The 140,332-nt window shown below is 59.1% G+C and overlaps 2 protein-coding genes and 3 long non-coding RNA genes across 16 annotated transcripts; 4 read left to right on the top strand and 1 right to left on the bottom strand.

Moving 5' to 3' along the window:
* The first annotated feature begins 38,266 nt into the window (after positions 1-38,266).
* On the top strand, positions 38,267-59,136 carry LOC123582150. Its single transcript, XR_006704239.1, has 4 exons — positions 38,267-38,523; positions 58,200-58,366; positions 58,456-58,528; positions 59,033-59,136. It is a non-coding gene; the product is annotated as an uncharacterized LOC123582150 (long non-coding RNA).
* On the bottom strand, positions 44,677-110,035 carry TMEM179 (transmembrane protein 179). 2 transcript variants are annotated; one of them, XR_006704236.1, is made up of 5 exons: positions 109,500-110,035; positions 102,864-103,001; positions 102,242-102,320; positions 48,261-48,490; positions 44,677-45,844 (listed from the first exon to the last, which is right to left on the bottom strand). XR_006704236.1 is itself a non-coding variant. In XM_045448430.1 (4 exons), exons 1-4 carry the CDS (start codon positions 109,802-109,804, stop codon positions 100,205-100,207), a joined length of 702 nt encoding a protein of 233 aa, XP_045304386.1. In that variant the 5' UTR covers positions 109,805-109,923; the 3' UTR covers positions 97,860-100,204. The 2 variants fall into 2 exon arrangements, 1 of the variants encoding a protein (XP_045304386.1); XM_045448430.1 differs by lacking the exons at positions 44,677-45,844; positions 48,261-48,490 and adding an exon at positions 97,860-100,384 and having other exon boundaries at positions 109,500-109,923.
* On the top strand, positions 59,222-61,876 carry LOC123582149. Of its 2 annotated transcripts, XR_006704238.1 has the most exons (3): positions 59,222-59,896; positions 60,337-60,451; positions 61,494-61,876. It is a non-coding gene; the product is annotated as an uncharacterized LOC123582149 (long non-coding RNA). The 2 variants fall into 2 exon arrangements; XR_006704237.1 differs by having other exon boundaries at positions 60,337-61,876.
* LOC123582151 lies at positions 79,025-82,052 on the top strand. Its single transcript, XR_006704240.1, has 2 exons — positions 79,025-80,646; positions 80,860-82,052. It is a non-coding gene; the product is annotated as an uncharacterized LOC123582151 (long non-coding RNA).
* Positions 88,230-96,989, top strand: CB3H14orf180 (chromosome B3 C14orf180 homolog). 10 transcript variants are annotated; one of them, XM_045448425.1, is made up of 5 exons: positions 88,230-88,359; positions 92,348-92,474; positions 93,778-93,907; positions 95,424-95,459; positions 95,814-96,135. In XM_045448425.1, exons 2-5 carry the CDS (start codon positions 92,364-92,366, stop codon positions 96,017-96,019), a joined length of 483 nt encoding a protein of 160 aa, XP_045304381.1. In that variant the 5' UTR covers positions 88,230-88,359; positions 92,348-92,363; the 3' UTR covers positions 96,020-96,135. The 10 variants fall into 10 exon arrangements, with proteins under 10 accessions (XP_045304381.1, XP_045304376.1, XP_045304379.1 ...); XM_045448428.1 differs by having other exon boundaries at positions 88,255-88,379; XM_045448426.1 differs by lacking the exon at positions 88,230-88,359 and adding an exon at positions 88,948-89,882.
* Positions 110,036-140,332: the final 30,297 nt, after the last annotated feature.

Raw genomic sequence — 140,332 nt, forward strand, 5'->3', positions numbered from 1 at the left:
TCCCTCCACCGCCCTGCCCTCCCCGCGGTGTCTCCCCTCCCCCCAGTCCCCAGCATTACACGCCCTCTGCCTGAGAGACCTGGAGTGGTTCCCCCCCGACCCGTGTGAGGAGAGTGTAGCGTCTCATTTAAGGACGCAGAACAGACATTCCGCTGTCCGGGTAAGAACTCTGGAGATAAACGGTGCCATTCTACGGAGACTGATGTTCCCACGTAATACAGTTTTATTAGATCCCCAGCAGGCCTGAGGGCTTTGTTGCTGTCTTAGGTAAAAGTATTTTGAAGTTTATATGATAAGCGTCACGCGCTGAATGTCGTGTTCCCCCCTCCCCCATCCGCATGTTGAGGCCCTGACCCCTCCTGTAATGGTGTTTGGAGGTCAGGCCTTTCGGAGGGGATTTTAGACGAGGCCCCGTGATGGCGTCAGTGCCCTTGTAAGAAAGGCTCTCCCTGTCCGCCATCTGAGGACCCAGCGGAAGGTGGACGCCCGCCAGCCGGGAGCGGGGCTTCCTCGCCAAAAGCCAGCCGTGTGGGCACCTGATCCCAGACTTTCAGCCCCCCGTCTAGGGGGCAATGGCAGCACAAGCCAGCTGACTCAGGAGTAGACAAGAGCCCCAGTGGCACAGCCGGCCAGCACTGGTGTAGGAGAAAAGGCACCACAGCGCGGCCCCAGCCTCATGAGAGGCCGGACGGTGACGCGGGACCAGGGCCCTCGTTCCGGCACAAGAGGAAGCACCTTGTCACGCGTGGGGCCGGGACAGCCAGCTGCACCCAGCAGCACATAAAAGGGAGGCCGCCCCGCCTCTTAATCGAAAACAAATTCAAGATGTCTTAGAGACTCCGACGTAAAATAAAGTAAAATAAAGACGCTGCCAGGAAGTCTGGGAGACCGCGTGCGGCACAGGCAGGAGCGAGGAGTCCTTACAACGCAGGAGGCGCTTCAAAGAAATTCTAAATATGCCGGTCACTCCTGCACTGTTGGTGGGAAAGGAATCCAGGGACACGGGCTCAAGGAACTCCTGCGTGTGGCCTCAGCCCCCACGTCCCCGGCCGCACCCGTCCGCCCCGCTGCCCCACACGGGACCGGCCCAGGGCCCCGAACCACGTCTACTTGTGAGTCCTGGAGGCTGGGAGCCCGAGGTCCAGGGCACGTGTGGGCCCGGCTGGGTCCTCCCGAGGCCCCTGTCCTGGGCGTGTGGACGGCACCTGCTCCCCCTGTCTTCACGAGGTCTGTGTCCAGATTTATTCCTCGTACAAGGACACCAGTCGTATTGGATTAGGATCCACCTTAATGCCCATATTTAACATAATCGCCCCTTGAAAGACTCCGTCTCCCAATACCGTTGGGGTGTGAGCTGTCCTGAGGGTCAGAGCGTCACCGTGCGAACGTGACGAGGGCTCAGCCCCTAGCACAGCCTTGGGCTTTGCTTCCATAGAATCGCCAACCTCGTGTGTTAAGGGCTGTTTCTGCTCGTGGCCTGGCTCATAGAGGCGGGAAAAAAGCACCCGAAAACGGAGAACTAGGAGACCCACAGGCAAGTAGTCACACGAATAGGGTCAGGTCCGCTGTGACGTGGAACAGCTTCCTTTGGGAAAGAGCCTGAGCTCTGCCGGGGGTGCCTGGAGGAGGGGTTTGCTTCGTCCTCCCCGGGGTTGTTGAGATAGTCAGCAACACGTACCACCGTGCGGGTTTAACCTGGGCGCTGGGCGGGATCGATGCATATATTCTGAGAACTCCTCGCCACAGTGAGGTCGGTTAACACACCTTCGCCTCACGTAATTACCGTTTTGTTGTTGTCATGGAGATGCCACGTCCACAGCAGCGTCGAACATACAACACAGTATTGTTAACGCCAAACACCGTGCTGTACGTGAGATCCCTGGACAGTAACCATCTTAGAACCGGGGAAGTTTTTTTTTTTTTTTTTTTAAGTTTGTTTATTTATTTTCAGAGAGACAGAGACAGCGCAAGTGGGGGTGGGGCAGAGAGAGAGAGAGAGAAAGAGAGAGAGAGAGAAAATCCCAAGCAGCCTCCACACCGTCCATGCAGAGTCCAACTCGGGGCTTGAACTCACGAAACGGAGAGATCACCACCTGAGCTGAAACCGAGAGTCGGATGCTTCACTGACTGAGCCATCCAGGCGCCCCATAACGGGAAGTTGTATCCTTTGTATCCACCTCTCCCCACTTCCCCCACCCCCCACTGCCTACCCTCTGCTTCTAGGAGTTCGGTTTTTTAAGATTCTACATAGAAGTGAGAACATACAATATCTGTCTTTTTCCATCTCGCTTGTTTAACTTAACATAATGCCCTTGAGATCCATCCACGTTGCCTCAAATAGCAAGATTTCCTTTTTCGTGGCTGAATGATACTCCTGCATGAGTGTGTGCGTGAGTGTGAGTGTGTGTGTGTGTGTGAGATCTCACATCTTCTTTATCCATCTGTTTTGTATGTTCATGTCTTGGCTAGTGAAGGTCAGATATCTCTTTGAGACAGTGACTTCATTTCCTATGGATGTGCACCCAGAAGGGAGACTGCCAGATCATAAGGCAGCTGTCCTGTTAATTGTTGGAAGACTCTTCATACTGTTTTCCACAGCAGCTGCAACAGTTTGCATTCCCACCAATGAAGAGTGCCCGAGGGTCGTCGCTTCTCCACAACCCGGCCAGCATTTATCCCTTTCTGGTAACAGCCATTCTAACAGATAGAAGGTGAGAAAGATCTCATTGTGGGTTTGGTTTGCGTTTTCCTGATGATGAGTGAGGTTGAGCACCTTTTCACGGGCTTACTGGCCATTCCGATGTCTTCTTTGAAAACAGGGAGGCTTTTGCCCGTTTTAGTCGGATTGTTTTCGCTTCGTCGGGCTGTATATTTATGCCTTTGGGGCACCAAGCCCTTGTCAGAGTCAAGCTGTATATTTATGTCTTTGGGGCACCAAGCCCTTGTCGGAGACGGGGTGTGCGAACATCTTCTCTCATTCCACAGGCTGCCTCTTCATTCTGTGTATCGTTTCCTCAGTTCGAGGTGGTACCTCCCTCTGTTGGTGGGTGCCTCTGTTGTGGGTGCTCTTGCTGTCGCATCCAGAGAACATCAGGAAGGCTGGACAGGAGGTCCGGGTGACGGCCGGGACTAACCCGAGTTCATCGTGGGGCTCTCCTGGGCCACCAGGACCCTGTCTGCTGAGGAAAACACCCCCGCCCCCCTGCTGGGGACCCCGTTCTCCCCACAGCCCCCAGGCAGGTGGGCCGGACAGCGGGCGGCCTCCCCGTCCCTGGCAGGCTCGTCTGGCGGGTGGAGCGGGGCGGGGGAGGGGGTTGGCCAAGTCAGGGCGGGGGCCGGCCGGGCTCCCAGCAAGGCTGCCCTTCCAAGCTGGGTGGGGCCTGGTCCCCGAGCAGTGTAACTCGGCTGCCCTCCCTGCCCCGTCCGCCGCCCTGTCCTTCTGGACACCCGGGTGTGGCTCCCTCCGCTGGGGACGGATGGAGCTCGTCTGCAGCTCACACAACACAAGTGGATCATCTCCCGCTTCCCGCGCTGGGGACCTCGTGTGGGTACACGTCCTCTGCTCAGCTCGCAGGGCTGCGGTCCCTGTGTCAGGACCGCGCTCCTTCCTGCAGCCCCGGAGGCTGTCAAGGTCGTGGTGGAGGCCAGAGGAGTCCGGTCTCCGCTTTCCTGTGGGCTGCGGGCTGAGGACCGCCGTGGGCTCCCAGAGGCGGCTACGGACTCTGCCACGTGGCTTCTGTGGGCAGCTCACAACAGCCCTGTTTGCTTCTTTCAGGCTGCAGGGGGTGTTTCTGGTTCCTCGCCTTCTACAAAGGCCCCCTGGGTAGGTCAGGTGCCCCCAGGGGTGTGCACGCCAGGGCAGGACCTTGGGGTCCCTGAGAATCCTCAGTGGGGGGAAGACAGTCCAGAGGAGGGAAGAGACCGGGGACGAGGACAGCCCCCAAGAAAGAAACGGAGGCCGGGGATGCTCGTCCCTCTGAGCCTCGTGGCCTCGGAACCAGTCTCTGCCCCTCCCCGACCCTGGGGTCCCAGCCCAGGGGAGAGGTGGGGCTGCCAGAACGGCTTTCCTGAAATGCAGCACTGACCGGGCCACCGTCGGTGTCCTCCAGAAGACGGCCAGACCCCTGACCTCGGCAGACGGGCCCCGGGCCACTCCCAGGAGCCGGCATCCGCACGCGGCCACAGGTCTCGGCCGCCGGCGCTCTCTGGGCCGTGGGTGAGGCGGGGTGTTAGCAGGGTCTTCACTTGCACAGACTTGACCAGCATCCCGTTCCTGCTCAGGGGGCACACTGGAGGCTTTGCACACCCCCCACGCACGGGAGACCGCGGTGTCCCCCGCCCGGCCCCCTCCCGCAGCCCTGTTGACCGGGAAATGTCCGGGAAGGCTCTCGCAGCCAGAGGTCGCCAGGCCGCCTGCTTCCCCCAGTCACAGCCTCAGCTCCGCGGGGGACACCCCGTGCCCACCCCCGGGCCCCCTGGACCGGCCGAGGCTGGCCCCGCCAGGACACTCTCAGGGGGCCTTCAGCCTCCGTTCAGGCCAGACCCCTCCCAGCGCACGTCCAGCGGGCCAGCCTCTGGTGCCGGGGCCCTAACCGGCCTCAAAGCCAGCAGGCCTCTTCCAGCGTGAGAGGGACGAGGCAAGGGGGCGCGTGAACCCAGCCCAGGCGGCTCCTGTCTGCTGCCTCGGGGGGGAGGGCGGCGGGGTGCGGGTGCAGACAGGGGTTTTGTGTCGGGACGGGAGGGGTTCTTCCTCCCTCCCCCGGAGAACGGCTTCGACCCTGGGTCAGGGGCCGGCACTCAGACCAGGACACAGGGTTCACGTGGCACGGGTGCCCCCGGTGGAGACCCGGGAGGGCTGAAGCCACGTCCGCGGCAGGCCGTTCTCAACGGCCCACGGGTGGGAACGACGCAAACGATGCGTAAACAGACGGGGAGGCCTCCTGGCGCGGGGGTCGTCTTCCCGGTGAAAGGAATGTGGGGTCGACACGCTGGGACGCGGATTGAAGACGTTACGGTCCGTGGAAGAAGCCGGTCACGAAAGACCACAGACGAAGTGGCTCCTCGAACGTGAAGTGTGTGGAACGGGCAGGTCTGTAGAGACGGAATGTGGGTTAGTGGCTGCGAGGACGGCATGTGAGGGGAGTGACAGCAAAGAGAGAAGGGGTTTCTCTCGGGGGTGACGAAAATGTTCTAAAATTAGATTGTGGCGGAGGTCTGGTCGCACAACTCTGTAAATATGCCAAAAACGGTCTCGGCTGTAGTTTAAAAGAAACAGCAGAGCCCTATTCTGCAGACAAGAAAGCTGCGGCTCAGAGGGGCCGCGAGAAAGCCGTCTTACCCTCTGCGGACGCTTGGGAAGGGCCACACCGGCTTCGGCCGCCCACTCAGGAAGCACGTGACGGGCCTGGGTCACATCAAGCCCCAGAGCCCCGCTCCCCGGGCAGGCAGGGTGCGCCGGAGGACACAGGGAGGCACAGGCATGGCATGGGGACCCTGGACCAACCCCGGCCACCGCTGCCCTGCCTGTGCACCTTCTCCTTGTTAAGGCGTCACGGAGACAGCGCCCTTCCAGGCACCGGGGACCCACCAGGTGGAAAAAAAAAAAAAAAAAACCCTAAAAGATGGATCCAGAATCTCCCAGGACACTTCGTGCCAAGGCCTCTGATTTTTTCTATTTCATTTGCTCACTTTTTAAAAAAATTTTTTTTTTCAACGTTTATTTATTTTTGGGACAGAGAGAGACAGAGCATGAACGGGGGAGGGGCAGAGAGAGAGGGAGACACAGAATCGGAAACAGGCTCCAGGCTCTGAGCCATCAGCCCAGAGCCCGACGCGGGGCTCGAACTCGTGGACCACGAGATCGTGACCTGGCTGAAGTCGGACGCTTAACCGACTGCGCCACCCAGGCGCCCCTTCATTTGCTCACTTTTAAGCAAATGGGCAGGATGCCGTGGGGTCCCCAGCTGGGGGCAGACCTCACCTTGTCGCAGTTACAAGCCCAGGGGGGCTGTGGCTCCGGGCTCCCCCCTCACAGCAGCCGCAGGACGAGGGGCTGACGGCTCCCAGCTCTGGTAACGGAGGTTCCTCCGGAGACGGTCAAATCCCGCCACGGGCTGAACGAAGCCACTGAATCCCGGGGCTGGACAGCGAGCCCCGTGCCGTGAGAGATGGCTCCCCGACAGCCCTGGGGGCCTGCCTGCACCTAGACAGACGGACAGACAGACGGCCGCACCTCGGCTCCCCGGAGACACGGAGACGAGCCACTTCCCGCTGTCGCTGCAGGTGCCCCAGGCCTGGGCAGGTGCCCTGGAGCCTCTGCCCTGTTTGTCTGCCACAGGAAGGCTGGAGGATTGGAGCCCTGAGCGCGGAAGGCAGAGGTGTGCCGGGCTGCACAGCAGGCGCCCCGGGAGCGGGGTTCCCACCCCACTTCCCGCAGCCCCAGGCCCAACAGGGAATCAGAGAAGACGGGCGCGGGAGGGAGGGGTGGGGGTTGGGAGGGGACCAGGGCCCTCCCCAAGCCTGTGCTCCCCCCTCGCAGGTGTCCAAGAGACCGCCCCAGGGCTGGGCCGGAGTGGGGGACCCCAGGGGCCAGAACAGGTGCCAGGAGAGGGGCCAAGACGGATGGGGCAGGTGGCAGAGGAGGCCACGGGCAGAGCTTCGCAGGCCAGACGGAGCGGACCCCCGACCACGGGTGTATTTAGAATCCCTTCTCCGAAGGGCCCAGGGCCTTCCCTCTGCCCCCAGAGAGCGCTCAGCCCGAGAGGGGTACGCCCACCCGGGTGGATGGCCCCCGTTCACGGGGTCCTCCCCGGGCTCCCCACCACCACACGGGAGCCTCTGTCTGGTGAAGAGGGAGCCGGGCGAGACTCCGTGAGAGCGCGGACCCCCTGTCTGCCCCTCCTTCCTCCTCTCCTGCCCGGCACTGCCCCCTCCAACTCTCCCTGCCCTGTCTTCTCCCGGGGAAGCCCCGTGCGTGCTCAGTCCTCAGCACGCAGGCCTGGGTCCTCCTCCTGGGGCAGCCACGGGAGACTTCAGGCGGCCTCGACACGCTACGCCCTCCCGGGTCTGAGTTTCTGCCTCTATAAAAGGAGGCGGGTGGACCAGAACTCCCCAGGTCCTGCAGGGGTCCCCCAGCTGAGGAAAAGAGAGCCTCTTTGGCACATCATGGAGGGCATCCGGAGGCCAGAGAAGCCTTCTGGCAGGGCCTCGAGGCCTTCCTGGAGGAGGCCTGGAGGCCTGTCACCACGATAGGGAGAGGGCCAGTGGGGAGTGACCCGGGAGCCCCAGGAGGTGGACACATCCTGCTCTCCATGGCCTTCCAGGTGTGGTTTGTCTGGCCGAGTCGTGACGCCCCACCGCCCTTACGTGTTCCTATCCGGCCCCACGGCAGAATCAGCCTCTCCGCGCCGATGGACCCGGCACGACCCGTAAGTGAGGAAGGCCTCCTACCTCTTTTAACGTGGGCGCTCCTGGGGACCCAGGACTTACGTGTTAGACGTGTTTAACGATCAGCCAGTACCATAATTGGGTATAAAAATCTCACTGTGCCGTCATAAAATAACATGGAACGAATAATAAAGTATCATAGTTATAAAGTCATCAAAATGTAATAAAATGGTGTTATTACAAAGGCTTAAAATTTAACGATGGTTTTTTAGTGTGCCACTTATTATATAATTAAAGTTACAAAATAGGACAGAGTAATTAAAATAGAGAGTTGAGGCTTTGTGGGGGGTCCCACCTCCCCTCAGTGGGGGCAGGGAGAAACGGTCCAGGCTCCCAGGGGCTGAGGCCTCAGCCGAGGGTCCGCCTGGGTCGGGGCTGACCTTCTGCTCGTGGGAAATGGGGGGCTTGGGGCTCGCAAGGCCCACTTGTCCCCCCTCAGTGTGCGCTTCGACTTTCCCCTGCCGGCACCCACATTTCTTTGCCAAATGCCCCGAAACCTGTCCAGGCTGTGCTGGACGTGGGGCCCACAGGCGACCAGATCTGGTCCCAGGTTCGGGTGAACCACGGGCAGGTTGTGATGTGTCAAGGATGTGACAATCAGCAAATGTCCCTACCCAGCCCGGGGTTGGGAGAGGGGTGGAGGAAGGTGGCCGGCAGAGGGGTGACGTGTGCAGGGCCCAGGGGAGTAAGTTCAATGGCTTCCGAGTCCTCCCACAAGGCAGAGCCGCGGAGCCTTCAACTGAATAACGGTGGGTTCGCTTCCACTGAGAAAACTGTCCGGTGCACTCTGCCAGTCCTCATCCCTGATCGGGGGGAGCCTCAGCCCAGGACGGGAGGGTGGGGGGAGGCCAGGCCCCCGGACAGGGCCCCGGGCCGGCACCCACAAAGGTGCCCTCGGGCCCGGGAGCCGGCGCTGGGCACCCGCCGCTTTAGGCCTGGGTAGGCGAGCGTGGGCTCTCCGGGAAGAAGGGGCCTGTCGCCTCACTGTAGATCATCCTTAAAAAAGAAACCAGAGACACCCCGGGTGCCTCCCTGCGGCCCCATAAATCTGGAGAGGAGGGCGCTGCGCTCAGAGAACACAGGCTTTTGAATTTTAAATGGCCAATTTGGTCAATGAATCAATTTCGCAGGGCTGAGGCGAGCGTGCGGATGAAAGCAGTTTTAAGACCTATTTGAAGCGGTGAGGGCCTCTTTGTTCACGCTTTTCTCACACTGCCATCCTCTAATATTTCATCTGTATTCATCTTTATGGCTTTCCAAATTATAGATGTCAGCTAAAAACTGAAAAAGAGAGGTGCAGGGAGGAGGAGGAGGGAACTCACTGCTCCTCGAAGAGAAGCTGAGTTTGGCTTGACTCACAGCCGATCGCTGTGTATCCGGCCCGGCTCCCTCATCCGCCCGGGAGCCTTGTGCGGCCTGGGGTGCAGAGCGAGGCAGACGTGCCCCTCGGCAGGGTTTGTGTCCTCGGGGTAACAGAGGGAGCCCCTAGGAGCTGGCAGGACAGAGACCCTGGTGCCCAGGGCAGCACAGGCTCTGGCCGCCGGCTCTTGTCAACAGCCCTTCCTCTGCGTCCGAACGGCACCCCACGGTTACGGCTCCCATCCCCGGGAACTCGTGTTCTGCCGATTCTGAACCCTTCCTACCCAACGGGCTGAAAATTAATATGCGCGTCACCTTTGAAAAAGAGGGTTTGCTCTACAATTCACAGTGTGAAGAGATCCCAAATACTGGAAGCCAGCAAAGTTTCTCTGGGAAGGGCCGGGCCTTTGTGGGCCGTGGCATCCTGGTTGCCACCACTCAGCTGCGGTGTGGGGGTGCGAAGGCAGCCACAGACCATGCACGGCCTACGAGGGTGGCCGCAGGCAGAGCTCATTCCCAGAAGCAGGCCAGCAGGCCGCAGGTTGCCGACTCCTGCTCTAAGCGCTAACGTGAACCCACTGGTTTTTCTGCCGTGTCCAATCCCGTCCGGCGAGATGCCCACCCCAGATACTCTACTTTCCATCGCTCTCGTAATTTACATTTGGAATTCTTGTGTCTTGTTTCTTTCCTCACTCCGGTCGTGTTTTTCTTTAAATCCTTGAGCATATGGAACATATTTATAACTGGTGTTTTTATATCCTTTTCCACCATTTCTGTCATTTCTGGGTCTGCCTCTATGAACTGATTTTTCTCCTGTTCATGGGTCACATCTCCCTATGCCTTTGCCTGTCTAGTGATTTTTGATCGGATGCTGGACATCACCTTGGATTTTGCACATTGAGAGCTAGATTCCATTCCCTTCCTTTAACGAGTATGGGCTTCATTCTGGCAAGCAGTTTGGTCTTGCATAACTTAGATAAGCTTGGCCCTTTGGTCCTTTGGAGGCTTGTTTGGATGCTTTGGAGACAGGTCTCGGGTAGCCCTTTCCCCAGGATCAGTTCAGCCCACTACAAAGGCAAGGCTTTTGTGGTGTCCCTACTGAATGAGTTCTTTCCACACCAGCTGGTGGAAACACAGATGGTCCAGGCCTGTGGGAGCTCTGAAAATTGTTCACCTTGCAGCATTCTGATCATTGTCCCTTCTGCAAAGTTGCTCTTAGAGTTCACACTCCATGCACGGGACAACTGCAGTCAGGCCAAGACCCATGGGAGCCCCTGTGCAGAATTCTGGAGCTCTTTCTCTGCCTATCTCACTCTTCTCTGGGTTTCTTCTCTGCAAACTTGAGACATCTCAGCTTCCCAGGTATGACTCAGGGAGCACACCAGGTCCTGTGCAGGTCCCTCCTCCCTGCCCTGCATCTGGAAACCATCTTCAGAGCACGGGAGGGCTCCCTCCGTGAGTTAGGGATCCCAGTTCCATGCTGCCCGCTGTCTAATGTCTGAAAACAATTGTTTGTATTTTGTGTCTAGTTTTCGGGGTGTTTAAGGCAGGAGCGTAAGTCAGGATGCCGCAGTAGAGACACCATCTATTTTTTGACCTTTTTTTTTATCGTGAGAAAGTATATATGACATAAAATCTACCCTTCTGGCCCATTTTAAGGGTGCACTTCAGGGGCATTAAGTACATTCACATCATTGTGCAACTGTCACCACCACCCATTTCCTGAACCGTTTTTATCTCCCCAAACTGAGACTCTGTTCCGTGAACCCTCGCCCCTACCCGCCTCCCTAGCCCCTGGCGCCATCCCCCCATCCTACTTTCTGTCTCTGAATTTGACTCCTCTCACGTAAGTGGGATTTCATATAAGTGGAATCAAAGCACCGGTCATTTCTTGGAGGACAGCTTATTTCACTCAGCATAATGTTCTCAAGGGTCGTTCGTGTTATAGCCCGTTGTGAACTGTCCTTCCTTTCTGAGGCTAAATAAGACTCCATCGTATTATCTACCGCGTTTGCTTATCTACTCATCCACTGACGGACACTTGGCGGCCTCCACGGCCTGGCCTTCGTGAAGAATGCCGCTCTGAACGTGGCTGTGCCAACATCGCTTTGGCATCCTGCTCCCGGTTCTTCGGGTGCCTATGGGAAGGGGTCACCTGGTAATTTTTAACCCTCGAGAAGTGCTCACGTCTAGCAGGTTGCTTTACTACTTTAACCATAATTCTGGTGAGTTTGGTGGCATCAGGGTTTAGGCCGGACCTCAACTCACAAGCCTCTGGCTCACGTCTTTTGCTGTTCAGCAGACAGAGGGGGACCCCGAGGGTGGCAGGGTGAGGCACTCAGCAGCCAGTGGGAAAACAGGACCAAGGCAGGCCACGTGCCCCCCGGAACCACTCTCAGTGTTGCCCGCCCACGCACCTCCCAAGCCTGGGCACACATGCTCACACACAGCAACGCCCCCGCCCTGCGTGTCTCCAGGCCAGGTGGCTGCTTCTGGAGAAGCTCTGTCCACTTCCACGCCCCCAACGGCACCGTGGTGCTGGGCCCAGACCCCCGTGCAGTCCTGTCCCTCTTTGGGGCCCAGAGGGGGTCTGAAGGGCTGACCCTCCACGCTGAGGCTTCTGAGCAAGCCGCCCCTCGGCACAGCCCGGGACACCGCGTGCTTTCCTTCCTGCGTCCCGAGGACCAAGGCAAGGCTACACGGAGGAGTGACCTCGCATCGCCAAGCCAGCCGGGGCTCTGCGTCCCAGCGGCTGCTGTCAGTCAGCGAGAGCCCTGCACACAACACGAGGCACGTTCAGGAGGCAGAGGACCTGCAGGCAGGAAGGCCGTCCGGGGCCCGGTGACGGCTGGAGAAGCATTCGTTCACTTGCTCAGTCACCCGCTCCCTTGGGGCTTCTTGGCTGGCTGGCTGCCCTGAGTCACGCTGGGTCCTGGGGGCTGCCACGCCCTCCTTCCATGAGCCCCTAGGGTAGGACTCCCACCCCCCCACCCCAGCAGGGTGACCAGCTGTCCCATTTGCCCGGCACCTGGGGGTTTCCCGGAATACGAGGCTTTGCCAAAGCCAGGAAAGTCCCAAGCGAACGGGGACGTTTGTCCCCTACTCCGGTGTGGCCAGCTCAAAGACGGCCACATCCTGATCCCTGGAGTCTGTGAATGCGGGACCCTTCGTGGCGGAAGAGCTGAGCGGGGACGATTAAGTTAAGGGTCTTGCGATGGGGCATCACGTGGGCCCTCGACGCCATCCCGGGGGCCCTTGTGAGAGAGGCCGAGGGACATAGACGCTTGGGGGACCCACCACACACAAACCGCCGGGGCCACGCTCCGGTCGGCCGCTCAGAGTCCGCCTCCCCGCCTAGAAAATGGAGACGAACGATACGAATGCCGGACCCCGGCGCTGCTGTGAGGCCGCCAGGCGAGCAGCCCTCCCCCTGGCTCCGCCACCCGGCCCTGCAGCTCCGTCGGGAAGGTGTCGGGCCGGGCGCCCAGCCTGCGAGCCCCGCGGAGCCCGTCTCCCGCCCCTGGGCCACGTGCCCCCTCCCCCAAGCCGCAAATCGATCTCAGACCCCCCCCCCCCAACGGGCTGCACGGGCCCAGGCAGCGCTCGCCACCCACTCCCGCTGACAAGGAGGGACAGAAGAGGAAGCACTTCTGTGCGGCGACGCGCTGTGGTCGCTGTAATTTCTCCAGACAATTTCTGTATCAAAACGCAATAGCCGCCCCCACCCTCACCGGCAAAGGGAAGGAGGCTCCCCGCGAGCACTCAGGACCCCCGCCTGCCCCTGGCCCCCAACCCTCAGCACGGCCAGCCCGCGGCCAGGGAGGCCCGTGAGTGCCCCGACGCGGCCCCCTCTTGCCTTCGGAGGAGGCTCCGGGTCCCGCCAGAGACCCCGACACAGGGCAGGGCAGGAGAGGGGGGCCTGAGGGCCACGGCCCACCCCCACCCTCCCCCCCCCGCAGTTACACCTGCAAGATCAGGCCTCCACGGGGGACACAAGGAGGCAGGACGCGAGTTTCTGAGCAGACTGGCCACCCCCACCCCTCCCCCCCCACAGCACTCCCTGTGCCCCTTCCTCTGCCCTCTCCCTGGACAGTGTCGCCGGTGGAAGGCGTCCTGCCCACGGTCAGTTCTCTGTTCTCACATGTCAGCCCAGCAGCAGGATTGGGTAGGACTTGGGTCCCCCTCCCGCACCCCCTCCCGCACCCCTCCCGCATCCCTTCCCATACCCCCTCCCACACCCCTCCCTACCCGTTCCCCACACCCGCTCCCTCACCCCCTTCCCGCACCCGCTCCCGCACCCCCTCCCGCACCCCCTCCCGTACCCCCTCCCGTACCCCTCCCGCACCCCCTCCTGCACCCCTCCCGCCCCCGCTCCCCCCCCCCACACAGTCTGGAGTCTCTCTTTGCTCTTGGAGGCATCTCCTCCTCCCAGAAGCTCCCGGTGGGGCAGTCATTCCAAATCCAGACCCATTTCCTCCAGCCCCGGGCTCGGAGCCACCCCTCACACAGGCAGCACCACGGTCAAGGTCACACTGGCTGCGTAAGGCCTTTGATGTCAATGGTGGGACGGTGACACCTCATCTAAAAGCAAGAGGAGAGTCCCCAGCTGCTTACTTGACATCTCCCCGCCTGGCCGGGGCCCCTCAGTCCACACCCCAGAGACAGACTCTGTGCTTTCCCCCCACACCACTTCCCTTCCCTGGGGGCGCCCGCCTCTCCAGGGCTCGGACCCCAAACCCCGGATTGTCCTGGCCCCTCCATACCTCCGTGCACCAGCGGGTGGAGGAAGGAGGCCTTGCCCACGCTGGAAGAATGAGGACAGCAGGGTCTGGGGTCCCCCGGGCCCTTGGGTCAAGGAGAGGCCCACCATGTCGGGGGTGAGTGGGTTCCTCCAGATGACCTCGGTGCCACAGGCCCCTCCCGGGCCCCATCTGCTCTTGGGGCTGTGCCCACCCGAGAAGGAGGCAGGACATTCTTCTGTCCAGGGCCCGGGTGGTATAAGAGGCTGGGACCAGAATGATTCTGTGACCAGTGCACCCCAACAGCTGAGGAAGTCCCCTTGCCGCTTGGCTCTCAGACCAGAAGCCCCGGATGTCACGCTGACCTCATCCTCCCTTCTCCCTGAAGCTCTGACTGAGTCAGCGGGGAGGTGGGACTTGCCCCCAAGAGCGTGTCCCCGGGTGGCGGGCTCCCGGCTGCCGGTGGGCAGGAAGGAGGGAGCCCACAGTGCAGCTCTTGGGTCTGGGGATGGCTTCACTCCCCACGCTCGCCACCCCCGAGCTTCCCTGTGATGGAATCCGGCATTTAGGGGAGAATAGGGTAAAGGCAATTCTCCGACTGCAGTGAAACCAGCCAAGTGACCCTGATGGTTGTTAATGAGTTCCATCCCATCTCCGCAGCTGGGCAGGCAGACCGCAGCCCCACACAGGAGGTCAAGGCGAACGCCATGCAGTCCCTGGCAGACGGGTGGAGCGTCACCACAGTCTCCTAATCTTCTGCTGCAACCGACAGAAGCGATCAGAAGATACCTCACAGGAAATTATTTCCCCTCCTCGTAACCATAGCAACAGATGAGCGCTGGTCTGGCTCAACTTTCCGAGTGAGGGTCTTTGTCAACATGGAACCAAACCCTGAGAGCAAAAGCAGAGACCGTGCCCAGCTCACTCCCAGACAGGCTGTGGAGGAAGACACGTGTGGAGGGCTGGAAGGTTGTGGGCACAGGGCTGGTGTGGCTAAGACGCCAGTCGTCTCGGAGGGGTCCACGGACTCGGCACGGTGCCGTCAGAGCCCCAGCAGACCTCTCCGTGGGAACCGGGAGGTGGGTTACTAAAATCCATCTCAAAGGGCCACGGGTCCGGGAAAGGAAGAGCCATCTTGGAAAAGACGGGCAGAGCTGGAGGCTGACCCAGCACCACCTGACCCAGGACGTGCCGCAAAGCCACAGACGTCAGGGTGGCGAGGCCGCGGGGGACGGGTGGACGTGGCTGGGAACAGGAGAGACTCCACAACCAGACCCACACATACGAAGCCCGTCGATCTTTGACAAAGGAAAATTTCTTCTGCGTGAATGTGTGAAAAAAAATAAACACCAACCCCTTCCTCACACCGTCTACAAAAATTAGTTCGAGGTGGATCATAGATCTCCATATGAAAGACGGACTGGGGAACTCCCAGGTGGACACGTGGGAACAAACCTTTGCGACCTCAGGGCTGGCAGATTTTCCTTGGAGAGCACACCAAAGAGACTGGCCGGGGGGAAAAAAATGATAAATGGAATTTCATCAAAATGTAAGACTTCAGATCTTCAAGACGTGGGAAAGCAAAAAAAAAAGAGGCAATCCACAGACCGGAAAGAAGAAATGTATATCCATCTATACACACATATATACATCCATAGATCTTATATCCAGAACGCATAAAGGATTCCTACGAGGCAACGATAAAAAGGCAAACAACCCAATTAAAGCTACAAAAGACCTGAGCAGATGCTTCCCGAGAGAATCCAGACGAATGGTCAATACGAGTGTGAAAAGATGCTCAACATCCTTAGTCATCAGGGAGATGCAAAGTAAAACCTCAAGGAGACGGCATTTTCGCCCAGTGGGTGTGCTGGTGGGTGTGGGGAGGCTTCCACGGGCTCTAAGTGTTCCTGCCGCTGCAGAAACACCTTGGCCATTTCTCACGTCGTTAAATCTACGCGGACCCTGCGACCCGGCCGTCGGACTCCCGGCTCTCGGGTATCTACCCAAAAGAAAGGAAAACATACGTCCCCCAAAATACTTGCACTAGGATGCCGACAGCGGCTTCAATCATACTAGTCACAACTGGACACTGCCCGAACGTTCGTGCACCTACAGGAAACAGCATCTTGGTGTGGTTGCGAATGGAATATCAGCCAACCAGGAAAACGAATAACCTCCGTGAGTAAACCTCAAAAACATCACGGTGAGTGAAGGAAGCCAGAAACGGAAGGATGCAGGTCGTAGGATTCCACGTATTTCAAGTTGTAGGACAGGCAAGACCCCGCAGAAGAATCAGGGCGGTGGCTGCCTGTGGGGGGTGGGGGGCGCCACTTCTGGGGCAGCCCGCCTTTGGGAGACGCAGGCGTGCTGCAGCTTAACGGGGACGTGGCTCACGTGCTCGGTCACACTGGACCCTCGGGTCTCTGCTTTTATTCCATAACACACAAGGCCACCCCAAAAGGGGATGTGACAACCGCATGGAGGGGCTGCCCATCCCCTGGGACGGGGCCAAGTCCAGGAGCCATACTCTGACCCCACCTGGGCATTCCGGCCTTGAGATTAGCGCCCCCGATGGCCCAACGGTGCCCCCAACGGCCCAGCCGGGGTGGCCTTTGTTCTGTGCGCTTGAGTGGTGGCCTTGGGGGTCATCGGGAACCAAGTGTGAATTTAGTGCTGCCACTCAGTGGCACGTGGCCTTAGCCTGGTCCCCTCCGAGCCGCGGCTTCCACCTGTAACCAGGGACCACGGCTCACCTCCCAGCGGCTGGTGCTGGGAGCCACCACACCCGGCGCCTAGCCCTGCGTCTGGCCTCTGGAGGGCTTCGCGGAGGGCGGTGGCCTGGGGCAAAGCACGCCTCACCCGTCTCCCCCAAGACACCCCGTGCTCCCTGCAGGCCTGCTGGGAATCAACAGCTGTCCCCCTGGGAAGGGCCCTGCACAGCAGGGCTTGCCCCACTTCTGACCTTTTCTAAATGCACAGCCTCTTGAAGCCTCTGGCAGGCGTCTCCCGGAGCCCCTGCTCCTGTGGCATCACCTGTCACCTCCAGCATCTGGACGCCCCGGTGTCCAGGTCTGCCCTCTGCCCCGTGAGTGCTCGCTGCATCTGGGGCTGGCCGGGCCCCTGCTTCAGGGAACCATGGTGACACGTCTCCATGGCAGCAAGCCAGGGGGTGTCGACCCGCCTGCCCGGGCTCCTCCGTGGGCAGCGGTGTAAAGGCCCCCGGTCTCCCAGCAGCCGGGCCAGCCGCGCGCCCCCGCCCCTCTCAGCCTGGTGGGCAGCCGGCCCGGGGCCAGATGCGGATGGTGGGCAATTTTCTCCCGAAACAAATGGAGAGAAATTGCTCTAACAGGCAGCAGCCTCAGTTCAAGCTAATTTCCACATAATACAATCAAATGACTTCCCTTTCCTTTCTGTCCGCTCCCTCTGCATAATGTGACAAATTGCACGAGCTATTTGATTCAGGGGCTCAAGCGTAGGGGCCGATTCTTCTGAATAGTCACGGACAAATGGTGGGGGGCAGCGGGGGAGAGGAGGCAGAGGGTCCCCACAAAGCGTGGGCTGGCTCCGCCGCCGAAGAGGACATTTCAGGGGTCCCCCGAGGCTGCTCCGCAGCCGGGACCCGGGCGTCAGGGGCCCAGAGGGCAAGGCTGCCAGCACATTCCACCACCGTTTCCCCCTGGCGAGCAGAGACCCAGCCGGGAAGGCGGCCGTCCACGTGTCTGGTGCGCAATATGTCCTGTGGGGCTTGCCAGCGGGCTCCTGGCTCTGAGCTGGTGCCTGGCGCCCCCAGCCTCGAGCCCAGCCAAGACTTCGGCTCGTGCGTGTACCGCCGATCCCGCCGCGTGGTGAGAAAGCGCCGGCCAGCCGGCACAGGCAGCTGGCACTCCGGTGCCCGCCCGTCGAGGCCGCCAGACCCCGCCAGCTCCGCACGTTCACGGCCCCATCCCCCAGATCCCTCACACTCCGCCGGTACTCGGGACCCCCCACCGCACGGCGCACGGCCGGGCGCCCGGTGGGCGTGCATTCGTGCGGCTGGGCTGGGGCTGTCCTCCCGCGTGGGCCCCTCCCCGACGCGCAAGTCGCAGAGAGCAAAGGGGACAGTTAGGATCCACGGAAGGACTTCTATCGTCCAAGGCGCCGCCGTTAAACGAAGGGAATGTCTGTTTCGACGCTATTTATTTTAAAATTACACCAGCGCCATTCCAGGCTATTTCCGTGTGAGAGTCTCCCAGCCCCGTGCCCTCCCCAGCGCGATTCTTGCTGTGGGTTGGCGAACACCTTCCAGTCTCCCCAGGCATTTTTATACACATGTGCGTGTAAGAACACGGGATGGGCCCCGCTCACCCTGTGGTCCTGTGCCTGGTATTTGCACTTAGCAGACGCTCCATTTAAATGAGCGGAGCCACTTCGAACTTGGGAAACGCCCTACTTCCTAAGGTCCCTGGGGGGGACAGTCTGCTTCCGCGGTGGGCTCGCCAGGGCGACAGGCGGCCTTCGGACCCTGATCGATCGCCCAGAGCACGGGACAGTCCTCTCCGTGCAGGTCCAGGATGACCCAACCCACCAGCGTCCCCCGAGAGCCGCGGGCGGTGCTCAGGATCAATCACCCAGCACCCCGGCCCCAGCAGCAGGGGGCCTGCAGGCAGGAGATACAGAACTATGGTTCGGGGGCTTTCTGGGGCTGTCTGGGGAGCCGGGGATGTTGAGGGAGAAAGATGAAAGGAAGTCCAAGCCCAGGGCTAGAGGGGGTCTGGGGTCCGGTGCCCCCAGGGACAGCACTGTGGGGGGTGGGGCAGGGAGGTGGCACATGGGGTGGGGAAGCCCTGAACGTCAGGTCAATCAGGGGGCCACAGGGACAGAGGGCAGGGACAGGGAGCCTGGCTGGAGCGGCTCCCGCCTCCTCCAGGCCTGCGGTGACGAGGGCTGGAGCACTCTCCCGAGATGGAGACATTCTGGAAGCTGGCATATGCTTGGGGAAAGCGAACGGATTGAAATATCAGCCTGAGAGAGACATAATTAAGAAGGTAGACGTTGCCAAAACATCTACTGTGTTTCAAAGCCAAAAATGTGTGGCTGGGGGACAGTCTGCTTCTTGGTAAGTCTGTCCTCCAAGGCACGTGTTCAGCGAGTGCGTCTGTCCTCAGCGGGCATGGGCGCGCCCTGACAGCCCGCCAGGCTGGCGGGGGCAGGGGGCAGTCAAAAGGAAACCCTCCGAATCCTTGCTGCTGCTGAGAGCACACACACAGGAGCAGAGGTCCCCCACTGGAGCATGCTCACCAAAGCAAAAGGGGCTCAGGCCAGAAGGACTTGGGGGACGGAATGTTCTGGAAGGCCTTCTGGAGGAGGCGTGCAATTCTGCAGGACAGGAGTATGGGGTGAGCAAATGTTTGGGGGAAGGCGGCGAGAGCACGGGAGCCCAGCTGTCTGAGGCCAACTACGCCCTCTGAGGGTCCCCTCGGCAGTGCGCTGGGGCAGGGGTCAGCCTCCCCAGGGAAACCCCCAGGGTGGCAGCAAGGTCACCTGGGTTTGGCTGCATGCGGTCTCTACGGCCCCAGGAGCGCCGATCTGGGATTTTCAGGTGGGTCCTGGGACCACCCAGCCTCTGGTGGCCCCCCAGCCCGCACCCTGCCACCCCAGCGCTCAGAGGGACGGTGCCGGTGGGCGCTTCTATGGGGCACCCAGAAGCCCAGCAACGCCTGCCCACGGGGGCCGCCTGGCCACGCGCTCCAGGCACCGCTTAAGACCGAGTGACGAAAATATCACCCTCTTGGCAGACAAGGGGTTAATTCAGCCGTGTAATTGCTGGCAACAGCCTTGCGAATGATTTATTGATTTTTTTTTTTTTAAATAAAAATATGTCACATTCTCCGGTGTGGATCCAGCCCAATTACAGGCACGGGCCAACTGGATGAAAACTTAGGAGTTTATACCAGATGCCGGCCCGGACCCGATGCCAAGCAGCCCCAGCGCGGCCAGGACAGAGCGCTGCTGACTGACGTCTCTCTCGGGCTCAGGCATGCCGCCCTCCGGGCCACAGCGGGCAGTGGCGCTGTGCCACACGCCCTGGCACAGGGTGCTGGGTGTGCCAAGGCCAAGCGGACAGGGCCTCTGCCCTGCGTGGGCTGGAGGCCGCAGAGGCGTGAGGAGAACCCGCCAGGAGGCCGCGGCTGTGGCTCGTGTGGCGGGGGCAGCGTGGCCCGGGGCCCCGGGAAGCGCGTCCAGACGGGACCTCAGAAGGTGAGGACCACCGGGCAGGGCGAAGGACACAGGACGCCACCGAGCGGCGAGCGGAGGCAGCGCAAGCCGGGTGAGTCGGGAAGGGGAAGACGGCCCGCGGGTATGGAGCCCACGAGGACAAGAGCCAGGGGCTCGGGGGTCCCTGCGGCTGCAGCACGCGGGGTCTTGTGCGTTAAGACCCCAGAAGGCTCAAGCAGGAGAGACTCATCCCCAGCTGTGTCTTAAGAAGCTCCCTCCGGCTGGCACGTCCATCCGCAGAGGAAGCGGCCTGCGGGCCTGGACCAGCCACGCGCCGGACTATCACTCGGCCGCGAGAAGGAAGGACATTCGGAGACAGGTTACAATGAGGACGGGCCTCGAACGCATGCGTCTGGGTGAAGGAAGTCCGCCTCCCGCATGGAACCGCTTCTGTGAGACACGTGCATGGAAAAGAGGCTGGAAGAGAGGGGGCGCGGGGCCCCCTCACCCGGCGCTGCTGGCACTCCGGAGCTAGACGATGGCATCCGCACAACCGTGTCAGCGTCGTGAGTGCTCTCGGCGGGGGGAGGGCGGGGAGGAGGGGTCACAGGGCAGAGTCGGTGGTCCTGGAGGCCAGGAGAAAGGCCGAAGACGGACGCTGGGGCCCTTCATGGCGGGAAGGGCGAGGCCCCGCAAAGAAACGGAGGCACAGCTCGAGTGGGGTGGGACCCCAGAGATGGTGGGTCCTGGAACCAGAGTTTCGTGGGCAGTGGGGGCGGCACCAAGCGAGGTGGGGGGAGGGGGGTGCAGAGGACGTGTGTCAGGGGCACCGGGGGCGTGGCGCTGCGGGGAGGACAGCCGAGCACCCCAGCGCCGACCCCGTGGAAAGCTAGCTGTCCCCGCCTCCAGAGTCCCCAGGCAGGTGCAGAAGGAACAGCGGCCACCGCGCCCCGCCCTCCTCCCCGGGGGCTGGTCTCCCGCACGCGCCCCGCCACCGTCCACGCCGTCCACGCAGACAAAAGTGCGCGCAGGATGGGGGCTCCGTCTTTATTGGGTGGTTGGTTTCAAAAGGGGGTTCACGGCGGGGGGGGTGCAGCCCCTGCACCTCCTGCCCAGCTCACCTCCTGCCAGGTCCCAGCCCCACGGCCTGAGCTGCTGGCCCAGGTCTCTATCAGGGCCTGTAGGCTCCCCTCACTTCCCTCCGGTGCGGCTGCTGCCCGAGGGGGCTCCTCCCCCGCCCCACTCCCACCCCCACCCCCTCACCCTTATCCTCACCCCACCCTCCACCCCTGTGGGGACAGGGCTCTTAGTTCCCCCGCAGGGAGGCCAGCTCTTCCCTCCTGGGTCGAAGTCAGGCCCTGCGCCCTGGTCCGAACCCCCGGTTCCAGGTGAGCCCCTTGGGGGCCCCTCCACCCCTGTGGTGGCAGGGGCAGCCCCCCACAGCCCTCCCCTCAAGGACCACAGGTGGCCGACCGCACACGCACCTGCCCTGGGGCATCCTGGAGGCGAGTAAGTCTTCAGAGCCCCAAACCCGTCTTCAGACGTTTCTTCTGAAAATCCAGAGGCGCTCAGGGCACCTGGGTGGCCCGGTCGGTTAAGCGGTGGACTCTTGACCTTGGCTCAAGTCCCGATCTTGCGGTTGGGGAGATCCACGGCCTCTGAGCTGACAGGGCGGAGCCTGCTTGGGATTCTCTCTCTCTGTCTCTCTCTCTCAAAATAAGTATTTTTTAAAAAAGAAAAGAAAACCCCCAGGAGCTGTGCTTTACCGCCCACCTGGCGTCCGGCGTCTCTGGAACAAATCCCAGCCGGGGTCAGAGCCTTGTGACATCCTGGTCTACGCGGTTTTGAAATCCGCTGTCGTTACTTAATGGACCCGGGCAGCCCCGAGTCGTCACGTGCGGGTTCAGCTGCTCTCCGCCCGCAGCTCAGACACGCAGATGACCTGGCTTCTTGATAGTCTGGGATGGACGCCAATCCTTCCCGCGAGGACCCCGCTGGGGGTAGGAAACAGCTCATTCCGTCAGCGTCCAGGAGGACCCTCTCACTTGGCTCTTGAGATGAATTGTTTGACTTCCGTAATATCTTTCCGCCCCGCTCCCCTCTGAGCCGGGCTCTGCTGGATGGGGACCCCGTGTTGGAGGGGTTCACAGGACGGCACCAGGCCGGTGGTCTCCATGGAGCACAGCTTGATTCCTGGTCCCACTTACCAGGAAAGAACAAGAATTGTTCACCACTTCAGAGTACAAAACGAAGACTCAGAGAGGTGATGTCACATGGAAAGGCTCACACAGGACAGCTGGCCCCTAACGCAATTGCAGCTGGTTCCCAGGCCCCAACAGCGCTGGCCTCCCAAGTGGCTCCCAGGGGGCCCCCCAGGTGGCCCCCAGCTAAGTGGGCCTGGACTTACTGTCCCTTCACCCGGACCGTCCCTCGTGTCTCCTGGCCCCGGGGTGGCTCGCTCACGATAGGCCTACTGACTCGCTTGGCCGCCTGCTGAGACCCACTCTGGTTCCTGCGCACGCACCGGAGACCCGGAGGTCTGAGGGAGGGGAGGGAGCTTGATCTTTGCACAGGCCGAGCCCTGAGCCAGGAGCCAAGGATAAGGGACACACCTGGCCCAGCCCCGGCCCCCAGGATGCTCACGTGACATTGGGTGACAAGAGGTGAGCAGTGGCCATACGCCCCACTTGGGATGTAACGGAGGGAGGCCCGGAGGGCTCTGGGGGCACCGAAGAGGCTTCTGATGCAGCTGGGCACCCAGGAAGACTTCCTGGAGGAGATGGCATGTGGACCTAGGGCTCAGGGACCGGGACTTGCCTGTGAGCTGCATGGCAGGGGGCGGGCCTCCTCCCCGCGGAGACATCTAACTGCTTCGCTGCTCATTTGTCGTCATCTCAGCAACCCCTCACGCTGCCATGTGCCAGCACACTAGGCACCGGGGAGGGGGGGTGGGCAAAATGCTAACCAGCACTTGAACACAAGCTGAGAGCTGTCAGTCACCCAGACAACCCCAAACAGTAGCTGGATTTCTGAACCTGGTGTCGGGGAGCCCAAGCTCGGAGGGATCGCCGGGCCATTATTAAAGCCTCTCTGCAGCGCATTCCGCACCCCAGGCGCCACTCCGAGCCCCCAGCATAAACCGGCTCGTTTGCGTTCTGCTCTGTTTGGCTTCTGCAGACACAAGGGGCTGCCGGTCCCAGGTCCTCCCCCCAGGGGACCTCAGTTTCCCCCTCTGCACAGCAAGGACGAGCACTTCGCGGCCTCCAGACCCCCCAGGCTCCGGCCTCGCCGCGCCGTGGCAGAGCTGGAAGCCTAAGCCTGAGAAGCCACCACGTGGAGACTCTCCGGCTGGAGTGAGCCCTCCGCCTGCTCCCGGGCCCTGCTCTCCGGAGGCTGGGCTGGGAGGGCAGCCCCGGCCGGTGTGGGTGTGCGTGCTGCCCGGCACAGGGTGTCCCAGCACCGGGCTCGGCCAGGCGAGGCCCGGAGCGGGGCTCACACTTGGCCCGGGCCCGGCCTCCACACTGTCTGGAGCACAGAGCCTCAGAGGGACAGACTCCGGGAGCAAGAGAGCAGGGGACATGACCTCGGCCAAGGAGGGAAGGGCAGAGAAAACCCCTCCTCAGCCAGCACTGCAGCTACAGAGAGCTGAGACGGTGTGGCCAGGGGTCCTGCGTTTCCGAGGCTGGGAAACAGGATGGAACGGTTCTGTCGGGTCCCAAGCGGATCTTTTGGGCTAAGTGTCCAAGGGGGAGAGTTTGGGGAGCAGGAGGTGAAGGCCGAGGGGGACGGTAGGGGTCAGGGCTGTTGGCTTCATGAAGACAGCTCGCCGGGGTCCCCGGGTCCCCTTCTCTGACCCTCCCCTCCACCCATGCAACCACACAGAGCGCCCGAAGCTTCTCCTGATGCCCCAGGCAAGACCCCAGCTTCGCCCGCCCCTCCCCAGAAAGCTTCCTCGGGACCCTGAGAGGACCTCGCCTCCTGAAGCCCGGGGCCAACGAGGGCATCACGACGTGACCCTGTTCCCTGTCGCACATCGTGCGATGTTCCGGCAGGCCACCCACCTGCGGACCCGCGCCCTAGGGGGCGCCTCCCAGGCACCAGCACGCCTGCGGCTTCCAGAAAGCCCAGCGCAAGCCACCACAGAGCCTCCCCTCTCCGAGTAGCAGCCGGGGGGGGCGGGGCTGGACCTCCCCTAGATCTGCTCCCATTTGGGGACCCGCTGCTCCCTGACCCCGTGCGTCCTGCGTCCTTCAGGGTCGTGCCATGCAGCGGGAGCCCCTTCAGCCAGCGCTTCCTCATGTCAGACCTCCTCCCGTCCTCGGCTGTGTGATTTCTGGCTCCCCACCGCGCCTGGCTGGCAGGGTTGGCCCCGGAGCGGGCCCTGAGGACGCGGCCCCCGAGGCGGGATCACAGACTCCATATGTGTGGTGCTTCGCGCTGGAGAGCAGCCCACACCCCGCTTCCTGCCCGCGGGAACCTGTGCAGACGGCGGGGGGCGCGACATGGCCGTCAGCCAGGCCTCCGCGCCTCTGACCACGTGTGCCCCGGTACCAGGGTGACCGGGGACGCGCCGTGCACTGGCAAGAGGAGAGGACAGCACCCCCTCCAGCTCGGTCCCGCTCCCGGTCCCGCTCCCGGTCCTGGTGTGAACAACGGTCTAGGGAGAATCTACCCCTGCAGCTGCCGGCAGGCGCCGGTGAACGTCAAGACGGCATCATGCGAGGCCAGGAAGGGAGGAGGTTGCCCCCCCCCCCGCCCCGCACAGACAGACGGACACACAGACGGACACACGGGCACACAGACGGACACACAGACACAGACAGACAGGCACACAGACGGACAGATGGAGACACAGATGGACACACAGACACAGACAGACGGACACACGGACACACAGACACAGACAGGCAGGCACACAGATGGACACACAGATGGACAGACAGAGACACAGGCACACAGATGGACACACAGACACGGACAGGCAGACAGACACACAGACAGACAGACACCCAGACAAACAGACACACAGATGGACACACAGACATACAGACAGACACACAGACGGACACACAGGCACAGACATACAGACAGACAGACACACAGATGAACAGATGGACACACAGACTCACAGATAGACACACACACAGACATATGGACACACAGACGGACACACAGACGGACATACAGACATACAGACACATGGACATATAGACACATAGACACACAGACGGACACACAGACACAGACAGACGGACACACGGACACACAGACACAGACATACAGACAGACAGACACACAGATGAACAGACGGACACACAGACACAGACAGACAGGCACACAGACGGACACACGGGCACACAGACAGACACAGACACAGACACAGACAGACAGACAGACACACAGATGAACAGATGGACATACAGACTCACAGATGGACACACAGACACAGACAGACAGATAGACACACACACAGACATGGACACACAGACGGACACACAGACAGACAAACGGACATATAGACACACAGACACACTCAGACACACAGACAGACAGACACACAGACGGGCACAGAGACACACAGATGGACCTACAGACACAGACAGACAGGCGCACAGACAGACACACAGACGCATAGATGGACACACAGACGGACACACAGATGGACATACAGACATACAGACACATGGACATATAGACACATAGACACACAGACGGACACACAGACACAGACAGACAGACACATAGATGGACACACAGACACAGACAGACAGATAGATAGACACACAGACGGACAGACAGACACGGACAGACAGACACAGACAGACAGACACACAGGTGGACAGACGGACACGCAGACACAGACAGATAGACACACACACAGACATATGGACACACAGACGGACACACAGACGGACAAACGGACATATAGACACACAGACACACTCAGACACACAGACAGACAGACACACAGACGCATAGATGGACATATAGACACACAGACACACAGACGGACACACAGATGGACATACAGACATACAGACACATGGACATATAGACACATAGACACACAGACGGACACACAGACACAGACAGACAGACAGACACATAGATGGACACACAGACACAGACAGACAGATAGATAGACACACAGACGGACAGACAGACACGGACAGACAGACACAGACAGACAGACACACAGATGGACAGACGGACACGCAGACACAGACAGATAGACACACACACAGACATATGGACACACAGACGGACACACAGACGGACAAACGGACATATAGACACACAGACACACTCAGACACACAGACAGACAGACACACAGACGCATAGATGGACACACAGACGGACACACAGATGGACATACAGACATACAGACACATGGACATATAGACACATAGACACACAGACGGACACACAGACACAGACAGACAGACACATAGATGGACACACAGACACAGACAGACAGATAGATAGACACACAGACGGACAGACAGACACGGACAGACAGACACAGACAGACAGACACACAGGTGGACAGACGGACACGCAGACACAGACAGATAGACACACACACAGACATATGGACACACAGACGGACACACAGACGGACAAACGGACATATAGACACACAGACACACTCAGACACACAGACAGACAGACACACAGACGCATAGATGGACATATAGACACACAGACACACAGACGGACACACAGATGGACATACAGACATACAGACACATGGACATATAGACACATAGACACACAGACGGACACACAGACACAGACAGACAGACAGACACATAGATGGACACACAGACACAGACAGACAGATAGATAGACACACAGACGGACAGACAGACACGGACAGACAGACACAGACAGACAGACACACAGATGGACAGACGGACACGCAGACACAGACAGATAGACACACACACAGACATATGGACACACAGACGGACACACAGACGGACAAACGGACATATAGACACACAGACACACTCAGACACACAGACAGACAGACACACAGACGCATAGATGGACACACAGACAGACACACAGATGGACATACAGACATACAGACACATGGACATATAGACACATAGACACACAGACGGACACACAGACACAGACAGACAGACAGACACATAGATGGACACACAGACACAGACAGACAGATAGATAGACACACAGACAGACAGACAGACACAGACAGACAGACACACAGATGGACACACAGACACACAGACGGACAGACGGACACGCAGACACAGACAGACAGACAGACAGATGGACACACAGACGGACAGACAGACACACGGACACAAACGGACACACACACACAGACACACAGATGGACATACAGACATACAGACACACAGACAGATGGACATATAGACACACAGACACACAGACAGACACACTCAGACACACAGACGGACAGACACACAGGCAGACACAGACACGCCCACTCAGACACACAGACACGCTCAGACACGCAGAGGGACAGACAGACGCACGGACACACGACACACGCACCGTGGGCCTGTCGAGGCTGCGCTGGAGCCAATGGCGAAGCTACAACAAGCTGGGCAACGAGACACGCTGAACGTCAGCCCCGAGGGGAAAAACAATTCACGCATCCACGCGGATGCACACGAGGGAGTCCGCCCACGGTCGGGAAGAAGGGACACGTCTCAGCGGCAGAACCCAGCGCCCTCTCCTGGGCGTGCGAGGCGGAAAGGAGCCCCTTTCCAGAAGCGACCCCGACCTGACAGCACCCCTCGGCCGGGGCCGGGGCGCGGGGCGCGGGCGCCAAGGTCCACAGCCGCGGGACGCACGCACCCGGACGTGAGGTGACGGGAAAGGACCCCCGTCCGCGGCTTCCTCCTAAAATCGCACGTGCGAGTCCAGTCGTGACGGCGCACGAGACGAGCCCCTCGCGGGGATCTTCCCCCAAACCCCGAAGCAGGCGTCTCAACGCCTCCAGGTCACGGGACACAAGGACGACCTACGGAACCGCCCACCTAGACGGGCCTAGGAGATGTGATGAAACGAGACGTGCTGTCCCGGATGTGACCCTGGAACGGGCAACAGGCGCGAGGGGGCACAGCGGTCTGCACCCGCCGTGGGCCTGACATAACAACCACGGTCGCCACCGCTTCACGCACTCTGGCCACGCGCCGCCCTCCTGTAAGACGCGAACTCCTGCGTGGGCTGCCTTCGCGATTTTTTCGGTAAACCTAAACCTGTCCTGAGAGAAGCAGCTTATTTAAAGAAAGCAAGCCACAAAACGTGTATGCGGCGGCTGCTGACCTGTGACGCCAGTCGAATCCGGGCTCGCCATTCGCTGGGGGAGGGGCCGGGATCCCAAGGACGCGGGGCTGGACCCCGAGGGAACGGGCGGTCTGGCGCCCCTGCGTCCCTCTGAGACGGCTTTCCCTTGGAAGCGACTCGTCCGGCGTCTCACGAGGCTCCAACCTCATCCGTCCGCAGCCCCCAGGCCCGAGCGCACCGGCAGGAACCCCCCCGTGAGCGCCCCCCAAGGCTTTCCTGCAGCCGTTTGCGGAGCGACTGTGGATGGGCCGGGGGAGGGGACACTGAGGTCTTTTAGGATCGGTAGACACCGGCCTCGAGCTTCCCAAACACGACCCCAGCCCCCTGGGCCAAAGGGGGACCCGTGGCGCTCAGGTCATCGGTGGTTTCTTCACTTGTGAGACTCCGTCAGACGCCGAGCTGCCCCCCACCCCACGCTCTGGTTACCTCCCCGGTTCCAGAACGTTGTCAGCGGAATGGACATACTTTGCAAGGGGCAGAATGCAAACCCCATGGCTTCTGGGACCCAAGGATCGGGGGCCGTTACAGCGACTCCCTCACTCCCAAGGGCCGAATAGAAATCCTGGAGCCCTCCCGCCTGATGACAGAAAGCGGGGAGCCATGCCACCTCCCTGGAGGGATGGCGGGAATCGTGGCCAGCCGCCAGGCCTGAAGGCAGAGGGGCGAGGGTGCCCGACGTTGTCCCCCTGGCTCGCCACCTGGGAGGGGGCTGCCGGAAACCCCCCCAGCTCCAGACGCTCCCCACTCTCGACCACCTGGTTGCCCTCACTGACGGTGTCCCGCTGCCCGTGTCCCTGGAGGGCAAATGGGAAGGACTTTACGCGTCTCGGGAAGACACAGGCTAACCAGATGATGGTAAGTGAACCCCACCGGCGCCGGGGGTCCACCGTGCCAGGGAGGTGGCCGACCCCCCCCCACATCCGATAATTCCTCACACGAAAACCCCCCCTTTCCAAACTGCTGAGCCGCAGCGGCGCCCGGGGGCACCTCCGTCCCAGCGCTGGGTCCTGAGTCCTCCCCTTCGGCTCCGTGTCTTTCCCGAGGACCCCCTCACTCCCCTAGGGAAGGAAGCCTGATGCCAAATTTGTCTGAAAATGTGTTTTATCACCTGCATTCTCGAAGCGTGTTCTCCTGGAAAGAATTCCATATTTTGAGTTGTTTTTTTCTCGGTTTTTCTAAGATAACAGAATTGTCTTCTGGGCTCCCGAGTCTCTGGGAGAAGCCAGTGGCGTTTCTGTCGCCCTTGAGAAGGTCGTCCCTTCTGGCCTTAGGGGTTTCCTCCTTGTCTTTTGTTTTCCACATTTTCATATAATGAGCCTGAGGGGCCCCCGGGGCGGGGGGGGGGGGGGGGGGGGGGCTGGGGGGGGGCGGGGCTCAGGGGGCTGAGCTCGATTTCCACTCCAGTCGTGCTCTCACGGTTTGTGAGTTCGAGCCCCACGTTGGGCTCTGTGCTGACAGTGCAGAGCCTGCTTGGGATTGTCTCGCTCTCGCTCTCACTCTCGCTCTCTGCCCATCCTAGCTCGCCCTCTCTCTCTCTCTCTCTCTCTCTCTCTCTCTCTCTGTCAAAATAGATAAAGTAAATACATAAGCAGCCCGGAGCGTTGCTGGCTGGGTGTTTCCGGCTGGTCTGGCAGCGTCTCTTGTATCTGCAGCTGGAAACCGTAGTGGGTTCCCTGCAATTGAACTCGAAATCGAAATCCGTTGCCCCGCGGCCCCCAGGCTCTGCCTTTCAAGGAAAAGCTCACAGGAAGGCGGCAGAAACAGGAACGCATCAGCAGGCCAGGGCTGGGGAGCGGGGCTGTCATCCCACCCCAGGGCCGTCCCGGGGCCTGACACGAGGGGGCGTCCCCCGGGTCAGCTCCAGAGGAGGGCTGGGCCACTGTGCTTCATCTCCTTGGGGCAGTTGAGGCCTGTGGCCCAGGCGACAGGGGTCCCAGCCCCCAGCTAGGCCTTCTCCTTCCCTCCCTGGCTGCGGAGCCCTGTCCCTTTGAAGCATCTGGCCTGCAGCTGTCCTGGTCCCAGGGTCAGGTTCAGGACCTGGTTCTCTTTCCCCTCCAGTGGCCAAGACCCTGCCTTTCTGAGGACTCGGGGCCTGTGCTCACAGCCCCTGCCCCCCACCCCTGCTCCCTCCATGAGTGTGCTTCAGAGGTGACGTCTGGCCTTGGAGGGCCAGGGGTCGCAGCAGGGGCAGGGGGTCCCTGAGCCAATCACTGGGAGCAGAGATACTTAGATGGGCAGAACAGACTCTGAGACCCAAGTGTGAATTCTGCCCTCCCTCCTCCTCCCTCCCTCATCCCCCCTCCCCTCCTCCCCTCCCCTCCTCCCCTCCCCTCCTCCTCCCCCCTCCTTCCCCCTCCCCCTCTTTCCCCCTCCCCCCTCCCCCCTCTTCCCCCTCCTTCTCCCCTCCTCCTCCCCCCTCCTCCCCCTCCCCCCTCCTTCCCTCTCCCCCCTCCCCCCTCTTCCCCCTCCTTCTCCCCTCCTCCTTCCCCCTCCCCCCTCTTTCCCCCCTCCCCCCTCTTCCCTCCTCCTTCTCCCCTCCTCCTCCCCCCTCCTTCCCCCTCCCCCCTCTTTCCCCCCCTCCCCCCTCTTCCCTCCTCCTTCTCCCCTCCTCCTCCCCCCTCCTTCCCCCTCCCCCCTCTTTCCCCCCTCCCCCCTCTTCCCTCCTCCTTCTCCCCTCCTCCTCCCCCCTCCTTCCCCCTCCCCCCTCTTTCCCCCTCCCCCCCTCTTCCCCCCTCCTTCTCCCCTCCTCCTCCCCCCTCCTCCCCCCTCCCCCCTCTTCCCCCCTCCTTCTCCCCTCCTCCTTCCCCCTCCCCCCTCTCTTTCCCCCTCCCCCCTCTTCCCCCCTCCTCCTTCCCCCTTCTTCCCCCTCCCCCCCTTTCCCCCCTCCCCCCTCTTCCCCCCCCTCCTCCCCCCTCCTTCCCCCTCCCCCCTCTTCCCCCCTCCTCCTCCCCCCTCCTTCCCCCTCCCCCCTCTCTCCCCCTCCCCCCTCTTCCCCCCTCCTTCTCCCCTCCTCCTCCCCCCTCCTTCCCCCTCCCCCCTCTTTCCCCCCTCCCCCCTCTTCCCTCCTCCTTCTCCCCTCCTCCTCCCCCCTCCTTCCCTCTCCCCCCTCCCCCCTCTTCCCCCCTCCTCCCCTCCTCCTCCCCCCTCCTTCCCCCTCCCCCCTCTCTCCCCCTCCCCCCTCTTCCCCCCTCCTTCTCCCCTCCTCCTCCCCCCTCCTCCCCCCTCCCCCCTCTTCCCCCCTCCTCCTCCTCCCTCCTCCCCGTCCTCAGTCCTGCTCATGGCTTCAGGCACAGCAGCCTGGACCGGGCTCAACTTGCACAGGGACACATGACCACCTGCTGGACGGCCAGCTGCCTGCCCTGTTATTCTGACGTTCTCCCTGAACCGCAGCGAATTAGAACAAAGGTCCTGTGGTCACACGCGGCCCCGGAAATGAATGAGCAGCAGCCTGAAGCCACCTGGTGCCCAAAGGACAGGCAGTCTGGGGTCTTCCCAGCCTGCCCGAGGCCCCACGAGACCAGAAGAATCACCTTTCGCTCCCTGTCGCAGGCCCTGCGTGGTGGCTCTGGGCCCTGAGCCCGGGCCCCTCCCAGCCACCGCTGCCCACCGGTCCACGTGGGCCCCTCACAGGCTGTTTGGCTCCTCAGCGCGGGCTGCTGCTGTGGGCGGAGGGAGGACAGATGTGGCCCTCTGGGTGAGCTGTAACAGCCCGGAGACCCTGCACGGGAACCCCCAGGCCAGCCCCGAGCCCCGTTTGCCCCGAGCGGCCTCCCCAGGGACACAGGGCCAGGGGGATGAGCCTTGAAACAGACAGAGGTCCTACCATTCCTCTCCCGGACTTCCCTGGACTCCAGGAGCCCTCTGTCCCCCGTCCTCGACTCCTCGAGGGCCAGGGCGCGTGGGAGCAGACACAGGCCGGCCTCAGCAGGGCGTCCCCTGTGGCAACACAGCCAGCATCCTGCTGGCTCCGGCCGGCACGGCACCCGGGACCCCTGCAAGCCCCCGTGTGCAGGAGACCCCACTGGACGAGGCAGCGGTGACGGGTCTCGAGCCCAGCCTCTCTGCTCCCGTGGGACGCACTTCTCACCCCGCGGCCTCCTCCCCACCCTGGCCCCCTCTCCCCTCTCATCCCCCCCCCCCCCCACCCTCCAGGGCTGCTGGGCCAGAAACAGTCCCTCGTGTGCGTGGGCCTGGTGGAGGGGCTCGAAAGAGACGCGGCCGGGCCCTGCGCCTGTCCCCAGGGGCTCTGGTGGTCATCCCCCATCATCTGCCGGGCCCTCTGATCGGCTGGCCCTGGGAGGCTCAGCCCGGTGGTCCCAGGGCCCACTGGCTCCAAAGCTCCGCTGGGGTCTGCAGAGGGCAGCCGGGACCACGGGGCTGGCCGGCTCTCTCCGGGTCAGGGCCCTGCGTCAGCCCGGTGGCCCCACGTTGCTAGTCTGGTCACGGCTCCCCCAGATCGCTTCCTGGTGAGGCAGCTCTGACTCTCAGCCCTCCTCAGGGAGCGAGACCAGGAAAACACCGACCCCTGCTCCTCTCCCTGGGACCGTCGTGGACGGAGACCCTGTGCCAGCCGTGGCTCGTCCACTCGCAGCCCAGGGACAGCAAACAAGTCACTGGTGGCTCTGAGCCCCGGTTACCGGTCTCCCCGCTGCCACAGACGGGCCGCCGCCGCGGGGAGGGGGTAACAGAGATGTGATCCGGAGGGCCGCTCGCGTAGGGGGTATCGTTACCTGTGAGAAGGGCCTCCCGACCCCTGTCCTGTGATCCGGGCCCCGGGGAGAGCCGGACACCGTCTGCCACGGCCCTCAGCGGGTCCCGCCTGCGGCCCCGGCACGTGACCCTCCTGTTACCCTCGTGCGCCTGCACCCACGAGACGTGGGGCTCAAAGGAGCCCGGGGGGCCCAGAGGTTCAGAGGTGCCCAGTCGAGGCCCCGCCTCCTCGCGGACCTTCGGGGCCCTTCCCGGGGCTCACTCCGCAGAGCCGGCTGGAGGCGAGGAAACGAGGGCTGTGCCCCAACAACGACGACACGGACGCTCAGATGGCTCCCAGCTGCTGGTTCACAGCGGCTGAGTCCACAGAAAACAAACACAGGCTCCAGAGCCTCGTGGCACCTCTCGGCGGCCGAAGCCCACGATGCCACGTGCTCTGCGCCCCACCCCCGCCCCCGCCGTGCACACGGCCACCTTCACGCCACACTGGCTGTGACCCTACGTGGCCCGCCGTCACCCTCAGAGCCCAGAGGGCAGGGCCTGGGGCACGTAGCGTCGCTCTGCACCGACAGCGTCACGAGTGGCCACGGACCGGGGGCTTCGGACAACGGAGATGTGTCCCCCGGTTCTGGAGGCCAGGGGTCTGACATCAAGGTGTCGGCAGAACACGGCTCCCTCCGGAGGCTCCAGGGGACGGTCCGTTCTGCCCCTTCCGGCTCCTGGATCCTTCCAGACACTGCCTCCACCTTCACACGGCCCCCTCGGTCTGTCTCTCCCCCATACGCTGCAAGGATACCTGTCATTGGATTTGGGACCCGTCCAGGTAATCCAGGATGGTCTGCTCGTCTTAAGTGCCGGGGAGCCAGGAGGACCAAATCCCCCTCAAAACCTGGGACCCAGGGGTGGGAGAGGAGCAGAAGCAGGCGTGAGAGGCCGTGGGTGGGGTGGGCGCCTCCAGACAGGGCTCTCCTCCCACGTGGAGAACTGCACCTTATTGTCCCCCTGCGCTGGCCTCCCACCGACGTCAAGGGTCGGGCGGTGACGGCAGGACCGTCACACACTATCTGAAGACGGGTCTACGATGTGTGGCCCAAGGAGTCTGTGCCAGTCAGTCTGTCTGCAGGGGCGCAGGGGGCGGGCACGCGAGAACCCGGAGACGGCCCCCGCGTGGTCATCGGGACGCCCCTCGCTCTCCAAAGCGCTCTCGTGCGGGCGGGAAGAGGTGCGGTCCAGGACCGCAGCCAGAGCGTGGAATATGATGGTGTGTTAGGTAAACACGTCCCAGAAAGTTATGAAGCGGTGACCACGCTGAGGTCGCGTAGACCAATAAATCCCCCGTTCTCAGGAATCACGCGGAATCATCTAAAAAGGGTCACCCTTGGGGCGCCTGGGTGGCTCAGTCCGTTGAGCGTCCGACTTCGGCTCAGGTCATGATCTCACAGTCCGTGAGTTCGAGCCCTGCATCGGGCTCTGTGCTGATGGCTCGGAGTCTGGAGCCTGCCTCGGATTCTGTGCCTCCCTCTCTCTCTGCCCGTCCCCCACTCACGCTCTGTCTCTGTCTCAAAAATAAGTAAACATTTAAAAAAAAAAATTTAAAAAGGGTCACCCTCTGTGTCAGTTATCCTCAAGGGGTTCAGAAGTCTTAGGGGTGCTTGTGACAGCGAGCCAATGATAGTGAAAATGCAATAAATAGGTGCATCTGATGAAGGGTATGCGGCTGTCCCCTGTGCTATTTATATTTTTAAGTTTATTTATTTAGAGAGAGAGAGAGAGTGGCACGCGCAGGGAAGTGGCAGAAAGAGAGGCGGGGGAGGGAATCCCAAGCAAGCTCCGAGCTGTTAGCTCGGAGCCCAACACGGGGCTCAAACTCACAAACCGTGAGATCGTGACCTGAGCATAGATCAGGAGTCAGACGCTCAGCCGACGGGGCCACCCAGGCGCCGCTCCCTGTGCTACGTTTGCTTTTACCACTTCGGTGTCGGTTTGACGTCGCTTCCGAACAAGACAACCTGAAGAGGAGACGGGGGACGCTCCACGTCGGACAAAGCCGCGTGGCCGGCCAGCGCGCGAGGCTCCCAACAGCCACGGGGCGCGAGACCTGTCGCCAGCAGAGGCCGGGCTGGGCTGGGACGCGGTGGGCCCGAGCAGGCCTGGGCCGCCGCGGAGGCCACGCCCAGGACGGCGGCCAAGCCAATCACGTGGAAACACGGAACCCGGTTAACGAAGTAGGGGTGATGGACGGGTGGGAGTCGAAACCTGACTTCCAAACTGGAAGCAGATGGTTTAAGAAAACAGCGGCTCCTTTTACAGTTCCTGGCGGGACCTGGGGGGGGGGGTGGGGGGGGGGGGGGGGGGGCCGCCGACCCGGGTGGTGACACTTGTAACTTAAGCATGCCTTCAATTGTGACATTCACGTCCGTGACGCGTCATGCCCTTTCCTACACATCAGGAGCCCGTGGCTGGGCGGTTTCCATCTGCGCCTCCCACGGTCCGTCCCCGCTGCGGCCTGAGGAGAGGGGACCTTCAGGGCGTGGACTCTCTGGGAGGGACGTGGGGGCCTGTTGGTAACTTCCTCTTACGTTGACGATGCGCTTCCTTGAACTCAGAGGAAAGGGGTGTTTCCCCAGCACTGAACTTTAAACGCAATTCACTTACAAAGTCCACATTTCACGCAACGGGCCTTCCCGAGGGCCGCAGAGGGACTTCGTGTCCTTTCCGGCAGCCTGGAGTTTGTAGAGCAGTTCGACAGAAAACCCGAGCAGTCAGAGCACGGCCCCCGCGTGACCCACACGGTCTCCCCGTCACCGGAACCTTCTGTCCGTGCGGCCCCACTGCCTCCATGAGCGAACCACCCCTGATCCGTTAGTGCTGACTGGAAGCCATACCTTACCCAGGTCCCCTAGTTCCCCTGCCTTCCTGTGCCCCCGGATCCCACGTCCCCCTCGTCACCCTCAGTCGGCCTGCCTCCCCGGGCCCCTCTGCACTGACGGTCATCCCGGGCCACGAGATGTTCTAGCCCGCCACCACTGGCAATAAGCAAACCCCCTTCCGTCATACCTGACTTCATGCTAATGAGGTGGCCCCGGAGTCACTAGAAAGCCGCAGGATGGGGGCTGGCGGCCTGAGGAACCAAGTGCGACCTCCAGCCCCTGACCCCCAGCCCCTGACCCGGGGGAGGCAACAGTGTGGGGATTGTGGGGATGGAGTCAGTCCCCGATAGCCAGTGATTCAATCTATCGATCGTGCCCACACGATGGGGCCTCCACCCTGAGTAACGGGTTCAGAGAGTTTCCTGGTTGGTGGCCTCGTCCACATGCCGAGAGCGTGGCATGCCCCAAACTCCACAGGGCAGAGCTGGCTCTCTCGGGGCCTCCTGCGTCTTGCCCTCGGTGCCTAGATATCTCACCGTTTGCTCGTGCCCTTCACGATAGCCCTTCGAGTAAACCAGTAACCACGGGAACTTGCTTCCCCGGATCCTGTGAACTGTTCTAGCAAATGACGGAACCCGAACAGTGGTCGTGGGAATCCCTGATTTGTATCTGGTGGGTCAGGAGTACAGGGTGGCCCGCACTTGTGCCCGGGGTGTGGAGCAGGGGCGATCACGTGGAACCCGACCCTTGACCCTGTCCAGGTGATTAGCGTCAAGACTAAATCGTAGGGCACCCTTGGGTGTCTACAGAGCGTCGTGGGATTGCTTGGTGTGGAAAACCCCACACGTTTGGTGCCGGAATTGCCCTGCGTATGTAAAAACATCCCGGCAGTGGGAGGTGTTGGTCTCAGACTCCCCTTGATCCGATGACCTGGACAATCTTGAGGAATACTGGTCAGGTATTTCCAAATTCTGCTGGAAGTTGATGTCTTGCTCATGGTGCTGGTGCTGTGGGTCTGGGAAGTTGTCGCAGAGGTGGTCACATCACTTCGAGGGAGCACACGGTCGACATGACGTGTCACTGCGGGCCTCGGTCACCAGGCTGGGGTGTGTCTGTCGGGGTTCTCCACTGGAAAGTGACTCTTTCCGCCCCATCCACACTGTCCCTGGAAGGAAGTCACTCTGTGCAGCCCACACCTAAGAGACGGGCCGTCCCTTGATTGAGGAACCTCTTTGATGCGGAGCATCCGCATCAATTACGTGGAATTCTTCTGCATGGAGATTTCTCTCTCCTCCCCCATTTGCTTACTCAGTCATTTGAATCTGTTTAGACCCGAGGATATTTATGTTAGTGTTTGGATCATAATCCGTTACTATTTGTTTTGCTAGGATTGTTCCAGATTTGGCCCCTGGGCCCTGCATCACATAGCATGCCCCCTTCGGCAAAGAGCTCGTTGGTTGAAGCCCCTCCTCACCCTTCCTTGCTATAGGCTCGTCCTGTGCATTTCCCGCCCCAGCCCCGTGGTCAGCCATTTCTCCAAGGAGCACGGGTTCCATCTGCTGGAGAAGAGTGCTTAGAAGCCAAGAGCCAGGCCCTGGGTGTGCTCACCGCTGCTGGGGTGGCATCGCTTCTCGGCCTCTCTGCCGACAGAGACGTGCGTGTGTGCTAATCCGCATATGGATACGTCTCTGTAAATAATTCCGTAGTGATCATTTGTATCTAAAGCATGCTAAACACGAGGCCATGCTGACATTTCCACCTGCGATCTACGCCCCCTGGGTCATCCTCACTCTGCTTCTGTGTAAATTCTCCCTGCGATGTGAGAAGTCTGACTCCCATTTGCCCCCGAGTTACTTACTGATCCGGTCTGTCTACACATACTGCGACATGGGACTGTGCCCCTGGACTCCCGGGGACAGCAGCTTTACCACCCAGAGTCCAGTACTTGGGGACAATTTCTCCTGCTGTGACTGTTGCAGATCCCACCCATTTCCCAAGTTACTTAGGCCAGCGCCTTCCCGCCCGCTCTCCTCCGCCGGGGCCGTCCCACATGCGTGCGCCACAGTTAAATCCTGTCGTCACAGAGTGTAGCCCTTCCTGGGAGCCCTTCAGCCTTAAACCTAAATGGTTGGCTTTTAACTAGCGTGCATGAAGGCTCGCTCTGAGCTGTGAAGTTCTATGGGTTTTGACCAGTGCATGATGTCCTATGCCTATGGTTACAGGATCGCCCAGATCCTGCCTGTACTCCAAATAGTAGTCCCCCCCTTCCCCCAAGCACCTGGCATCCACTGACCCACTTAGTGAGCATAGTTTTTCCTTTTCCAGAATGTTGGAATCAGACAGCGTGCAACCCTTCAGACTGGCTTCTTTCAACTTGTTGATATGCATGTAAGGCTTCTCGTATTTTCAGGACTCGACAGCTCATTTCTCCTCGTGGCTGAATAATATTCCACGGTATGGAATTTATCCACTCACTGACTGAAGGAAATCCTGACTGCCTCCAGTGTGGGGTGATGATATGAAAACTGCCCTAACCATGCGGGTGCAGGTTTGCGTGGTTTGAGGGGGTTGTACGCTGAGGCTGCCGTTGCTGGCTGGTATCGTAACGTTATGTTTAGCTCGTAAGAAAGCGCAGAACTGCTTTCCAGAGCGGCTGTGCCATTTTGCATTCCCAGCAGCCACGAAGAAGGGTTCTCACTGCTCCGCGTCCTAGCCAGCACTCACTGCTGCCAGATTCCTTTTTCATTTTAGCCATGATAACGACTGAGTAGCAGCATCTCTTTGTTTTGATCTGCAATTCTGTAACACGAGATGGGCCTGCGTCCTTCCTGCCATCTGCACGTCTTCTTTGGTGAGCTGCCTGTTTAGCCCTTCCGCTCATTTGTAATCGGGATCTTTGTGTTCTGGTTGCTGAGCAAGATTTCTGTATATATTTGGGACAGAATTGAGAGACTGAACATACAAAGGGACAGACTACATATAAAAACAGGACCGTGGCCCCCAAGCTGCAGCTGCCGTGGTCTATGGCAGCCGGCCTGCTCTAAGGCGGACCTACAGGGAGTCAGACCATCACCAGCAACAATCCAGGAAACCAAACTAACCCCTGTAGCCATCAACCCCAAAAGGTCCCAAGCCGAGACTTTATTTATGACTGACACTTCCTTACTTTTTGTCCCACTTCTAACTTGGGACCAATCAGAGAGAGCCAAACAGGCTTCCCTGAGCAACCCCGTGGGACGCCCACTTCTAGAGCCCTGCGTCCCCGGCTCGGTCGGGGTCAGCCAGAGCTGCATGCCTGACCTGCGTTTTCCCACAAGAAACTTTTCCTGCTCCTCTGTCTGCCTTCGAGTGTCCGTCAGACACGAATGATGATGTCTCTTGCTCTCACAAACTTTGAACAAATCGTCTTTGCCTCTTCTCATTTAGTTTGTCTTCCTTTATTTCCACAGAGTCCTTTATCAGATATGTGCTTTGCAAAGATTTCTTTTCTCTGTCCTCAGCTTGTCTGTTTGTTCTCTTAACAGTGTCTTTCTCAGAGCATAAGTTTTAAATTGTAATGAAATCCAACTTCTACTTTCCTTCACGGATCATACTTCTGGTGTTTTATCTAAACGTCATTGCCAGATCCAAGGTCCCTTAGAATCTCCTATGTCATAGTCTAGAAGTCTTTGAATTTTACATTTTAGGGGCACCTGGGTGTCTCAGTCAGTTGAGCATTTGACCTCAGCTCAGGTCATGATCTCGCGGTTCAAGAGTTCCAGCCCCGCGTCGGGTTCTGTGCTGATGGCTCAGAGCCTGGAGCCTGCTTCGGATTCTGTATCTCCCTCTCTCTCTGTGCCTCTCCCACTCAGACTCTGTCTCTATTTCTCAAAATAGATAAATGCTAAAAAATTTTTTACATTTAGGTCTATGACCCATTTTGAGCTAATTTGGGGGGAGGATGTAAGATCTCTGTCTAGGTTCTTTCTGTGTTTGTAGGTGAATGCCCAGTAGTTCCAGCACCCTTTGTTGAAAAGTCTTTCTTTTTTCCTCTGTACTTCATTTGTGCCCCATGACAGATAAGTTGGTTATACGTGTGTGAGTCAGTTTCTGCCATTTTGTTCCATTTGCACATGTTATATATTGCTGGATCTCACTGGCTGATATTTTGTGGAGGATATTTGCATCTATGTTCATGAGTTATCAGTTTGTAGTTTTCTATCCTTGCTCTCTCTTTATCTGGCCCTGGCATTAGGGTAATATTTGCCTCATAGGATAAATTAGGATGTGTTCCCCCTGCTTCTATTTGCTGGAAGCAATTGTAGAAACTCCGTACCATTTCTTCCTTAAATGTTTGGTAGATTTCACCAGTCAAGCTACCTGGGCCTGGGGCTTTTTTCCCCGGAAGGCTATTAATCATGGATTCAACTTCTTTAATAGACATAAGCCTATTCATATTATCTATGCCTCCTTGTGTGAGTTTGGGTAGGTTGTGCCCTTCAAGAAATTTGCCCATTCCATCTAAGTCATCAAATTTGTGGGCATAGAGTCATCCATAGTATACTTTTTTTTTAATGTTTTTTATTTTATTTTTGAGACAGAGACAGAGCATAAGCAGGGTAGGGGCAGATAGAGAGGGAGACACAGAATCCGAAGCAGGTTCCAGGCTCTGAGCTGTCAGCACAGAGCCTGATGCGGGGCCCGAACTCACGGACCATGAGATCATGACGCAAGCTGAAGTCGGATGCTTAACCGACTGAGCCACCCAGGCACCCCAATCCATAGTATACTTTTAATCCCTATGGGATCAGAAGTGGTCAGTGTGGCTCAGCAATCCTTAGAATTAGCAGATTGAGACCCACCTGGGCCTGGGTCCACGGCTTGTGCATTGGCCTCAGAAGATTTGAGGCCACCTTTCCAAAGTTTGGCATGGGTTACTGGATGTGCTCTGACCTTGCCTTGTTATTGAGTTTATTTTATTCCCAACTATAGCCTCCCATTTGGAATTAGCTTCTGGTATAAAATTGGATTCAAATCTTCCCCTTCAGTTTCATCCAGATCAAGGAGGTATACTGGTGTCCCAGTGGTTCCGCCTTGAATCAGAGCCATCCTCAGGATTGGGGACCACAGCCAGGAGCATGGAGATGCGTGTCAACGAGGAGATAGGACTCGTCCGTGTCCCAGCTAAGCCTGTAGGGGCCTCAGAGGAAGCTGTTCTGAGTTAGTAGGATCCCTGGCAAATGATGTGGAGGTGGAAGGCTGGGAGGGCAGCCCCACCTGACGGGAAGTGACCAGAGCTTGGAGTAGTGGCTCTCAAACTTGCCTAAATATTGGAACTCAAGAAAAATACTGATGTCCAGGCTCTGTGTCAGAGACCCTCACTTAATTGGTTTGGGGTGCCACCTATGTTCAGACACCTTGGATAAAGGTCCAAGCACAGGCACTGACTATATCTTGGGACATTTCACCTATATATGGGCCCAAATAATGGAAAGCATGGAAGGAAGGAATGTGTTGGGTCTCCTTGGGTGGTCACACCTTAGGAAGCCAAAGGGCTTCATTCGCCATAGGACAATGCTGCCTTCTTCACCTGTGGAGTCATCTACTGTCATCAGGAGAGCCTGGCAGAGCTGGTGTAGACCATTCCAACCCTGTGAGGTCATCGATAGAAGTTGTAACATGCTAAAGAGAACAAAACAAGCCTGATGGCTCCCACTCAGCCTTAGGAACATTTATTCCCTTAAACTTCTCAGTGGAAATTAAAGAAAGCCTCTGCCTGAGGGCCCTGGATGAGAAAGGAGTCCTCGGATGTCATTGCTGTCAGTCTGCTTGGGTGTAAGAGAAACATCGCCCGCAGGAAGGGGAAGCTATGGCTGGGTTGTTTGCACAAGGCTCGACGACAGAGGCACCTGGTTTTGCCTTTTCCTGCCTGGAGTCTGTGGTCTGGCTTCAATCCCAGATAAATGTCGGAGAGAACCCAGAACAAGCTCTAGAGTGTCTGAATGCAGCCAAACAAACAGAAATGCTACTATGAGATTAAGAGAAATGAACAGAATGTACAGGCTCGCCTGACTGAAAAGTCCATCGGTAGTGACTTCAGACACAGCTCAGTCAAGGTACTCTGATCTGCCATCAATTGGCCTCCACCTTTGCCTTCTACTCTCCTCTGCATTGGCCACCTCCTCCCCTCAGGGTTTCTCTTCATGGTAGCAAATGGTTTCTGCCATTGTCAGACTCAAGTCTTCCCAGCTTGGCAGCCCCAAGGGGAAGGGGATGTATATGCTTCTCACCTTTCAATGTCCATTTCCCCTTCTCCCATTGGAACAGAATTTTGAGCAAAACCCATAAACCTAATTACCTATTGACTGTCTACCTAGGCCTGCTGGAATCTTCTGTGAGCTCCTCCAGACCCATTTGTTATAGCTCTCCACCCTGCTGTCTGCTCTACATGAGCAACAGCCACAGATTCGCCTTGCCCTCTGTATTCTAGAAAGGTCTGGTCAGTGAGAGGCTCTGGCAGGAAACTGTGGTCACATTATTTATTCCTCCAGCTCCCACATGTCGGCCCTGCCTCAAGCTGGCTGTGTTACTTGTCCAGAGTTCACACTTCCTGTCACAGCAGCCCTCTCCACCTGCCTTTCCCTGTCCTGCCTCCTCCCCTCACCCTTCAGACAGGAGGGGTCATGGTCCTTGGTTGTCACTAGTTCGGGGTACAGCACTATCACTTGAGGGCTCCTATATCCCACCCACCGTTAGAATGTGCTCTCTGAATCCCCTCCCCCCGAATGCTGATAGTTGCACTGGGTGCACAAGGAAAGGCTCTGGCCAGTCAGACGTGCACAGAAACAAAGTGGGAAGCCTCCCAGGCCGCAGCCTGCAAGGAAGAGGTGTGCATCCCACCACTCGTCTTGTTTGGAAAGTGGATTCGACGAAAAGCCATCTTGGACCCGCGGACGAGAACAACACCCTAGGAACGATGGCAAGACCCAGGTCTCTTGCATGCTCCGGATGGCAGAGCCACCAAACCAAGTCAGATGAAGCTATTATTGGGGTGTTTCAGCCATGGTGATTTCGGGCCTCTGTCCCTGCAGCTGAACCCATGTTCCGACCACACAGCAACCCTCTCTTTCTCAATAGCTTCTGTCAATGTTCCAGAATTGTCTCTCTGGCCTCGAGCCACATCTCCAATCACAATCCAATCGTTATGGCCAAGGAAACGGAATATCCTTACTGGCCAAGCCTGGGTCCATCCCTGGAGCTGGAGCTTTGTTACAAGTACAGGGGGGATTAGTGCTGGGCAAACCAAGGCAACTGTCCCTTGTAGTTGTGACCACAGCCACATTGAGCACCTCCTATATGCCAGGCACCTGATACCCATGGTCTCATCATTGTGCTATTTTATTCTTAACTCTTGTCATTCCACGGACTTGTCATTCAACTGGGCTTCCTTGAGCTGTTCTTGCCTGCGTCTCCCGTCAGTTGCAGTAGAGGGTGAGGTTCATCTGGGCTGGCCATCCAAAATGGCGACAGTCAAACCGGAAGCACAGCTGCGGCCTCAGACCAGTGTCCGCACACAGCCCCTTGACGTGGTTTGGGCTTCTCACAGAAAGGTGGTCCCAGTGTAGTGGTCCCACATTTCCTACACGGCAATGGTTTCCAAGGAGTGGGAAGAGGAAGCCATCCGGTCCGTTGAGGGCTATGCCCAGAACTGCCATGGCATCACTTCTAACACATGCTTTCTGACAAAGAAGCCTCAGGGCCACCCAGTTTCAAAGCTGTTTAGAAATACGTTCCACCCCAAAGTCGTAGTGGCAAGTCCACGCCGCAAAAGGGAATTGTGGGAAGGGAGATATCGTGGCAGCTGTCTTTGGGAAATACGGCCTGGTGCAGTCTGCCCTCTGGCCACAAGTCTCATCCCTCCCCCACACAACATATGCTCCCCCCCTCAACCAAGACCCCAAAGTCTCATCCCATTACAGCATCAGCTCAAGGTCCGGGGTCCTACTCAGTTGGGTCTGTGTGTGCATGAGAACCCTCAAGTACAACACCTCAAATATGGTTTTTCTTTATGAAGACCTGTATGATACAAGTGATCTGCCCCCTCACACTCAACATGAAACGAGGGCATGGGATAACTGTCACTTCACTCCTCACCAAAAAGGGGCCTCACAACCCTAAAATCCAGCCAGGTGCATTGTACTTTGATTCGGACAAGTTCTGTTCCCTGCAAGTGACTCTCTGTGGTTCTGGCTCTACTCTTTGAACTCTAAGCTCTATTCCTAGAACGATTTCCTTGTTTTCCATAACAAATGGCCCACATTTTCAGCTGAGTCCTTTCCTCAGCCTGCTTTCGACCTTAGGAAGCTGAGGGCTCAAAGGCTTTTGGTTTTGAACTCTTTCCCTTGCAGCCTAGGCTGATATAATTTGTTTACAAATTGTAGTGGTTTTCCTATATATCAACTTATAATCTCTTAAGACAGGCTCTTCTCTACCTTGGGTTGAGAATCAGGGTATATGGGACATCACCCTTAAGACGCTACAAAACCTTATTTATAGGAAAGGGTCTACAAGCGTGGCTCCCAACTGGAAGTGATTTTGCTGTTGCCTGAAGAACATGTGGCAATGTCTGGAGACATTTTTGCTGAAAAGATATTGTGCTCCTCGAGCGGTGAGGAGCTGTCACATAGTGAGTAGAGAGCTCATATGATGCTAAACATCCAATACTGCACAGAAAAGCTCCCTACAAAAGGGAATTATCCATCCCCAAAAGTCAGTAGAACCAAGGTCAAGAAACGCTGGTCTACAGAAATTGCCCTAAAATATTTCTAAACTCTCAAGTAAGCATCTTACAGTCACAGGCTTATCTTCATTTTTACCCTGAAACATCTTGCTGTGCTCAAGTTGATCTTTGCCTTGTAGCGCCTCGTTACTTGGAGAGTCTTTTGCTGTCTGGAGAGGCTGAAAATGAAGAAACAGCTTTATTTTCAAATCCAGGAAGTCCTAACAATAGCACACGACTACTCACTTCATGAAACTCCTTCAAATTTGTTGTTTATTATGTGATATCATAATAATAAGCCATCGTGAAATAAAAACCAACTTAAGAAATGAACGTGGGAGTTCTTTCCCCGCCTGGATGGATGGTTAAGATGTGTTCCCGGAGCTGCTGATGCACGGAATTTGACAATGGAGCCAACACCAAAGAACCAAAGCTGATGCGTGTATCATGTGACAATGCTTGAGAAATAAACTCATTATTGTGTACCACCAGTCAGGTGGCAGAATTGAGTTCTTACCACTATTCCCCACAGGGAATATCCATTTTGACAATTAATCATGGATGAGAGTACCTTTGTGGGAGTCCGTGAATCAAGTGGAGAAGTTCCAGCACACTACTGGAGGAAAAAATACAATCGACGCATCGAAAAAGTGACCTTACCTACATCCCCCCTCTGTAGCCAGTACAGCTCAGTGCCAAGAGAGACCTCCCCCCAGCCAATGATTTCTCCCGTGTGGTAAAGTAAGAGCATGTGAATGAGTGCCCAGGTTTCCCAGTTGTATGAGATGCTACCCCAAAGGCCCACCACTTTCTTCATCCACCCAGAACGGTGAAGTGATCTGCAAAGCTGAGCAGTTGAGGAAGGCTGGGAACACAGCAACCAGGACTCAGAACTCATCAGATCTTACTCACACTTCAGGGACTCCATCAGGAAGCCTGCCCACAAGCCAGCGGGTACATCTTGCTTGCAGAACCCCTCAGCGGCCCACGGGCACCCCCGGTGGTTCACGCGCCTCACCTACCCTCCTCTTCTGTGGCTGGCTCCCTGCCCATCCTCCCGTGGACAGCAAGTGTGAGCCTTTGCAGACAGCTAGAGAGCATGCACGGAAAACCAGCCCAATTCTGCGGGATTTGGAAAAGGCACACAAACTTGAACGTTCCAGGGCACCACCCTAGGCAAACAAACAGAAGGCTCTCAGCACCTGACTCTGCAGGATCACTAGAAAACATACAACCTCCAAACTTCTTCTCAAGAGGAAACAAGAAGTGTAGAGTGGGTGCATTCATAAGAAAGGTCTGATTAAGCCTCAGAATCCCTAGCCAGGCTGACTGGTGAAGACATCTCTTTCCCAAAGCCAGGTGGAGGTGACTGCCTCTCCCAATGTGAACACAGCAACACACAGCTTCAAGGAACCTGAAAAAAAATCAAGAAAACATTATGACATCATGAAAGGAGCACAATATATTTTCAGCAACTGACCTCCCCAAAATGAAGATCTATGAGTTACCAGGTGAAAAATTCAAAACACCTGCTTTAAGGAATCTCAGTGAGCTACAAGAAAACACAAATTGACAACTCAAAGAAATCAAGAAAATAATACATGAACAAAACGAGAACAGAGAAATAGAAATTATAAAAAAATGACACAAACAAAAATGTGATGGTTAACAAGAGGGGAGATGGGCAGGGGGAAGGGGGAAACAGGTGATGGGGTTTAAGGAGTGCACTTGTCATGATGAGCACTTGTCGTGATGAATGGAAGTGTTGAATCATTGGATGGTACACCTGAAACTAATATGACACTGTATGTTAATTAACTGGAGTCTAAATAGAAACTTTAAAAAATAGAGTATTGGGGCGCCTGGGTGGCTCAGTCGGTTAAGTGTCCGACTTCAACTCGGGTCACGATCTCGCGGTCCGTGAATTCGAGCCCCGCGTCGGGCTCTCGGCTGATGGCTCGGAGCCTGGAGCCTGCTTCCGATTCTGTGTCTCCCTCTATCTCTGACCCTCCCCCGTTCATGCTCTGTCTCTCTCTGTCTCAAAAATAAATAAAAAATAAATAAAAAAAATAAAAAATAGAGTATTTAGAGCCCCCCCCCCCAAAAAAAAACCTCACAAAGAACCAAACAGAAATTCTGGAGCTGAGGAAAAGAATGAATGAAATGAAAAATGCAATCAAGAGCATCAACAGAAGACTAGATCTAAGCAGAAGAAAGAATCTGTGAACACAAACATAGGTCATATGAAATCATCCAGAGAAGAAGAAAGAATGAAGAGTGGAGAAAACATATGAGAAGGATAGGACATCATCAGATGACCAACAGACATATTATGGGAGTCCCAGGGGGAGGGGGAAGGGGTACAAAGCTTATTTCAAGAAATAACAACTGGAAACTTTCCAAATCTGGGGAGAGATAGGGACACCCAAGTGCATGAAGCCCATAGTTCTCCAAACAGATTCAACCTGAGGCGGACTCTGCCGAGACACATGAAGGAAAAAACTATCAAGGGGCACCTGGGTAGCTCAGTTGGTTGAGCTCCAACTTCAGCTCAAGTCATGATCTCACAGTTCATGAGTCTGAGCCCTGCATCAGGCTCTGCACTGACAGCACAGAGCCTGCTTGGGATTCTCTCTCTCTCTCTCTCTCTCTCTCTCTCTCTCTCCTCCTTCCCCCACACATGCTCTCTCTCTCAAAAATAAATTAAAAGGAAAGAAAATAACTGTCAAAAAATCAAAGGCAAAGAATTTCAGAAGCAGCAAGAGGAAAGAAACTCGTTACATACCCCCATTAGGCGATCAGCAGATTTCTCAGCAGCAACCGTGCAGAGTGGGGTGAGATATTCGAAATGCTGAAAGAAAAAACTACCATCCGGGAGTACTTTTCCAGGCAAGCCGTCCTTCAGAAGTGGAAAGGTAAAAAATTTCCAGGCAAACCAAAGCTGAGGAAGTTCCTCACCACCAGACCTACCTTACAGGAAATGCCGGAGGGAGTTCTTCAAGATAAAAGGACACCAACTAGTAAACTAGGAATGTGAAAAACTACGAAAGTGTAAAGCTCACTGGTAAAGGTAAGTATATACATAGTCAAATTCAGAATAAAGTGTAATGGTAGTGTTTAAATCAGGGAGCTCCAGGGGCACCGGGGTTGGCTCGGTCTGTTAAGTGTCCGACTCTTGATTTCGGCTCAGGTCATGATGTCATGATTTGTGGGTTTGAGCCCCGCGTTGGGCTCCACACAGTCAGTGCGGAGCCTGCTTGGGACTCTCTCTCTTCCTCTCTCTCTCTGCCCCTACCCCACCCCCTCTGTCTCAGGAATAAATAAATATTTTTAAAACATCAGTTAACTCTAGTAAAAACGGTAAAGGAAAATATATTAAAAGAAACATAGCTCGCACAATTTGTTAATGGATAACAACATTAAAAATGTAAATTGTGACATCAAAAATATAAAATATGGGGGCACCTGGGTGGCTCAGTCAGTTAGGTATCTGACACCTGATCTCAGGGTTGTAAGTTCGATCCCCGTGTTGGGCTCCACGCCGGGCATGGAGTCTACTATATAAAATGTGGTAAGGAGTTTTTTTTATGTGATTGCAGTTAAATCGTTGTCAGCTTAAAACAGACTGTTATAACTAGAAGACACTTCATGTAAGCCTCACGGTAACCACAAAGCAAAAATCAATGGGAGATGCACAAAAGGTAGAGAAAGGAATCAAAAGTCGGCACTGCAGAAAATTATCAAATCAGGAAGGAAAACAGTAAGGAAGAAAGGACCTACAACCCACCCAGGAAAAAAAAATTAGCAAGATGGTAATAACAAGTGCTTACCTGAATAATTGTTTTCGATGTAAATGAATTAAATTCTCCAATCAAAAGATGCAGAGCGGCTGAATTCATTTGTTTTCAAAAACCCAACTATATACTTTCCTGAAGAGATTCAATTCGGCTTCAAGGACACACATAGGCTCACGGTGAAGCGACGGGGGAAGATATTCCAATCACGTGAAAACCGAATGACAGCAGGTTATCCTTAGACAAAACAGACTTGAAGTCACAACCTGGAACAAGAGACAAAGACAGTCACTATATGGCGATGAAGAGTTCAGTTCACCAAAAGTTTGTCATGACTATAAATGTATACGCGCCTAACATCGGAGTGCCTAGGCACATCAAGCAAATAACAGATCCGAAGGGAGAAATAAACAGCAGTGTAATGGTGGTAGAAAACATCAGTAGCCCGCGTTTAGTAATAGAGAGCTCATCCAGACAAAACACAGACGCTGGGCTTGAACTACACTTCAGACCAAACGGACCCAACAGGCACATACAGGGCACTCCGTCCACCAGCAGCAGAATGCACGTTCTTCTCCGGGGTCCACATAACATTCTCCAAGATAGATCATGTGTGAGGTCACTAAACAAGTCTTAGCAAACTCAAGAAGATTGAAATCATATCACGTATCGTCACCGACCATGACGGTACGAAACTAGAAATCAGTCAGAGGAGGGAAGGTAGACAGTTCACAGATGTGTGGAACTTACACAACCTACACAATTGGAGAGGTATTTGCAGACCACTTAGCCGACAGGGAGTTAGTACCTAAAATATACAAGAAAATCATACAACTGGACAGAAGAAAACAGAATCCAATTTTTAAATGGGCAAAGGACCTAAACAGACAAGTTTCCAAAGACACAGAAATGGCCCACACGAAAAGGTGCTCAATGGGGCTAATCATCAAAGAAATGCTTGCAGATGAAAACCACGGTGAGATACCATTTCGCAACCACTAGGACGGATGGTCCAGAAAGACAAGAGGTAACAAGCGTTGGCGAGGATGTGGAGACTATAAGTTGGCACAGTCGCTCGGGGAAACAGTATGAAGGCTCCTCCAAAAATTCAAAATGGAGCTACTCTATGACCCAGCAATCCCTTCTGAGTGTATAGCCAAAGGAAATGGAATCATCATTCCCAAGAGATACCTGCACCACACCACCACGTTGATGGCCACGTTATTTACCGCAGCCAAGATTTGGAAACAACCTAAAAGTCTATCAACAGATGAATGGATAAAGAAAACATTCTATGCAATGGAATATCTTTCAGCCGTTAAAAAGACAGTGAAATCTTGCCCCTGTGACAACATGGGTAACCCTAGAGGACATTATGCTAAGTGAAATAAGCCAGAAAAAGAAAGAGAAATACTGTGTGATCTCACTCATATACGGAATGGTTAAAAAAAAAAAAAAAAAAAAAAAAGCCACATTCACAGAAACAAAGTAGAACGGCGGAAATAGGCAGGTGTTGGGCAAAGGGTACAAATTTCCAGTTGGAAGATGAATAAGTTCTGGGGATCCGGTGGACAGCACGGTGACTATGTACTTCATGCTTGAGTATGCTTGCTAAGAGTAGAAGTTAAATGTCCTCACCACACGCACGCACGCTCGCACACACACAAAGGTAATTATGTGAGTTGATAGATTGTGTTCATTGCGGTAATCATTTCACAACGTGTGTGTATATATATATCGAATCATCACATTGTATGCTTTAAATATATACAATTTTATCAGCCCAATAAAGCTGGGAAAAAGGAATAAAATGACCAATACCGTTAAATCTACCCACATACCCCATCCTTACTCCATCACCCTGTCGACCCCAACGCCAGGCCCCTGGATGAGTAACTATCATGCGAATTTGTGTTTACCATTCCCCTTGCTTTGCAGTAGAATTTTATCACACATGTATCCTTAAAGGCACATTGCTTTATTTTGGTTTGGAGGTCTATAAAAATAATATCATGGCATGAATATTTTCCAGAACCTTCCTGTTTTTACCGGGCATCGTTTCTAAGACGATGCCGAACCTGACTATATTTCGTTTCTAATTGCTATATAATATTCCACTGTATTGCTATATCACAATTTATGTATCCATTCTTTTGCTTATGGGAATATGAGTTATTTCCAGATTTTTGCTCTCATGCACAGTACTGCCCTTAACGTTCTTGGATATAGCTTCTGGCACACATACGCCAAAATGTCTCTGAGCTCTATTAACTAGGACTGAAACGGGTGAGTCCTAAGCACGCATTATCTTTAACTCCACAGGATATCAAACCGTTTTCTCAAGCGTGGCACCAACCCGACCAGATGGGCAACGCGGGTCTCACAGTCCCAGGTTGGGCAGCGCTCTAGGAGGATGGTCACGTCGTGCGTAACCCCACCCGAGCTGCGGTGACTTGGGATGAGGGTCCTGCCAGGTGGGCAACCCTCTCTGGTAGCCGGCAAGCACTCCTTAATGTGGAGCCTTGGCAAATCACAGCGCCTGACTTAATCACTTATTGTGGGGGCCTCCGCTTCAAAGTCTCTCTCCCTCTCCCTCCAACCTCCACCCCCAACCTCGTTTTGTGGCCACACCGGTGCTGTGTAATTCCCAGGCCTTGCGTTTTGAAAGTTGTTCAAACTTTCCTGGTCCTTGTAGCTGAAGGGCATCCTGCGAGCCTAACGGGAGCCCCCAGGGCGGGTCTGGGCACAACACCGGTTGTTAATGAGCCGAGACCCGCACGAGACAGGTAAAGAGCGGGCAGAGTCTCCAGGGCGCACCCACACCTCCAAAGAGGCAAGTGGGGTAGCTGACCAGGCCTGACGTGAGCGGGGGGACAGGAAGCTCCCCCTACCTGCCGGCCGCCCCCCTGCCCTGGCATAACCTGACACTCCTCATCGGTCCACCTTCCTGGTACCCAGCCAGCTCACCACGCTTGAAAAAGCCAGGAAATAGAAGCTTTGCCGAAACCTAAACTTCTGGGGAAGAGTGGGCCCAGAGCAGCCTCCGGCATCCGGACCGCAGCTGCTCTGTCTTGCACCATTCCCAGCCCTTCGTCCCCGGCTCCCGTGCTAGTGTCCCTCCCAACCTATGAGAAGCTCCAGGAGGGGGCTCGAGGTGCCTGTACTTGGGGCGCCCCGAGCTCGGCTCCTGTGGGGACCTCCACGATCAGACACCCGCGGCGAGACCTCTGCGCCCAACCACGCGATCTGGTCCCCGTTCAACACAACCTTCCCGAACCGGCGCTGCCCGGGCTTGACGGCATCCGTCCCCTCCACGAAGTCTAGGGACGGGAAGGTGGTGGGCGACTTGGCCGGGGCCCAGGGCTACGCCTCCACTGCCAAGTGGCTGGGCATCTGGGCCCCGGTCGTAGGCCCTCCTTCGGATCATCGCCTTCATCGTTATCTTCACCCCTGGTTCACGGGTGATTTTCCGAGCAATTGCAGAGATCATAAAAGGCTATGGAAGCTACTAGTAGCTGTCCGTGGACTGAGACTGTCACTCCCCTCACTGCATTTTATGCACACGTCACTCTGCAGTTGTATCTTCTAGATTTATTCTTTTGATGTCGACTGACTACTCCTGCTGCCTCCTCCATTAACTAGTCTGTTGTCCATCTTCCTCTTGGTTTGTTTCCTTATGGAGTTTTTTTTATGTGTTAATAACACATGTTATTAATCCTGTGTGGTTGGTGGGCTGCTTCCGTCTTTTCCCAAATTCTGACCTGTCTTTTTACTTTATGGAGTCTTTGGGGGGAAAGTTTATAATTGTATAAGTCAACGTCTGATGTCTAATAAAATCCCTGAAAATTCTTCTCCACGAATGTCACGCCCACTCCTAACCTTCTCTATTTTCATAAGGTTTTTGGAATGAGAGCTCTGTTGAGAGGACACCTGGTGGCTCAGTCAGTTAAGCGTCCAACTCTCGACTTCAGCTCACATCATGATCCCAGGACCATAAGATCGAGCCCCCCCCCCCTCCATTGGGCTCAGCGCTGGGCGCGGAGCCTGCTCGAGGTTCTTTCCCTCTCCCTTTGCCCCTCCCCTGCTCACACACATTCTCGCTCTCTCGCTCTCTCTTTCTCTCAAATTTAAAAAAAAAGAATTCGAACTCGAAGTCTTGTTGAAATTTTGACTGAAATTCCGGAGATCAGCATACGAGGAACAGACATTCGTATGTCTCATGCAATTCAATTCATAAACACGGTACACTTCCCCACTTAACTTCTTTTTCAACTTATTCCTACATCTATTTGGTGGAGTTTTTTAATTGTATACTTTTAATCTTTTCATTGCCAGTGTACAGAAATACAATTAACGTTTGCTCGTGGATCTTGGATGGGACACTTCATTCAACCTTCATTATTAACGTATCTGTAGAGCCTTTTGAATTGTGCTATATACACATCATGATCATGTCTTACTTTCCAAAGAAATTCTTTCTTGCCTTATAGACCAGGGCCTCCAGTGCCAAGCTGATAGAAGCAGTGATAGTAAATATATTTTGTTGATTCTTTTGAAGGCAATGCTTCTGGTGCTTCACGGCTAAGAATTACGTTTGCTGTAAGTGAACAATACCCTTTGTCAAATTAAGGTAGCTCCCTCTTATTTCTAGTTTTCTAATAGAGTATTTTCCCCCTAAAGAGATGTAAACATTTATCATTTTATTTTCTGTGCCTACTGAAATGATTGTATGTACTTTCTGCTTTACTAAGTTAGGGTGAGTGAATTCGATTTACAGACGTTCTAATGTTACATGACCCTATATCCTCGGGATAAAGCCTGGTTGTATTTGCTTAGGAATTTTTGTGTTTTTGTTCTTTTCCTTTTTTTGTCGTACCTTTGTTTGCTTGTGATCTCAAGGTTATTATTGCCTCATGAATAAGTTTTGTGACCAACTTTCTAGTCTTTGAGTTTGTGAAAGACCAGAATAATCTGTCCTTGTACATTGCGATAGAACTCTCCTGGAAAACCAGCAGGCTACAGTGTTTTGTTTAAGAGATAGGTGTTAGCCCTGATTTGATTTTTTAATTGTTGTAAAATTGTTCAGATTTTCTTTATTCCTGAGTCGGTTGTGGTAATTTACGTTCTTCTAGGAATTCAGCCATTTCATCTAAGTTTTCAAATATATTGGCAAAAGCAATATTTATAATATTCTATGACCGTATCTTCTGTATATGTTATTTTATCTTTTTTATTCTTAATTTTTTTTTTTTTTTTTTTTTTTTTTTTTTGCATTTTAGCTCTTTTTTTTTCCCCAAGGAATCTGGCCAGATATTTGTCTGTTTTATTTATATTAAAAAAATTTTTTTAATGTTTTATTTATTTTTGAGACAGAGAGAGACAGAGCATGAGCAGGGGAGGGGCAGAGAGAGGGAGACACAGAAGCTGAAGCAGGCTCCAGGCTCCAAGCTGTCAGCACAGAGCCCGGCGTGGGGCTCGAACCCCCGGACCGCGAGATCGTGACCTGGCTGAAGTCGGACGCTTAACCGACTGAGCCACCCAGGCACCCCTGTTTTATTTATATTTTAGTAAACATTTGGTTCATTTGAAACTTTCTACTGTTTCTTTGTGTCCTAGTCCATTCATAGTCATATCTTTATTTTTATCTCCCTTCGACCTTTTTTTCCTTTTCTACTTCTTTACTACTATTTTTATTCTTTGTCTTATCTAAGGGCTTAACTCATTTTCAGCCTTTATATTTTTCTAATATAAGCATTCAAGGCTATAAATTTCTTTCAAAATACTCTTTTCATGGCTTCCCACAAGTTTGCTATGTAAAATCTTCATTATTGTTCAGATCAAAAGATTTTCAAATAAATGTGTTATAACATTTTATTTAACTCATGATATATTTAGAAGTATGGTTATTAATTTCTTTGAGGGATTTTAAATTTACTTTGTTACTAACTTCTGACTTGATTACATTATGGTAACGGAAAGTGATCTGTATAATCCCAGTTCTTTGAAATTCATTGCAATTTGTGTCGTGGCCTAAATGGTCAGTACTCTGTTCCATGTTTTCGGGTTTTGTTTTGTTTTTTACCATTTTATGTATGCTATAAAGAAATATGTATTCTTGAGTGGATGAATGCAGAGAAAGATCCCTTACCATTTTTATCATTTTAGTATTTGTAAGTGATGTCACCTTTCTCACTCCTGATATTTGGTCTATCGATTGCCCTCTGCATACTGCCTTAGTGGTGTGCGACAAATTCTGATATGTTGTTTTCATTTTAGCTGGATTACAATACTTCACAATTTCTCTTTGAATTCCTTCTTTGACCCATAGGTTATTCATAAGTGTGTTATGTTTAGTTAAGTATTTGTGGATTTTCCAGATTTCCTTTTGCCGCTGATCTCGGACTTAAATCCGCTATAATCAGATAAAACACTTTGTACCATTTGAATACTTTTAATTTACTGAGACATTGACTTACTGCGGTCGGTCTTGGTGAATATTCTGTGTGCACTTGATGAAAATGTACCTTCTACTCGTTGTGCAGAGTATCTTAGAAATATCAACTAGGTCAAGTTGGTTGATAGTTTACAAGTCTGCCTTTGATGGGTCTTTTTCTTTTTTTTTTTTTTTCTATCAATTATCAAAAGAGGAATAAAATTATGGATTTCTCCATTCTTCTTACAGTTCTACCAATATTGGTTTCGTGTATTTTTGAGCTTTGTCATTAGGTTCATGAACATTTAGGATTGTTACATCTTCCTGATTAATTCATACCTTTATCACTATGAAACGGCCTTCTTTATACCTAACAATAATCATTGTTCAGAAATCTAGTATTAATATAGCCACGTGGTTTTCTTTCAACTAGTGTTAGCATGCTAGGTCTTTCCCCATCTATTCTAACTTGTGTCTTTATATTTAGTTTTTGTTTCTTATAGGAAGCATACACTTGTGCCTTGCTTTTTTCTGAACGTCTTTGTCTTTTAATTCAGGTGTGTAGACCATTTTCATCTAGTGTGAATATTGATATGATTAGGTTCTAACCTTTCATCTTGCTATTCGTTTTCATCTGTCCCAACCCAAAGGGGGCTCTGGGGAAGATCAACAGATTTGAATGGACACTTAACCGAAGATGATAATTAGAGTGACAGATAATGAAAGCATATGAGAAGATTCTCGGCATCACTTTTCATTATGAAAATGCAAACTACAGCCGCAAGGAGGCACCACTGCAGACTTATTCAAAGTCCTCATCCTTAGCTAGTGCTGGTGGGGATGTAGATGAGCTGGAATTCCCACATGCCACTGGGGAGAATGTGAACTAGTACAAACACATTGGAGAACAGTTCCCAGCCTTTTAAACAGGTAGGCATACCTACCGTATGACCCAGCCGTCCACTCCCAAATACTTACCCAAGAGAAAAGGAAGCCTTATGTCCATACAAGTGCCTGTACGTTTATGTCCCTATCAGCATATTTGTCACAGTCCAAACCTGGAAGTAACTAAAATGTCCACCAACAGGGGAAGAGATAACTTGGAATGGAATGCTAGTCAGCAATAAGGAGGCATGAACTGTTGATAGATGTTACAACAGGGAGGGATCTCAAAATGATTATGAATGAAAGAAACCAGACACAAAGAGTACATACTTTATGATTCTATTTGTAGGAAATTCTGAATATTCAAACTAATCTGCAGTGACAGAAAGCAGATCAGTGTTTTCCTGGGGAGGGAGGAGTGAGGAAAGAGGTAGAAAGAACAGGATTTAACAAAGGACATGAAGATACTTTTGTTCATCTTCGTGATTGTAATGGTGGTTTCATAAACATATGTATGTCAAAACTTATCAAATTGTACACTTTAAATATGTGCAGCTAATTGTATGTCAATCATATCTCAATAAAGCTCTTTTTAAAATACATCTTAAGCTTAGAATTTATCACCAAGAGAATACAAATAAGAATGAGGTCTTCCAAAACACTAGAGAAAATAAAATAGTAAACAGCTCACAAAGCCAAAGATGGGGAAAGAACCAGGAAAACAGAGCATAAATAACAGATGTCTCAACAAACATGTCTGTTTTGACAATACTCTAAATAAAACAATCCAAATAGGCACTCTTTGCCCAAGGTACACCTAAAATAAAATACTTGAATGTTCAAAAGGAAAGGATAGCAAAGACGTGTTGTGAAAACCACAAGAGAAAGGGTCAGTAAAATGAAGGTCAGGGAAGGCTGAAAAGGACAGACAATAATTTGGTCTGAGGAACTATTCAAGACCCAATGAAGGCATAACAGTGATTAACCTTTAAGCGGCAAATAACTCACCATCAAAATCTATAAAGCAAAAACTGTAAGAAATACCACAGTAAATTAATAGCTAAAATGTCAATGTGAAGTCCTGAAAATGTTAACCCCAAGGCCCAAGTTACATAAATCATGTTTTGTTTAGTTCTTTCGAGGGCTGGTAGCTGCATACCTGTAGGAACTTGACCCGAATGGCCGAGTCTTCCACAGAGTTGCCTAAGAGGGAATTAGCATGCTCTGCAACTCAAATATTTTTCGCCAACATAAATGCCTGTATTAAAGCAGTCAAGAATAAATATCCACACCTGCCATTGCAGTGTGGCGAGACTATAACAAGAATACTGACGATAATGAAGCCAGACATCAGCCGAGCCCCACCACTGTTTGCAATTTTGTTAGCCTCGGGCCCTGCACAAGCTCCGTGATCCATTAAAAGTCAGGTGGGTTACGCCCAAGGCCGCTGACCCCAGTCCTTCCACAGCTCCCAATACTGTTCTCCTCCGTGAGTCGAGGCAAACCCAGATGCAGAAACGCAACTCTTTTCCTTGTTTCTTCAAACCCGCCTCCCAGAGCCCCTGTGTGGCAGCCGAGTCCACTAAGGTCTGGGGAAGAGGAAGGAGTTTGAAGTTCAGATGGTCAAATGCCTCACACATCTAACCCCAGGATCCACCGAGCCCCCGTGTGTAGGGCCTTTCCCTGTGGTCAGAGCTCCTGCTTCCTTCCCACCAAGCCTCGTCCAGCTGAGCCGAACGTCTCCCGTCCCTCCCATCCCTGTCTCTCTCTCCAGTCTTCTCCTCTGGCAGCTCTTTGGGCCTCCTCCCTGAACAAGGATGACTCCAGTGCGGGAGGTAACAAAATGGCCCTCATACCTACTTCAGAAGAAGTCCATAAGACAACACTTGGCCTCTGCCAGGTCCTGGCCGCCTCCGGCTTCCCTACATCACGGTGTTGAGCCCTGTCCCAGCTCTGGAGGCACGTGTACTGCTATCAGCCCCGATCAAACGGGGACACTGAAGCTGGGAGAAACTGAGACACATGACCGAGATCACAAAGGCAGTGTGCAGCCAGGATCCAAAACGGGATTCTCCTGCCTGCGGACGCCGGGGGCAGGAGTCTGGATATTTAAAGATGCAGATTCCTGAGTATTTTTGCAGCACCCCCAGCACCACGGCAGCTGCTCCATCTGGCTCGGGGTCGCTCTGTGTTTAAGCACACCACACCAGGCTTGACTCAAAGGAGTGAGAGAGAGAGAGAGAGAGACAGAGTGTGTGTGCACGTGCGAGAGTGTGCATGTGCATGTATGTGAAAGTGTGTGCATACGTGTTGTGTGTGTGCGTGTGTCCACGAACACTTAGGTCTGGGGACTGAGGTCCCTACCCTCGCCCCCACCTCGGTGGCTATGTCACTCCTCTCAGGCAGCCCAAGGGGGAGGCGGGCCCCCCACAAGCCGCACCCCTGCCGAGTGACTCTCCCCTCGACAATGAGACGGGGCGGTCTCAGAGGTGATCTGGGTTTGTGCCCTCCCTCGGACTGTAGGCACGCCACCAAGGCTGGGATGGCACTAACCCCCATCCCTCAGGTTGTGGGAGGGGGAGACGGATGAGTCTGAAACAGTAAGTATGGCTTTGGAACCAACTTGGCTCTTCTGATGACAACGTGCCTTGTTCCAGATGGTTCCTGTGCATGTTCTCCTTCGTTAGCATGCTAATTTATTCTGACTCATCGCGAAACTGTTGCAGGCGGGGCTGGCGCACACCTCAATGCCACAGCAAGACCCGGGGGCCCGTGATTCCCAGCTGGAACAGGAGCCCTCCCTGGGGGCTGTCACCAACACCGGGTATATAGAGAACAGTTGGGGACGAGGCTTCAGTGGCAGCCTGAGCAGGCTGTAATTTCCCCTCCGGTGGCCCTGACATTCTGCGACAGGATCGGGAGGGCAAGGCTGGAGACACAGGCTCTGCGAACGTTCACGCCAGAAAGTTCCGGATAGCGCACAAAGGTAAGTTCAAACATAACGGAGGCATCTGAAACAAAGACCCGAAGCAGAGTCGGGAACCTGACATCTCTGGTCAAGTCAGCGCCTGAGCCGGGCGGGGCAGAACCTCCAGGTGTGGGCCCAGGCCCCGGGGTGACGCCTTTGTCCTGTGGTCCCAGGGGGTGCCGTTCACCAAGGCCCCTGCACTGGGTCATGCGGGAGTGCCACCACAGACCCCCACTTCCCACCGTGCAGGCCACGGCTCAGCCCAGAGACATTTCCTGGTCACCAGGATTGGCCCAGACTCTGCAAGGGGCACCCAGGGATGCAGCGCGACCGCTCAGAGCAGCCCTGCAGCTGTGAAGTCCGGGCAAACACCTGGCCTCGAGCAGGACAGCCCTCGGCCGGGGAACCAGGCCCCCAGCAGTCAGCTGACCCGGGACAAGCCTTCCCTGCCTTGCCCCCACCGCACCCTGGGCACTGCTGGGATTGTCCCCAGGGCTGGCTTGTCCCCTCACCCCATCCCAGGGTCAGCTTCTGGGACACCCAGCCTACTGTCCCGTCCTACTGGGCAAAACTCACCGACATGGCCACCCTGACCGCTTGGGCTGGAAAACAGGTATCCATTCAATCCTGGCCCAGGTTCCCAGGTAAAACCCCATGTCCCCCACGGCTGGCTTCCTGCCCAGACCTCCCCAGGTCCCCTCCCAGCGAGGGCTGCTGGCTGCCCTCCTCGACCTTGGGGCTCCCTGCCCCTCAGCCCTCCGTGGCAAGGAGTTCCCGGCCCCCTGGGAGACAGAGTGACAAAGTTGCCAGGGCACAGTGAGCAGGCTTCTGGAATCCCCCAGACCTCCATCGCATTGTCTACAGCTTCTTGGCAGCGGGAAGGGCCCCTTCCGTGCGGGGGAGGGAGTCTGAGCCGGGCGCTGGGGGCGCCCCCAGCGGGGCCGCCCTCGGTGCTGGTGAGGACTCTGGAAGGTGAGCACGGAGCAGGTCCTGAGACACCCCCCCCCCCGCCACTCCTGGGAACGTGATGGAGGCAGAGGGCCGTGTGTGGGGAGGACCCAGGGACCAGGATGCCCGGAGCGGGCAGAGGCCAGAGCCCGTTGGCGACCTGGGTACTTGGTGACCCTTGAGGCCCGGCCCCGCCTGCACTTCCTGCTGGGAACAAGCACGTCCAATCAGGCCACGCTGCAGGGCGGCCGCTCGCTCGGGTCTGTCACCAGCCACTGGCATCCCTCGGGAGAACCCCCACCGCCCGGGCCGTAGGAGCGGCCTGCCCTCGGCTCCAGGAAAAAAGGAGATGGACGGACAAGCAGGAGGCTGTGCTGTACCTTGTCCTGTCCACGGCACCCACACAGAACAGCGTCCCTCCTCCGGAAAACAGGCATGGTAGGCGGAGGGAGCGTGACCATCCACCCCCGCTGGCCGGGGACAGTCCCAGGCGCGTCTGGGGCCCTTAGTAGTTGTTGGAAGCACCGCTGTCGCCCCGCTGTCCTGCCTGCATAGGACACCGTCTCCCAGCTCCGGGCGAGCAGCCGAAGGCTTAGTGCGGGAGGAAGGCGGGGGAGGCGGGAAGCAGCCTGGCTGGGGGGGCGGACTGGGCGGGACCCCCGTGCAAGGTGATTTCCGAAGCGCAGAGGCTTGGACCTCAGGGCGCCGGGAGGGAGCCACGGGAGGGGCAACACGTGACATAATCGGCAAGGTCTTCCGGTGGGACCCACCAGCCAGCCACGGGGATACCTCCTCCTTGCAGGGGTGGGGAGGGGGCTGTCACGTCGTGGGGGTCACCTGTCCTCACCCCGGCCGCTGCACCCCCAACTCTCTGGCAGGAATCGGCGTTACCGCTCGGTGAACGCGTGTTAAGCAGAGCACAGGTGCTAGACGAGGAGCCACGGCCACCGACCGGCCACAGAGGAAGTGAAGGAGGGACGTGTGCACTCACAGGTGCCGGAGGAAGTGCCAGGACACGGGGAGACCGTTGACCACAAGGCTTCCGGGAGTCAGGTCGGGGCTCTGTGGCTGCCACCCGGGCGCTGTGCTGGCGGGAGGGGCTCGCACGTACGGCCCCCAGGCCCCACGGCCGAAGCCCGAAGTTCCGCCCCTTCCTGGAGGGATTTGGGGAGAGAGGCACCACCCCCGGTCTCTGCCCCGGGAGCGCACTCACCGGGGCGCAGCTGGTCGCCCGCAGGTGGACGTGGGCGTCGAAGCCCCCGGTCCTCGGGCGGGAGCCAGCCCGGCACCTGCAGCCCCGCCCCGCGTGCAGGCAGGTGGGGGCAGGGCTTCCTCCCTGCACTTGTCTCAGGCACGTGCCACAGGCTGGCCCACAGAAGTCCGGATTGTTCCACGGTGACCCGGGCCACGTGGGGACTTCACCGTGCGGCCCGTGGTGCCTGCCAGAGGGTGGGGGATGGGCCCCATTAGGAGGCTGACCTCCCCGCGGGGCTGTGTGTCCGGGGGTCTGGCGGCCTGGGACTTGTCAGGACATCCCTCCTTGTCCCCCAGCTGCTAAGAGAGACGTGGCAGGCTCAGGGGCCTTTGTGGGCACGGAGGAAAGGGCTCACGGAGGAGTGCCCCCCAGCTCCACGCGGCACAAAAGCGGACCCCACGGATGGTCTCCGGTGACCAGGGGCGTCCCCGGAGCCGGACGGGGGGGGCGCCGATGGGAATTCGGTGCAGGCCACTGCCGGGGACCCTGTGGGCCGTGGGCGCCTGACGGTGGGACAGCGTTTGCCGAGGTGGCCCAGCTGCCCGGGGTGGAGGGCGTTGTCTCGGCCACCGTGCCATCGGCCCGGCTGCGCCCACTCTGCTCCATCACCAAGCAGGTGTACCGTGTCCCCTTCAGGAACCCGCTGCTGCCCCTGGGGCCTCCTCCGCGGCCAGTGGGGGAGGGGGTCCAGCCGGAAGGGGCCCAGTTCACAGATGGCCCTATGTGGTCTCAGGCTGTGCCAGAGTCAGCGAGGGTCCCCACCTGTTGCCTGCTCCCCAGAGCCCCACGGGGCCTGTTACCCGTCCGCGGAGCCAGCGCCCTGTCTCCGGTCTGCTCCCGCCACGGCCCGCACGGCCCCCAGGGTCTGCGGGCCCCGAAAAGCCTCCAGCAACACCACACGAGATCCTCGAAAGCCCATTCAAAGCTCATGGTAATTACTTCCAGGGGGTTTATAGCCCCAAAGAGTCTCGCAGCCACGCCCCGCCGTCCAGGAAGGCGATATTTCACCATCAAGGACGCGACCCTGGGTATTTACAGACGGTAATGAGACTGTCCACTGCTCGATGTTGCCATAAATAAGCAGGAAAGTGCTGAGTTTCACGCAATTCTCCCTGATTGCCTGGAAGGCGTCATTATTTTAATAAAAAAACTAATCAGCCAGCCTCCCCAGATCTCAGGCTCGGTGTTAATTACAGAGGGGCTGGCGGGCGGGAGCAGCGCGTCGTCGACTGTCACGGGGGTGGGGGCTCTCTCGTGTTGAAAGGAGGGAATTCAAAGAAAGAGGAAGAGTGTGCTCGCCTTCAAAGTAGCGGTGACGATGCAGGATGTCCTCGTGACCCCTGGCACGGACACCATTACCCCCACAGGGGGTTCAAGGCAGCCACACGCCTTTCTCCACGCCATGGTCCCCCGGGGTAGCCGGAGAGGGCCCCGCGGAGCCGTGTGGCCAATTCCACGGGAGCAAAGTGCCCGGCTGGGCTCCTCAGAAAGTGCAGGGGAGGGGGGAGACTGGGTTGTCAGGCTTCCTTCCCCTTTTCACTCCCCTCTGTGCTCTGCCCTGCTCTTCCCCCTGCTGGGAGCACAGGTGCAATGCTGGAGGTACAGCAGCCCTCTTGCGACCATGAGGCTGTAAGCAGGACAAAAGCTGCTTCGGGGACCACTGAACAGAAAGACGGAAGGCATCTGTGAGCCGGGTTTGGAGGCCGCCTGCTCTACTCCATGCTTCTCGTGACACAAGAGACATAAAGCCCATTTCATGAAACCGTTGTAAGTTGGGTTTTATTTAATCCCCAAGCAGTGTGTCCAAAAATAATTGTTACTAAAAAAAACAAAAACAAAAACAAAAACAAACAAAAAAACGGGGTATCTGGGTGGCTCAGTCAGTTAAGTGTCCGACTTCAGCTCAGGTCATGATCTCACGGTCCGTGGATGGGTTCAAGCCCCGCACTGGGCTCTGTACTGATAGCTCAGAGTCTGGAGCCTGCTTCAGATTCTGTCTCTCTCTCTCTCAAAAATAAACATTTAAGAAAATAATAAGGCCACTGGAGAAGTTTTAAGTGGACTCATTTGTAACTGCACCGCTCCAGGTACCCGGACCCCGCGTCTTCCTGGGCACAAGGAGGTTGGGGGCGGGGCTGGCTGTCTGACTTGGCTGGGCCGGTGACGTCGGGCAGAAGTGATGTGTCACTTCTGGGAGGCACATTCAGTCGTCAGTCTCTCTCTTGTCCTGTTTCGACAAACGTGAGGACATGTGCTGCGCAGAAGTCCCCCCTGAGCCCTGCTGGGAGGGCAGCCGGCCCGGGACCCTCTCGGGCTGTGGGAGGGTGAGGGCTCAGCTTTCCAAGTCCCTGGGGCTCAGCCTCTCCCGACGAACACAAGCAGAGCCCCCGTGTCAGAGAAGGTCGCGGGGAAAGGTAGGGGCTCTTCCTCCTGAAAAGCGAAGCCAGAAGAAAGTTTTCTGTTGAGCAGAGGCCGAGGCTTTCACGGCAGCTCTGCCCAGAGTTTCAGAAGGAACAGAGAATTGCACCCTCTGATTCCCGTTACTAATTTTTCCCAGTGCAAGTATTTGGTGGCAGGGCACGCCCCGTGGCCCGCCGCTGGCCCTCACCACAGGCCTGTGTCCCGCTGTCCCCAGAGGCGTCTTCCCCCGCCCCCCCCACCCCCCCCCCCCCCGGGCACCACCGCGGCTCCTGGACAGGAGCCCGCAGGGGCCGGTGCGTCCAGGCTCTTCCCGATATCTGGGCCGTCCCTGCCTGCGTCTTCGTCAACCCCAGGAATCTCCACACGTCCCTGCGTCGGGGTCACACTGCATGTTAACGGGGTCCCCAGATCCGGCCACCGATGAGAGACCGACCGGGAAGGGCGGGGGGAGAGGGATGGCCTCACAGGCGCCCTGAGCCCGGTCCTTTCCCGGGGGTCCCAGGGCTCCAGAGGAGGTCCCAGCCCCCCCCCCCCCGCCCAATTTGCAGACTCCTTACGTCTTTTCCAGTTAGCGGGCCCCCCACTGACAGCCAGGGCCAAGGTCGCAGCCACACGGAGCCTTCGAGGGACCGGCTGACGGAACTGGTGGCAGAAAATCTACTTGTAATAAAACTGTTCATAAAAGTGAAATGTCATTCAAAGGCTCCGTGTCCACGGGGAAACAGTTTTTATGTCCCCGTGTGTCTCAGAGAGCAGACATCTCTCCGCTCACCGTCCGCCGGGGACCAGCATGGGGTGTGGGGCCCAGGGTCTTTGCAGGGACCCTGCCTGGTGGGGGGTCTCTGGGAAGCGGCTGTTTAGACAGAAGGCCCAATGCCTCTGCTCCCCTGCCCTCCCCCACCGGCAGCAGTGGGCCCCAGCGGGATGGGACCCAAACAGCAGGCCAGGGGCGGGCAGGGGACAGAGGGGCTAATTTCTCGACGACTCTGGACTCGGCGGGCCTGATGGCACCGGGTAGGCGGGGAGGCCCCTGGCCGCGGGTGAGGTGGCCCTGACACAGCACAGAGGGACACCCATGTGGCTGCGCTGGTGGCACCCGAGGCTGGAGATGTCACGAGTCTTCCTAACTCACGTGGCCAGGACGCTGAGTGGCTTCCCGTGCGGCCCGGGTGTCCTCAAGGCGTGGAAGCCGGACTCCGGGGCGGAAGGTGACCTTGGGGCCGAGATGTCCCACAGCATCACTTCCCCTGTGTTCTGTTCACCTGCCCAGACCCACCAGGACCCACGGAGACTGGCCCCATTCAGGGAGGGAAAGGAGGCTTCTGGGTGGGTGCGGGGAGCACATTCGCAGGCTTGGGGGAGCCAGAGACATCCCCCCAGCTGTGTCTCTATCTCCCTGTCTCCCTGCATGTGTCTCTCTGCCTGCGTCTGTATCTCTGTTCTCTGTCTCTGTGTCTCTCTTCATGTTTCTCTCGGTCTCTGTCTCTCTGACTCTCTCTGTCTCTCTCTATCTCTCTCATTCTCTCTCTTTCTCTGTCTCTCTGCCTCTCTCTGTCTCTCTGTCTTTGTCTCTCTCTCGGTCTCTGTCTCTCTGCCTCTCTCTGTCTCTCTGTCTTTGTCTCTCTCTTGGTCTCTGTCTCTGCCTCTCTCTGCCTCTGTCTGTCTGTCTCTGTCTCTCGGTCTCTGTCCCTCTGACTCTCTCTGTCTCTCTCTTCTCTCGCCCCCCCCCCCCACCCCCGGGAAGAGCCAGCTGTCACAGCCATCACATCACAGGCAGTCCTGGGGAGAAGCTCACATGACAAGGAACCCGTGTCCCCGGCCCACAGCCACGTGGGGAACGTGAGGCCACCAGAAGGCACGTGAGGGAGCGTGGAAGGGGGCGCCCGGTCGAGCCCTCAGCTGCCCGCAGCCCCGCTGACCCCCGGCCGCAGGCTGCGAGGCCCCGGGCCCGAGGCTGTGCCCCCGATTCCTGAGCGTGGACCCGGGGAGGCGGCGTGGGTGTGGTCTTCAGCAGCCGAGCGCGGGGGTCGGGGTCCCAGCAGCAGGAACCACCACCCCCTGACAGTCTGGGGGCAGCAGGGAGCACTCGCCAATGTTGAAAGAGTCTGTGTTGTTCAGACTTAAGGTGGCTGACACACCGGGGGTGTCCTCCCGCCAGCCAGGTGCGAGGGCGGGGGTGCGGGGAGTGAGAGACAAGCCCGGGAGCGAGGCCGGTGACCCTGGGGGGGGGGGGGCGCGAGGAGCCCCCTGCTCAGCTGCTCGCCCCGGGGCAGGGGGGGTGGGTGCATTCCACCACTCACAGCTAGACACGCACGCAGGTCCCACGGGTATGCACAGACCGGCCCCACCGCCACCCACCCGCGGGCCCTCATGCAGCCTCCCTGTCCTCCACGGGCCCTGTGGGCCGCCCCTCGAGGTCCCGGAGTGTCAGCCAGCTGGAGGTCAGGGGGGCACAGGAGGGCAGGTGGGGGCCCTGCTGGGGAGCCAGAGCTCCCTGGGGGCCCCTGAGTTTGGAGGTGGGAAGGCCCCATAGCCGCTCTGTCCTCAACACTGTCGCCCCCTCCACGGTGAGGGGAGACCCCAGAAGAGGGGGCCACCTCCGTCCCGCTCCCCTCTGTCCTTCCTGTGTGTGACCGTCCCCGCAGCCCCGGCTGTGCCTCCTCCTTCCGAAAGGTCCTCAGTGGGGGGCTGGCAGCCGCGACTCGGGGGGCCAGGGCGCTGCGCCGGACGCTCACGCAGACCCCCCAACTCAGCCCCGGCGGCCCCCACGGCCCCCGCCACGCCGCCCCTGCAGGCCACGCCACGGACTCCAGGCCAGGGCCAGAGGAGGCCCCCGCAGCATCCCTGCAGGGCTCCGGCAGCCCAGCCACCGGGGCGTCTCCTGTCCCTCACACCACAGGCCAGGCGGGACCCCACCCCCCCCCCCCCCTCCCCGGGAAACAGCGCCGAGGGCGCTCCGCCAGGCCCGCCAGCGCGGACCCGATGTCCCGCTGCGGCTCAGAGATGGCTTGGAGACACCCGCTCTGCGCCGCCCCCCCCCCCCCCCCCCGCGTGGGGACAGAGCATCAGGCCCGCCCACCCCGGAAGTCTGCTCCCCCTGGCCCCGCCCACAGCGCCCCTACAAGCGCCCCCCACCACCACAGACGCCCAAACCACGTGGGGGCGTCCGCGCTTGCTGCCCTGAGCCTTGACCCGCAAGCCCGCGTGCGCTGGGTCCCCACTGCCCTGCTCTCTCCTCAGAGGGGAAACGTCTGCAGAGATGAACACCACAGGCGGGCCGCCAGCCCCAGCACGGGCATCCGTGGGCCGGTGGGCCGGCCCGAGACCCGCGGGAACCCCGAGCCCCCTGCACCAGGCCTGCCAGGCCGTCCTGGGCACACGGCCGGGGCCGGCAGGGCAGAAGAACCCGATTCCTGCCCGCCCCGGCCCCAGGCCTCACCTGGCGGTGTTCGAGCCCCGCCCGACGGCCCCGACCGTCTGCTCTCCAATATGCTCTCCTTCCCGGCTAATCCAGCTGGAGACTTTCAACCTCGTTGTCATTTACAAGGCAGCTGGAGCACAGGATATTTTTAATAAAAATTAGGTACAAGCAGATACAGGGGATTAATAGTTGTATTATGATTTTATAGTTCTCCATATACAGCGGCATGGAAAAGACAATCAGAGAGCAGAGCCATTTCAGGCAGATAAAATGGGGCATTTATTTTTAATGGAAAGAGAATTTCAGGACTCACCCAGCCGTGGAGAGAGCTGCTGATGGCCCTCACCGGGTGAAACAAAGAGGAGGCTGGGGGTGTGGCGGCCTCTCCGGAGACGCCCCCCTCCGGGTAGGGGGAGAGCCCCCCGCTTTGCGGAGCACAGGAGGGAGTCGCCAGGTGGGACTCTTCAGCCCCAAATCAGAGGGATCAGAGGGAATGGAGCCCTGCAGGCTAAGCCTCTCTCAGCCTCAGGGTCCCCATCGGCCCAGCAAGGACCAGGTGAGCTCTTTGGAAAAGTGGGTGCCCCTCAGAGCCCAAGGGAGGTTGACATCGAAGCTGCCACCCACAATCACCTCTGCTCTTTGCTGGGGGAGCCAGCACATATCGGGCACCTACTGTTCTCCCCAAACTCACAGCCAGGCCTTAAATTCACCCCACCCTGCTGGCCGCCTGGGCCTGCCTCACTCAGCCAGGCGTCTGGCCCCAGCTCAGGCCTGGGGACAGCTTTCCCCCGAGCTCCCCCAGCAGAAGCCACGTCTCTCCAGGAACCACCAGGCGGCTTCAAAGCTCAGAGCTCGGGTTGGAAGGGATCCAGCGGGAGCCCACAGCAGCCAGGAGGCCCCACGGCAGCACAGGAGGCAGCAGCTGGCCCGGTGGGGGGCAGCAAGGGGGAGGAGCTTTGCAGACCCAGGGCTAGAAGGGGGGACAAGAGTGCCTGTCACCACCTTCCCACCTGGTCCGTCCCGAAGCCCGAGGGGAGCAGCCCTTACAGGAAGAGATTGTCTGGATGGGGACCGGCCTTCCCCGGCCACAAGGCTGCTGACCGCTGGCCACCTCTACCCAACCCCTGGCCTTCCACAGAGCTCCACTGCCCACCCAGGGCCTCCCTTCAATCCCACGAGGTGAGCGACGGGCGGAGCTCACGGGACACCCAGGCCAAGCTGGTCCCCACCGTCCCATAGCCACCGCCTGATGGGACGCAGGATGGCTTCCACAGACGGGCTGGGGGCCAGCTGGGTGGCACCCCTCCAGGATGCGCTGTGGTCCGGGAATCCGGGGATGGGAAGGAGCAGGGCCCCTCCGTGCTCACCCCGACTCACCCTGAGGAGCCTCACCGTCTGGTCCTGAAACCAGTCGACCGACTGACCTCAGAGCCCGCAAGGACGTGCCCGCGGCAGCCGAGCACCCCGGGGCCCCCCAGGCAGCCGTCCCCACCCCCCCCCCCCCGCCAGCCCAAAGGGTACCCGGCCAGTCTTAGAACCCGCCTCCCGGGACGCGGATGAAACTGAGCCCACAAAGCTCAGATCACAACTGACTCAGCTGGGAGCTGGGCCCCCAACACTCGGAACCGCCAGGGTGCACGGGGCGGAGGGCATCGGTGGGGGGGCCCATGGGGGGAGGAAGCCTCCATCGATCGATCCAGGAGAACAGAGGAAACTTCGCACGGGCGCCAGCAGAGGCCCCCCGACGCCGGGGCCCTCCGGAATGGGGAGGCGGGTGTGGAGCGCCCACTTTCTAAATCACACAAATTAATTTAGAAATCAGAGCGGCTCCCTCAGCTCGACTGCAGATTTCAAAACAGCTTAACAAATTACCAGACCCCCTTTAAGAAGACAAATTATGCCGCTCCTCCGCCTGCCTGGTTAATTATGCATGCACTTTTGTGAGGCCTCGTTAAATATTCACCAGCCACGGGTCCGCACTTGTGACTCACAGCCTCATTTCTATGCGGGGCCCGGGCACTTGTGCCCCACTAGCCCTGGGACCCCAGGCCCCACGGAGGCCCCCACTCCCTGACCGCGAGGCCCGTGGGGAACCGCGTCCAGCGAGAGGCGCCGGCCCTTCCCAGGCCCCCCACACCTCCCCACGCTCCGCGTCTGTGTCCCCCCAGAGCAGACAGGGCCTCCCGCCTGCAGCGCTGTCTTCCTCACCCTGAGTACTCAGGGGAGGCCCCAGAGCACGTCCCCACCATCCAGTGACGCCTTCCCTGGGGATGGCCGTGGCCCCTGCCTCCACGGGCAGCTGGAGCCCCTGCGCCGGCCTCGCTCGAGAACCTTTGAATCACAGGCCCTCAGAGCCAGAGGCGCCCCCAGCTGCCACCAAAACGGCCTGCCCTGGACAGACCGGAAAGAGGAGGCCCCCCAGGACAGCCCGTCCCAGCCGCGCCCCGCCCTCCCTGCCCCAGTCCCGGGCTCCCGTGACTCAGACGGGGTGAGACCGTCCCCCAGGCGCCCCTCACAGGTGTCCCGCCTGGTCACGTCCACATCAACAGGACGGCGGCTCTCGTCCACTGGCACCCACTCGGGACTGGGGGGCACAACGTGACCTGCTCTTGGCCTCGAGCACCCGCGGGCCCCACGCTCACAGAGGGAAGGCGGGCCCTGCTGTGCACACGCCCACACACGCCCGCGTGCGCACACCCATGCGCACGGTCCAGCTGCTGCTCCTACATGCCGAAGCCCCAGAAGCCACTGACAGAAGCGCCATCTTGGGGCTCCCGTGTGGGGCCCAGGTGGGGAGCCACGGACCAGCGGGGGTCATCTGTCACGTCCAGAGGAGCTGAGGCCAAGAGAGGGAGGGGGACTCGTTCAGGGACTCCAGCGAGCTGGCAGCCAGCCTGCACCAGGCTCCCCTGAGGGCTGGACCAAGCAGATCGTGCAGGGGCAGGGGCCCCGGCAGGTTTCCTGTACCTGCCACACGGGGGCGCCAGCAGGGCCCGTGACCCCGCCACACACGGGGGGCCCCACAGCCCGGCCTCAGGGTGGTTGGGCCCAGGCCTGTCTTCCCTCCCTCTGCTGCCACCCTGCCCCCAGCCCTCCCTGGGCACCTGCGCCTGAGCTGGGGACAAGCCACGCCCCCTGGGGCCCGCCCACCCGCGCCTCCACCCCAGGGCACCTCCGGGAGGCCGGAGCACCCGCGGTCAGATCGGACAGCCTTGGCTTTCTCTGCAAGGAAAAGACACGGTAATTCTCTCCGGAGGGAGGCGCGGGCCTGGCGTGGGGGTGCCGGAGAGCCGCCGCGCGCCTTTGCGCTCACTTTGGAAACTGTCAGTTCAGCAGTCTGGCTAACTACCTGCTCGGCGGTGGCCTTAAAACTGTCCACGCTCATAAATCACCCCAGGATTTAAATAAGCGCTGGTGGCAGGTAATTTTTCAGAACTCCCCCACACTCACGCCCAGGACCGCGGGTGGAGTGGACAGAAAACGAATTAAGACAGGGCTGAGAGCGGAGGCGCGCGTGAAGGAAGCGGGGTGCCTTGTGTGCACAGCAGGGGGGCCTTGGGAGACCGAGGAGGCCCTCCCTCCAGGCTCTTCCCTGCCGAGCACCACCCCCCCCCCCCACACACACACACACACACAGCCGAGAGGCCACCAGCTCGCAGCCTGCCCACAAAGAGCTCTTCACGCGGGTCTGTCCCGATGGTGGGGCACCCTCCTCCCTCTGGGTTGTCTGGCGGATGGCAGGAAGCCTTTACTTAAGGCAAGGAAGTGCCGAGGGGATCAGGCGCTGAGCAGAGAAGTGGGCTCCCACCGGGCGCCTCCTCTGCCCCCCAACAAGCCGCAGGGCATTGGTCCCAAGAGAGTAGCCAAGACTGGGAAGCGAGAGAATCAAATGTCTCCTCGGGACATTTTCCAAGACCATCCCCCTCCCCCCAAAGCAGAAGGAGTGTGGCCCTCCATGTCTGCCCCGCTGCTCCGACGCTCACTCATTCATTCAACAGACTCTCAGACCCCTGCCTGAGGCCAGAGTCTACACTCTGTGATCTGAAGTCAGGACTCCATGTAAGCTGGGAGTGGGCTGGGATATGGGCTCGTGTGAGCCTAGGACCAGGGCTCAGTGTGTGCTGGGATCAGGGGTCAGTGTGTGCTAGGACCAGGGCTCAGTGTGTGCTGGGGCCAGGGCTCAGTGTGTGCTGGGACCAGGGCTCAGTGTGTGCTGGGACCAGAGGTCAGTGTGGGCTGGGACCAGGGCTCCGTGTGTGCTGGGACCAGAGGTCAGTGTGGGCTGGGACCAGGGCTCCGTGTGGGCTGGGACCAGGGCTCAGTGTGTGCTGGGACCAGAGGTCAGTGTGGGCTGGGACCAGGGCTCAGTGTAGGCTGGGACCAGGGCTCAGTGTATGCTGGGACTAGGGCTCAGTGTGTGCTGGGATCAGGGGTCAGTGTGGGCTGGGACCAGGACTCAGTGTGGGCTGGGACCAGGGGTCAGTGTGGGCTGGGACCAGGGCTCAGTGTATGCTGGGACCAGGGGTCAGTGTGGGCTGGAACCAGGGCTCAGTGTATGCTGGGACCAGGGTTCAGTGTATGCTGGGACCAGGGGTCAGTGTGGGGTGGGACCAGGGGTCAGTGTGTGCTGGGATCACGGGTCAATATGGGCTGGGACCAGGGCTCAGTGTGTGCTGGGACCAGGGGTCAGTGTGTGCTGGGATCAGGAGTCAGTATGGGCTGGGACCAGGGCTCAGTGTATGCTGGGATCAGGGCTCGGTGTGGGGCTCAGTCAAAAGTCTGTGGCACAGGCTCAGAGAGGGGGTCTGACATGCTTAGGTCTCACAGCTGGTGACAGGAGTACTGGCGGACCCCTCTGTGCTGCTGTCCCCCACCTGAGGACAGTGGAGCCTGGTGGAACCTGCCATCTGACCACGGGTCATCCCTTCCCCCTCTCGGCCCCAAGGGTTTGCAGACCAGGAGGAAGGCAAAAGCCGCCCACCTCCCTGTATCCTGTGTCTGGAGTGTGGGTCCTTCTGAGCTCCCTGGACACTGGCTGATGGAAGGGCCGGCAAGAGCTCACTGGCCACACGGGAGGACTCTGGTGGACACCAAGGCTGTGGCCGCCACCGGAGGTCACTCCTCCAGGAAGGGCCCCTCCCCGTTGCCCAGATGGAGAAGGCCCCCTGCCGGGTCCAGGCTGCCCCGGAGTGGGGAAGAGATTGGGGGTCCTCCTGACTCCCCAGCCTGGAGCTTTTTCCCAGGGCGGCCTCGAGGCACCTGTCCCAGAAGGAGCGCCCCGTGCTTCCCATCTGCTGCTGGGCACTCTTGGGAGGGTGGTCCGTGACCCTATGACGCATCACCCACGCTGCCCCTCCAGGGTGAGACCGTGAGAAGGGCGCCGGGCCCTTACCCAGGATGCATCTGGCTCCCAGCATGGCAAAGAAAGATGGGGGCGGTGCAACCCTGAGGCCGGGCCCCGTGGGGACACGCCCCGTGCGGCCCCCACTGGACACCAGGACCGACGGCCGGGCCCCTGGAGCCTGGGACCCACTCCCGTGGGCCTCCCGTAGGGCCCCTGCCTGCACACCGTTCCCTCCAGGCCCAGCCAGGTGACTCTGGTCACACATGGGCAGGAGGGCCAGCCGAGGATGGGGTGCCCTGAGGAGGGCTGTGATTCCCCGGGGGTTCCCGAGACCCCGAGCACACTGCCTGCCGTGGCCTGTGAAACCACGCTCCTGGTGGGGCCTGCCTTCGGGAAGTGCGCTGCCCTCACGGGCTCCCCCCGGGACTCGAGGCTGCTGGGCCTTCGTGACACTGAAGGGCCCCTGTGGCAGGAGCCCTGCGCTGCCAGCCCCTGCGTCCCTCCAGCAGCCTAGGACACGGCTGCCTCCTGGCCGGTCCTCCAACGCCACCTGGTGGCCCGTCTGCCCGCGTCAGGGGCCTCCTCCAGCCTCTCCTGGGTGACCCGGGACGACCCGCTGGGGCCTCACCTGGCCGGACGCCCCGAGCAGAGGTCGGTGTCCAGGGGTGTCCGGCCCCCCCGTCCCGGCAGGGGCGGCGGAGCCCGGTCTGAGCATTTTGCTGGAGCGGCACCCTTGGTCTCGAAAAGGGGTTTTGCTCATCAGAAAGAACTCCATCCCCTGAGGGGAAAGGCAATAAAAAGCAAATAAATGCAAGAAATTAGAGCTGGCCCAGGCCGAGAGGGGCCCGTCCTGATTGCTAATCAAATTCCCATTCCTGAAGATCTTTAAAATCCTTCCTGTGCCGTGTTATTGTCTCCAAAGAGCTGTTACCACTCGTATAAAAAAAACTTATAAAAAATTCTAATCAACACTGGGTCTTAAACCGCAGCGCCCCGCACCCAGCACGGCAGCGTCGGCGAGGATGTTTATGAGGCATTTCATGCCTCCGGCTGCCCCCTCAGCCTCGCAGCTTCCGTCGCCCATCAAAGTGATAAAGATGGTGTTTTGTGACTCAAAAGTTATTTATTAACACCCGGTGTTTCCCACACGAGTCTCTCGGGCAGTGAGGGCAGGCCTCCCTGACAGGCTGGAGAGCTGTCACCAGGCGGCCCCGCTCCCCCGTCACTCCCTGCTCCCCCAGGCCACCTGGAAAGGCGGCGACACAGCCTGAGCAGCACAGCAGGACGGGGTGTCTGAGGCCGCCGGGCACCGGCTCCTGCAGGCGCCGCCCGAAGAGCCTCGTGGCCGTCGCACACCCGGACACAGCCTTGAGCCCTCGGGCCCCCCGCAGGCGAGCCGGCGGGGAGGCTCAGAGCGGGACCCAGCGCCCCGCGGGACCTTGCCTGCTCACCCCATCTCAGACTTCGGTTTCCTCGTGTGCTGACTCACAGCACAGACCCGGCAGCCTGCTCCCCTGAACACAGGCCTGGGGCCACCCACCCCCACAGGGCACCCTTGTGGCTGGGGCCGGGCTCTCGTCCCCACTGCTTCCTGACCTTCCCGCCAGGTGCCAGAGAGCCCGGGGTGATGGAGGGCCCTCGCTGGGGGACACAGCCGGCAGCAGTCCACCCCCGTGGCAGCCATCAGCAGCCTGAGGGGACCGGCCGGGGGCCAAGGGGGCCGTGTCCCCGCTGCCCTCCGCGGCTCCCGCCCTCCGCAGCCCTGCCCCTGCCGGGGGTCCACTCTGGCCCGCACAGGCTTGCAGGGTCCCCAACCCGGGCGGTATGGAGGCTGTGGGAAGACCCCACCCCGGCCCCGGCCGCGGAAGAAGGCCCGGGGGCCTGCACACAGGGCCAGGCCAGGCCGTGCCCCCTGTGCGGGGAGGACCGCCTTGTTGGGGCCTCTGGACCGTCAGCAGATCCTCATCTCGGCCTCTGAAGGGCCCCTCCTCCCTCAGCGGGGCCTGCAGGGGGCCTTGCCAAGGAGCCTTCTTGCCCCCATCCAGGAGTGCCCCCTGAGGAGGGGGGAAGATGGGGGGGAGGCTGTGCACGCAGATGTACAGGGACGGCCCGCAGGTGGGCGCTGCCCCGTGGCCCCGAGGCTCCAGAAACTCCCAGTAGAGAGCCCACGTCGTGTCCCTCTGGATCACCCGGGAACCACCATAACGTGAACCCCTGGACCATGACGGAAGGGCGGTCTGTGTAACACCGCTGTCTCTGGGGCCTTGCCCATCCCCCCAGGGCCCAGAGAGGCCAGTCTGCTATCCAAGGACCAGCCTGAGCCGGGCGTCCCGCAGTTCAGGCCGCTTCCCAAGCCAGAGGCCGACCTGGGGTGATCCCGTGTGCCCCTTCCTTGCTTCTCCCGTGCCCACTGGAAAGCCTGCGTCTGGGATGGGGGGTCCCTCAGAACATGGGGCTCCGGGCTTGAGGCCCGTGATCTTCCCAGGGAGGCATGGAGTGAATTACTTTGCCCCGCGGGCTCCCGTTTCTTCCTCTCCAGCGGCAAGTAGACGGGCTCCCACACAGAGGCATTTGCTCCTAAAAGCTTCCAGCGGCCCCCAGATGCCCAGGTCCCCCTCGGAGCCAGGGCTGGTGGGCTGGGGGTACGGACAGGCAGAGGGGCCTCGCCCACCTGGAGCCCCCCACCAAGCAAGACTTGTCAAGAAGGAAGCTCAGAATCCCTGCCCCCATGGAGGCAGCTCTGGGCAGGTGCTGGGGCAGTGCAGGGGGTGGGGTGGGGGGGCAGGTGCTGGGCCTGAAGGGCAGGTGCTGGGGCCAGGGGGACAGGTTCTGGGGCAGGGGGACACATGCTGGGGAGGGGGGCAGGTGCTGGGGTGGGGTGGGGCAGGTGCTGGGCCGGGGGGCAGGTGCTGGGGAGGGGGGCAGGTGCTGGGCCGGGGTGGCAGGTGCTGGGCTGGGGGGCAGGTGCTGGAGCGGGGTGAGGCATGTGCTGGGCCGGGGGGCAGGTGCTGGGGAGGGGGGCAGGTGCTGGGCCGGGGGCAGGTGCTGGGCTGGGGGCAGGTGCTGGGCCGAGGTGCAGGTGCTGGGGAGGGGGGCAGGTGCTGGGCTGGGGGCAGGTGCTGGGGCCAGGGGGACAGGTTCTGGGGCAGGGGGACAGATGCTGGGGAGGGGGGCAGGTGCTGGGGCGGAGTGGGGCAGGTGCTGGGGCGGAGTGGGGCAGGTGCTGGGCCGGGGGGCAGGTGCTGGGCTGGGGGCAGGTGCTAGGGCTGGGGGGCAGGTGCTGGGGCGGGGGGGCAGGTGCTGGGGCAGGGGGGCAGGTTCTGGGGCGGGGGGACAGATGCTGGGGAGGGGGGCAGGTGCTGGGCCGGGGTGGCAGGTGCTGGGCTGGGGGGCAGGTGCTGGAGCGGGGTGAGGCATGTGCTGGGCCGGGGGGCAGGTGCTGGGGAGGGGGGCAGGTGCTGGGCTGGGGGCAGGTGCTGGGCCGGGGTGCAGGTGCTGGGGAGGGGGACAGGTGCTGGGCTGGGGGCAGGTGCTGGGGCCAGGGGGACAGGTTCTGGGGCAGGGGGACAGATGCTGGGGAGGGGGGCAGGTGCTGGGGCGGAGTGGGGCAGGTGCTGGGCCGGGGGGCAGGTGCTGGGCCGGGGGCAGGTTCTGGGGTTGGGGGGCAGGTGCTGGGGCGGGGGGGCAGGTGCTGGGGCAGGGGGGCAGGTTCTGGGGCGGGGGGACAGATGCTGGGGAGGGGGGCAGGTGCTGGGCCAGGGGGCAGGTGCTGGGGCCGGGGGGCAGGTACTGGGCTGGGGGCAGGTGCTGGGCTGGGGGCAGGTGCTAGGGCCGGGGGGGGCAGGTGCTGGGGCGGGGGGGCTGGTGCTGGGCCAGGGTGGGGCAGGTGCTGGGCTGGGGGGCAGGTGCTGGAGCGGGGTGAGGCATGTGCTGGGCCAGGGGGCAGGTGCTGGGGAGGGGGGCAGGTGCTGGGGCAGGGGGGCAGGTTCTGGGGCCAGGGGGCAGGTGCTGGGGCCGGGGGCAGGTGCTGGGCCGGGGGGCAGGTGCTGGGCCGGGGGCAGGTGCTGGGGCGGGGGGACTAAGCCTCAAGGGAGGGAGCGGCCGGGGGAGGGGGCGGTGGGGAGCAGCGGGGGGCACCCAGGCCCAGGGCAGGGAGGAGCCCTCTCTGCCCATCTGCCCACGTTGCCTGCCATCCAAATACTGGCACTTTTCAAAGCCCCTCTGGAGGGCGGGTCGTGGGGTGTCAGGGAGGCAACACCCCCCCCCCCCCCCGGTGAGGCAGCGGCTGGCAGATCCGATCCGATCCGGGAAATGCATCACCCCTCCACCCTCCCCGGGACTCTGCCGAGATCACAAGCCTCGATCCTTTGAATCGGGGGCTGGAACGAGAGCTCTCCCTCAGCTGCAGAAAGCGAACGTAACTCAGCCGGCAGCGTGCAGATGGCTCCCCAGAGAGGCCCCGAGAAGCCAGAGCGCTGACAGGGGCTCTGGACGCCCCACAGGCCCCTCCCCTAACAGGTACTGGGGGGGAGTCCCCGCCTCGGGGTGTCCCCGGGCCTTCGGCCACCTGGACTTGCCGTCCCATCTACAGAAGGGCAGGCCGGCCAGGTCAGGGCTCGCCCCGCTTCGCCACCCGGGGCGAGGGCAGGACCCCGCCCCCCCCCCGCCGCCCGCCCGATGACCCAGCACAGGGGTCACGGCAGCACCAACATCAGCCACCACAGATGCTCTAGAAACGCAGGCTCGTCAGGTCTGCCCGGACCCTCCGGACTCAGAACCTTCCCGCAGGATCCCACACAAATCGCACAGGTGCACGCGGCCATGGGACACCTCCTGTGTCCTCAGTCTGGGATCCCCCGCGTGTGAAGTAGGCTGTGCCGGGTCCTGGAAGCTGTGAGGTGGCCCCTCCGTCCCTACAACAGGAGCCCCCCGCCCCAGGCCGCTTGGCTGCAGCCTCTCTTCCCCCCCCCCCCCGGGGCCTTTGCACGGCTGTCCGACCTCCCACCCCAACCCCCACGCCAGCCACCCCCAGTGGGGGCCTCTGCCCAGCGTTAGAAACACAGCCCCATGGCCCCGGATCACCGCCACGGCCCCTGCCTCCTGTGGGCCCAGTCTGGTGGGGAGGTCCCCTGACTATTGTCTCCGGCCCCCACCTCCGCTCTGGGGACCCTGCCTGGGCCTGCAGAGCAGAGGCACGAAGGTGCTGGGTGGACAGCGGACAGCAGAGGGCAGGCCGTGCGACCCCACCGATGCCTCCTGCGGGAAAGTGCCTGCGGGTCTCGGCCCCCCCCCCACCTGCGCGCCTGCCTCCTCTTGCATCTCAAAACAGTGCGGCTCCTTAAACCGCTATACAGAAAAGGCTGCACAAAAGCTCTAGATAAGCCCCAAAAAGGAAAATAAGACTGTTTTACCACGGAATCAATTCACCACTAATTTTAATGCTCTGAAAAGGTATTTTATCTTAATGACTCCATTATTTGATCATACGGAGAGCAATAAACTCCCCCCACCCCGTTTCTTTGCCTTGTGTCTCCCCTCCCCCGCCCCGCCCCCAGAGTGTGCCGGGCCCGGAGCGTTTACGGCCAGCCCTCATTGCGGGCTGATTTTATAGAAGATTCCACCGTTCCATCCACCATAAAGTCTGGCACTTAATTAGCCTCCCTCAGCCCCGCAGGCTGCCTCGGCCCGGATACGGAGCAGGGCCGCAGCAGGACCCAGAAGCAGAGCTCGGGACTCAAACGGGGCCCCCTGCCTCCTGCGCCGAGCAGCCCGTGGCGGTGGGGGGTGGGGGGAATACTGGCGGCCCCCTGACGTCCTTCCCGCCCGGGGACTGAGGCATCTCCCGCCCGGAGGTCTCTGTTCCGGCCGCACCCCAGCGTGCGGCGTGCACGCGTGTGTGTGGATGTGTGCACACGTGGGGAGGGTATGCACGCATATGCGGGCGTGTGCTGGCACGTGCACGCGTGTGCGGATGTGTGCGGACATGCGTGTGCGGGCGTGGGCACACGCGTGTGGGCGTGATCCCAGGAGGGAGCCAGCAGTCACGGGAAGGACCACCTGCTGGGTGCCATAGGGCCAGCGGGGGACGGCCCAGCTGACCAGGCTGCTTCCTGTCCCCTTTGTCCGAGGGCACGGGGCTGGTGCTGGGGCGGCTGCAGGATCACAGAGGGTAACTACAGGTCCCCTCACGTGCAGGGCCATCGGGGGAGCCGGGCGTGCTGACCATGGGGCCCAGCACGAAGGAGGGGAGGCCCGCCTCTGCTCAGGCCTACGTGGTCCCTGAGCTCATGCTGGGCACCCCAGACCTGTGTGAATGGAGAGAAGCTGGGGGCAGGGGCGAGGGCGGGTGTGCAGAAGGGACGTGCACGGCCCCTGCTGAGCACGGCCCCTTCTGTGAGAGTCCTCGCATACTGGACCTTTGGCTTCCCAACCCTCTCTTGGGCCCTCCGTACTCTGGAAGACGGGCAGGGCTGTGCCTCGCCTCCATGGCGTCTCCGCCCCTCCGGCAGTAAATCTAAGCTGGTTCCTCATCTCACAACCTGGACAACAGCACATGGCCACCACCCAGGGGTCCCGGAAACAAACTTCCTCGTCGACTGAGGACGGGAGCCGCGTGCCCTGACCGGGCTCAAGCACGCCTCTTCTGCTCCGCCTGGCTGTGCGCGCACACCCACCCCGCACCCACCCACGCTCGGGCAGAACCCAGCGCACACCCGTCCTCCCCCGGTAAGGCGACCGTGCACGAAGGAGGGTGGGAGCTGGCAGCAGCCAGGCTGAAAGAGCACCAGGGCAGGAGAGCGGGAGGGGGGTGTAACCCAGGGGACACCCACGGGTGCGGGCTCGAACATGGCTGCGGGGTGCACCGTGAGGTGGGAACCCCCGGGCGCCCGGTGCACCGGCCAGCACCACGGCCAGCAGCACTCCCTGGGGGTCGCCTGGGCACTTCCACTAAATGGCCATTTTCGGGGCCCCCGCGGCTGTTCCCACAGACCCGACGGCTCTGTGGTGTGAACACGCACCCTGGCCCGGGTCGGTCTGCACGGCTCGGATCTTCTTGAAGCCATGCCCACGTGGCCCGTGGGTGCGTGGACACCAGGCCACCTGAGGAACCTGAGGTCACCGGGATGCCCAGCCTGTGTGTGTGGCTGCATTCAGAGGCGGGGACACGGCAGTCCTCGCCTTAGAGTGAGGTGAGGGATGCGGAGACCCAGGGAGCGGCCACGGTGGGGGCTTCTGCTGAGGGAGCGGGGATGCTCACCGTCCTCGCCAGGATGGGGATGCCAGGATTCAGGCGTCTGCGGAGGGTCTCCTGGCTGAGGGCTTCCCGGGAGTAGCGGGGGTAGGGAGAGACCCCGCAAGTGTAACCCACCACCGGCCCTGACCCCCTGAAGACCTCACACTTCCGGCCAGGCTTGAAATACCTGGGTGCAAGTCTGTGCCTTTCTCTGTCAGCCGCCTCCGCTGCCCCTTGGTCCGACCCTGAGCGGGCCCGTCCCCCCGGCCCTCCCTCGTGCTGTGTCCCCAAGGCGCTCTCCCGGCACCAGGACCCCCAGCTCCTGACAGTGATTTCTCAAGGGCTACTTTTAAATTACTTTTCCACTGAAACTTTGCGGCTGGTTTCATCAGGTAGAGGCAGAGAAACCCGAAGCCGGAAGTTGTCATTGAAATGCAAATGACGGAGCCTGTGGCACATCCAATCAACTCTGTCGCTAATAGGAAATGGAAATGGGGCCACAAGGAGAAAGCAGGACTCCAGCCTCCTTCCGGGCTTCCGGATTCCGCTCTGGCCACTCTGCCCAATCCCCAGGCCACGGGGTCGACAGGTTCCAGCCTGGCTGCCGGAGGGGGGGCCCCTCCCCGAGAGCTCAGCCCATGCCTGCCCCCCTCAGCGGCGCCCCCCCCCCCAGACTCCGAGCCAGGTCTGGCCCCGGCGCTGGGGCAAAGCTCAGGAGCCCGGGAAGCAGCCTTCTGCTCAGATCCCTCGGGGGTGGGTCCGGGGCCCGGGGGGCCACACGGAGGCGGGGAGGCAGGCGCAGCCCCGAAGGGGGGCCCTCTCCCTGTCTCCTGTGACCTGCATCAGACCCCAACAGGCCTGTCTGCTCAGTTCTCTCCAGAGCCCCACGCTGTGTGCCTGCCCCACGGACCCAGCCCCGACCTGCTCCAGACCCCCTGTCCCCAGGCTCCCGCGGCCCCTCCCAGGCCCCTGACCAACCATCCCGGCCACTTCCAGGGTCCAGGAGCCCCCTGCCGTCTCTCCCCGTGCAGAGCGGGACACCAGGTCACTGCTTGCAACCCTGCCCCCTACGGTCCTCCCTGTGCCCATCGGGGACCCCTCCGGGACCCAGGCCCGTGTTTTCCTCCGTCATCAGCTAATCATCGAGGACCCACCACCACGATGCCCCCAGTCTGAGTTGAGGGAGTGTTGTCGAGCTGACGGAGGCTAACGGGTCTGGGCCACCCATCCGTGTGACCTACGGGCGCCCTCCGGCTCTCGCAGGCCCGCCTGTAACTCCCAGTGTGGTGTCTCCTGGGTGCCAGGGCCACCAGGGTGACTTTACAAACAGGGAAGTTCCCCACCCGCGAGGCGTGTGCTGCCCAGGTGCCCCCGTGGAGCCTGCCGGAGACCCCCCTGGCCACGGACGGCATCCACCGCGCGTACCTCGGCCGAGCCACCCGGCCCACGTGCGGGACGGCCGGCCCCGCAGCTGTCGCCCTGGCCCACAGACGACTTCCCAGGAGACCTCCAGGTCCGTTTGGCTTTCGCGGGGGCCGCAGGGTGAACCGAGCGGGGACAGGGTGGGGACCGCCAGCCCTGCATCCCCCGAGTCTTCGGGGACCTTGCCTGTCCGTAACCACCCTGGGGTCTGGAACGGCTCCCGGGCAGGGTGGGCGGTTTTGGAAGCTCCCGCTGGTTTCTTTGGGGTTCATTCCACCAAAATGGCTTTCCCTGCACACGCCAGGGAACCCGTGAGCGGGCAACGCCAGCGGTAGCGTGCGGCCCAGGCGCGCGCCAGGAGCTGGGGCTCTAACCTCACGGCGGAACGCACGTCCCTGGGCCTGCCGTCGGGAGGGCTTGTGCCCGGATGCACTTGTCCCGGCCCCCCTAAGCCTCACTGACCAAGGCAATGTCCGGTGCCCCTGAGATCGAGGCCCACCCGGGCCCTTTATCCGACAGACAGGCTCTCCCCGCCGACCAGCCTGGGGAGGCTCCCGCCTGCACGCGGCGCCACCGGGGAGGGCAGCGCCCAGTGACGAGCGCGCCCGGGCCGGGCGGGTGGTGGGCACCTCAGCCACTGCGCCCACCCGGCCAGCCCCGCCTGGTGCCTCAGCAGCCCCCGCAGGGGAGGGGTCAGCGGCTCTCCGACGGGCAGTGACTGGCCCCAGGTCACGCAGCCAGGAGAAGGGGGACGGGGGCGCCCCGGCCCTCTGGCCCCAGGGCCAGCTCTTTCTAACGTTCCGCACCAGACGTCCAGGCAGCGATGCAGCCTTGGCTGCGAGGGAGGTGCCAGCGGGCCCGCTACAAACCTTCACCCTGAGCTGCCTCCTCAGGCTCCCGTGCGGGGCAGTCTCCCTGCAAAGCCCAAGTCCTCGTCAGCCAGGGGGGCCAACCCTGGCTCCTACCCACCGGGCTCGGCGAAGGTCGACGGGGGCTCAGCTACGGGAGGGCTCAGCGAGGACGCGCCACGAAGGTGCCCACACACGAGTGACGCGGAAGGCAGATCACGTGTGGAGACATCGGGGCACGTGTCACGGGTGTGAATACTCAGCCCCGGGGCCAGCCAGGGCCACGTGCCTGCAGTGGGTTCTCAGGGCCCCAAGACCGAGGACCAGAAGCGAGCCAGCGGCACCCCCAGGGCAGGAGCCAGGCCCACACCGGATGGCTCTGAGCCGGAAGCCCGCGCCCTGGGGCCGTCGGTGCCCCCACAGAACACAGCCCCTCGGCAGGCTGGGCCAGCGGCGAGGCCCCCCCACCCCCGCCCCTCCGCTCGGTGCCCCCGCCTCTGCAGCCAGCCCCGAGACCTTGCCGGAAAGCCAGCTGTGACAGGCAGATTTCCACGGCCCCTATCTCGGTTATGGCTTATGTACCGCCCCCCAGGCAGCTGGCTCGAGGGAGGGACCGGCTTTATAAATAAAATTTATCATCGTAATTATGGCTCCTGGAGAGAGCGGAGGACTTTTACAGCCTCTTGGAGGTCATGAATAATTTAGGAGATGGGAAAAGGGACCGCTTTTGTTAGTGCACAACGGGGCCCAGAGCCTCCCGTTATCACAGCTGTGGAGACAGATGACCGGCGCCCCACGTCCCGCAGTTCCGACTGGAGCGGTGACCCAGGGCCCCGCCAGGCTGGGGTGGGAGCACCACCCAGGCAGCCCGTCCTCCAAACAAGGGCTCCGGCTGGGTGGTAGGGTGGGCCCGTGTGGCCCTAACCTCCCGAGCGTCCGTTTCCGTCCGAGAATGACAAGCCGTGGGCTCCAGAGGAAGGGGCGCTGACCTTGCACGGGGGCCTGTGATCCCACCAACATCTGCACTGGAAGAGAAGTCTTTCGCCGGCAGCTGTGTGTCAAGAGCGCCCTGGCGGGCACACAGGCCACTGGCTCACCGCTGCCCCCCTCCCTCCCTCGGTGCTGTCCCCACCCCAAGTGTCATAGTGGAGTTGTGCGGAGTCCTGGAGAGTCCCCAGAGGCACAAATCACCCTTTGCTTTCCTCCAGTAATGGGGGACTCACTACCTCACGGTCAGCTGTTCCTCCCTTGAACAGAACCCCCCCCCCGCCCCACCCCACTGCCTCCCGCGAGGGGCAGCCTGTGCCCAGGGACCCCAGCCTGGTTCTTACCCAGAGCGCACACCAGCCCCTCCAGTGTGAAGCCTGTACTGCCCCCGCCCCCGCCGCCCCTCCGTTCTTTGCCCCTGAGCCCTCCTACTCTGGCTCTGCTCTCTCCAATCCACGGAAGAGCTCCGACAAGTTCAGGGGGCTCTTCCCACTCGCCTCCTGGCCCTGCGGTGGCGCTGGGAGCCCTCTGCCTTCTCCCCACTGCCCAGCCCAGCCCCAGGGCCCCCAGGCCCCACACTCCTCTGAGCGCCCGACTTCTCACACTGGAGGGGCCCGGGGCTCACCCTCGGGCTCGTCTCTGTGCCTCCGTCCTGGGTGCCCGGGGTCACTCCTCCAGCCCCGGGGCTTCGGCGCCCGCGCTGAGGCGTCCGGTCGTTCGCTGCAGTTGCCATAACAAAGTGCCACAAACAGGATAGTCGAGCGGCAGGAAGCAACAGAAATGTATTCACTTACTCCCCGCGGGGGACGCAGCCCCGTGACCAAGGACGCCCGTGGGCTGTGCAGGGGTGAGTGGGGCAGAGTCTTCAGGCCAGTCTCCCCACGAGCCCGGCTGGGTGGCCTGCCCACGCTGGACCTGGCCCTGAGGCTGGGCCAACGTGGGGGACCACACACGGGCCTCGGCTCCCACCTGCCCACCGCAGGGTCCCTCATCCAGCAGGACCTTGGTCCCAGGATGGCCCAGTAGTCGGAGTCAGTGCTGGGCCACAGGCAGGCGCCCGGACGCTTGACAAAAGACGGAGGCCACCGCGATGCTCCCAGGCCATGCCGAGTCGCTGCGGTGGCTGCATTTCAGAGCCTCTGCAGTCCCCCCGGAACTCCAGGTGGAAACCAGCCCTGCGATGGCTCGTCTGACGCGTCAGCGTGGCTGCGCCGCAGGGGCCCGGGTATTTGGTGGAACGTTACGCCCGGCGTTTCTGGGTGAGACGGACATCTGACTCGGCGAACTGAGGGAAACGGAGGCCGCCCCGGTGTGGGTGGGCCTCGTCCGATCAGTTGGGGCCTGAAGACGAAGGCGGAGGGGGAGAACCCGCCCCCTCTGCCCGTCTTCCAGGTGGGACACGGGTCTCCTCCCACCTTTGGGCTCAGAGCGGGACCCACGGCCGGCTCTCCTGGGTCCGGTCGTGGGGCTGTGTGGCCAGCACGAGCACGGGGGGACCCGTCCCTCGAGTGACGGCACGAGCACGGGGGGACCCGTCCCTCGAGTGACAGCACGAGCAGGGGGGGACCCGTCCCTGAGAGTGACAGCACGAGCATGGGAGGACCCGTCCCTAGAGTGACAGCATGAGCACGGGGAGACCTGTCCCTCGAGTGACGGCACGAGCACGGGGGGACCCGTCCCTCGAGTGACAGCATGAGCAGGGGGGGAACCCGTCCCTGAGAGTGGCAGCACGAGCACGGGGGGACCCGTCCCTTGAGTGACGGCACGAGCACAGGGGGACCCGTCCCTCGAGTGACAGCACAAGCAGGGGGGGACCCGTCCCTGAGAGTGACAGCACGAGCATGGGAGGACCCGTCCCTGAGAGTGACAGCATGAGCATGGGAGGACCCGTCCCTGAGAGTGACAGCATGAGCACGGGGGGACCTGTCCCTAGAGTGACGGCACCAGCATGGAGGGACCTGTCCCTAGAGTGACAGCATGAGCACGGGGGAACCCATCCCTAGAGTGACAGCACGAGCACTGGGGGACCCGTCCCTAGAGCAACAGCACGAGCATGGGGGGACCTGTCCCTAGAGTGACAGCATGAGCACAGGGGGACCCGTCCCCAGAGTGACAGCACGAGCATGGAGAGACCCGTCCCTAGAGTGACAGCACAAGCAGGGGGGGAACCTGTCCCTGAGAGTGACAGCATGAGCACGGGGGGACCCGTCCCTAGAGTGACAACATGAGCAGGGGGGGGAGACGTCCCTGAGAGTGGCAGCACAAGCAGGGGGGGACCTGTCCCTAGAGTGACAGCACGAGCAGGGGGGGAACCCGTCCCTGAGAGTGACAGCACGAGCACGGGGGGACCTGTCCCTAGAGTGACAACATGAGCGGGGGGGGACACGTCCTTGAGAGTGGCAGCACGAGCAGGGGGGGACCTGTCCCTAGAGTGACAGCACGAGCAGGGGGGGAACCTGTCCCTGAGAGTGACAGCACGAGCACGGGGGGACCTGTCCCTCGAGTGATGGCACGAGCACGGGGGGACCCGTCCCTCGAGTGACAGCACAAGCAGGGGGGGAACCTGTCCCTGAGAGTGACAGCATGAGCACGGGGGGACCTGTCCCTAGAGTGACAGCACGAGCACGGGGGGACCCGTCCCTAGAGCAACAGCATGAGCATGGGGGGACCCGTCCCTAGAGTGACAGCACAAGCAGGGGGGGACCCATCCCTGAGAGTGACAGCACGAGCACGGGGGGACCCGTCCCTAGAGTGAATCTCTTTCCACACGCACATGCTGTCGCTTCTGTTTCTCTGGAGAACCCCACTGATAAAGACACCTGGTCTCTCCTGGGCCTCACAGCTCTTGGGACCATAGGTCCTGGGACATCCCGCCTTCCTGGGAAACGACAGGCAAAGGAGGACACGGGGCCCGGCACGGGGCGAGGCTGCCGCGAAAATCTGTGGAGGGAAAGCCGGCGGGTGTTTTGGTCCCAGTCGCTTGCAGCTCACGGGACGGTCTGGAGGCGTGTTGCCTCCCGTCCCCTGGTCGCACCCGGGGCTCCGGGTCCCCCACAGCGCCTCCCCAGGGACACAGGGACCGAGGCCCCTCGAGGACTCCCCTAGCCTCATCTCGCCCTGCAGACCCCAGGCAGGTACGAAACTCAGTCGGTGAAGGCACGTGGGGAGCGCGCAGTGTGTTGGATCAGATGAGACCAGGAAATACGACCAGGCTGGAGCGGAGCTCGGGCAGACCTCGTGCCGCGGGGCTTGGGGCGCAGAAATCACCCGGGGCGGTCTGCCGCAGAGACGTCGGCTTCCAGAACAGCCAGCGGTGGGCCAGCCCCGTCCCCGTCGGCAAGGGGCACGGAAGCAGCTGTCCCGGAGCCCGGGTCTGGGGGTGCGGCCCCGCCTCCCACGGATGGGGGCGGGCACCCGGGCGGGGGGTGGGGGTGTCACCCAGCCACGCACAGCGGGAGGGGGTCTCGTCTGGCTTCAGGACCTCAGGAGACCAAGCGGAAGGCGGGACGCCCTCTGCCCCCGGCCCTCCGCGGTGCTGTCCCTAGAGCAGTGGCCGCCCAGCTGCCTCCCTGGGCCGACCGGCCCAGCTGACTTTTACAAATGAGGGTGAAAAGGGCTTTACCGGAACAGAGCCATGCCCGACCACCGTCCGTCCCATCCACCGTCCGTCCCGACCACCATCCGTCCCGTCCACCGTCCAGCCCATCCACCGTCCGTCCCGTCCACCATCCATCCCATCCAACCTCCATCCCGACCACCATCCGTCCCGTCCACCGTCCAGCCCATCCACCGTCCGTCCCGACCACCATCCATCCCATCCAACCTCCATCCCGACCACCATCCGTCCCGTCCACCGTCCAGCCCATCCACCGTCCGTCCCGTCCACCATCCATGCCCATCCACCGTCCGTCCTGACCACCGTCCGTCCCGTCCACCGTCCAGCCCATCCACCGTCCGTCCCGACCACCATCCATCCCATCCAACCTCCATCCCGACCACCATCCGTCCCGTCCACCGTCCAGCCCATCCACCGTCCGTCCCGTCCACCATCCATGCCCATCCACCGTCCGTCCTGACCACCGTCCGTCCCGTCCACCGTCCAGCCCATCCACCGTCCGTCCCGACCACCATCCATCCCATCCAACCTCCATCCCGACCACCATCCGTCCCGTCCACCGTCCAGCCCATCCACCGTCCGTCCCGTCCACCATCCATGCCCATCCACCGTCCGTCCTGACCACCGTCCGTCCCGTCCACCGTCCAGCCCATCCACCGTCCGTCCCGACCACCATCCATCCCATCCAACCTCCATCCCGACCACCATCCGTCCCGTCCACCGTCCAGCCCATCCACCGTCCGTCCCGTCCACCATCCATCCCATCCAACCTCCATCCCGACCACCATCCGTCCCGTCCACCGTCCAGCCCATCCACCGTCCGTCCCGACCACCATCCATCCCATCCAACCTCCATCCCGACCACCATCCGTCCCGTCCACCGTCCAGCCCATCCACCGTCCGTCCCGTCCACCATCCATGCCCATCCACCGTCCGTCCCGACCACCATCCATCCCATCCAACCTCCATCCCGACCACCGTCCGTCCCATCCACCATCCGTCCTGTCCACCATCCATGCCCGTCCACTGTCCGTCTCGACCACCGTCCATCCCGTCCACCATCCATGCCCACCCACCGTCCATCCTGTGCACGGCTGCTTTGCCCTCTGAGGCAGAGTTGAGCATGACCAGAGACCCGAGGGCGTCTGCCATCAGACCCTTGGCAAGGACAGTCTGCTGCAGAGCGCGGAGACCGCCCACGGGCCCACCCCACACACACAGCACCTCACTGGCCTCTGTAGACAGTGTGCACAAATGCTGCTTTCCAGGCCCCGTGGCTTGCGTGGCCCTCAGGGGACCCTGGGACATTCCTCGGCCCACACTGCCCCTCCCAGCCCCCATCCTCCCTGGACACCCTGGGGGCCCCGAAGCTTTGCCTGAGTTCCCGACAGAGACAGGAGGTGGGGGCGGTCTCTCCTCGGGCCTCACCCCTTCCGGGCGGCCATATGTGCCAGCAGATCAAGAGCCAGCTGGGGCGAGCTGGGGCGGCGGCGGGGGGGAGGGGGGCGGCACTGAGACCCCGCCCGGCTGCCACCCCTGGGCTGTGTGGCTTTGGGCAAGTTGCCTCCCCTCTCTGAGTGGCACTTCCTCATCTGCTAATGTGGGACGGCTGCCGCTCAGACACAAGGAGCCCCCAGCCCAGAAGGACCCTGGGAAACGCAGGTGCCTTCACCCCTGCTGCCCCCCTCTGACCTGAACACCAGCCCCGCCTGCTGGGCCAATATGGGGCTCAGCCAGTGCACCCCACATGGCAGCATGGGGTCCATGCTTTGCCTGCTCTTCCTGGGACCCCAGAGCAGGATGCAGGGGCGCAGGGGTGAGAAGCAGGGTGGGCGCCCTCCGCCTCGGGGCCCCACTCTGGGGCGGGGTCAGGCAGGGGCCGGGCTCTGTTCACCCCACCCTCCTGCCGTCCCCACCCCCACTCCGCCTCCGAGTCCAACCCAGGTTCCCAAGGGCTGCCAGGCTGGAGCCCGCATGTGGGCCAGCAGGGCAGGGCCGGGGCACTGACCCCATATCTTGTCCGTAGGCCTGTGTTCAGGGCCTGGGACACCAGTCCCTCCTCTTCTGCCAGCGGCCTATCTGCAGGGTCACTGCTATTTCTGCCAAAGGGGAGAGGTAATTATAGCTCAGGCGGCCTGACGCAGGCCGGCCACAGACCGCCCCGCGGCGGACCAGCAGCGGCACCAGGCCAGAGCGGCAAGAGGCTGGAGGGACCGGGTCTCTCTGGGGGAAGGTGGCGGGTGGGGGGGCGGGGGTGGGGGGGCGCTACGGCCAGGCCTGGGCCGGGACCACACTGACATCCTGTCACTGGAGACGCCACAGAGCCTGGCTTCACGGCCCCAGGGGGAGCCAGGTGAGATCCCAGCTCAGGGGGTGAGTAGAGGCTCACTTCCCATTTGGGAACGAAGCTGCTAGAGAAGATTCCCAACCAGAGAAGCAGGAGAGAACCTGCCGTGGGCAGGCGGGCAGGCGGGCAGGCGGGGAGGTGGACCAGCCCCCTCTGAACCCCAAGTCTTGTCTGAAAAGTGCGGGCGGTGGGTGCTCTCACTCCCTGGCGCTCTGAGCCCCCTCCTCTGTGGCCTGGCCTGACCCGAGGACCCCGGCCAGCCCTCCCTCTACACTCCTGCTTGAGGCGCAGCCGTCTGTGGGTCAAGTGGGGGACTTGGCCAGTTCCCACCACAAAGCTGGGGCACAGGTCTCTATGAATCTCCCCCGGCGATGAGCCAAGCACAGTCCCTTCAGAAGCCACCCGTGGCCAGGAATCTTGTCATTTTGCAGGGGCAGCAGGCTCAGGCACAGACGCCTGCCCCAAAGGCCCCCGAGGGTGCTGCTGAGGGTAGGTCAACGTGGGCACAGCCAAGCTGAGCAGGGAATGGTCTCTTACTCGGGTCATCAAGCCCCAGCCCCAGCCCCAGCCCCAGCCCCAGCATTCGGGACCCTCAGGGGACCGGCCCTTTTCTAAGCTGATCCGATCAGAGGAAGTCCCCATCCTGGCCCAATGTGCATGTGGGTCACCCCTCCAGCTCAGAACATGCCGTTCACTGGGCACCTACTCTGGGCAGGCATGTTATCTCCACCTTTACAACATGCTGGATGGCTTGCAAACGCCCACCATTGGACGGGGGCCTGCAACTCGGGCTGGGTGACCCCCCTGGGTCTCACTGTGGCCAGGGCTGGGGTCCGCCTGCTCCCATGTGCCTGGGGCTCTCCAGGCCAAGGTCAGCCATTCCAGAGCACCCACTGCACCCAGCAGGCACCCGGCCATCACCCTGAGCTGCTGTTGCCCCCACGTCCTAATGTGCAGAGACTTGGGGGAGGGTCCTTGGGGACTGTCAGGACAGCTCCCGCTCCCCGTGCCCCCGACCCCAGGCAGGAGAGCCCAGTGAGCGAGAGGCCGGCCCAGGGGGCATCCCCAGGGGTTCTCCCCTTGCTCACATCAGAAGTGTGTGTTATCTGGGCATCTGCCAGACTGTTCCGCGCTGTGAGTGCTGGGCTGGGGGCGGCCGGCCGGTCCCGGGAGCCCCCGCCCTCCCGCGGGGAGGCTGGCCTCGGGGTGTCCGTGGCCTCCTGTCCGCTTCTCCGGCCGGAAGAAGGTGCAGCTCGCATCTTGTGGGCTCGGCCCCCTGCCCCTGCCGTTCGGCCACGCCGCTCGGGGGAGGGGGGGGGCACGCGGCACCCACGGCCACCGAGCCCCGCTGTGATGGCCTCCTCGGCGGCCAGACCCTCCAGAGGCCACTGCCCGCTGCTGTAATGGAAACTTCTCAGCGGGCTCGTGAGCCGCGACAGCTCGGGTTCCCGCTCGGCTCCAGGCTCCGATCGGCCGCGGGTGGGGGGCCAGGCAGGTGGGCGAGTCACCCGGCGCCTGCAGGAGCCCAGGTGGGCATGTGTACGCGGTGTGGGCACGCACGGGGGTGTGGGGAGCTGTGCGTGTATGTGGTGTGCGAACGGGGGGGGGGGGGCTCGTGGCTCTTGCCTCTGCGCGGTGACGTCCTGCCACGGTTCTCCCACCTGCGCCAACCCCGGGGGGCCCCCGGAGGAGGTGTCTGTCACCAGCCCCAGGTGAGCGGGGGGAGTCCAGGCCTCTCACTGGAGATGGGCCGGGGCGCAAGGAGACCCTCAGCTTCCCCAGGGCTACGGGACCCGGCCAGGTCCTCCGTGGCCTGAACCCCAGGGTCCGGCGGGTGGACAGGCACGGTGCGGGGTGGGAGGGGTGACAGGGAGCCGGCGTGGCTGCTGACCTGGCCGCCCGCCACAAGGTCAGAGCTGAGGAAGGCCCCTTCCCCACGCAGGACTGCACTACATGGGGGGTCTCAGAGGGACCCCCGGCGAGGACGGAGACGCTCCTGCAGGCAGTGGGTGGTCAGTGGGCGTGGGGAGGAGTGGGGCACACAGTGGGGCGCACGGCCCGGCCCCGGGTTGTGGGGGGAGGGAGTGACAAGCCTATCGGGTGGTCACAGAGCAACGGCAGGTCAAGTGGCCCAGCCCGGGGTGGGGGGGGGGGGGGGGCTCGGTGCCGTCGGAGGCGTTGGGCCAGGCTGGAGCTGGCCCGGCCCGCCTCACACACGCCAGGAGGTGGGCGGGAGAGGCGAGCCGGGGCCGGGTGCAGAGGCTCGGTCCCTGTGGGCCAACCCCCACCCTCTGCGGGGACTTGATGCACAGCCTCGGCCAGACCTGCGCTCCTGCGAGGGAGGGCGGGAGGGCCTGAGGCTCCCCGCTCAGCACCCCGGGCCCACCTGGCCTGGAGCAGAAGATCCGGGGACTCGGCAGGAGATCAGAGACCTGCGGCCCACCTGTGCCCAGCCAGGCAGGCCCCCACCAGAGACAAGGCTCCAGCCACCGGCAGGCCCCGTCCCAACGGGGCTCTGAGACCTGGCAGGCCTCAGTTTCCCCACCCCCAGGGAGAACCAAGTGTGGCCTCAAGCAGGTCAGAGGCTGTTGCCCGAGAAGGCCCGCCCTGAGGGGGCGGGGGAGGGGAGCGGCGGTGACACACTGCAGGCCCCAGGCCTGAGCTATTTTCCACCCTTTATCACCCATCTGTCACGAGCGGCCTCAGAGTAGGGAGCACTCGTGTTACACACTGTCGCTGCCAGAGGCCCGAGGGTGGGGGCCTGCCGGGCGGCCGGAGGAAGCCCGCGGGGGGGCAGGAGGGGGTACCAAGAGCAGTCTTCGCCTCCCCCTGTGCTACGGGGTAGGGCAACGGAGGCCCAGGGCAGTCACGCTGTTGAACGAGGTCACCGGGCCAAAGAAGGACAGAGCCCAGGACTCCCGCAAAGGCCCCCGCTTCCTCTCGGAGGAAATGACATTTAAGGGGGAGCCGGAGCCGGAACAAGACCGCCCGTGGGGCAAGGCCGGCGGGGCAGGGGCAGCGGGCAGCCGGAGGGCAGGGGGACCGCCCAGCGGCGGACGGCGGCCCAGGCAAAGGCACTTGGCCAGAGAAGGCCCAGCACCCCCGCCGAGAGCCACAGGGAAAGGGCACATCCCCAGAAAGTCCTCACTGCCCTCACGGGGGTAGGGTGGCCCCGAAGGCAGGGACCCCCACCCCCGGTGTCCGCGTGGCCAGGGAAGCCCCGCGTCCATTTCCCCATATGTGCAATGAGGGGTGGGCCCGCCCCCACCCCCCACTCCCAGTGCCCTCAAAGGACTAATGCTCGATGCCCGGCTTCACCTGCACGGGTGCCTGGCGGGGTCTGTGCCCGGAGAAGGGCTGGGGAAGGTCTCAAAAGTCAAGAGCCCTTCAAAGTCTGCAAAAGAAAATCCACGCGAGAAGGGCCACAGGTAGGGACGACAGGTGCTTAGCAATCACAGGCTCACAGGTGGGAGCGGGGAGGCTCCCACCTGACACCTGATAAGTAAGCGAGTTAAACCTGGGACAGAGAGGGAGGGACAGAGAGGGAGGGAGACGGAGACAGAGTCTGTGCAGAACCGAGGGGCCGCCCCACCAGCCCGAACCCCTCAAGGAGGACGGGACCCTCCGGAGCAGCGCCCCCAGCCCCACGGAACCCCAACAGTGCCGGCCCTTCGCTCACCCCCAGAGACTCCCCCGTGAAAGGGGGAAGCAAGAGGTTTATTGCAGCTTTACCCGAGGCCTCCGAACAGTGTGACGACAAGAATAAAATGCAAACTTCCTGCCCACCCGGTATCCGAGGCCGGCTGCAAATTATGGACGGCAGCCTGTGGGACGTTAGGCAGCCGTGAAAGCTGACGACGACGAGGGACCCTGTGGCCACCGGGGAGGGTGCAGCCGCGTCTCCTCGTGGGCGGGGCCGACAGGAGAATCCCCTCTGGAATTCTACTCCTACCAGGGTCGCTTGTACAATAAGCAACGTCTTCGCTTGTCTTAGGACCATGCTCCGATAAATGAGGACTGCAGGGCAGACCTTGAGCCCCGACTCCCGGCCAGAGACGCGACATCAGACCAGAAAGAATGAAGAGGCCGCTCCGAGCTCGCCGCAGCCTGGGGCAGGGAGGGTAAGGCAGGGTCCCGGACAAGCCCCCATCCCAGGCTCAGCGATCTGGGCTTCTGCTGGGGCGGGAAGGGGGAGCAGGGACGGGAGGCTCGGTCCCTGCCCTTGGCCTGAGCTGTCCCCGGCCCCAGGGGAGGAATCACCGGGGTGGGGAGTTCTCCAAAGGTGTGGTCTGGCAGAGAGGGCTGGAGCCTCGCAGGGTGGGACACACACGGCAGAGGTGCACGGCCAGGGCGGAGGGCCGGCGTGCCGTCTGCAAGGGCAGGGAGGGCGGGCCGGGAGGTCTGCACCGGGAGAGACAGCGGATGAGGCAGAGGAAGCAGGAGCCACGGAGGGCTCTGGAGCGAGGCAGCAGCAAGTCTGGATGCTTCCCTGGCAAGGTCCCCTCGCAGCCCAGGGAGGAGGGTGTACGAGTAGGGGAGGAGGGGGTGGAGAGAGGAGGGCCAGGGTGTCCTGTGAGGGTGCAGGTGCGGAAGCCCAGGCCAGGGCAAAGTGGGAACCAACTTCAGACCCGGGTCCTGACCTAATGTCGGTGCTCACCGCCAGGCCGGGCAGGCCTCAGGCACAGGCGTCCCAACCGAGGAGAGGGGACAGCCACGAGCTGGGCCAAACCCCAGGACTAGGTGGGTCTCGTGTGCCCCCCAGAAGGCCGGCAGCAGGCTCTGTGCCGCCAGGGCCCCCCAGCCGGGAGCCACTGAGCAAGGGGCCTGCCTGGGCTCACAACGGCCTGTTGTGGCCAGTTTACGGATGGAAACACTGAGGCTCAGAGCAGTCCGGTAACTCTACTTTCCAAACTCATTGTGGGTGGGAGGGTGGCCCCTGGGCGGGCCCCTGTGTCCAGACTCCGTCCGTCCCCAGCCCCGGTCTCATGCTCAGATCCGTCACCCCGTCCACTGTGTGACCCACACCAGGTACTGACCTCGAACAGGCCCGGCTCGGGGCAGGGGGACAGCAGCGGGAACGAGCGTGCTGGGACTCAGGGAGGTTTTGTGTGGGCGGCTCGGCCGTGAAGACAGGCCTCGGTGGATATTCGCGGTTACCGTCGTCCTCATCACGACCGACCCGTAAAAGTTGTTACAGACACCATCGGGACTGGTGACCAGGGGACACGGGCCTGTGCGGCCACGGACCGCAGCCGTGGCACCGCTAAAGCCGCCGTCCTTTGGGCCGGCCCCGATGGCTTTGTTCCAGGCCCCACCAGTCACCCGGGGGGCTGGGGCTGGGGCTGCAGGTGGGGCGGTCCACGGGGGGCCCCTCGTCTCCCGCGCCCCGGGGGCTCACGGCTCCCCTCTGCGTCCCCCCCCCAGGAGGGCTACAAGAGGTGTCCCCCTTCCATCCTGAGGCAGAGCCGGCCGGAGCGCCGCAGCCGCGGGGCCGAGCCACAGAAGACCGCCAGGCACGTGCGGTTCCGGGAGCCCCCGGAGGTGGCCGTCCACTGTAAGGGCAGAACGCGGCCAGCAGGCCCGGGGACAGGTGGGGCAGGGGGACACGTGTCCTGGGACCCGCAGGAGGCCCTCTGAAGGGACCCCGATGACCCCAACGAAACCCAGGCCCACGGGTCAGTCTGCACACAGAGTAACAGTCAACAGAACAGCAAGTGGCGGGAAAACAGTAAATCCACAGCTGCCCAAATCGCCACCGTCCTCTCGAGGGAAGGCCGGCGGGCAGGCGTCCCCAGCGGCCCACCCACTCCTCCCTGCAGCGCCCCTCAGCTGCTCCCACCACCGTCCACCTCCCGGCCCCAGCCCCAGAGCCCCTCACCGCCGCCGCCCTCCCCGCCCCTGGCCCACCTCACGCCTGCTTCGGCCCTTCCCTTGGGACCGGCCCCTGTATCCGCTGGCTACACCGGGTGACCACGGACTTAGAGGCTTCGAGCAAGCCACAGTGATTATTGCAGTGACCCCACAGGTCAGGGGCGTGGACCCGGTGCAGCCTGTGTTCTGCTCGGGCCTGGCTCTCCAGGTTGCCGTCCAGGTGTGGCCCGGGACTGCCTCTCATCTGAGGCCTGCGCCCGTTCCAAGCTCACTTGCCGTTTGCAGAAGTCGATTCCTCGCAGCTCTACAAGTCAGCAGCTGCACCTCTGAGAGCAGCACCAGGCCCTCCCTCCGCTCCTGATTAGGTCGGGCCCACCCAAGATCATCTCCCTTTGGGGGGCACTCCAAGTCAGCTGACTGGGGCCTGCATCTCAGCTGCAGAATCCTTTCCCCTTCGCTGTATTCTCTTGGGTAGAAACAAGTCACGGGCCCCACACCGGGGAGGGGACGACACAAAAACGGGGACACTAGGGAGCTAGGAATCACGGGGGCGTCTTACGTTCTGCCCACCACAGCCCCCCAGGCAAGACCTCACTTCCTGAGACCTGCCGAGCTGTGGACGAAAGTCTCTGCCCAGCACGTGTCAGGGTCTCCCTGGATGGCCCGTCACGAGCATCCGGCCCGGCCCCACTCCTCTCCCGATGCCGGGGGCCTCTTGCAAGGCTCCTCCTGCCTGCTCTTGGCGCCCAGCCCCCTGGCCTCCGCGCTCACCCCCAGGAGCCTCCCAACAGCTCTCTATGGATGGGGCACCGGGGCCCAGGAGGTCCGGGGGTGGTCGGGGCCCCCCCAGGAGACTGCGCAGGATGGGAGTGAGGGTCCTCTACAGGCTCCCCCCCCCCAGCCACCCGTGGGGTCACCACACCCCACACTGCACAGGCCATGAGAACAGCGCCCAGCCTCTCGGGGTCCCCGAGCCCCGGCAGCTTGAACCTGGGGCAGCGAGGCTGGGACAGACCCTGGAGGGCCCTGCACCTTCCCCTTGTGAAACGGGGTGGCTGTGTCCGACCCGGCCCTTCTCGGGCTCCTTTGGGGGGTGGGCGTGGCACAGGAGGCCCTGAGGGCGCGGGGCAGGCTGAGGTCGGGTGCGCCCCCAAGCCCGGGGCCTGCCCGCCCAACCGCGTCTCCATTCTCCTCCGCAGACATCGCCAGCAGGGAGTCCACCACGGCCACCAAGGGTGAGTCTGAGCCCTCCCCACACCCCCACACCCCGTGCCCAGGCCACGCTTGCCACACCCCCGGTGGCTCCAGCAGGCCCCCCCCCTCAGCCCCTGACACACACACGGTTGGCAACGGCACCCCTCTGGGGTCCTGCCCCCTTACTCCTGTCCCAAGGGAGGGTGCCAGAGGCAGGGCCAACAGAGGCCCCAGGCAGGGGTGGGAGACGGATGGAGGCGGGGGCGGGGGGGGGGGGGCTCCACGCCCCATGGGGACCACGGGGGGCACCCGGGGACCACCCTCCCTGCAGCCTCCCCGCCAGCCCCGCAGGAGCAGGGAGCCCCAGGCTCACCCGGGGCCCCCTCCGCCCCCAGCACTCGGCCGGCCCAGGTCCCGCGGCGGCTCCCTGCTCCTGCGGCTGTCCGTGTGTCTCCTGCTGGTGCTCGTGCTGGGTCTGTACTGCGGCCGGGCCGAGCGGGTGACGCTGGCCCTCGAGGACCTCCGGGCCCGGCTCCTCGCGCTTGCCCTGCGCCTGAGGCACACGGCCGTCACCTGCTGGCACGGCCTGCTGCAGCTGTGACCGCGGCCGGATGCTCGCCCCCACCCCCACGGCCCCCGTCGTGCAGGGCGGGAGCCCCCGCTGGGGTCTGGGGGCTCCCGGGGTGGGGGGTGGGGGGCTCCCGGAGCCCTGGCTCTGGAGCATCAGGCGGCCCACCCATCCAGTCAGGGCCCCGCTTGTACGTGTGGGGGTCCACCGTGAGGTTCTACCAGAAAACCGGTTCCTCTGCCTGCTTTGGGCCCCGGAGAGCCCTCATCCCAGTGGGAACGCTCCGTATCCTTGGGCCAGGCCCGGAGGCGGACGCGTGGGGCCCCTTGAAGACAGGGACACCGGCCCTGTGCCCGCGAGACCCCTCGGAGGGAAAACTGGACCTTGCTGCTTGGGGCTTGCGGGGCCTGGACCTCACACGGGTCTGGCTGTTGGCGTGGGGCCCTCCCCACTGCGGCCGCGAGCGTACAGGGCGGGGCCTGGCATCTCCCCTTGGTGCTGGTGGTGGGGCCCCAGCCTCCGGGCCCAGGTCTGACCCCGAGGCCTCAGGGGCCCTCTCGTGCCCCGGGGGAAACATGTGCCGCCCGCGACCTCCGCTGTCCACCCGGAGCGGCCGAGAGGCAGCCCGCTCTGCCCGGACCCCCACCGCCTCCGGAGCACGGCACGTGCGCCCGGACCCCAGGTGGTGGCACACGCCAGCCACAGTGCCTCCGAGTCCCGTGACCCTGTGCGGACACCGTGCCATCGCCGGTGCTGCAAGGCCATGGGGACCCGTGTGGTCCGGACCCCTGCCTGGAGGGGGGCCTGGAAAAAGCGGGGAGGCCCGTGGTCAGACACCAGGAGGGACTGCCAGGAAGACGCCATCTCCCGCAGCAACCCGCAGACAAGCGTCCACGGGACGGCCAATGCCGTGCTGCTCCTTCCCGGGGTGACGCTCTAAGTGCCTGTCCCCATTACCAAAGTGGGGACACACTGGTTTTCTATTAAAACACACTGCCATCTCTCTTATTAGTCTGGGGGTTTTTACCCAAAGGAGCGAAACAGGGACCATTTGCTATGGAATTGGCTTCATCGGCTAAAGCAGAGGTGGGGGCAGCGGGGAAGCCTTTTCTGCCGGGCCTCAGGGGCTGGGGCGGTGGTTACAGGGTTCGGGATTCAGGGGGCCCGGGTGGAGAGGAGGGGCCGGTCTCCAGAAGCAGGAGCCGACAGGGGCCATGGTGGGGGGAGGACCCCAGCCCTCAGGGACCATCCAGGGTCACAGCTGGTTCTAGCACGACCAGGGTGGTGACCACCTCCCGCAGCAGCCCAGCCCTCCCCCCAGGACCCCACCTCGCCTCACCCCAGCCCCCGAAGAGGATGGGAAGATTACTACCCATATTCCAGATGGGGAAACTGAGGCTCAGAGAGGGAGGTCACATGTCCAAGCCCGTGGGGCGGGCACAAGCCTCAGGCTCAACCCCTCCAGCCCTGGTCCCGCCCTGGGGCAGTCCGCCACGAGGCGTGAGGCAGCCCCCTCCTCACAGCCGCTGCTCTCGGCCAAGAGCCCGTGACGGCAAAGACATCCCGGGTCCGGAAGGTCCACAGGACGTGAGCACCTGCTTTGGGGAGAACACTGCTCAGGCTGTGCACGCCCTGAGAGGTCCGAAATCCCGCGTCCAGCCGAGCGCCCCGGGAAGCCCCGGAGCCCGCGCGGACGCGAAGGTCCGAACCCGGAGAGGCCAGGCCCTCATCCCGGCAAGGTTCTGAAGAGACAGGAACAAACACAAGGCAGTTTTTACATCGTGGGAGCGGACGAAACACCGGAAGCCAGGACGCTGAAGGTGGATGGAGGTTGGGGCCGGGGGCGCAGAGGCTCCATTGTCCACAACAAGGCTCAGGACTTTGTGTTTATTTGGACGTTGAACAACAGACACACCAGGCTTAAGAATCATTACTTTCGGTTTTTGTCAGGAGTGGAGTTAAGACAAAGATGTCTGTTATCCACGCGCAGCTGGGAGAAGCAGAAGCGATCGGGGGGGGGGGGGGGGGGGGAGGGGCCTTCCTGCCCAGCCCTGAGGGACCCAGCTGTCCCCTCCCTGGAAGCCCCCCGCTGGCCTGACACGGGTCTGTGCCAGCGACAACCCCGTTCTACCAGTGACACCTGCAGGTAAGTGGGCGCGCGTCTCCCCTAGCCTGACCGAGGGAGGCCCTAGACCCGGCCGGGCGCTCCAGGAGCGGCAGCTGCCACGGGCAGGCCCAAACCTGCCGTGGACCCTGGGGCTCCAGGAGGCCACGTCCCACCCCTGCTCCTCGGCCCCGGGGCCTGGCTGTTGCTGGGAGTAGAGCGGAGCGCTCCGGCTGGAGAGGGTCCCCTCAACTCGTGCACAAGGGCTGAGCTGAGACCAGATCGGCTTGGGGGCCTCAGTTCTCCCAAAACAGCTCCCCCAGCAACCCAGCTGCTCTGTCTGACATTCTTGGCCGGGCCGAACGCCTCTGAGATGGCAGGAGGTGACGGGAGGCCTCCCTTCCCTGGCCCAGGCTGCCCGCCCCACTCGGCACCTCGCCCCGGACCCGCATCCGTGGCCTCGGGAGATCCGTGCCCCCAGGTGGGAGACCAAACCAGCCCCTGGCAGCGTGAGGCACGGATGCGGGGAGCCGGGCGTCTCCTTCCCTGGAGGGTGGGGAGCAGCAGGAGGGTCAGCCCGGGAGACGAGAACGGGGTGCCCCACTCCTGCAGAGGAGCCCTGCGTGCCGATGTGGAAGCCGGGGAGCCCCACGAGGAGCGGGGTCCACAGCCCAGCAGCCCAGGTGGCTCATCACTGAGCTCTGGGGTCACGGGTCCCCCCGGCTCCTCCACCTGCCCCCGTGTGGGCGGGGTCACGCCCTCTGGCGGCCTCAGTGCTCCAGGCTCGGTCCATCAGACGGGAAGGCAGCCCCTCCACCGGGGGGGCCGGGGGCACAGGGGCGTCCCGGTGGATGAAGGCCAGAGGAGCCGCTGTGTCCTCACCAGCTCTGACGTCTGCTCACACCTTGCGGCACGCACGCACTCATGCTCACAGTTGGGCACACACGTTCCCATCCATGCTCACACGCTCGTGTGTGCACACGCACGTGCTCACATTCCTGCACACACTCACTCACGCTTGTGAATGTGAGCTCACGTAGAGCTACACGCTCACACACTCACACCTTCCCGTGCACTGACATGCGTGTGCACACACTCGTGTCACACACGCACTAATATCACACAGACACATCCACACGCTCACAGGCACTCACACGCTCACCCAGACGCCTCCAGTGGCACCTGCCCCACCCCATCCTCCCTAGGGGGCGCTGTGCCCCTCAGCCCGTGTCCCTGCCTCCCCCACATCCCCACCCCGTGACACAAACATTGGGGCCCGGGGAGCCTCCAGGCAGGGCCACCCGGGGCTCCCCCGGCAAGTCCCATGGCAGAGGACGAGGGGCACCGGGCGCGGGCCCCCGGCCCTGACACCACGGCCACTTTCCAGGACACCCACACAGCCAGCACCTGACTCAGGGCAACACCACTGCCCTATGCTTTTGACACTGAGACCAGGCCTGGCCACCTGGGCACCACGAAGCAGGAGCACAGGGAACCGGGCCCTGCGGCAGGGGCAGGGGGTGCAGGGCCGGAAGTTGGGGAACACACTGCCGGCGAGCTCCCTCCTGCGCCCACCCCCCCGCTCCCAGGCCACAGAAGTCTTGGCCCACGCACTGCTCAGGAGCAAGGGACAAGAGCGACACATGGCCCTCGTGGGCTGGGGTCACTCTGGGGACGCAGGCTGCCCGACAGAATCGCACACAGAATCACCCCCGGGCAAGCCGGCAAGGTGACGGAGACGGCACCCAGCCGTGGCGTGCAGGCGAGCCCTACGGCAGGGGTGCCCTAGAGTCTGGACCCCCGCTCAGCAGGCTTGCCCGGCCAGCGCCCCCCGGAAAGGCCGGCCGTACAAGCACGGAGCCCGGAGGAGGCCCCTGCGTGGCCCTGTCTGAGGGCCGGCGCCCACCCCGGGCAGCCGCCAGGCGCAGGGTGGGGGTGGGGGGCTCGGTGAGCGGGCTCACTCACTTGGCACGGTGCCGAGGGGGGACATGCAAGGCGAGGGGCAGGTGGGGCCAGGCAGGGCCCCCCGCTGCTCCCCCAGGTGGGGCTGTGAGCCCCGGGGCGAGGCGGGGGTGGAGGGGGGGCGTCTGGGGGCCGGGCTCCCCCGCCCGCACCTAGATGACCGCGCTCTTCTCCTCCTGGAAGGAGGTGCGGGGGGTCGGCCTGGCCAGCAGCAGCTCCTTCTCATGGACCAGGCGGTCCAACAGGTCCTCCTGGCGGTAGTTGTGGCAGACTTTCAGGAAAGCCAGGATGGTGACGGCCAGCCAGGCCAGCCACGAGGCCCAGAGGCCGAACTACACAGAGGGCAGAGGCAGGGTCAGGAGGCCGGCCGGCCCGCAACCCCCCTGCCCCGGGGTCCGCCTCGCCTCCTCCCCCACACGCCCATCCCTCCCTGGCATCTGGCGGCCTGCCCTCTGAACCCCGAGCTGCACGATGCTTTTGGGGGTCTGCCCACCCGCGCCCCCAGGCAGCCCAGCCCACCCGGCCCCAAGGAGAGCCCGCCCATGACACAGCCACCTCCAGCTGCTGGGGTGAATTGACCTTTGTCGGCTTCTCCCAAACAGCTGAAGGAGAAACAATTTAACGGAACCAGGCCTGAGCCACACGCAACAGACCCTCACGTCCGGTTGTCACCAGACTCAGCTAACGCCTTCCTAATCTAATTGGCGCAAGTAGCCCCAAAGCATTTTCCATTCCATCTTCGTGAAGGAGTCTCCGGTGCTTTCAGCTCATGTCAGCAAAGAACCTTGGACCCACCAGATGTGCAGCCCCCCAGCGGGCTCCTCTCCAAAGGAAGAGTCCTCAGATCAGCCACGGGCCCATGTGAGCCCTGAGAGGCCAGTCTGGGGTCCAAACCTGGACCTGGATGCCAGCAAGCCCTGCCCAGGGCTGGAAGAAGCCAACCCCACCTGCACACCCTGCAGCAGTGTCGTCTGCCTAGACACAAATGTGGACCCAGACACAGGCCCTCACTGACCCCTGACAAGCCCCAACACACCTGTATCCCAGCCAATGGGCCCCCAGAGAGGCACCGGGTCTCCTGGAGGCCAGGCAGGGAGAGGGTCTCTGCCCCCCCACACCGTTCCTCAGACATGGCATCTGCTTCCCCTGGCCAGGCAGTAACCACAAGCCCCCCAGCATCTATCGGAGGGTCCCCGCTCCAAGCGCCCTGCCCCGGACTGCAGACCAGGGATCTGATGCCTGGTTTCCTTTCCTGGCACAGAGCCACTCCCTCACCCCCTGAACCTCACTTCCGCAGTTAGCTCACGCTGGCCCCTCCTCCTAGGAGCCCATTGCCTCACCCCTCTCCACATCCACCTGCGAGAACCCTCACTCAGTCTCTGAGATCCAGCTCTTCCAACCCCTCGTCCAGGAAGCCTTCCCGACTATACCACTCACTCAGCTGTATCTCCTTTGCTTGGCCCCATCCTCGACCTCCCCTGGATGAGAGCCAGAGCGTTTGGAGACAGTCTGCGTATCCGGTGTATTCAGCAGTGAATGGAATCCTCCCCAACGATGCATGCTTCCCTGCCTAGCAGAACAGCCCCGCCTACCCGGCACCCCCTCCCACCAGAACAGCCCCGCCTACCTAGCAGCCCCTCCTACCTGAACAGCCCCGCCTACCCGGCAGCCCCTCCCACCAGAACAGCCCCGCCTACCCGGCAGCCCCTCCTACCAGAACAGCCCCGCCTACCCGGCAGCCCCGCCTACCAAAACAGCCCCGCCTACCTGGCAACCAGTCTCTCCTACCTGAACCCCGCCTACCAGAACAGCCCCGCCTACCCAGCAGCCCCACCTACATGAACAGCCCCGCCTACCCGGCAGCCCCACCTACCAGAACAGCCCCGCCTGCCTGAACAGCCCTGCCTACCAGAACAGCCCGCCTACCCGGCAGCCCCGCCTACCAGAATAGCCCGCGCCTACCCAGAAGCCCCTCCTACCTGAACAACCCCGCCTACAGGGACAGGCCCGCCTACCCAGCAGTCCCACCTACCAGAACAGCCCCGCCTACCCAGTAGCCCCACCTACCAGAACAGCCCCGCCTACCAGAACAGCCCGCCTACCCGGGAGCCCCGCCTACCCAGAAGCCCCTCCTACCTGAACAACCCCGCCTACCGGGACAGGCCCGCCTACCCGGCAGCCCCACCTACCTGGGCGATGGCAAACTGGTCGTAGAAGGCAGAGTTGTCCACGTTAAGCTCCAAGTTGATGTCCTGGAGCTCTTCGCAGCTGAAACAGCAAGGCGCGGGGTGGCAGGTGACGTCAGGACACGGGGCATGGGGAGCGGCATGCAGCACCCCCAAACGGTGAGGCAACTGTCCTAGCCCCAAAGGCTTCATCCCTGACCCCCTCCAACAAGAAGCTTCTGCTCCCGCTCCTCCCCATCCCTATCGCTGTCTTCCAAGCCCTCCACGACCAAGTCCGGCCCAGCACTCAGCCCAGGCCTCTGCCCGCGAGGGCAGCACAGGGCGGGATCTCCAGGGCCGGTGCTGTGTAGCCATATCCGGCCCTGCAGGGTGAGTGCGCTGGGCCTACGTACCCCCTCCCCCCACACACATTCGGCTTGGATCCCCCTCCAGGGTGTGGGAGGTGCCCTACTTTCACTGAAGGGGGTGTTAAGGCCAAGGGGGCGGGTCCCGGGAAGTCCCTGGCCAGGTGTGCACAGGTGGGGGCACAGGCAGGAAGGACAAAACCCCGAGCTCAGAATGGGATTCATGCGCCAAGACGTCGGCTGGGGGCAGTGGGGGTGGGTGGGGCGGGGCCCAGGCCCACCTGTGGGACACGGTGCCCTTCTCGGTGATGGCATCACACCACATGGTGAAGCCCACGCTCACAATGGTGCTGGCGATGAAGACGAGAAAGACCACAGAGGCGCTGACCAGAAGGTTCAGGAAGGCGTAGAGGAAGGAGCTTCAGCAAAGGACGGGAGGGGACAGTCACCACGCGCCACCACCAGGGTCCCCCTAACACCCCAGCAGTGCCAGGAGACAGCTGGAGTGTGGGCCCGATAGGGTGACAGGGCCCTGTGGGGCCGCCAGGACCACCTTCCCGTCCCTCACTGTCCCTCACCCCGAAGTCCCATGCTGACCCCAGGCTGCCCAGCCCAACCTCCCGGAGACCCAGCGTGGGGACATGTGTCAGCACTGCCTTCCGGAGGAGGCAGAGCCAAGACTGAACCCCAGGACGTTTGGTCTCAGAGCGTCAGGACCAGCGCGTGCGGACAAAACAGGACGCCCTTCCCAGGCCGTTCCTGACGCGGCTGCCCTGAGGCCACGTGCCCACGTGGTCATCGACGCCGCTGGCCTGCACCTGCGTCGGGAGCTTGTGGTGTGACCCCGCCCTCATCTCCCCACTGCACCCTAAGGCCCAGCTGTGCCCGGGGAGGGGGTGGGGGACGCAGGAGGCAGGGCCAGGAGGACAGAGCTCACTCGGGCTCCACCCGGACACGGCCCCACCAGGGTGCCTACATAGGACACCAGCGTTTGCTCTCCGGCCAAGGGGGGCGTGTGGCTGGGGCCCGGCAGCCCACCCCGCCAGACGCCCCTGCCCCACTACCCGCCATCTCCAAATCGCCCCCTGGAGACTCAGAGTCCCGGGTCTGGCTGAGCCTGGGGACCTGTAGGGTGGGGGGACAGGGACGCCCTCAGGGGGGACGGCAGCCCCGGCCACACCTACCACGTGGACATCTGTCCATCGACACATGGAGTCTGAGGGGTGAGATCGACCCAAACTGGCTTCACAGAGAACACATCCTGGAGGTCTCAGCCGGGGCCCCAGCCAGGAAATCGTGAAAGCTGCTGTCAGATGCGGTGGCTTCCCCCGGGACGAAGGCGGATGCACGCACCGTCCATTTTGCACTTGTCCCCGCCTGCACCCGCCACGCACTGACTGAGCACCCCCTCACCCTGTGCTGGGCCCTGAGGACAAAGAAATAACCATGCCCCGGTCCTGGCCCCGGGAGGCACCCCAGCCTTGGGCGGGCGATCAACCGCGGCCAGCAGCACATCCAGCAGGGCCAGGGCTGGGGGCGTGAACAGGAGGCCGGAGGCCCGAGGCTGCAGTCCCAGAATCATAGCCAGCGGGTCTGCGCCCACGTTCACACGGATGCGCGGCACGTCAGCACCACTCCCAGCTGACCGGGGCCATCGTCAGGGCCGTGACCGGACAGCTCAGTGTCCAGGTCACGCGTGTTTGGGGCGCAAACCTCCCTGTGTTCGACTCCCGGCGCGGCCTGAGCCAGCCGGGCGTTTCGTCGTGGGTGGGTGGGCTCTGCGCCCCCTGCCCACTGCAGACGGCCCGAGGGCTGCTGAGTTCCCCGACTCTGCAGATCATTGCCTCTCCATCCTCTGCCCAGGGGGCTGTCCCAAGTAGACCACAGCAATGACCCCTCTCCCCGGCTCCTGGTTGAGCCCAGCCAGTGGGAACCGGGCAGGGGGTGGAAGGAGAGGCAGTGAGTGTTCATCCCCAGGCCCCTGCTGGGGGGGACGTGGGGAGGGGGGATGCCCCCTGGGTGGCCGTCCCTCCACTGAAGGTCATCACGTCTCTTCCGGTGCCTGCAGCCAGAGGAGGTGACAGGGCCGTCGCAGGGCCCACGCCTGGCCCACATCCTCGTCTCTGCCGACCGCCCTCCTCAGGTTACCCTCACGTATGTGAGCCTGAGCATCTGTTCCCAGCTGGGACCCCGACAGACAGCTCCAGACCGCAAAATCCACCTGGCCCTGGGCGCTCTGAATAAGAGGCCCAGAGTTACAAAGAGGGGTATGTTGGGGCCAACCCCGCCTCCGAGGCTGTCACTGGGGACAGCAGCGTGTCAGCTCCAGCCACCTCTTTGCCAGCGGGGTGACCTTCAGCAAGTCACTTTCTGCGCCTCAATTTCTCCCTCTGTAAATTGGGCAGCAAGAGCCCCCCACTGGGTCACTTTGGAAACTGAGGGAGCCTGCGTGGGCAGGGGGCTTCCTCCTGAGCATGAGCACCCCCTCCCTCCCCGGGACAAGCCTCCACCCGCCGCCAGAGCCCTGGGCTGGCGCACCTGCAGCCCTGCGCGTGGGGCTCGGCCTGTGGCCGCGGAGACGGAAGCATGGGAGCAGCATCAGCCACCAGATGCAAGGAGCCGATGGCTGGGGGCCAGCTGTGCCCCCTGTGGACCGCGTGGGGCTAAGCAGGGCTCGGAGAGTCCACGGGGGGCCCTCCTTCCCGGGAGCGAATGCTCCAAGGAAAGCAGAGGCTACCCAGAGCCTACACCCCGGCTTTGGATGGCCACTCCACTCCAGCCCAGGAGAATGAACAGGTCCCGGGGGGCCAGGACCGAGCGTCCACAGGCGGAGCAAAGAAGCCGCCCGCCTTGGGCACGAAGGCCGGCTCCCTAGGTGCCCGCCACCTGCCGGCAGCCTTTCACCATCACACCAGGCACCCTGCCCTGCAGGTGCCCGGCATCCCGGATGAGCCAGCTGCTGCCCTCAGCAGGACTTCCTGGAAGAGGGGGGTATGACCAGGGTGCAGAGGATGGGTTTGCTGGGCAGTCCCCAACCTCAAGTCCTGCTCCCCCTCATGGGGGGCTGACATCCCCCACGTCCGGCACCAAATTCTAGAGAGGCACACCCGGCTCGGCGGTGCTCCCTGTGTGGCCAAAACCACCCCCAGGGAAGCCTGCTCAGCCTGAGACACAGCTCCCACTCCCTGGGGGGTGGGAACAACATAACCTTCCGTAGCCAGAAACTTCCAGCCGCATCCGTGTTAAACAGGCACAATTGGGGGCTCTCCTCCCATGACAGGAACACGGAGTCCCCGAGCCATCAGACAGGGGAGGGTGTGGGGCTGCGGTCATCCCAACAGCCTCCTCCTACTCCCCAAGTCCATCTCTGGCTCGTACCATGGAACCTGTCTGGGCTGCAGAGTTCTGAAGAACTGGGTGTGTCCAGAGCCTCATTCGACTCGGCCCTCAGAGTCCACAGTGCCCCCCCGCCCCGCCCTGCTCCCCAAGGACCCATCAGCCTGCGGCCCTAAACAGGAAGCTCGGCACACACAGGGTTAAGTCCATCTTTCTCCTCTCAGGGTGCCAGGCCGGATGTGCTGTCTCCATGGTGACAGTTATCCGGAAAGCCCTGGGAGCATTGCAGGCTGGGGGACAAGTGTGGGCAGGCAGATGGGTTGTTCTGACCCAGCACTCCCCAGCCGTGGATCACAAACCAAGGCCACCTGCACCCTCCACTGCCCTGGGCCACCCCCCCAGGCCTGTGACCCACCCAGGCCTCGCCCAGTGTCCCCAGCCAGCAAGCACCCGAGGAAGCCCCAGGGGCCTCTGTTTCACAGGCCCCTTCCTTCAGCCACAACCAGGATGAAGCCTCCTGCAAGCTGTCCCCACCCTTAGCCCTTTATTCTCCTGGGCACAAGCTGTCCAGGGCCCCACTCTGTCCAGGGACATACCGTACGTGAGGAGGGAGCTGGCACCATGGACAGGGTCTAGCTCAGGCGCCAGGGACCCGGCCCCGAGCCCTTTCACACAGCCCAAAGGGCAGGGCTCTGCCCTGGGTCTCAGCAGGGTCCTGGCTGGTCTCTGAACGTGGACTCCAGAGAATTAGTGTGCACACAACCCCGAAGCAGACCCCAAGGCTGACAGCAGCAGTGATGTCCTTGATGAGCTGGACACCCTGAGGGCCCTCACCACCCCATGAGCTCATTCTAACCACCCTTCCCAGCCTCCTGTGTGTCCCGAGTCCCCTACTGTCCCAGCACCCGCTCGCCTGCTCTACACGGCTGGACTGACACCTGAGCCGGGACCGGCTTCTCCAGGCCCCCATCTTGCCTGCCCATGAGGCAGGCCCAACCTTTCTGGGGGCCCAGGACTCGGCACAGCAGGCCTGCAGGGCTGACCCCTCGGCCAGACTATGGATCTGAAGACCCCAGGGCTGGGGGAGTGGCTGCGAGGGAGCAGACCTCACACGCAGGCCTCCTTTCCATCTTCATTCAACAAACGCTAATCTGTGACTCCCAAGGTCAGCCCTGAGCACACAGAACCTGCCTTGGGTTCATCCAGCCCCGGGGGCCCCTCAGACGGAGCCACTCCTGGGTATCCATCAGGGGGAGCTCTGGCCTCGTCCTACCACCAGACCCGGATGAAGGCTTGGCCCTTGGACAGATGTCACAGTGGGCTGGCTGCCGAGGGCCCCTCGTCCCTATAAGACAAATGGCCTAAAGGTGTTCAGGGTCTGGCCGGTGAGGGCCTGCAAGCAGGCAGGGCCCGGCCTCTGGGGCTCACAGCAATGTGGGGTTCCAGAGCCCCAGGGACCCCCAGAGACTGGGAGCAGGGCGGGGAGGGCTGAGAGCCCCAGAGCCTGTGGGAAAGAAATCTCGGTCACTCAGACGGGGCAGCAAATCTAGGGACAGCAGTAACAGCAGCTTCTGTCCTTTGTCAACTCACAGCTGTAACGGGGGGTCTCGTGAGGGTGCTTGTCTTACAGGGACGAGGTGGGACGATGGGCCTGTGCCCACTGCCCCCAGCCTCCCGGATGGCAGGGACCTCGGCTCCCCTACCCTGCTGGCCGTCCTCTCCTCCTCAGACCCTGTCTCATATGCAGAGAGGCTTCCCCTGTCCCCATATGCACTGACTACGGTAACACCCAAGGTCGGCAACATGCATGCACGTGACCCCTGAAATCCCTCCTGGGGACACCAGCCGTCGAGTGGGTTGAGGGAAGTTAAGAGGCCTGTGGCAGGACAGGATGGCCCCCTGGACTGGCCTGGGCTCACCGGGGCAGAGTCCCAGCCCCACAGCGCGCCCGCCCCCCCCCCCACCGCCCCCAGAGGCCTGCCCAGGCTGACACGCGGCTTCCCGCAGACCCTGAATCCAGAAACAGTGATGCGCTGAGCTGTGCCCTGACAACGTATGTCCAAGTCTTCGCCTCAGGACAGGTGCCTGTGACCTTAACTGGAGACGGAGTCTTTGCATGTGTCATTCAGCTAAAGACCTCAGGGTGAGGTGCACCTTAAATCCAATGACTGGTGTCTTTATAAGAAGAAGGGAAGAAACAGAGAGAGAAAAGAGGCCACGTGAAGACAGAGACAGTGACAGGAGCGGCAAAGCCCCGGCCAAGGAATGTCAAGGGTTGTGGGCAGGCACCAGAAGCTGGCCTGGAAAGGATTCTCCCTCCAGAGGGAGCCTACCCTGCCAGCCCCTTGATCTCCGACCCTCGGCCTCCAGACCCGTGGGGGAATAAATTGTTTGCGGCCTCAGTGTCTGTGATCTCTGCTGCACCAGCCCCGGAGACCCACACGTGTGTGTGTTGCTGGACCTCACCCTCCTCCGAGTGTGTCAGCCCCCACGCTGGGCTCTGCCTCGGCTGCTCGGGTCCTCTTTACCCTGCCACCCTGTCATTCCTCCCTGGCCCCTCTGAGGGCTCTCCAGAGTCCCTGCTTGAGCCTTCTACCCGCTCGGCCTCTCAGAGCAACAACTTCTCTCTCACGTCCCCGAAAGAAGAGAAAAGCCCCCCAAACTGCCAAAGAGTGATGTGTGGAGGCCAGTGGGGGGGGGGGGGGGTGGGCAGAGTTTGGGAGAAGGCCAGGATCTCCCCTGTGGATGTGAGGGCAGGCAAGGGGCAGGAGTGGCCTCCTGGGAGCACAGCACCGCAGTCCACGGCAAGGGGTGTGGTGGGTCCACAGAGGGTCCCACAGGCTGGAGGTGCCTGGAACGCTACTGGCTGAGGACCCCAGGTGAACCACATCCCACTCTCTCACATAATTGTGCCAGGGCAGGGAAAGGTGAAGGGGGATGCGGAGGCCAGGAGGGAGGGAGGCCTCAGGGACCTGAGGCTCCCGTCTTACAACCCCAGCCAAGGTCCGAGCACTGGCCGTAGACCCAGAGAGGGTTCCCTCTGGCCTTTGCCCCACCACCATCCTTCCCAGGAGGATGGGGGTAAGGGGAGGACTGCCCCGTCTGCCTGATCAACCACCAGCCTGGCCTGGTCCCTCCCCTCCACCAGAGGAGCACCCAGGCCCAGACCCGCTAGGCGCTGTCGCAAAGCACTGACGATGTGGGCCCGGCTGAGCCAGCAAGCCAGGGAGGGCCCAGGGCGGCTCCGAGATGACAAGGCAACATTTGCGCCCCAGGGGCAGGGGCGGTAAATGCCCAGAACGAGAGGTGACGCACACTCGCACACTCGCAAACTCGGGGAGGGAAGCACCGGCCTTGGACGGAGCGCGAGTGACCCTCGGGGTCCCGGGTTCTGCGCAGACAAAGGGCAGTTGGCACGGAGGCGGGGAGCTCCGAGGGCTGACATTTTAGGGCCTGCGAGCTCCCGGGAAGAGGGAGGGGCCGTGGCTCCTCCTCGAGGGGGGAGGGCCTGGGGGGCGCTGCGGGCGCGGCAGGGACGCCGTGCGGGGGCTGAGGGCTGCGTCCGCCAGGCCCCCACTTACCCCTCGTGTCCCTTGCACAGGAAGAAGAGCGTGCGCCAGGCGTGCGCGGCGGCGAGCAGCAGCGAGAGGAGGCTGGCGAGCAGGCTGAAGCGGCAGGCGGCCGGCGGGCCCCACTCCTGCACCGTGAAGCGCTCGCGCTCCTGCACCGTCAGGTTGGCGCTCAGCCACATGCCCTCGGTGAACAGCAGGCAGCGGCCGCGGAAGTCGTGGCCGTTCTCGGACAGCGGCACCACCACCACGAAGCTGAAGAGGAAGGCCAGGAAGTAGCAGACGCACTGCGCGAAGAGGAAATTGTTGAGCGCCATGGCTGGCCCGGGCGCGCCCAGGAAGCGGCCGGCGGAGGCCGCGGGGCCGGGCAGGCGGCGCGGGGCGCGGGGCGCGGGGCGCGGGCCGGGCCGGGGCCGCGCGGGAGACTGCGCAGTGGCGGCGCCGGCGGGTCCCGCGCGCCCCGCCCGGGACGCGTGCGCAGCGGCCGGGCGCGGGCGGCGCCTGCGGTCAGCACCACGGACAGCTCCGGGCGGCCCGCGGGCCCGGGGGACCGCGCGGGGCGTGTGCGGACGCAGGGAGGCGGGCGCGGGGACGCTGGCGCAGGGATGCGCGCGCGGAGCGGAAACGCAAGGGGGACCGGGCGTGTTGCTAGGTCAGCGTACGGGAGGCTGGACTCTGCCGTTACTGGCACCAGGAGCTACCTGGGTGGGCCTCACATGGGCTGCCTGTGTCTCCAGTCCCCCGTGAGCCTTAAGGAAAGAAGGCTGAGAGGTCCAGGAGGGATGTGTCCGAGATGCCCACAGCGCTGGGTGGGAGTCAGGTTGCAGTCCAGGCCGGAATGATTTTTTTTTTTTTTTTTTTTTTTTTTTTTTTTTTTTGCTCCAGGGTCCTGGAGTGACAGAGGTCATCTGCGGAGAGGTGGGGGATGGTGAGGCCTGGGTGTAGGGAGGAGGGAGCAGTCTGTGAGCCATATTTGCGTTTCTCCAGCACCTCACCCTCAGAGGGCACATCTGTTATACCACCTGACACAAGTAGGGCCCTGAGTTGATATTTGTAGGATAAATAATGAATGCCCCGAGCACCTCATTAACACAGCCTTTGCTGAGACGGAATCTGCTGATGCATTAATTAATAGAATTAATGCCTTGTCTGCTTCTCTTAAAGACTAAGTCACGTTTAGTCCAATTCCCAGAGTGAGGAAGCTCTAGCCTTGCTCTTTCTAAAAGAAATTGCCAAATGGTTTAAATTACATCAGCATTTTTGTTGCAAGCTCTAAAAAAAAAAAATCTCTTTTATTGCCAAAGTAATATGTGCCTTTTTTTTAAGTCAAGCAATATAGATATAAATAAAGAAGATAACGTGTCCTCATTCCCCCGTCCCACCCTTTCACACTACCAGGAGTAACCACATTTCTAGAGATTTTGCTAGGCAACTAAACGCACACCAACACACACAATTTACACACATGCTTCATAGTATACATGCCATTCTGCAGGCCGACCCTTTTAGTCCACAATACATCATGGACATTATTCCCTGATTGCACATAAAGGTCTATTTTATTCTTCTTAATAACTGCATAGCCCTCTATAATAATGATGATTCCACAATTTGCTTAACTATTCCTCTTTGAATGGGTGTTTAATTCGCCAATATCTGCCATTTCAAATGCTGCTGAGTGAACATTCTTACGTATATAGGCTCGTGTACTTGTGCAGGTGTTTCTCATAAAGGAAACTCCTGGAAGAGGAATGGCTACATCACAGGGTATGCACATGTTAAGTGTCGACAGAAATTGCCAAACTGGTCTCTGAAAATGTTGTGCGAATTTACTCTCATGTCCGTGTCCTAGACACCTTCTCCAAAACTGAGAAATACCAGTTGTCTTAAAATTCTGTCAGTGTTACGTGGAAAACAATATCTCATTGGTTGTACGTAAACTCGGATTCTCCTTATCGTCATGAGGTTGAACATCCTTTCTTATGCTTGCCACCATTTGTAACGAGTCTTCTGTGAATTGCACGTTCCGTTTGCGTTCACTTTAATTTTTTTTTAAGCTCATTTATTTATTTTGTGAGAGGGGGAAGGGCAGAGAGAGAGGGAGAGAGAGAATCCCAATCAGGCTCTGTGCTGTCAGCATAGAGCCCGATAAGGGTCTCGAGCCCATGGGCCATGAGATTATGAAACCAAGAGCCAGACGCTCAACCGACTGAGCCACCCAGGCGTCCCTATTTACGGTCACTTTACAGCATACATTGAAGACCAGCCATGGGCTGTGACAGCAACCCTTTTCCTAGAGAATTCACTCAGGGTTTCTGCTATGATGGAGCACCCCAATCCAAGCAAAGGGAACCCACTTAGGAAATTCAGCTCCCACACACCCACACGCACCTGGGGCAAGAGTAGAAATCCCATCCATCCGTTATCTGGTGGGTTGACGGATTTGAACATATCTGTTACACTTGAGGGTTTGGCCAAAACAAATGAGACCATGACAATGAAGAAGGAAGTGGCCAGTGGGAAAACTCTAGGCTAAATTGTAAAGATTATTAAGTTTCTACATTTTAAAAGGTACAAGACCCTGGCATTTTTAGAGATGAGTTCTATTTAACTTTCAAAAGTCAAGGAATTCTCTTGTTATTGAAATAATTTGAAGCTATAAAAAATACAGAAAACTCATTTTTTAAAAAATTCACTTCTTAAAAGTTGGCATTACATTAATGCTAAAGCATCATTAGAAGAGTGAGCCAAAGAAAGGAGCAAGAAATTTTAAAATATTGGCATATTGAATACAACTCGACATGGCAAGAAAATTTTAAACACGAACCAGTTACATTTATCACAAACGCAAGAATAGCTTGGCTTTATGAAAACTATCCACAGTTTATCACATCAACAAATAAAGGAAAAAATCCAGGGTTTTTTTTGTTTTCTTTTGTTTTGGTTTGGTTTGGTTTGGTGTTGTTTTTTTTTTTTTTCTTTTGTCAAGAGATACCTAAAAGGCATTTCATACAATGGAATGGCTATTCATTATTTAAAAAAAAAAAAAACTGTGTAAGACAAGAAGAAAATTGCCTAAATATGATAAAGACTACCTTAAAATAATATCAAAAATCTGCAACTACTTTCATAAGGAAAAAGGATGAGAATTCTCACATTACAACCATTACTGACAATTTGCTTGGCAATTCTACCTAATGAAACAAGTCAAGAAATTAAAATATGCAGTCTATCTAAGGGGTGCCTGAGTGGTGCAGTCAGAGCATCCGACTCTTGATTTCAACTCAGGTAATGATCTCACAGTTGTGAGTTCAAACCCCACATCAGGCTCTGTACTGACAGTGTGGAGCCTGCTTGAGATTCTCTCTCTCTCTCTCTCTCTATCTCTCTCTCTCCCTCTCTCTCTCTGCCCCTTCCTATGCACTCTCTCAAAATAAATGAACAAACTTAAAAAAAAAATTTAAAGATACTCTCCAAAGAATATTAGAATTTGCAATTTTATACAATGACTAGATATAAGATAAACATACAAAATTTGGGGCGCCTGGGTGGCGCAGTCGGTTAAGCGTCCGACTTCAGCCAGGTCACGATCTCGCGGTCCGTGAGTTCGAGCCCCGCGTCGGGCTCTGGGCTGATGGCTCAGAGCCTGGAGCCTGTTTCGGATTCTGTGTCTCCCTCTCTCTCTGCCCTTCCCCCGTTCATGCTCTGTCTCTCTCTGTCCCAAAATAAATAAACGTTGAAAAAAAAAAAAAAAACATACAAAATTCAACCCCGGGGTGCCTGGGTGGCTCAATTGGTTAAGTGTCCGACTTCGGCTCAGGTCATGATCTCATGGGTCGTGGCTTCGAGCCCCGTGTTGGGCTCTGTGCTGACAGCCCGGAGCCTGGAGCCTGCTTTGGATTGTGTCTCCCTCTCTCTCTCTGTCTCTCTCTCTCTCTCTCTCTCTCTCTCTCAAAAATAAATAAACATTAAAAAAATTCAACACCCTTTCTCTGGTATCTTAGGTCAGGTTCTCTGGGAAATTGACTCTACGACTCTGAAATTTACATGCAGCAACACACGTGATGAAGCAGGTCACAGACCCCGGCGCAGGGAGCAGCTGTACCCGAGGCCTCAGCCACCACCACGGGGAGTTCTGAGAGTCAGACGGTCCCTGGGAAAGGTCCCAAGCTGAGGCAAGGAGACCATGTCTATTCTCTCACATTTTCCGGTGAAGGGATGTGGCCTTGGGGAGGATGAGTTCCGTTGGGTGAAGCGGCTGTCTTCGGCAGAGGGCAATTTCTAGAGGGAGTTGTGGTTGTGGGCAGATGGCAGCCAACATCTCTGGGGGCCGAGCAGTAAGTGCCTCTGTCCTGAAGGGGGGGCTAGTGACACACCGCGGCATTCAGTCCTCGGGCAGCCCAGGGCTACCAGCGGCATGTAGGAAGTTCCCGTGGCTTGGGAACAGCTTCTCTCAAGCTCTACTCTTCGGGAACGTTTCCCGTCGCCTCCCCTTGGGGGCCAGAATCAGAGGTGGGGCTCTGCTCCCACAAGCCTCTCTCTTGTGACTTTTCTCAGGTAAAGGCCAGCAGAATCCTGCTCCCGCGGCTCACCTGTCACTCTCTGCTGTGACTGTTCCCGACCCACTTCTCCGTTCTCACTGGCGGCCATGAGCTTGTGCTTTACTGGGTCAGACCCGCGGCTAGGCGCATGCCCGTGCAGGGCGCGCTGGCCAGCCGGGAGCTGCTGCGTAGGTGACATTCAATTCTCCTCTGTAGCCGGCAGGGTCTTGCTCCAGAACCCTAGTGTCTACACTGTGATGATCCCATTGGCTTTATCTTCAATTCCACACAGCATCTTCCCCACTATAAACACCTCTAACACCGTAGGCATAAGATCTGCCCGTTTGAATGTCCCAAGGGCTGTTTGTACCATAGCTTTGCATTTCTACAGGGTCTCGTCCTGCTCTGGGACCCGACCTGGGACTCTGGCAGTCCTCCGTGTCACTCAGATACTGAGAGGTGGAAGAAGCGGGCTTCAGAGCCCAAAGAGCTCTCTTCCTTCTTGCTGATGGCAGGTGCAGAATGCAGTGATTTGTGCTTTTCTTCATAGACAATGTCCCAGCATGCTAGCCACCTGAAAGATGCCGGTGTGGTGGGATCCTGAGTCCTGCAGAGCTCACGCATCTTAACACGGCCTCCAACACACCTGCCACTTCTCGTCCCGTCCGCTCAGATTAGAATGCTGTCACTGATACGGTGGCCGGTGTGACGGTGTGAAGCATGCCCAGATGGCTGTGTCCTCTCAAGTACATCATGACAGGACAGGAGAGTTAACACAGCCCTGGGGCGGGACTGAGTGAACGCTGTTGTTCCTCCCACACGAAAGCAAACCGTTTCTGGTGGGGGTGGAAATGAACATGTGCCAGATCGACCACCGAATGTCGTGTATGGGGGCGGGGGGGGGGGGGGTAGGTTATTCTGCTCCGCAAAGACAGCACATCTAGAAAGGAGGCTGCATTCAGACTTCCGCTTGGCTGTGCTTGTGGGCATCCCCCTGTCCCCCTGTAGAATGTGCCCAGTTCACACAGGCACCAGGCTGGTGACGCTGGTGACTCAGGTGGGGATGCGGGGACCACCCCCTGCCCCCTCTTGGTCTTCAAAGTGGCTCTCGGCTCTGCCCCTCCCTCCAGGATTTGAGATTGCTTCTGGTTTACTCTCTCGGTGGGTGCGGGGGTGACTTCCAGACGCTTGGCTGGCCTTTCCCTCCAGGAAACAAAGTGCAGGTTCTTCCAACTACGTGTGTACATTTCCAACCATTTATACTCTCGGGAACCTAGTAAATGACCACAGGTGACTCAGAGCCCAGAAGTCTCTCTACCACCTGGGCGTCTGCCAGAGCAAGCAGGCCAAGATGACACCGTGCCCCGTGAGCATTAGTCTCAACCCAAAGCCTGTGCCAAACCGTCCTCGAAATGTGTGGCCATGTCCTCTCCCCCTCGAAGGTGCCTGAGCAAACGGCTGAGATACTGTCAGGAAAGGACGGGGAGTCGGCACCCAAACGTGGGTCTCAGTGTGGCCGGCCCCGTCCTGCTCCGGCCAGTGGGTTCTGCTCTGTAACCTGGCTCAGGTCTGGAAAAGGGACCTTTCCTGCAGCGGAACGTGACGTCGTGTGGGGGAGGGGCTGCCTCGGGCTCATCCGCTGTCACTCCCCCGGAGGCTGTCTGTCCCCGGAGACACCAGACAGATCACCTATCTCTGTGGCTCTCTGCCACTGGGACACGGCTGCCCTCGCCCGCACACACCCCATCCCGCACCGGTGCGTCTTCTCTGCGAGCCGCGGGTCCCCAGGGCACGCTCGCTCTGCACAGCGGTCCCACTGCCCGCGGGGGGAGTGCGGCAGACCCCCTCCCAGATGCCCCACCACCTCCAAGCAAGACGCTAAGGGCTGAACCAAAGATGTCGTGCAGTCCTAAGCCCCTGGGGCCCTCAAAACGTGACTTTGTTTGGAAATAGGGATGGCCTTTACAGAGGTGATCAATCAGAATGAGGTCACCAGGGTGGGCCCTCAGTACCACGACCGGTGTCTCGTCAAAGGTAGGAACTGCAGACAGGCCCGCGCGCAGGGAGTCGCCTTGGGAAGACAGAGGCAGAGGTCACCTCGGTGCGGCCTGGAGCAGCCCTGCCCACACCCTGGCCTCCGACTTCCTGCCTCCAGAAGTGGGAGCCCGTAAACGCCTGCTGTTTACGCCTGCTCTTTGCGCCCGCTGTGGGGGACTTTGCTTCGGCAGCCCCGGGACGCTGATCCCCCAGGGAGGCGCCTGCCTTTAGCGGGTGGGGGGCACTTCCGTGGGGTCGCGAGGACCTGGGGCTGCAGTCTCTGAGCTGGCGCCGGTCTGGCCCCCGGGGAAGCGGTTTGGGCCGGGTCCCTGCAGGGAGGGCTGCGTGCGCTGGGCTCAGTGGCTGGGAAAGGAAAGGAGGAAAGCGAGACGGGCAGAGGGGTGGCGACCTCCACTGACCCTGCGAGCCTCTGGCCTTCATGGCCACGTGCTGACCGGTCACAGAAGCGGCCACCCTGGGACGGGGGCTTTACCTAGGTCAGGGGCCTGAGGAGAGGGCAATGCCCGGGGCCACTAGAGGAACGAGTACTTCCCTTCTGAGGCACGGCTGCTACCGAACCGGATGCTGGGGGTGGGGGGGCTTGCCAAGGTCGAGACCCGTCTCCTCCGGAGCTCTGCTGCCCTCAGAATCAAGGCCTGAGCCTGGACCCCGCTGTCTCTGCTCTCTTCTCCTAGGCTGCTGTCACGCCCGTCACACACATGCTATGCATGCACGTCCTTCTCCGAGAGCACCTGCCCCACACCGGCATCTGGTCCCACCCTCTGTACTTCCTGTGCCCCCCACCTGTCCAGCTCCCGAGTTGGGGCACCAACCAGCACATTCCCTTCCCCTGGTGCCCACCTGATGCGGTGGGGCTGTCACCTCTCCACCAGCCACCAAGATGGAGACGCTGGCAACCAGCCCACCGGTGGCCCACGGCCAGAATCCCACATTCGGTCTGCGTCCCAGGACCCCCCACCCAAGTCAAATTCTGGGAAACAGACGCTGGGCTTTGAACTCCGCGGGCAGGAGGACGGGGGGGCAGGGGGAGGGTCCTCTTGGAACAGCACCTGTGAAGTGACCAAGAACAGCAAGACTGAGCCACCTGATGACACAGCAGCGGCAGAGAACTGATCCCACGGCGATGACCCTTCCAGATCGTCCCAAACTGGGGCCTGGATCTTTGTATCCCCAAGTTGGCTGCCTCCCCTGGGAGGAGTCAAAGCCTGAGAGGAGGTAGTTATCTCCCGGAATCGCCAAGGGGGTTGCAGCTGGCGGCCAGCAGCAGGGGAGGGAGTGGGCACCTAGGTCCTGCCGGGGCTCCGCATGGGTCTGCCCAGCGTCCCTGGCAACAAACCCCCACGGGAGGCGCAACGCACTCACTCTGGCCGCAAGACCCGTGAACCGGAGAGGATCGCACGTGACAGGCAGCCAGCGCTCCAGATGGAAGGGACACAGGGTCGCTGGGGCACATGGAGCAAGACAGCGAGCGCGTGGTGAGACACCCAAGGTCGGGGTGACGTGCCTGGGTGACGTGTCTAACTGCCACCGAAGCGCCAATCTTTTCCAAAGGAAACCGGCCAAGTCCTGTTTTTAATGACCAGATGTAGCTATTTTAAGGGCTAGTCATAAAAGTGAATACACGATGATTGCTGGAAATTTTTGCAAAATGTTAAGGTTCACCATGAAGCCATGCTGACTAGCAAAGACGTGGTGAACAGGAGAAAGCAGCAGAATGGACCAAAACCCAGTTCAAGTGCACATGGGAACTGGCCTGGGACAAGTGGCCTCTCTGTCCTGAGGGAGGGAGGGCTCCCTTCACAAGGCTGGGGTGCAGCGGAACCACCATCGGACAGAAAACACCTTTAGCCCGTACCTCAAACCGATACAAAAATAAACTCATCATGTTTTAAAAGGCCAGGAAGCGAAACAAACAAAAAAATTAAGAGAAAAAAAATTTAAGAGTCTACTTGCATAACTTTAGGTAAGGGTGACCTTTCTAAGCAAGACAGGGAGCCCAGTAACAATAAAGGAAAAGACAGAAAGACTAGACCATATACAATCGTAAATCCTCAACGGCAAATAAACTATGTGAGTGTCAGAGTCACAAGACAAACAGTAGATAGGACGAAAATATTTGCAGCCCACGTAAACGGGCACGCTTTAATCCCCCAAAAGTACAAATGAGCTCTGGCAAATTGACACGTAAAGGGAGAGGGATGATTCACGAAAGTGGAAACGCAGGCATGAATATCAAAGATGCTCCGTCTCTGTGGCAGAAGCAAATCGAAACGGAAATGAAATGCGGAAGCTTCACAAGGTTGGTTGTGTGTGCTCCTGGCCGGGAGACGCCGTGGTGGCTGGGCCGGGGACCTCGCTGTCCCTCTGCAGGGCAAACTGTGAGCCCCGGGACACGTCCCCTGACCCCGCTCTGACACTTCTCAGAAGCTGTGGTTCAGCAGAAAATCTTCCTTCGTGGGGACATACGTACACGAGTGCTTATTACGAAGACCTGTGCGTGCAAAAAACGGAAATAACCAGCACGTTTATAAACCAGGGAGAGGAGTGGCTGGGTGGCTCCGTGGGTGAAGCATCCAACTCTTAGTTTCGGCTCAGGTTCCTGAGATCACGCCCCACATCGGGCTCCGCACTGACCTCACAGAGCCTGCTTGGGACTCTCTCTCTGCATCTCTCCTGCTCGTGCTCTCCCTCTCTCTCTCAAAATACATAAACAAACAAAACTTTTAAAAAATTACTATAAATCAGGGAGAGGTTGAAGAAATTCTAGTAGCTCCTTAGGAGATGGGAGATCACACAGCATCAAACAGGAGGCAGGGCTGTGGGTACTGGCTTGAAAGGTTGTCACCGAGTTAAACTGAAAAGCAAAGTGCAAAGTAACGTGTGTAGTATTATCCCTTTTTGTACACAAAAAGTATGGCTATGTGCTTGAATGCTTGTGCAAGAGCCCAGACAGAGAAAGAAGTGCCACTTGCTGCCCCTGGGGGACAGCAGAGACAGCAGCTGCCCGTGTCCAGTCTGTTTCCACGACTTTGGCCCACAGCTACCCAATACTGCTGTGATTTGAAAGAAGGCTCTGGAAGTTAGAGACAGTCGGCATGGTGTTTACGTCAGCAGCTGGACTCCCGCGGCAGCTGCCCAGGCACCGCGAGGACAGGGCCAGGACGCTGTGTGGCGTGCACAAAAGTCCGAGAGCCCAGCCTCATCCTGGCCCGGTGGCCGACTGCCGGGAGCACTCACCTCGCTGGGCCTTGGCTTCCTCATCTGCAAAGTGGGACGATAACAACCCCCACACTGGGCCAGGCGTCCACCGGGGGCTGCTGCAGGGCTGTTCTGAGGTGATGGGAGGTACAGGGGCTCCTCCGTCTCCCTCCCGTGGGCCATCCCCGCATGGCTGCTCCATTACAGGCCCTGAGCCAGGCACGGGTCCTGCCCTCCAGGACCCCCAGGACTTCCAGCTACACGAAGGCCATGGGAGCCGCAGGTACTGATGGCAGAGGCAGCAGAGACTCCGAAAACAAGCCCAGACCATCACGCGTCTGCTTCGTGCCATTTTCTCTGCTGGTATTGAGGATGCACATAAGAAAGGGTCATATAGGAAAGAAGATGTCTTTCCTCCTGAAAGGTTGCTGAGGACACAGTGCTTATTCGTCATCCCACTCACTGTGTAGCAGCTGAGTACTACCTGACAGACACCTCTCAGCGTAGGGAGGGAAACAAGTGTATCACTCTGGAAGGGCTGCTGAGATGGTAGATGGATGGAGGGGGGCGGGGGCGGGGGCATAAGGAGCCATCCAGTTTTACATGGATGAAATGAACTGATGCATCAGTAGGTGGTTTGACAAATGGATCAGAGGGTGGGCAGATTGGTCAGTGGATGCATGGATGGATGGATGGATGGGTGAATGGATGGATGATTGGATGGATGGATGGATGGATGGATGGATAATTGACTGGTTGGATGACTGGATGGATGGATGGATGGATGGTAGATAAGTAGGTGGATAGGTGGGTGGATGGATGGACAGATGGACAGGTAGATGGGTGGGTGGATGGATGGATGGATGGATGGATAATTGATTGGTTGGATGGATGGATGAATGGATGGTTTGATGAGTGAATGGATGGATGGATGGATGGATGGATGGATGGATGGATGATTGGATGGATGGATGGGTGGGTGGATGGATGGATGGATAATTGATTGGTTGGATGGATGGATGGATGAATGGATGGTTTGATGAGTGAATGGATGGATGGATGGATGGATGGATGGATGGATGGATGGATAATTGACTGGTTGGATGACTGGATGGATGGATGGGTGGATGGTTTGATGAGTGAATGGATGGATGGATGGATGGATGGATGGATGGATGGACAGATGGACAGGTAGATGGATGGGTGGATGGATGGATGGATGGATGGATGGGCAATTGATTGGTTGGATGGATGGATGGGTGGATGGTTTGATGAGTGAATGGATGGATGGATGGATGGATGGTAGATAGGTAGGTGGATAGGTGGATGGATGATGGACAGATGGACAGGTAGATGGGTGGGTGGATGGATGGATGGATGGATGGGCAATTGATTGGTTGGATGGATGGATGGATGGATGGTAGATAGGTAGGTGGATGGATGATGGACAGATGGACAGGTAGATGGGTGGGTGGATGGATGGATGGATGGATGGGCAATTGATTGGTTGGATGGATGGATGAATGGATGGTTTGATGAGTGAATGGATGGATGGATGGATGGTAGATAGGTAGGTGGATAGGTGGATGGATGGATGGACAGATAGATGGGTAGATGGATGGGTAGATGGAAGGATGGATGGATGGATGGATGGATAATTGGTTGGACCATTGGATGGATGGAAGGATGGATGGTTGGGGGACGAAAGTGGATAGGAGAATGGCAGGAAGAATGAAGGATGAACAAAAGTATTGAACGAGCAGTAGGGGTGGATGGATGGGTGGGTGTGTGAAGAGGCAGGTGGATGAGACTGCAGATGAAGAATGAGTAAAAAATTTGGGCGGCCACACTTTGGTTCTGAAGAGCTCTCACAGAATGATATTCATGGCCTTTTGAGTTTGCTATTTTGGGGTGTGGACTTCAGCACTGCCAGCTCAGAAACACATATTTGTGGGTTCACCATGAGTGGGGCCAGTAACCACACCATAACCAGATTCAGATGGCTGACATAGCAAACCAGAGTGTCAATGTACGAATATACCCAGACAGGGGACTGTCAGCAGGACGAGAACACCAGGCATCCGTCCGCGAAGGGCGCTGGCTCCCAGTCAGCAATCCCACGGGAGAAGGCGTCTTCAGAAGGCATCTTGTAGAGCATGGACTCTGATGGGGAGTGAGATCACTGGCGTGATCATGAGCTCGGGCTAAAAGGGGCTGATGCCTGCGTGTCCCAGTAGTATCCACCTGCCCGGGTGACTGGAACATTCGAGCCCAAAATGGGGCTGCAGGGGTGCTCGCTCGCCCTCGACCATGCCGGGAAGGGCACAGCCGACGTGAACCTCTGGGTCTGCTTCTGTGGCTCCAGCTGCCTTTCTGCTAACACTTTACTTCTCTGAGCCCGTGTTGTTTTTTTTGCCGGCTCTGCTCGTTAAGAATCTTAACCCATCGACTTTCGGTTTTTTTTTAATTTTTTTTTCAATGTTTATTTTTATTTTTGGGACAGAGAGAGACAGAGCATGAATGGGGGAGGGGCAGAGAGAGAGGGAGACACAGAATCGGAAACAGGCTCCAGGCTCTGAGCCATCAGCCCAGAGCCTGACGCGGGGCTCGAACTCACGGACCGCGAGATCGTGACCTGGCTGAAGTCGGACGCTTAACCGACTGCGCCACCCAGGCGCCCCCGACTTTCGGTTTTAAAAAATGACCTCAGCCTGTCCATTTTCCTCTTGGTAACACTTTTATAGTCCATTCGCTTCTTTGATTTCTGGGGGGCATCTCCTATCACGACTACAAATTTATAAGTTTCTCTTGGCTTCGCGTATGTTTTCATCCTGTTTCACTCGATGAACCGTGTGCCTTCTTTATGAGCTGTTCTGTTTGCCAAGTTGAAACCCCCCGTGCTTTTCATCCCTTTTAAATATTTTGCCTTAAACTCTATTTCGTACGACGTAAATGTAATGAGGACTGCTGACTCCGTGGTGGCATTTTTCACAGATTTTCTTCAGCCTTTTAGTTTGTAATATCCTAGCTTCCTTTAACGGTTTCACAATATTTTGTTTGGAATTTGACATTTATGTCCCTTGAATCTGAAAGCCTAACCCATCGGCACATATCATCATTACTGGTAAAAGGAAATCTTACTCTGTATTTTCTGTTTTATCTGTTTCCTGTCCCCTTTCCCATGTTATTTTAGAGAAAAGGTTCATCTTATTCCATCTTTGGCTTAACTGGCTTTGAAATATTTACATCCCGTTTCCAATCTTCTCTTGGTTGCCGACAGGCTCACCAAACACAGACTTCAGCTTGTGTTTTCCTGATGGTGTCAAGCCTCAGTCAGGACATCCTTCCAACGAGACGATCACATACCCTCCTTCCTTCCGGTCCTGGAATGTCCCTCAAGCCCCCCACGTTCCTCCCACCAGGGCGTCGGTGCCAGGGTGTGAACCATCTTTCACGAGCGATGCTGGGGCTTACACTTCCGCACCTGCACGACTGGAGGCACAGCCCTGCCACAGCCCTGCCACCAGAGAGGGTCCACGGAGAGAGCCCGCAGACGGCACGTCACAGGTCCCAGTGATGACATCGTCACCGTCACCGCCAGCTCCCGGCTCCCCTCTCTTCCTCCCAGGGAGCGTCTTCCAGGGACCGTGGAAAGCTTCACTTTCCGTTCACACATAAATCACAGGTTTTCTGAGGATTTCACCTCTGAACTGGCAAGATTCTGCTGTCCTGGTGTGTCCCCGCCCCCCAATACTGGGAAGACAGGTGTCCATCTGGTCCCTGTTCCTTTTCAATAATCTGGGTGTGTCCTCCCCACCCAGCCCACATCGGAAGCCCTCTGGATCTTCTCTGTGGCTGGGATGATCCACGTTGCACTCTGATGGGTCGGGGGGGGGGGGCCAGTCTGGGTTCTGCTGGTTTGTATTTACCTGCGTGGCATCCGGTGGGGCCGGCGCCTGTGTTTAGCCCCAGAAACGTCCATAAAGCCTTCCCGTACCTCTCCCTGGAATCCGAGTAGATGGGTACAGGGACTTTGGGGTCTGTCTTCACACCTCCGGGGCACCTGTGCCTCCCCACTCCTCCCTGCGTGCCGCTCCCAGCTCACCGGCCCCCCCCCCATGGCATGTCCGTCCTCCATGAGCCCATCTGGGAAGACATTAGATTCCTAGACCTCTCCTTGTCTCTCTGGAACGCTGGCTGCCTCACTCCTCTTGAGGAGGCCGGCTCCTTCGGTCCTGATTCACTCTCTCTCCTGGTGGGGATCGTCCCGGAAACTGGGTGACGCCTGGCTGTGACACCAGCTTTGCAGCCGTGCTGCCTCGGGAGGGCACCTGCTGTGTCTGTTTGCCATGACCCTTGGGCGTGACAAGGACCCCTCCTTGACCGAACTTGAGTCGGCCTCCTCCAAACCCAAGCCTCGTCCTTGGCCAGCTGAGTCCAGTTTCACAAAGACTAAACCCGTGTCTCCAGAATCCTCCACCTCAGGTGCCGGTCAGGCCCTTCGTCCTCCCGGCAGTGCTCCACTCATCCCCTCCCCCGCCGCTCTCTGTCTCGCAGAGTCCAGCCCTCTCTCCCCTGCTGCAACAGTCTTGAACAAAGTCTTCCCCTTGTGGCTAAGACTTAACTTCCTCGTGTCTTTGCTCAGTAGGAGAGCAGGCCAGGCCTGGCCGGCACTCTTTCCTTCCGGCTGGGGAGGGCTGTTCCTGCCCCCAGGGCCACCGGAAGCCAGGACAGGCCCTGTGTCTTTGAACTAAGACCAGGCCAGGGAGGAGAGGCAGGTGGAGAGCGGCCCGATGGGCCGGCACTGCAGGGGTTCTGTGCCCCTTCTGCGCCCAGAGTGCCCCACACCCAGGGACGGCCGGCTCCCTGTCCCGGGGAGATGTCCCCACTCGCCCTTGGTACCCGCAGCCACAGAAGGGGTGTGGAACCCATCTCCCATCTCCAGCTGTGGGGGCATCTGGCCCCGGGGAGGGGGTGGGTACAGGGCTGAGGGCAGGGAAAGCAAGTTCGGGGAACTTCTGCCTTTCATCTGGCACTTCCGCTTTTAGAAGAAACATGTTATTGTCTCAGGAAAGCAAGAGAAGCACCAAAACTAACAAATTATCACGCCCTACTATGCGAAGGCCCCGGTTGCAAGGCAGCAAATTTGTGCACACAGGCAAAGAAATTGTTCCTGAAAAAACGTGCAAATTGCTACGTGGCTGCATGTAAATGAACCGCTAATTGCTTTCTGCAAACAATATTTATGCAAATGGCCCCACACCCTGCAAAGCTGCACACGCATTTACATTTGTCACAACCCTGCTTTCATCAGGACTGCCCACCAGCCCAGCGAGGGGAGCCCCGCCCCACATGTTCACACCTTGCCCTCTGCGCCCCCTCCTGGGGCCTCCGCCTGTGACAGCGCCCTCCCCTGCGAGGAGGAGAGCTCGGGTCGAGTCCCGCCTCCCGCGGGAAGGCCCCGTTCTGTCGGTTCCGTCCGCTGGTCCTGCTAGAGTGGGCCACACGCCCCCATCAGCGAATTCCGCAGACGACCACGAACTTGGGGAAAGTCTGGCGTGTCTGGATTTTTCTAAGATGTAAGGGCGTTCTGAGAATCGGGAAGAGAAGGAGGCCCGCAGGTAGCAGAGGAAAACTCACAAGCAAGATGAACAATCACAGAAAACACGATGGGCTGATTCCGACGCATGTGAGAAGGAGCTTGAAATCACTCATAGTGAAGAAACACACGTGGAATCGGCCCTAAGGAGCCCTCTGGGCGCCCAGGGAGGGGGGAACCTGCCTGGGCCTGCGTCACCCGTCGCCCGAGTCACCCCAGCGGCCGCCAGAACCCGTGCTGAACAAGAGGGACAAATAAAGCCACACGGAAGCAGACCCGTCTGCATAATCAGAAGACGGGGAATGCCCGACTTCAAAGCAAGGGTAAGAGAGGAAAGAACAGAAGAAAGATGAACATCCAGCAGGTGGTGTCTCACACTCAGAGGAGCCCAGGAATCATCACGAATTCCGAGAAACAGGCGGGGGAGGGGGGAGCTGCTGGGCAGGACAGCTGCCTGCGTCCTCGTCCTCGTCCTTGTCCTCAGGGATCGGGGCACTAACCACACACACGCTTAGGAGCGTGTGCAACTTTCCGTGGAATCTTGCAAAGGCAGAGCGTCCAGAGGAGTAGGACCCAGGACAAGGCAGAGGCTCTTTTCTAGAGGGATTGGGGGCAAAGGCAAAAAGGAGCGAAAAGGGAGAGTTGCAGGTCCTATTAGGAAAAAGGGAACCACAGATCTGGAGGACGCACAACCCCTCCCACTCCCACCGCCAGAAAACACATCCCCACGGGATCCACTATAGAAACCAGGCCTCGCTACACACGTGGACCACGAGTCCCATAAAAGCGCCCAAATCCGCAAAGCGAACAGAAGGAAATTAGGCCTAAGTCACCACAAAAATCAGAATGTGAAAATCAACACACTCAGCCCACACAAAGCCCCTTCCTCCACAACAGAAAAGCGGGGCATTAAAACCTGTGAGACGCTGGGGGGCGCCTGGGTGACTCAGTCCGATGAGCTTCCGGCTCTTGATTTCAGCTCAGGTCGTGATCCCGGGGCTGTGGGATCGAGCCCCGTGTCGGGCTCCAAGTTGAGCGTGGAAACTGCCTCAGATTCTTTCTCTCTCCCTCTGCCCCTCCCCCCGCCAGCCCTCTGTCTCTCTAAAACAACATTTTTTTCTTTGAAAAAATAAAAATAAAAAGTGTAAGGACAGAGGGAATCATGATTGTAAAACTACAAATACTTTAAGAAAAACAGCAAAAACAAGAGAGCAAAGAACACGCATCGCATAGCAAACATTACAACACGCACATAATTAAGGGCTTTTTCATGCGAGAAGACACGATTCCCAACAAAAACAAAAGTGACAAATCAAATAACACAGGGACCACCTTACGAGGCAAAAACTCGCACCTCACAAGGAGTCTGGAAGCGCGCTGATCACGGAGACGGTGCCCCCCACCCGCAGGGCTGGACAGACCGAGGGAACGAGGGAAAAAGGACCGCGCCAGCACGGGTCCCCCAAAAGCAGCAGGAGTTGGAGTCAGGACCACAGGAGGCTTACTGGGAGCCACTGTCAAGGACGAAGGGAGGGACACAGGATTGGACAGGAAGAGCCTCAGACTGGGAGATGCACGTCAGACAGACGCCACCAGCCCCGGGGGGGCGGGGGGGTTGAAGCCCACACATCCGGGGTCCCGTGTGGGGCAAAGCTGGCCAGGTGCTGGTGCCCCCCACCCCAGCACTGTCATCGTCAGGGACGCCCAGGAGCGACGTGCCCTCGGTGCAAACGTGTGCGGGTCGCACAGGTGCTGCAGCTGGTCCATCGGCCAACTGCTGTCCTCACAGCCCAGCAGGTGCTTCCTTTGAGCGACAGGCCGCAGGGCCACCAAAGGAGGGTAGAGAAGAGCCACACACATGGCCAGTAGGTGGAGCTTAAGGACATAGCTGATATTTGCACACACACAGCTTTAAGCCTGGAGGATTCCAGAGGCACCTTCTCTTTTTTGTTTTCAACGTTTATTCATTTTTGAGAGAGAGAGAGAGAGAGAGAGAGAGACAGGGCGTGAGCGGGAGAGGAGCAGAGAGAGAGGGAGACACAGAATCCGAAGCAGGCTCCAGGCTCCAAGCTGTCAGCACACAGCCGGACGCGGGGCCTGAACTCATGAGCCGTGAGATCATGTACTGAGTTGAAGTTGGAACTTAACCGACTGAGCCCCCCAGGTGCCCCCAGGCGCCCCCAGATGCACCTTCTCAAGCATTCGTGGAACATTCACAAAAAAACTGATCTTGTACAAATGGATCCAAAAATCAGTAAGTTCCATAAGGTAGAAACATTACAATCAATTGTCTCTGATCACCGTCCAATAAAACCAGAAATTGTTGACAAAATGAAAAACAAAAAGGCCTTTCCACTTGGAAAGAAAAAAATTTTTTTAATCTGTGAAACCATTCTTGGGTGAAAATGGAAAACACACAGAGACAACTTACTTGAAAAAAATAATGATAGTGAAGATATGTAACATTGGCTCTGTGGGATATACTTAAAGCAGTGATCAAAGGAAAATTCACAACTATGAACACTTTTATCAATAAACATGAAAGAATGAAAAAAGGAATAAAATTCCCAGCTCACGCAAGTAGGAATGGAACCGCAGAATAAACCAAAAGAAAGCTCAAGGAATTAAATGGAAAGATAAAAGTAGAAATTAATGAGATAGAGGAACAGAAAAGCACTCAACCTAATTAATAAATCAAAAGCGTAATTTCTTTAATTAACAAAATAGGCAACCCACTAACTAACCCTATCATAAAAAAAAAAAGGAGAAAACTCAAACACACAAAATAAGAAATGACAAGAGGAAGCAACCAATGGAGAAGAAGAAATTCTTAAAAGTCATGGGACTAGTTTGCACACTTCTCTGCAAATAAATTTGAAAACATTGTTGTTATGGGTTGAATTGTGTCCCCTGTCCAAAAAAAAGATATACTGAAGTCCTACCCCCAGCTCCTCAGGACATGACCTTATTTGGAAATGGAGTTGTCGTCAGTCCAATTGGTTAAGGTGAAGTCACCTCAACTCACCTTAACTCCTTGGTGAGAGTGAATCCCTAACCCAATATAACTGGTGTTTGGTGAGAAGAGGGGACTCTGGGGCAACAGAGAAGGAAGATGCCGTGTGAATACAGACAGAGAGGGGAGGGATGCATCCACGAGCCAAGAAATGCCAAAGATTGCCACCAACACCGGAAGCTAGGAAGAGGCCAGGAAGGGTTCCTACAGGTTTCAGAGGGAGGTGGCCCACCTGATATCTTGTTTCAGACTCCTGGCCTCCAGACGGTGAGACAATAAATCTTTGTTGTTTTACGCCCTCCAGTTTGTAGCACTTTGTCACAGAAGTCCTAGGAAACCAACACACATGATAAAAGAGATAAATGCCCACAGAAATACCTATTACCAAAACTGACCTAAGTGGAGACAGGAAACATAAACAGAATAATTTCCAGAGAAAAAACGGAGAAATTGTCAAGGAACTTCCCCACGAGGAAAGCACCAGGCCCAGATGATTTCACAGGGAAGTGCTACCAAATTTTCAAAGACCAAATAGTTCCAATACCTCATAAATTGATCCAGATCACTGAAAAAGAAGGAGAACGTGAAAATATAACGTTGAAACCTCAATCTTATAAAAGCAGTATAAACAAAAAGAAAACTACAGAACAATATCATTTATAAATATAAATGCAAAAGTTCTAAGGGAAGTATTAGCAAACAGGGCGCAATACCACATAAAGAAAATAATGTATCATGACCAAGTGGAATTTATTCCAGGGATGCAAAGTTGATTCACTATTAATAAATATGTGCACCGTGGTGCACGTGTACAGGAAAGACTCCATGTGAAGACATCTATATACGTATCTTGTCCTAAGGCCTGTATCTCACTAAATGTAGAAATAGTAAGGAATTTCCTCTCAGATTAAGAAGAAGGCAGGTATATCTACTATCTCTGCTGCTATTCAACATTGTACCATAAGTATTAGCCAATGCAATTAGATAAGAAAAATAAAATCGAAGCATAAGTATTAGAAAAGAACTAAAACTCTGTCAATTTACAAATGATATACTAGTATTTCTTGAACACTGTTAAGAACCAATGATAAAACTAACTCATACCATAAAATGTTCCAGTAAGGTAGCAGGAGAAACCAATAGCCTTTTTATGCATAAAACACTGACCAGTTAGAGGACATAATGGGTACAGAAAACCCCAATTACAATAACAACAAGGAAGATTAAGTAGTTAGAGATAAACTCAACAACAACAAAAAAAAATGTGTGAAAACCTACGTGAAGAAAACTTTAAAATGTTCCGGAAGGACTGAAGCTAAAGGAAAGACAACCCTGTTCTTAGATAAAACAGCTCATCACAAAGATATCAGTTCCCTTTCAGTTAATTCATAAATTTATTGGAATCCCAATAAAATACAAACAAGGTTTATTATGGAGCTAGAAGAGTTAGTACTGAAGTTGTTGTGGAAAAAAATATATACAAATAGTGCCAGGAAAACTCCGGAAAAGAAAAGAAAGCTATGTGGCAAGACTCTCCACACCGGATCTTCAAGCATACTACAAAGCCGCTTGTGGAATGGAATAGAACGTCCAGAAAGAAACACATGCATATATGAAAATTTAATATATCATAAAGACGACAGGTCAATTCACAGGGACGAAGATGGAGTCTGTGTGTGCGTGTGGCAGTTCTGTGCTCTTCCTCACGTGTTCCATGCACATGCCCATCTGCCACCACAATCACTCTATAGCCCCCCAACCCCTCTACCTCCAAACCTTAACCCCTGACAACCACTAATCTGCTCTCCACCCCTCTTACTGCATTGTTCCAAGAATATTTTATAAACGGACTCGTATAGTTGCCTACCTTTTGAGATTTTCACTGGGCCTAATTCCCAGTCATTATGTGTTATCAATAGCTTGTTCCTTCTTATTCCTGAGCAGTACTCCCTGGTTTGGCTGAACCAGTCTGTTCAACCATTCACCTGCTGAAGACCATTTGGGGGGTTTCTAATTTGGGGGTATTACAAACATGGCGGCTGTGAGCTCTCATGTACAGGCTGTTGCACGAACTTAAGTTTTCATTTCTCTGACATAAAAGCCAAAGCAATTGTTGGGTCAGAGTAAGTGTGTCCTTAGTTTTAAGAAGACGTTGCCAAAAAATTGATAAACCGGACATCATCAAAATTTAAACCTTTTTCTCTAAAAAATCCTGTTGAGAGAATGATAAGACAAATACAGACAGGAAGAAAGTACTGGCAACCACATATTTGACTAAAGGCTTGTATCTGGAATTTGTAAAGAACTGTCAAAACTAGGGGTGCCTGGGGGGCTCAGTCGGTTAAGCGTCTGACTTCAGCTCACGTCACGGTCTCACAATTCCTGGGTTCCAGCCCCATGTCCGGCTCTGTGCTGACAGCTCAGAGCCAGGAACCTGCTTCGGATTCTGTGTCTTCCCCTCTCTCTGCCCCTCCCGCCGCTCATGCTCTCTCTCTCTCTCTCCCTCTCTCTCTCTCTCTCAAAAATAAATAAACATTGGGGCGCCTGGGTGGCGCAGTCGGTTAAGCGTCCGACTTCGGCCAGGTCACGATCTCGCGGTCCGTGAGTTCGAGCCCCGCGTCGGGCTCTGGGCTGATGGCTCGGAGCCTGGAGCCTGTTTCCGATTCTGTGTCTCCCTCTCTCTCTGCCCCTCCCCCGTTCATGTTCTGTCTCTCTCTGTCCCAAAAATAAATAAACGTTGAAAAAAAAAATTTAAAAAAAAAAAAATAAATAAACATTAAAATTTTTTTTTTTAAAAACTGTCAAAACTAAAAGGTAAAAAAATAATTCTAGTCCAATTTAACAATGGGCAAAAGACACAAACATTTCACAGAAAAAGACACGCAGACAGCAGACAGGAATGCAGGAAGTTGTTCAATACAATTAGTAGTTAGGAAATTGCAAATCACAACCACAAGTTGCTGAGACTGCCCACCTATCAAAATGGCTAAAATAAAAAAAACTTGATAACACCAAGTGCTGACAATGTTATTGGATCCCTCATACAGACATTGCTGGTGGGAATGCAAGCTGGTGCAGCCACTCTGGAAAACCGTGTGGAGGTTCCTCAAAAAGTTAAAAATAGAACTACCCTACGACCCAGCAATGGCACTACTAGGCATTTATCCACGGGATGCAGGTGTGCTGTTTCGAAGGGACACACGCACCCCCATGTTTATAGCAGCCATATCAACAATAGCCAAAGGATGGAAAGAGCCCAAATGTCCATCGAGGGATGAATGGATACAGAAGATGTGGTATAAAAATACGATGGAGTATTGGTCAGCAATCAAAAAGAATGAAATCTTGCCATTTGCAGCTACGTGGATGGAACTGGAGGGTATTATGCTAAGTGAAATGAGTCAGTCAGAGAAAGACAAAAATCACATGACTTCACTCATATGTGGAATTTAGGATACAAAACAGATGAACATAAGGGAAGGGAAGCAAAAATAATATAAAAACAGGGAGGGGGACAAAACATCAGAGACTCTTAAATACAAAGAACAAACTGAGGGTTGCTGGAGGGGTTGTGAGGGGGGCATGGGCTAAATGGACAAGGGGCATTGAGGAGGACACTTGTTGGGATGGGCACTGGGTGTTATATGTAGGGGATGAATCGCCGGAATCTACTCCTGAAATCATTGTTGCATCATATGCTAACTAACTGGGATGTAAATTAAAAAACAAATAAATTAACTTTAAAAAATACATAAAAGGGGTGCCTGGGTGGCTCAGTTGGTTGAGCGACCGACTTCGGCTCAGGTCATGATCTCACAGTTTGTGAGTTTGAGCCCCGCGATGGGCTCTGTGCTGATGACTCAGAGCCCAGAGCCTGCTTCAGATTCTGTGTTTCCCCCTCTCTCTGCCCCCCCCCACTCATGTTCTGTGTCTCTCTGTCTCTCAATAATAAATAAACGTTAAAAAAAATTTTTTTTTTTATTTATTTTTAAATTTTTTTTTTTTTCAACATTTATTTATTTTTGGGACAGAGAGAGACAGAGCATGAACGGGGGAGGGGCAGAGAGAGAGGGAGACACAGAATCGGAAACAGGCTCCAGGCTCTGAGCCATCAGCCCAGAGCCCGACGCGGGGCTCGAACTCACGGACCGCGAGATCGTGACCTGGCTGAAGTCGGACGCTTAACCGACTGCGCCACCCAGGCGCCCCTAAAAAAATTTTTTTAATAAAAAATGAAAAATAAATAAAAGACGGACTCTTTTACAAAAGGTTGAAGCAACAGGGCGGCCATTTAGGAAAGACAATGAGGTCCTTCCCTCACACCACACACCCGCCCGAGGTCCACATGGCTCAGGGATCTACATGTAAAACTCAAACCACACCAGTGCCAGAAGTAAATAGGGGTGAATCCTTGTAACTTGGGTGCAGGGAAAGGATTCCTAACTATGAGTCGATATTCAGAGACAAAAAAAAGACTGATAAATTTTATAAACTTAAAATTTTACATTGAAAAGACACTGTAAAGTCAAAAGATGACTGGAAAATTGGTAAAGAAAAGAATATTTACAATTCATAGCATAGACAAAAGGTTAATATTCCTAACACTAAAAATTCTTAAATATGGAAGATGGAAGAACCCACTAGAAAAATGGAGAAAAGACATGAACAGGCAATTCCCCAAAAAGAGGTAAAAATGGCCCTAAACACATGGAATGATGGTCAACCTCACACATGACCTTCAAATGAGAGAATTAGAATACAAATCGCCAAAGAACGTGACTTAAAACACCATCAAAACCCACAGATTCAAAAAGAAAGGACATTCTGACGTTGGCTACAACGTGGAGGAAGCTTGAGGACGTGATGCTCAGTGACATAAGCCCATCACAGGGGACAACGACTAGCGGAGTCACCTCCACAGAGCCAGAGAGGAGATGGACGCGCCAGGGGCCGGGGAGGGGGACGTGCGTGTTTGGTGGGGACAGAACTTAGGTTTGCGGAAGAGGAGAAGGTTCTGGAGATGGACGGTGGTGACACTGCACAACAGTGTGAATGTGCTTCATGCTGCTGAGTCAAAGGGGCGCCTGGGGGGCTCAGTCGATTAAGCGTTCAACTCCAGCTCAGGTCATGATCTCAAGGTTCGTGGGTTCAAGCTCCACATCGGGCTCTGTGCTGACAGCTCGGAGCCCAGAGCCTACTTCGGATTCTGTGTCTCCCTCTCTCTCTGCCCCTCCCCCGTTCATGCTCTGTCTCTCTCTGTCTCAAAAATGAATAAAACATTAAAAAAAATAATAATAAAAAAATAAATAAAATAAATAAATAAACATTAAAAAAAATTTTTTTTTGAAGTCAATACAAGGGTCCAGGGCTTCTTGGAGAAATGGCAGGGAAGAGAAAAAACAAAATAATCCTGGAAATACAGAAGTGGTCAAAGAACAATGGAGACAGGTCAAAAGAACACAGCAGATAACTCCAAGGAGGCCCCACCCCCGCCCATGGCAAAAGTGTTGAGTTAAAGCAGATAAAATAAGAATTCATGAGTTTATACTGATATCCATATGCAATATTTATAAAATCGGAATTATAATACTGATATAAATCAATAATTTAACAAGTGCGTGTACATATCATTAAACGATTACAAATAAAGCCATTAAAATCAACAATCTTTAAATCGATGAATAGATTCACCAGGAGTTCAGACACAGCTGGAGAGAAAACCGTTATCCGTGTCCCCAGAACACAGGGCGGAGGAAACAAGTTTTCCCACCATGAAGGAGTCAGGAAGGTTCTACTGTGCTCTCACGGAGGCTCCGGAAGGGGACTAGAACGGGGGCGGCGTCTGCGGGGTCCCCGGGCCCACCCCCAGTTTCGGCGGTTTACCAGGAGGACCCACAGGACTCAGGACGTAGCCGTGCTCACGGCTGGGATTTGCCGCGGTGAGAGGACGCAGGGTCGTGTGGGACGAAGTCTGAGGGCACCAGGCACCAGCTTCCAAGGGTCCTTCCCCGGCGGGGCCACGCAGGACTCGGGAACGAAGACCCAAGGAGAAACCATAAACCCCAAACTGGTTTCTGCCCAGTGGGGGCTCCAGTGCTGCCTCCCAGGGTTCCTGAGCGGTCACCGTGCACGTGGAAGCCGTGCCTGTCCCCCTAAATCTCTCCTCTGAGGACAGATCACTTAGAAGGGCTTTTCATTTCAAAACTATGGGTTTTGTGACTTGTTGATTTCTACGCTGACCCCGGTGGGATCAGAGAACGCGGCCTGCGCGGCACCCACGACTAGGCATTCAGAAATGTGGTTGGTCCGCGTGGCTGCGGCCCCCGGGGGGGCACTTGACAAGGAGGCACGGCCTCTAATGGAGCCCAGCCGCCACCTGTACCCGCGCAATTAAACGGCCTAATTGTTTCTCCCGGCTTTCCTGTCCTTGCTCATTTTTATAATTGTTTGCCAGTCACAAGTGACCATCGAGCACTTGAAATATGGCCAGTCCAACAGGCCTGGGAAACCGAGTTTTGCATTTTATTCGATGTTAATTAGTTGAAATTTAAGCAGCGACACCATCGTGTTGCGTGGGGATACAGGTTAGTTTGTTTAACAAATGACACGGGGTGGGGGGAGCTCCTGGATGGCTCAGTCGGTTAACCATCTAACTTCAACTCGGGTCATGATCTCACAGCTCATGAGTTCAGGCCCCGCGTCCGGCTCTGTGCTGACAGCTCGGAGCCTGGAACCTGCTTTGGATTCTGTGTCTCCCTCTTTCTCTCCTCCTCCCCCACTCACACTCTGTCTCTCTCTCTCTCTCTCAAAAATAAACATCAAAAAAAAATTTTTTTTAATTTTTTTTAACGTTTATTTATTTTTGAGACAGAGAGAGACAGAGCGTGAACGGGGGAGGAGCAGAGAGAGAGGGAGACACAGAATCGGAAACAGGCTCCAGGCTCTGAGCCATCAGCCCAGAGCCCGACGCGGGGCTCGAACTCACGGACCCCGAGATCGTGACCTGAGCTGAAGTCGGACGCTTAACCGACTGAGCCGCCCAGGCGCCCCAAAAAAAATTTTTTTTCAATAACACCGGAACGTTTGCTTTCCACGCAGGAAGGTCTCAGCGCGGTTTCGAACACATTAAATTCCAGATGGATGAAAGGCAGAGAGTGAACAGCGAAGATGTGAAACCTTTAGGAGAAAACAGACAGAATATGCCGTTGGGGGAGCAGCAGACCCCCAGCCTCGCAAAATAAACACACGATAAAGGAACGTGTTGATTGGCTTGCCCGGCTTCACGGTAAAACCTCTGAATGTCAAGAGCAGACCACAGAGGAAGCCAGCACAGGCTTGGAGCCCGATCTTCGCCGGGCCCCTGACTGACCAATTATTAGAATCCGGAATATATAAAGAGCTCCTACAAACAGCGGCTTGAGAAGAAAAACAGACGTGCATCCCAGCTGAAAAGTGAGCCGAGGATATGGTTAAGGGGCCCTGGGTGTCTGTCGCCTTCGGTTCCTACTCATGGATCCTTGCTGGGGCAGGCGACTCGGCCCTCACCTGAGCCCCCGCCCTAGCCGTCACCCCCTCAGTGGCCAGCCGCACACCGGCTGTCACTCACTCGCTCACTCGCTCACTCACCGGGCACTCAAACCCTCCGCCTGGTTCCTGACAAACTCAGTCCAATCCGCCTTCCCTCCCGGCGGGAGGTTAGAGGCGCCCGGGACACTGGCCCTGATGAAACGCCTCTAATGGCCAACCTCCATCTGCCCGTCCCTTTGAGTTCTGCAAGAGCGAGGTGGCTGCGGGCCCAGGGTCCGCCAGCTCGGACGGGACCCCGGCCCCAGGCCGCCCCTGGCCGGAGGTCTCCTCAGGTCTCCACAGACGGAGGGGGATGAGCGGGGCCAGCTCGGAGACTGCCCAGGCAGACCGCGGCCAAGTCCATACGGATCCACGCTGCGGGGAATGGCTTGGCCCCGTGGGGCGACAGGGACCCTCCCTCCCCCACACAGTCCAGCCAAACGCAGCCAGGACTGGGGCCTGCCCTGTTTTCTGAGCAGCCGGCCGGGACCCTCCCGTGCAAGGACCAAGGCCAGCACCCTTCTGAGCTCATTAGCCATAATTACTTCCCATCTCCAAATACAGCCACACAAGGGGTTAGGCTTCAACAGAGACACCCGCGGGGACACAATTCAGCCCTCAGCATCCTCCCAGCCCGTCTCCCGACGCCTCTGTAGGGCTCCCTGCCTGGTCCTGGGGGTGGCTCAGCCGCCCAGCCCCTGCTGGCAGGAAAGCAGGGGGGGCACCCCCGGGATGGTGCCTGTGGCCCAAGCGCACCCGGTGACAGAACTGAGGGTGATGAAGCTCACCCCTTGTTGTGGGGCCAGGGAGCACCCCCTCTGAGCCTGCGTCCCCCACCCCTCCGGACAGCCAGGGCCGCCCGACCTACCTACCGCCTCTGATCCCACGGCTACGTCAATATCGTGTACACATTCCAGACCCCAGCAGTGGTGGCCGGGCAGGAAAGCGGAAGCTGCCAGGCGCCCACACCTCCGAGCCAGTGCTGCGCCCCCTCCCGCGGACCTGCGTTCCCCGAGCTGGAAGCTAACTTGCCGGCCTTCGGGACAGACCGGGCTCGTGGCTCTTCTAGGCCGATCAATAAAAAGCCTGTTGCGGTTCATTTAAATCACCGAGTAACTAACCAGACTGGGCCCACCCCCCATTCTCTGCAAAGCCCTGGAAGTGGAGGGGCCCGGGCTCAGGGTCAGCAGCAGCCAGGCAGCCACCCCAAGCCCACCGAGCGGGAGGTCCCACCCGTGGCCTGGGCCACACTGGGATGAGCGGTGGCTCTTCCGGGCAGGGCGTCCGGGGGGCAGGGGTCCAGGGAGCTCTGCCTCCTCACCCAACAACGTGCCCTGTGGGACCACCCTCCTCCGGGATGGGGGCCAGCAGTGACCTGAGCCAGCCCCATTATGACCCCTGACCTTGACCCAGAATGACCGTCCCCTGGGTCTCAGATCAGCACAAAAAGGAGGGGTGTGGCAGAGGGCTTGCCCATGAGCCAAGACCCCCACAAGGCCCGTTAGAGCGCCACCCCTCCACCTTTCACCCCTGCGCCCCTCCACCCTCCACTCTCCACCCCCCACCCCTGCGCCCCTCCACCCTCCACTCCTCACCCCTCTACCCTTCACCCTCACCTTCCACCCTCTACCCCTACACCCCCTACCCTGCACCCTATACACCCTTGCCCCCCACCCCGACCCCACGCCACCTACTCTACAGGGGAGATACCCAGGCAGCCCCAGACACCAAGTGGTCCCAGCTGAGGGAGGCTGGACTGCTCCTGTGGCATTTCCCTCCACCGTGAACTTGGAGCTGTCGTCCTCAGGAGGGTTCCGGGACCCACGGCCAGGCCAGCTCCCTCCTCACCCCTGCCCCCACAGACCCTCGCCCAGCTCCAATCTCCCCCTGCCCTCACAGACCCTCACCCCTGCACCCTGCACCCACACACCGCCAAGGGTTCTAGCGCTCTCCTGCTTTGCAGGTCAGACTCCAGGCAGAGAGCCCCTAAGCGGCCAGTGGGAGCCTCCAGGCCTCAGCTCAGAGCCCGCTCTGCACATTCCTGTTGAGGAGGGAGGTGGGGGGGGGGGGGGGGCGAGGGCCGTGGCCTGCCGGTGACCTCCCCCCTCCGGGCAGGGGAACAGCAGAAGCACCGGCAGCGGTGTGGGCGTGCGTGGCCTGTCCCCATGGTGGACACACCCTAGGTGTTTGGGGCATCTTGGGGAGAGGAGGATGGAGAGGGCACCCGCGACCAGAGGAGGGCCTTGTCCCCAATCCACTGCAGCCTCCACAGCACCACAGACAAGGCGCCTAAACACAGACACCACAGTTCCCAAGGTGCAGGCCTGAGATCAAGGTGCAGGTGACAAGTGCCCCGTCTCCTCGCACAAGGGCACTGACCCCACACAGGGGCCCCACCCTCCTGACGCATGTAACCCCACCACCCCCACGGGCCCACCTCCAAAGCCCATCACACCAGGGGCACGGCCTCCACATGTGGATCTGGGGACACAAACATTCGGGCCACACCGGGCTGAGCGCTCACCCCCCCTGCCTCGTCTCAGGGCCCAGATCAACACGGCAGGCACAGGTGCAGACCTCCCTTTAGAAATTCCCCCGCCAGGGGCGCCTGGGTGGCGCAGTCGGTTAAGCGTCCGACTTCAGCCAGGTCACGATCTCGCGGTCCGGGAGTTCGAGCCCCGCGTCGGGCTCTGGGCTGATGGCTCGGAGCCTGGAGCCTGTTTCCGATTCTGTGTCTCCCTCTCTCTCTGCACCTCCCCCGTTCATGCTCTGTCTCTCTCTGTCCCAAAAATAAATAAACGTTGAAAAAAAAAAATTAAAAAAAAAAAAAAAGAAATTCCCCCGCCAGAAAAGACAAGGGGGTGCAGCCGTCTCCCCGCTCCTTGCTGCTTCCCCCGGGGTGACCAGCCTGGGGGCCACAGCCTAGTGGGGCTGACCCCACCCCCGTGTCACCAGCCGGACCCCAAGACCTGAGTTTTGCTGCCCGCCTGCCTGTACCCGCCGACCTTGGCCTCACGTTCTTCCTTAAGCTCTTCTCCCCAGCTTAGTTCTTAACTCAGGCAAAGGACCGGAAGGGCGTCACATCCCCGACGAACCAGAAACCGCCCCTCGGGCAGTAACTACTGCCTGAGGCTCTGCGGCCGCCAGACCCGGGCGAGCTCAACCCCCTCAGGCCTGCGCAGACGCCCACAGAGTGGCTCACCGAGTGACCCTCATTATAAAGCGAACCCCCCCCCCCCGGGAGGGGCACAGGAATGCACCCGCAGGCGTGTTTCCTTCAGGACACGACTTTGGGCCGCCTCTCCAGACGAGGACGAGGCTCCCTTTCTGGATGCTCGTCCTGACCCTGAATGAAAAGAATCTACCCACCCTGGTTCGGGGGGTCACGGTTTTGTGAGCTCTTCTCCCGGATCCCCTTTGCTGCAAATAAAGTTTCCTTGTGCCACCTCTCACCTGGCATGCTTTCTCTCCGTGACTCGCCAAGGAGCGAACTGGCCTTGCCTCCGACACACCTGTACCGCCCACCTGCTTCCGCGGGACGCACGGGCCTGGGGGCCTGCTTGGCATCCCTCGGGCCCCGCAGGCCTGTGAGCTGCCTGGCCCACGGACGGTGCCCACGGAGCACGGGCTCCCCCTCCCTCCCCCGGGGGGCTCCGGGGCACACCTGCCAGCATCCTGCAGTCGTCCAGGACGGCTCCCCGTTCCACACACCCCTCCCTGTGCCCCGGCCCCGCCCTCGGTGCCCAGCTCCTCCCGTCAGCTCGCCCACAGTCAAGGGAAAGACGCTGGGTCTGTCATTCAGCTTTGAACAGCGCTGGTCCCGGAATAAAGGGGGGTCACCCGAACCCAAGAGCACGCCTCCGCCCTCCTCCACGCCCCAGCTGCGCCCGCCGCTCCCGCTGCAGGGTAGCGAAGGCTTCGTCTACCGGTGGTCAGGCTCCTGGAGGGGCTTCTAAAACCCCGGGAGTCCCTGCGGACAGGGGTGTCTTTGGAATTCAGGAGACCTCCGACCCCACCTGCGCTCACGCGAAGGGCCGGCCACCAGAGAGAGCACGGGGGGCAGAGGGCGGCCTACAGAGGGGAGGCTTGGGGACACTTCAGTAGCACAGCCAGTGATCCAGTCAACCAGGCCCACGTAACGAGACCCCAAGGAAAGCTGGGCGCCGGGCTTGGGTGCACCCGCCCGAGGTGGACGCAGGAGCGTGCTGGGCGGGCCCCGTCCTGGAGTCCACAGGGACAGGCCACAGACGCTCAGGGCTGGCCCGTGTGTCTCCTCACGGAGGAGGAGACTGCCCCCGGCCCGCGTCCCTCCTGATAACACCTCGGGGCTCGGTGAGTCTGTCCCCCGGATTACAGAACCGGGTGCGGGGCGGGAGGAGCGCACGGGCACCCCGGCTCGGTGGCCGGTTGGTCAGAAGCGCAGTGGCTCCGCGTCCCTCACAGGTGGCTGGCGTGCGAGGTGGTGACACTGCCGTTGGGGAGGTCAGTGAGGAACCGGGCTCAGTACCCCGGCTGGGGGGGCAGGACGAGGCGGCTTCCTTCCGGGGCGGGACGGGCCCGCACAGGGGACGGACGCACACAGGAAGCAAGGACACGGAAGGGCCCGAGTCAGAGAGCGACTCGGAGCGGCCCTTTCTGAGAGCGAGGGCACTTCAGGACCAGCGAACTCACCTACCCCGCTTTTATTTTCTTCTGTACGCATGCAGAGAGTGCGCTGTGACCAAATGCTGTGATGAAAGGGGTCCAGGGAGCCCCCGTGTGAACGTGAAACACAACTTCTACACGACAAGGCGCGGGCATAGTTTCACACGCAGCGTTCCGTCTTCCCTAGAGGCGCGTAAAGTAGCGGTGACAAAATGTGGGTGCAGAC

The sequence above is a fragment of the Leopardus geoffroyi genome, chromosome B3, assembly GCF_018350155.1.
Source record: "Leopardus geoffroyi isolate Oge1 chromosome B3, O.geoffroyi_Oge1_pat1.0, whole genome shotgun sequence".
Taxonomy (NCBI): Eukaryota; Metazoa; Chordata; class Mammalia; order Carnivora; family Felidae; genus Leopardus; species Leopardus geoffroyi.

Coding starts and splice junctions, on each gene's coding strand:
- TMEM179 (XM_045448430.1), bottom strand. CDS start 109,804: ATGGCGCTCAACAATTTCCTCTTCGCGCAGTGCGTCTGCTACTTCCTG. Junction 102,321..102,863: donor AAGGGCACCGTGTCCCACAG/GTGGGCCTGGGC, acceptor TTGCTGTTTCAG/CTGCGAAGAGCTCCAGGACA. Junction 100,385..102,241: donor ACCAGTTTGCCATCGCCCAG/GTAGGTGGGGCT, acceptor CCCTCTGTGTAG/TTCGGCCTCTGGGCCTCGTG.
- CB3H14orf180 (XM_045448420.1), top strand. CDS start 92,431: ATGAAGAGGCCGCTCCGAGCTCGCCGCAGCCTGGGGCAGGGAGG. Junction 92,475..95,423: donor CGCAGCCTGGGGCAGGGAGG/GTAAGGCAGGGT, acceptor TCTCCTCCGCAG/ACATCGCCAGCAGGGAGTCC. Junction 95,460..95,813: donor GTCCACCACGGCCACCAAGG/GTGAGTCTGAGC, acceptor CTCCGCCCCCAG/CACTCGGCCGGCCCAGGTCC.